Source organism: Equus caballus, chromosome 8 (genome assembly GCF_041296265.1).
Source record: "Equus caballus isolate H_3958 breed thoroughbred chromosome 8, TB-T2T, whole genome shotgun sequence".
In the NCBI taxonomy this organism is placed as follows: domain Eukaryota; kingdom Metazoa; phylum Chordata; class Mammalia; order Perissodactyla; family Equidae; genus Equus; species Equus caballus.
In genome coordinates this window covers 74,982,875-75,104,770 of record NC_091691.1, presented here as the reverse complement: position 1 = coordinate 75,104,770, position 121,896 = coordinate 74,982,875, and the positions used below count along the sequence as shown (strand labels likewise).

The window sequence follows — 121,896 nt, the reverse complement described above, 5'->3', positions numbered from 1 at the left end:
TCTTTAAACCTCTCCATATATCCTCTTTCCTAGAGCTCAAAAAGATCTCCATGTACATCCCTTGCATTAGATCACTTTGGTCAGTATGAGGCAAGAGGTAAATTCCCTTATTAGTTACTTTTTTGTTTCTTTATTGTTTCAAATGATAGGAACTCCACTCAAACTAGCTTAAGCAAAACAAAATTAAAGTTTTTACAAACGTTGTATTGAACTCGAATACTAACTGTAGAGAAGGCAGAGTAGATCTGGCTGTAGAGATGACTGACTCTTGGGAATCCAGTACTGCCAGGATCCTCTCTCCATCTTCTCTCTGCTTCTGTCTTTGTGTTGCCCTAGCTCCTTCTTTCTCTCTGTGGGGCAGTGTAAGTAGCCATAGGCAGCTGCAGCCTTCCAGCCTCACAACCAAAGAGGAAAGAGAGCCCTTCTTCAGTGGATCAAGTTATAATAAGCCTCAGGATGAGTTGACTGGTGTGGTTTGGATCATGTGTCTGTCTGTGGACCTCTACTAACATTGATGAGGTACTTAATATGTACCAAGTTCTGTACTAGCAACTTTATGTGGATTATATAATTTAACCTGCAGAATAACCCTATGGGAGAGCTAGAAGGCAAATAAAAAATAATCATTCTTCATAGGTGATTTTGCCCTTGGCCTTGGCCTCTCAGTTCCCTGGTCCTTTACCCGTAATAATCTTATCCTCCACGCAAACAAGTCATAAATTCCCATGGTCATACTATAAACTTCGTCTTCATCAATAACTGCATAATCCCAATTTCGTGTGTCCCACTCTCTAATCACTACTTCCAGTACCCTGACTCTAACATTCTTTGACCTCATTGGGTCCTCCAATCGATTGATCTGTCACCTTTCACTGTCTATCAACCCTCCCTTTCCCCCACCCCCATCATCATGTCCCTAATTTTCTCCTTACTGGCTTAAAAACTATGGTTCATCACTGTCCTAGTTTGGTTCCCTCAGAAGTTGACCCTGAGACAAGGATTTGAGTGCAAGTAGTTAATTTGGAAGGTGATTCCAGGGAGTGTTGGTAGGGGTGTGGGGAAGTCAGACAGGGAAGAGAAGGAAGTGGATAAAGGGCATTTATGGAGCAGGCGTGCAGAACACTCTTCAGGTTATTCACCCCTCAGAGGCAAGGAAACTGGGGTACCCATCCATCATTGGCTGAAGATTACTCCTGGGGGTACTGACTTCGCAGCACATCTGGCCTGCCCAGAACTATAGGCCAACAGGAAGCCCTCAGACGGAGAGCTGCAGGTACTTTGCTTAAAAGGCCAATATTTGCATACAGAAGTCAAAAACCGTCAGCTCCTTACTTTCCCAGCCCTGTCTGCAACTAGAGGAAGGAACACACGCTAAACTTAGTAAACCTGATGGATCTGCCCCAGGCTTCAAAGAGGGAGCTCTAGTAATGCAAAGTAAGTTTGACGGGGAATCCATTCTGGTGGCAATAACAGGCTCTGCAGTGACATCTGGTTTCCAGGAGCAACAGTACTGGTAGTGCTGGTGGTAGGTGGTACTAGTGTCCAGCATCACTGAACTGGGAGTGTAAGCTCAGGTATCGTGTGTTGAATGATTGTGGCAGCAATGGTCACCTCCCTCAACATGCTGTGCTGTGATCTTGGCTAAGATCCTAGCTGCTGCCCAGGCTTCCTTGTTCTTGCTTATCATCTGAGCCTATTTCTTCACCTTCCTGTCAATTGAGTTAGCCACCCAATATGCTTTCACAAATTCCCTTTCTTCTTAAGTCAGCAATGTCAGTTTCTTCTGTTGCCTGCAATTAAGAAAACTGAGTGTTATAATGAATACTGGATGGGTGGGTGGCTAGCTGGAAGGATCAGTGAATGAATGGGGCCACGTGGAAACACAGTTTCCAAGTATGAGTAGAGGTTCACCAGACACAAATACATTCTCAGCAGAACAGAATGCACAACACAGGCACTGAGGAATGAGAAAGCATGGTGCACTGGGAAAACTGTGAGGAATTTAGTCTGGCTGGGGTATAATGAGCAAGGTGAGGAGTGGTGAGGTGTTAAGCTAAACAGACTAGCCTGGGACAGATTTTGAAGGATGAAGGTTATGCTAAAGAGTCCTTATTCTATCCTGAAAAAGGAAGAAAAAGGAAAACTATCAATTTAATCAAGATAGTGATATTAGCGTATTTGCATTTAGAAAATATGCTAAAGAAAAAGAAAAGTCTGGGACTGGCCCTGCGGAGTAGCAGTTAAGTTCGGCATGCTTTGCTTTAGCGGCCTGGGTTTGCAGGTTTGGATCCCAGGCACAGACCCACACCACTTGTCAGCCATGCTGTGGCAGTAACCCACATACAAAAGAGAGGAAGATTGGCACAGACGTTAGCTCAGAGATAATCTCCGTCAAGCAAAAAAAAAAGAGGAAGACTGGCGACCAATGTTAGCTCAGGGCGAATCTTCCTTAGTGAAAAAAAAAAAAGGAAAAGAAAAAAAAAGGAAAATTCTGGCAGCAGGGAGAAGAATGGATTGGAGGGGAGCAAGACCAGAGACAGGAAGACCAGTTAAGGAGCTATAGCAATAATTCCAATGAAAGATGATGAAGGTCTGAATCAAGGCAGTGAGCTTGGAGAGGAGGCATTGGATCTGAGCTATATTAAGGAGGTAGAGCTAAGAGGAATTTCGTCTGAATTTTGATATATAGGCATCAAGGAAGATCACAGATGACTCCAAGGTTTCAGCTTAAATAAGTCAATAGATGATGATGCTATTTATGCACGCATTCACGCATTCAACAAAAGTTTAATTAGCACTTATTGTATGAGGTCCTGGGTACAATGCAGTGAGTAAACAAACCTGGTCCTACTGTTGTGGTGGTAACAATTACCCTTATCAGGCTCTGTTACGTGTCTTCTCAGATTTTCTGGGCCTCTTGCTCTGCATCAGCTGCCACCATGAGCAACTTAGTTAATTAAGTCCCTTATGGTTTGATTGTCCGAGGCTGACCAGCCACATACCCACAGTTTCCCCCCACCACTTCTCCAGGGCAGGGTACCTGGCTTCCGAATGGCTATTACAGAACATGGATAATACAACTGGGAAGTATGGGAAAGTTAGCTCCCTGTAGGATGAGCTTTGACCAACAGGAGACAGGAAACTTGAAGATAAAACTCCTCCCTCCCTCAGATTGTTCCAAGGCATGATTTCTCCATAATGTCTGTCTGGAGATGTCCTGTATGGCCAAATGTTCGCACCTGTCCAGAGACTGGCTGTCTCTCTTCAAGGTTATCCTGAAGTAGTGTTTAGCACAGAAATCCATCAGTATGCATTGCTCCCCATTCTTCCTTGCCTTTTCCCTCACTGTTGCTGTCCTGGGATAATACCTCCTAAATAAAGCATCAGCACTTAATCTTGTATCAGGCTCTGTTTTCTGGGGAACCGGGCTAAGACACATCCAGGTAAGAAAATAGAAAGAGATGATGAATTTGAGTGAACTTGAGTAAAACTTATCCATCCATTCAAAAATATTGAGTGCCTCATGTAGGTATGAACTAGGGATACCATGGTGAACAAAACAGACCTGTTTCCTGCCTTGTAGAACTTACATTCAGCGGGGAGAGGTGACAAATGGTAAATCAGTAAAGAAATAAATGGGCATGGTGATTCCATATAGTGCTAAGAGTTTTGAAGAAAAATTTTAAAAGGTGATATGATAGTGTGACTGGTGTGTGGGGGGCGGCTAATCTAGACTGAGTGGTCAAAAGAACAGAGAATAGGTACAAGAAAAAGCTTTCTCCCGAAGGAGGAGGAGATCTTTCCCAGGAAGAGGCTGGAAGGACAGATCTGGAGACAGACATGTTTGTGTAGTGTTGGGGGTTTAGGTGTTGATAGGAAATTTGCCCCATTTTCACTGTGAAATAGTTGGTCAGGACACATGCGTACAAAATAACAGAACAGGGAGATTGACGAGAGTACCAAAGGCAGGGGTGAGGGTGCAAACTAGGGACAGGTGGAAGAGCAGTGGGCAGTCAGAGCAGAAAAGGTAGACACTAGGTTTATAATCCCTGGCACTAAGTGGCCATAGGACTTTGGAGAAACCTGGGCCTCGGTTTCCTTAGCTACAAAATAAGAGCACTGATCAGGATCCAGGATTGTATGCAGGGAAGGAGGAGCAGATATGAAATTTCTACATAGCTATATAATTTATTTCTTGAAATCCACCATTAAGGGCTTTAGGACCCAATAGGAATTGGCTCTCACCCACCATTCATTACATTCTGGCCACTCGTCAGCTAACACAATTGACAGACTCCTTCAGCAAAATGTCTTTTTCATAGCTGAGGACTGTTTATGGTAAGGACAAACAATTGGGGCTCATTAATTCAATCATTAGGACACTGATTATGCATCTATTGTCTACTCTAGTCAGTTATGTTAAATAAGCTCTTCAGTCTTCATCAGAGCAATTATGCTAATACGCTTGAAATGTTCCCAGAGTATTATACCTTCATACACTTACCCTGCCTAGGAGCACCCTGGTCCAGTCAATATTGTCACACACAGACAATTACAATCAAGGCATAAGGCCCTATTGTTGACAGATGACTAACAAATTATCTCCCCTTACATGAGAACTTTAAACAACTTCTACGTTGTTCTTTCAGGGTTTAGACATTGGCCCCTGTTTAGTTCTTTTGCAAAATATGTAGATGTCAGATAATGTTTAAATGGCTTTATGGGAGTACTCTGAAATTGTCTTGCAATTTTCCAAGTAATATTTGAACAATCATTGGATTAGCTATCTAATAATCAATTGATCCACTGATTATTTATGTCTTTAAATGTATGGACAAGCAATATAATATTAATTATCAGATGCCTGGAGAATCATGAGAAATATAACTTGTTTTCACCAAATATTTTTCTCTCAACCACAGCCCACTTCTCTCTCAATCTCCTTCTCTCTTTAAATCTAAAAAACCCTACTTGTATGTCTTGTTTTCCTAAGTAATTTTGGCCATAAGAATTTTCCACCATGATCAACTAATGCTTTTATGACAGGCACATAACAGATACCTGATAAACACCTGGACACTTCTTTTTTCTTGTGCATACTTTATTCTTGTCTCCAGTATTTCCCATCAGATGTTAAATGATTTTTAATAAAAACCAGCCTGTGAATAAGGACTTTGTGCGTGTGTAGATGCAAGGTGTACACATCTTCAATGTAAAGTTCCTTTAAAACGTGAAATTTCATTGTAGTGAGATAAAAACCCAGCAGGTGTTGGATTTCTTCATTATCATTTACAACAAAAATAACCCCACACATTTGTTCTTTACAATTTTTACCTAGGTTATCTCATTTAAACAGTATCTTTTCAGTTGCAAATAACTGGATTTTTCAGATGTAGTAATGCTCACGGCAACTTAGTTCCACCAGGATGAGCAACTATAGAGACTGGATGTTGACAAGATGCTCCACAGCTGTACTGAGGGCAAACACAAACTGGAAGGATGGGGCAGAGCAGGGTAGAATGCTTGCAGACCTAAGATACACATATTTTTCTGCTATACAAATGCTCTATTTCACCTTTCTTCAATTACTTAGTATTTTTTATCTTAGGGTGTGGGGAGACGACTGAGAACAAGATGCTGTCCTTGTCCTTCAGGAATTTACAATCTCAATGAGGAGACAAAACATGTACACATGAAAAGTTAAAAAAAAAATGCTGAAGACTAAACTAACAGATCAAGACACTAATCAAAGTGAAGTCATGGTATGTAAATCACTCTGACCATGAGAGAAAATTCATAGGTGAGTGATATCCTTTGGGCTGGGGTAACTGGGAAGGGCTTTACAGATTTATCAGAAAGGAGAGGGAACATGAGTTGCAACTTTTGAAAAATTAATACATGGATATATTTTTAAAAAAAATTAAAACTACATAAGAATTAATGATGAAATTTAAGTTTTCCACTCATGACTCCAGGGTTCTTTGTCCAGAAGCAACCTCTGTTATCATCTTTCGTACGCTTTCCAGTACATTTCACTACTTTTAAATGGGTTCTGAATTGGCTTTGATTTAATTGATTTTGCAGTGTTACACGTAATGCAGGGTTAAACTTGGTGTCTCTCCACATAAAAATAAGACTCACTCAATATAATTTATACAATAGGGACTGACTGATAGGTCTTGAGGTACCTTAGTGGATTTCCAAGTTGATTGTTGCCACGGCAATCCATGCTCCATCTGCCGTCAGTTTCTGTCTTGACCCACTTTGGTTCAGATGCATTTCCACGGTAGGCACGCTCTGGTTCCTAAGCCCTTTGGGGACGGCACTGGGAGCCCTCCTCCCCTTTCCTCAATCCTACAGATCCCGGAAGGCTTCTAAATGGAAGGGTTAGGGACTCAAAGTCTGACACTTTGGAGAGATGGTCTAACTTAGACTTAAGCATATTATCCACCACATTAGTGTATCCCTCAAAGCACCTAACTCCCATACTGGGGAGCAGATTCTTCTGGAATTCCAGCTAGCTCTGCTTCAGTTTCTATTCCCACTCACCCACATGGACACCCAACTGCACACCCTGGTCACGTAGGAGAAAATATTTTTGTGACCCAGGGTAGTTTTTTATAGGCCATTTCATATTAAAACTGTTGACTTGTGGTAGCAGGAAGAAGGAGCAAAAACCAAAAACAGCCTTCCTACTTCTAAATCAAACAGCCTTTGCCTTAGACCATCCTCCTGGTGACTCTGGGAAGTGGAAACAGAAGCCTTGGGAGGTGTAACAGCTCCACCAATTGGCTTCCTGGGTCTCCTTCACAAGCTATTTTTAAAAAGCGGTGAGTGGAGCTGCCTCTAAGCTGACAATGGAAGAAATTACCTTGGAGGTCAACTCTTGAAGGAAGAATTTCTGCCCAGTAGGTTCATGTTAGCGTAAATGTACACAGGCAACAGAAGGCAAGAAAGGATCACGATTATTGATTTTAACTTCAAAGCCCTGTGCTATTCACTTATTTATTACTTAATCATCACACAACTGTATTTAAGCGGCTATCATTACAGGTGAGTTCCATTTGCCAATGCCCACAGATTCGGAACAGAGCTGCACTCAAAACTACACAATCTGCCTAACTGCAGGGTTCACGCTTCATCACCACCTTTCGATGAGAAACGTACTTCCATGTTTGAGAGACGGCTGGAAATGAGAGATGTTGAAAGGAAATCTGGAAAACCCGTAAGACTCAGAGGATGGCTAAATCCGTCTCTCTCCAGGTCCATCTGAAGGCACCGTTCTCGGGGAGGCCTTCCTTTCTGAAAAGAAAGAGGATATTTCAAGAACTCTTACTGTTCGAAATGGTCATTTGGTACTTCCTGCTCACTGGTTTGTATTGCTAGTGCAGCCTTCTCACTTGTTCATCTTGAGTCCCCAAATAAATCCATGCAGTAAGGAGTACACGAGAGTGAGTGCTGGCCAGGGAGCCAAGGAAACTGTGTTCTAGTCTTGCCTCTGCCACCAACTACCTGGGTGCGACCTAAGTTTCTTTTCCACTTCAGTTCTATGATGCTCCTTGAATAACACAGGAGGTGCTTAATAAATACGTGATGTGATCACTTGAGTTCAATATTTCAGCAGAGGCTTGGGTGCCGGTAAGGTAAAAGCGACAAGGTTACCCGAGTGTAATCACGCCCCCACCAACTTCGGGCAGCCAGCAGATTAGGGCCTTGGAGCGCAGACGTGGGACGCCGGGGCCTAAGAACACCGCCAGAACAGTGGAGAAATGAAGGGGAAGGGAAGATAACCCAGCAATCACGGGGCATCGTGCCAGGCGCTTATCTTTTAGACTTCGCAAGGACCATCAGAGCATGCATTATTAACACCATTTGATAGAACCAAGATTCCGCTTAAACAAAAATACCTGGCATCCCCTCCCCTGGCCCTAATACCCGTAAGAGATCCCCGCCCTGGGCTTATTTACTTCTCGGACCTCGCCCCCATTTACCACCACCAAGGCCCCGCCCACTCATTCGCAGACGGGCGCGCCCAGGGTGGGTCGGGTACCCCGGCTCGTCCAGTCCTCCGGGCGGCCCCCGGGCCTCCCCAGGGGATGAGCACGTGTTCACGCCGGGCTGGACTGCGGAAGGTGGACCAGGCGGCGGCCCCCAACAGGCCCCACCCAACGGCGCTGACCGGGGAGGGGGCCCGGGGCCGAGGCAACGAGGGACGGCCGGTCGCCAGCGCGGCAGGTTACGTGCCTTCCCCTCCCTTCCCAGAGCCTCTGGTGGAGCGCGCCGGAGAAGAAGTCAACCGAAACCGCGGGCGTCCCACCCCGCCTCGTCTTCGGCCGCCGGGCCGCCCGCCCGGCAGCGCCTCGCCTCACGCTCTACGGGGGAGGCGGGACCAATCAGCGAGCGACGTCTCCCTTCCGATTCGAGGCCCTCGACGCGCGGCTCACACCCCGAGCACCCCGCGCGCTGATTGGCTGCGCGCGCCGCCGGTCCGGCGGGAGGGCGGGGCGGGCCGAAGGGAAAGGAGGTGGGGAGGTACTGGCCCGCCACTCTCCTAGCCTCGCTCGCGCCCTGGCCCTTCCCGGGCGCTCGGCCTCTTTCCTTCCCTCCTCCGCTCGCCCCGTCTTCCGTGAGTGCCGAGCGCTGCGCTCGGCCGGCGTGCCTCGCGCCCTAACGGGCGGCCGGGGGCGCCAATCAGCAGGCGGCAGGGTGCCAGCCCCGGGGCTGCGCCGGCGAATCGGCTGGGCTCGCGGCCCGGGGTGGGAGGCGGGTCTACCGCGCGGCCGCGGCGGCGGAGGAGCAGCTCCCAGCCAGCAGCCAGCGAGCGCCGAGCGAGGCGCCCGGAGGTGGGTGCGCCGCGCCGCTGTGGCGGGCGGCGGAGGGCGCAGGGCGGAAGCGGAGGTGGGCCGGCGGGCGCGGCGGGGGCGGCCCGGCGTCCGGGCGGCCCGGGAGGTGGGGGTGCGGGCGCGCGCCCGAGGGGAGGAGGGGCGGCGGCGGCGGGACGCGCGTCCCCACCCCCTCCTTCCCGCGGGCGGCGGCCGGGCCCGCGCCCCCTCCCCGCGCGCCGGGGCGGCCGGCCGGGCCCTGGCTGGGGGGCGGGGCGGCCGGGCGGCCGCGAGAGTGTTTTCAGTTCCGCCTCCCATCGCCCATTCCCCTGTCCCCTCCCAGCCCCTCATCCCATTCGGAAGAGGAAGGAACAAAAGGTCCCGGACCCCCGGCTCTGACGGGGCGGGCCCCGGAGCCGCGGTCCAGGTAAAGCCGGGCGCCCGGCGGGCCCCGGGGCGTGTTTGTGTTGGGCTCGGTCGCCGCGTCACATGGCCCCGGGCTGGGGGCTGGGGTGTGGCGAGGTCGGGGCTGCGGGAGCCCGGCCCCGGGGCGCGGAGCGGCGGGTCGGAGGAAGGGGTCGGCGGCCAGAGCTGCCCGGCCGGCCGGCCCGGGGCGGGGGCCCTTTCCCTCCGCGGCCGACGCGCTTGGTAGTTGGTGGTTGTGATTTCCAGAGCCGGAGGGACGGAGCTCTTGTTTCAGGAGTTGTTGGGGAGCCGTGTTAGCCCCGTGCGATACTTTGCTTCCACTTTTGTTTTTTTTTCCTGGTCGTGTAACCTTTGTTAACCGTGTAGTCTCGGGGTCCCGATTGCTCGTGTGTGCTCTGCACAGACACGCACAACGGCTGGTGCTCGGTCGGGAGTCTTCTCTGCTCACTTGTGAAAGTTGCTCCGTGAGTGGAGCCTATTAGTTTTTATCACACGCCTTTGGAAAGCACGCTAATGGATTTCACGTATCTCAGACTTGCTTTTCAAATTTGCAACTTTAATAGTTCTCTCCTGGGGGATGCTGTCCTGGGGTTGGGTATTTTTGTGTTTTACTTACTTAACCCGTATGCGGTTGTGGTTTCCTTTTGATCCTAAACAAAAGAAAAACATACCTAGGTTGGTTTGGTTATTCCTTCCTCTTGACCCTGTAAAAGCGAAATACTACCGGTTTGTTGTGAACCAAGCCTTTATTTAAGAAAACATCTTCAGGTGAAACGCATTTGGGAGTAGCGTTTTCTGTCAGCCGTGTCTTATTTGTTACAGTTTGGAGTATGCTAAATTTTGGTGTTGTAAACTTTTAAAACCACACATGTCAAGTAATTGTTAATGAATAAAGAAATGATCTCGCAAACTTATTTGGAGTGATTCCATCTTTCTAAAAATGGTCCCTGAAATTTGAATTAATTTCCAGAATTCTGAGTGGTTGTGTAATCTTAGTTCCTTTTCAGTTTCTCTCTTCTGATTTCATATGCGTTGAACCTGTACTACAGATTGTAAGGATATTTTTCTTGAGACTAAAAAGATGATAAATTTGCTGTTAGTACCCTGAAAGTACATTTGCTATTATTCTAGTTTTGACCCCCTTTTAAAAAAATTTTCTTTACGTAGAAGTTTAAGTCAAATAGTTGGATGAAATTTGAGGATTTTTAGCGGGAATAAATAAGTGAAGCAGATATAACAGAGCTGGGAGAAATAACGTAAAATAGATTTCATAAATGTATCGTAGTTTGAGGATTTTTTTCACTTGCTTTAAAAAAAAACAAACCATACAGGATATTGATAGAATTTTCTCCACCAAAAGGTCATTTAGCAGACATTTATATTAAACTCAGTAACGCTGATTTTATTTTTAAAGTTCTTTAATTTTTGCCATAAAGTTAGTTGTGGTGGTAAATAAGAATAGTTCAAGTCTGTGGGCATTTGTAAGGTAAGTGCCCCCTTATACTCTTAATGTCAAAATTAATTGAGTTTAAAGTAGGTCATTGACCAATGTTAATTAATGTAATATGATTGGAAACATCTTTTTCTGGGCTTTAGTAAGGAATTGCTCTTAGAGCTTGGTTTTTATACTTTGTAGCTATGTCTTCCAAAGTGATTTCGGGTTATAGGTGTTAAACAAAAGTTTGGTTTTTCAGGGTTGTAACTTACCTGTACTTACTCTAAGTGGTTAAATCTCGACACAATCTGTAAGGTTCATGAAATAATAGTCTTGTAAGAAACTGTACAGGGCAATTTCCTGTTGTTTGTGGCTTGTCAGGCTTGGTATGTGTTTTAACTCTTAAGAATTTGGGGATGGTTTTGTATATTTCAGCAGAAATTCCCTTTAATAGGAACAAAGGTTGTTTCTGCTTCAAGATGGCAAAAGGTCCCCTTTTCATTTTCATATTGTAAATACTGGAATCGTGTTGCTATAATCTTGTTACTTCACAATGGGGAAAAACACATGAGTGAAGAACACTCTAGCTGCATAACCTGCTGATGAAAGACCTATTGAATTTTTACATTTTGCAAATATTTTCAGTTTTGGCTTTGTAAAGGTCTGAAAGCTCTCCTTATTCTTGTTTGGTTTTGATTCTGTTGGTTTTGTACTTTGGGATTCCAAAGGCCTCATTTTGTAGCAGCTTTTTTATACAGGTGTTTTTGTAATGCATATAAAAGCTGTATTTAGTGCAGTCTGGCAGATGGAGGTTTATTCATATTCTTGGGACAAGAGTCATTTTTAGAGGATGGAGAAGGGCATGTCTTTTAGATTCCTTGTCTTTTGATGGGAGTAGAGGAGCCATTTTTAAGCTCTTAGTTTCTGTAAGAGGAAAGATGTTTTCCACTAAGTATTGCAAGGGTATGTTAGAAAATGTGAAATGTAAAGATTTCAAAACCAATTCAGGAGAGGGTATGCATTTAGTCAACAAATAACTTCTATTTATTGAATAAGTTGCATTTATTCATCCAAAAAGCCTTTGCTGTGAGAGGCCCTGGACTAGGCAATAAAATATGTGACAGGGAACAAGTATACCCCCGTTCCTTAATAGAATTAGAAAAGTGGAGACTCCTCATTTCTCCTGCCCTGTCTTCCAATGTTTAGAGTAAGAAAATCATGTTAGTGTGTATCTTGAGGGAGCTGGTAATACATTACTGAGCCAGTTCCTAAAGTGTGCTTCCATTGCTTTCTGTCAGATGTAGAGGACAGTGTCACTGGGAACGATCACTGTATTTTGGGAGGGAACTTGTCACCATTTTTGCACACTCTCTACAGATTAAAGATGTGGCCAGTCTTTCAGAAATGCGTTTCTTGCCGAACAGATGAACACTTGTAGAGCTAAGCTTAATTTGGCCTTAGTTTGATTATTCATTGTCCTTTAACTAGAGAAACTGATTAGGGAAAGAAAGCAAATCTGAGTCAGGTTCCAATGAAAGAATCAGAAATAAAGTGTGAAAACAGTTAGCTAAACCGGGATTAAGAATTGGGCCGTAATCTCGTGTAGCGGAAAGGCCATGCGTTTTGGAGTCAGAGACTAGGTTAATAGTCGGTTTCTCAGTTACTGTATTGGGCAAATTACTGAACTCCTGAGCCTTGGTGTTCTAAGTGAAAATGGAGGTATTCGTACCTACCTCTTAAGGTTGTTGCAAGGATTAAGTGACCATAATTCAAGTACCTAGAACATTGCCTCAGACATAAGGGTCCTCCCAGATGATCTCTTCTCTTCCTCTCTCCTAGTTTTGGCTTTCAGTTTTCTTTCTAATCTGGGTGATTTGCCTACACTCTTATCCTTGGCATATTATTAAATGCATTTGAGAACCAGACACTAAGCGCAAAAGGCTGAGGGTAGCCAAATTGTCCAAGTCCATACCTTAAAGCTCTCGTAGTCATGGGAGAGCCGTGGAGACTCTCAATCAGAAGCTGTTGGTGTTTATTTCAAATATTTCCAACAAGCAAAATTATCTGGCTTCTAAACCCAGAGTAGATTAGAAACAAGTAGATTGTGGGTAATGTGGGAGGTTAAGGGGAGTGTAGTGGGGGATGGGGTAAGAGGATGGGGAACTGTTAGCCTACTGTCTATTGTAAGAAAAAACAGATAACAGCCTGGTGAGGATAATAGAGATAATCTACAAGACACAAAAACAAATCAGAGCCCAGCTAGCATGTCTGGGACCATTCAGTGCAGGACCAGACCTGAAAGCATAGTAATGAATGTTCATCAATTAATTTAAATCGTGTTTGGGAAAAATCTTTTTAAGAGTGCTGTAATCTACGTAATATACTCTTAGTTTGTCATTCAGGATGATTAACAAGTGTTCTTAAAGGGGTAGAGCATTGTGCATATCAGATGACTTATTTCATGAAAGATCCACAGTACCTATTATGACCAAGATGTTTTTCATTGGTTTTGCCATTCAGAGAGCCACAATTCCAGACCGAAAAGCCTTTTGTGCTAGGCCAGTAGTAAAGAAAGGTGATCTAAATGGTGTGGCACCTCATACCACACCTTTCCTTCAGAGTAAGTCATTCTTTTTGTCACTCTCTGAGAGTGTCATGTAAAACTTCACTCAGGCTTTGACATAGAGTGTGCTAGAGATTTCTAGGACCGAACCAGTGTGGACAGCTAGTCTGTCTGTTAAGGGCTTCTTGCCTCTTATGTGTGACTTCTACCCAATATTAGCCTGAATGATTTTTGGGGGATCCTCTTCCTTCCTCCCTCAGAGTTACTTTCTCAACTGTCTACTCCATCAAATATTAATTGGTGACCCTGTAATATATAACCTTGGTTATTAAAAAAAAAAGGATTTTTTTTTTTTCTTTTTACCAATAGTACAAAAGTAATCCTTTTTTGTTTAAAAATCCACAGAGACCTATCGCTTGTCTCTCGTCAATTTTGATCATTTCTCTGGATTGACGTAATTGTGATGTATTCAGTAAGGAGATATTTGAATGCTGATTCTAGATATACATCTCAGGGGTAGCTCTCAGCTTCAATTTCTGTAATTTCATGTAGGGAGAATGTAATTTTGCCAAGCCAGGCTTTGGTTTGTCCAGATAGCCAGAAATATTAGGGTAATTCTGTGACTTACATACTTGTGTATTCTAGAGTGCGTGGGTCTCCTTTAGTTCAGTGGGTTCCTCTTAGATGTAACTGAGCCACGCTGATAGGACAGGTGCCTGGTGATTTACATCTGTTTTTAGGTTTGTACTCTTAAAACAGAAATCCTAAAGTGATTCATTCTTACTGAAATTTGTGAGTTTACTATGCAATTGTCACTAATTCTTCCAAGTAGTTCTGTAATTTTTCAAAATCTGGAATTACTTTGGCCTCAAGACCTAGAGCAGTGGAAAGTGAGTGTAGACTTTAGTTGCAGTCTGTTCAGTACACATGTCCAGTTTGCATCTGAAAAGCTGTATTTCCTTGAATAATCCACACTGCCCTCTCTCTCCCTCCTTTTCCTTCTAGGGGGAAGGGCGTAGTTTCAGGTTTAATGTATTTAGTTAGTAAGGAAGAATAATCTTGGGGGAGCCGCTGGAAGTTCATCAAGTTCATTACCTTGAGTCTTTTAATTCAAAAAAGACTCTTCTTCTGAGGAAGTAGCACCGTAAACGTGTGATTTTGTTATTTGCCTGTGTTTAAAGTATGTTTTCATACGCTGGTTCACCTTCTTCCAGAAATTCTATAAAGAGGTGATGGTTAAAGTCTTGTCAATATTAAGGAAATGTTCGCTCTTGGTCACATCTTTCATTGCAAGATGTGGAGTGGTGAATCTGATTTGCAAAGTTCGCAGAATAAACTTCTGTTAAATGGTGCAGTGCAAGCTGGGCCCATGAGCTTTCTCCCTTGATTTGAATAAACTATGGAAACTTTTTTGTAGGCTAGAGATGCTTTATCTGTGGCAGTGAATGCAAATTTGCCATGTTTAGACCAACCTTTTACTTCATAGACAGGTGGTTAGACTGTAGTTCATGTCAGCTGGCCAATTAAACTTTTCTTTATAAAATGTTTTAAGTATCAGAAGGGTCTAACTTTGTCCTTAGGTTTGTGTGTTGGCCGTTTCTACTCTAAACCAGTAGTTTTCAAACTTAAAGCATGCACACACACACACCTGTGCACACAACAGCAACCAGAAGGCTCTCAGAAAAAAAAGACAACATCATGCAGAATCTCAAAATATAAGGGGAATGAGCAGTTGCTGAAGCCCTGCCTGCTCAGTTTTCCTCTCATTCTTACCTCCAGGAAGCCTTGGATGCTCCACACGGGAATAACAGATCTTAGAGAAAAATCTTTGCTGTAGACCTGTGCTCTTCAATATAGTAGATGCTAGCCACATATGGCCACTTAGCACTTAAAATATGGCCACTGTGACTGGGGAAATGAATGTTAAATTTAATTTTAATCTAATAGAAAGTTCTGTTGGACACTGCTACTCTAGACTTGGCTTTGATTGCCCTTCTACACTCTGATGACTCTGCTGTGTGGGTGTAAGTTGCTGCTTCAGCAGAGGGTCAGGGCAGACTCTAGGAATCTGAAGGGCAGTTGGAGTACTGAATATTTGTGCTGATTTGAGCCTGGGCCTGTGAAGTCTCCTGATAGATGGATGCTTTTTTATAATCTGGGAATCATAAGCCTCCAGTATGTAAGTTTATGTTTACAAGCTGATTATGGAACTGTAGATTCCACACAACTCGTTAAAGGTGAAAGGAATATAACTCAAGTAAGGAACAGATCATCTCAGGGCCAGCCAATGTGGTGTAGTGGCTAAGTTTGCGTGCTCTACTTCGGTGGCTGAGGGTTTGCCAGTCTGCATCCTGGGCACGGACCTACACACTGCTCCTCAAGCCATGCTGTGACAGCATCCCACATAGAGGAACTGGAAGGACTTAAAACGAGGATATACAACTATGTCCTGGGGCTTTGGGGAGAAAAAAAAAAAAGAGGAAGATTGGCAACAGATGTTAACTCTGAGCCGATCTTCCTGACAAAAAAAGAGCAGATAGTGTCTTTACACACCAGTCCCTATATAATGTGGACTTTCACTGAACTAATGACCTACTTTTAGGGTTAAATTCAAGCTCTAGCATTAGGTTTTAACAGTCCATAAAATTGAACACATGAATGTTTCGTATTTGCTTTTGTTTAAAAGGGATGTTACCCATCGTTCTCCATGGGGCTAACTTAGTTTCTAATTGGCAGTGTCTTTTACTAGCTTACAACTTTGGAAAAAAGCATGGTTACAGTGAGAATTGAGAAATCTGTTTTTTTAAAAAATGTTTTTGTGTATTTTTATTCTTTTTAATGTTTTCTATTGTCCTGATTTTTTTTTTTTTTACTTAAAACACTTGTAAAAATCCAGGTTATAAGTAATCTGCTTTTTTCTCTACCTTTTGTGATACTTGTTTGAACACAGATTGCCAAAAATCTAAGTGCTATAAAATCTAGTGATTTTATACTATTTCCAGTGAGACCCTAGGTGTTCTTATCAGGCAGCACCATCACATTTCAAGTATTTTATGTTGAAATATCTAACTTGATTTTATTGTGAAATAAAAATTCATATAAGTATTTGGGGAATATTTTGTACTTGCATTTTGAGGATATTGAAATCTACATTTGCTTTCTATATTTAATCACTTCCGTTGTTCTAGACATGAACATTGTGAAGTGTTATTTGCCACTCTTTTTCATATTCCCCTTCCCACTGTCCTCTCAGAAATCATAGGTGAATTCTGAACTGCCAAGTTCAGCAGTTTTTTCCCCCCTCACTTTATGTTACTACTTTATTCAGCATTTGCCATTATTGACTATGCTTTATATAGATTTCTCGAAATCACACAAACAGACCTGCTATTACAGACACAGATTAGGTCCATTCCTTCTGCTACAAATGTTTGATAAAATGTAAGACTTGTTTTTTCTTATGTATATTGTTGATTTAGAGAGGAAGGGAGAGAGGGAGAGAAAAGTCCCTGGGTGCCAGAAACAGAAAAATCAGTCACTGTTAAGGAAAAGCTAACCTTGGGGAATTTATTAGATAAGAATCTAGTAGCTGGGGATGGGGTTGTAAAGCCATTCAGGGTAGGGAGCTATAACTCTGGGGACTGTATGCTAAAAAAAATTTAATAATATGAAAACTTTCTTGATATCATTGAAACATCTGTGGCCTCTGGGAAAAACAAGCCTCAAACCTCTCTGTGGAGGAACTAGAAGAAGACTAGTCTTTACAGATGGACTTAAGTATCTCCTGAAGGCCAAGCAGGGTAAATGAAAAGCAGACACCAGCTAGATGTAGTTGGTGTTTTTTTTTTTTTTAATGGGTAATGCATTATTGTAATTTTAAATTCAAAAGGTACAGGAGGATATGTGGTGAAAAGTCTCTTTGTCAGCTTCTACTTTGCCACCCAGTTGCCTTTCCAAAGGCAAGTAGCATTACTTAAGGTTTTTGTATATCATTCCAGAGATTTTACGCATATATGAGCAACTTTGTGCTTTTAGTGCAAATGATCACATATGTTACTTAATAATGCATCTTGTAGGTTATTCCACGTCAGTACATAATGAGTGCCTTTTTACTTTTTCTTTTGGTTGCACAATATTCTTTTCTTTGGATGTAAATAATGTAGTTCATCAGTCCTCTATTGATGGACATTTAGGTTGTTTCTAGTCTTGTGTTAACAGTGCTGTGACAAATAACTTTGTTCATACATCATTATACGCATGTGTAAGAGATTTCTAGAAGTAGGTCAAAGGATATCTACATTTGCTTATTTATTTTAGGGAATGTACTTTATTCATTTTTTTAACTAGGTAAATACATGGACATGGTACAAAATTCAAAAGGAACAAAGTGGTAAATAATGAAAAGTCTCCTGCAGATCTCCTGCCTCCTGCTATCCAGTTCGTCTTTCCAGAAATGTAACCACTGTCCGTAGCTTCTTGTGTCTTCTAGAGCTGTTCTGTACAATACATACATATGAGAATTCCTCTCAGACAGGTTTTTTTTTCTTCTGCATTGTAATCTGTAGGATCAGAAATCTCTTGCTAAGATGTTGGTTAAAAAGAGAGGTAGCAGGCTGTTCTTTATTATCTCATTCACTCTCAACCATGTACCACGTACGGTGATCATTGTGGGTCTCATCATTGAAAGTCTTGCTTCTGTTGACTTTTATGATGTTTGTTCACTTTGGAGAGAAGCCTTGGCTACGTGTTTTTGAACCTGCTCCAGTTTGCACTGGTTGCCCCTTCTCCTAATACACAGCAGTCATCCTGGCATCCCGTTTTACTATCAGCTTAGGAGGTTCCTTCATCTTTCTTGCTCTCCCTCCTTTTGATGAAACGTATCCTTTAGGACTTGAGAGAGAGCGTGTGGGATAAATATTTGGAGATGTTACCTTTATTCTGTCCTGGTTGGGTAATAGAATTCTAGGTTGGAAGTAATTTTCTTTTCAGAATTATGAAGGCATTGCTCTCTTGACTTCGTTTACAGTGTTACTGTTGAGAAAACCAAAGCCATTCTGATTCTTTCCTATATGATCTGTTTTTTTCTCCCTGGAGATTTCAGGCTCTTTCTTTGTCTTCCACATTCTCAAGTTTCACAGCTACAGGCCTTGATGTGTGTGTGTTTTCATCCATTGTCCTGGGATCTTGATGGGCCCTTTCAACCTGGAAACTCCCCATCTTTCTGTTCAGAGGATATTTCTTGATTTCTTTCATCACCCCCCCGGACATCAGACATCATCTGATGTCTTTCTGAAAGTCCTGTTTGGACGTTGGACTTCCTGAACTGGTCCTCCAATTTTCTTCACTTTTCTCTACTATTTTCCATCTTTCTTTTCTGTTTTCTGGAAGATTTCCTCTACTTTATCTTCCAGCTCTTCTATTGATTTTCTCTCCCCCATTTCTGCGATCAGGAGCTATCAAGCCGTCTAAGAGCCCTTCTTTTATTCTTTGAATGTTCGCTTTGTAAAGCATGCTGCTCTTGCTCCAGGGTTGCTAGATCTTCTCTTATTTCTCTGGCTATATTGATAATGTTTACAATGTTTCCTTTCTCGGTATAGTCACACATTTCTTGAAGTTGCATTTCTCTCTTTTTTGCTTGCCATTTTTCCTCAGATAATCAAAGTAATCTTTGGTTACGAAGGTTGGGGTCTAAAAAGCTGATCGGAAACGAAGCCTGTGGGTGAGCCTTGTCTCCTTTCAGTTTCACTGTAGAGTGATCTGAGTGGGCTATTTGTTGGTAAACTCTCAATATTAGTGTCTGTGGGTCTTTCCTCCTGGGTTGGTCAGGTACCCCAGAGAGGACTCTTGATCTGACTAACTGGGTAAAGGTCTGGCTGCTTGTGTATTGGGAGCCGCGACCCAAAGGAGGAAGGGGGTTGGGGAGTCTGTGTTTAGTGTGCAGCATGCTCGTGTTCATTTACTCCCTCTCGTCTCCTAGTGGTACTCAGGCCACCTCCTAGTCCAGGGAGACTGTTTTACTCTCTGCTGAGAAGAAACATTTAGTCTTCTGGAGGGAGAGAGGAGCAGTTACCAGTGCTACAGAGTCGGGGAGCGGATCTGGGGATTGACTGCTTTCAGATGGCTCTTCACTCAGTCCTGCCTGTTTGTCTCCTTTGCCCTCCTGGCCTTCAGTTCCAGGTGGGGGAAATGACTGGTGCTGTCTGTTACTTAACTTTTTGAGGACTCTGCTGTGTAAATCAGGACGTTTCCCCACAGCTAGCCTAGACTTAGTCTCTGATCTGTTCACAGTTACTCCTCATTCATCCGTTTTCCAGTTATCAAAATTTTCCTTGTTTTCTCCTGACTCTTCTCCCTATCCTCAAGAGATTGTCTTTTCTTTTTTAATTCCTTTATTATGGTTTTTAATAGGCTGTTCTCTTCACCTGCAACCCACTGATTAAAGTTTCCATTGAAACAATTTTAAGGATAACCCTCTGAAAGAATTGTAATAGAATGTGTAACTCCAGGTCAGTAGGGATGAGGAGGTGGAAATTGAGAAAATTTGATTGGGGCTGGCCTGGTGGCATAGTGGTTAAATTCACCGTGCTCTGTTTCATGACCCGGCTTTGGTTCCCAGGCATGGACCTACACCACTTGTCATTGGCCATGCTGTGATAGCAACCCACATACAAAATAGAGGAAGATTGGCAAGAGGTATCTTCCTCAGCAAAAAAAAAAAAAAAAAAAGATCATTCTAGTAGAAGTCAGGAAAAAAGAAGCAAAGAAAATGCATAGGAATTAGAAAACATGAAATAAGATGATAGAAAATAATCTTAAACATTTCCATAAATCCAATACATAATTTTACGTTAAGCTTGCTGGTTAAAGGAGAATGAAAACTTAAAAAAAAAAATCCAACTAAATGCTTTTTATTAGTAGACATATCTAAAAGTATGACGTCATGGTTTCAAAGTAAAGGATGAAAAAAGATATACTAGATATAATCTATGTTTTAGTCCATTCTGGCTGCTGTAACAATTCCATAGACTAGGTGGCTTGTAAACAGAAATTTATTTCTCACAGTTCTCTAGGCTGGCAGGGCCAGGTTCAAGGTGCCAGCAGATTTGGTGTCTGGTGAGGGCTTGCTTCCTACTTCATGGACAGCTGTCTTTTTGCTCTAACCTTACCTGGCAGAAGGGGTCAAGGGACTTCCCTGGGGTCTCTTTTATAAGGGCACTAATCCTGTTCATGAGGGCTTCACTCTCATGGCCTCATCACCTCCCAAAGGCCCCACCTCCACATACCGTTACATTGGGGATTAGGTTTTGCCCTATGAATTTCAGTGGGCGGGAGGGGGCACATGTGGGGACACAAATATTCAGTCTATAGTAATCTGTATGGTAAAATTGGCAGAATTACAAGGATAAATAAAAAAATGTATAATCATAGGAGATTTTGATACACCTCAGTAATTTAAGAAAAGATAGATAAAAATATTATAAGGCTATACAGGATTGGGAAGGTGCAATTAGCAAGCGTGCAGCAATTACGGAGGATGTATTTTCAAGTGCCCATTGAATTTTGCAAAAATTGGTTATGTACTAGACCTCGAAGCAAGTGTTGACAAATTTCTAAGAATTTTTACCTTACAAATCACATCCTTGGACCCTAGTGCAATTAAGTTAGAAACATAACAAGAGGATAGCAACTCCCAAATCCATGGTTGTATACTGAAGAACATATTTGTAAATTCATGGGATGAAGAACAACTCATAAAAATTAGAAAATGTTTACAGAATAGTGAAAAAAACACTGCCTATCAAAACAGATAGAACAAAAGGTCATTTGTCTATCTGGGAAACTTAGAACCTTAGATGTTTATTAGTAAGGAACTGAAAATTAATGAGTTAACTATACAAGGTAATGAGTTAGAAAAAAATCAATGTAATGAGTTAGAAAAAGGAAGGAAATAAAGTTGAGAAACGTTAATTAAAAAAAAAAATAGAATGGATCAACTAAACCAAAGGTGCTAAGTTGAAAAGACTAAGTTTGCCAAGATTGATAGAGGAGAAGAAAAAAGGCACAAATGTTAGAAATGAAAAAGGGATACAACTGCAGACAAACTGAGGTTTTAAAACTAAGAACACTGTGACCAGCTTTTTGCCTTTAAATTTGAAAACAGGTAGAATGGACAATTTCTAGCAAAATTAATTGGTTCAAGGATAAGAAACTTGATTAGATTATAATTTAAAGATTTAAATTCATAGAAATCTACCTCACCAAAATCAAATTAAATAAAAATCCTAAAACAAAAAACCCCAAGTGAAAACCCCACATGGGCAAGTTCTACAAAACATATGAAGAATCAGTAATTCCAGTCTTATACAAGATATCATAGAAAACAGAAAAAATTATTTTGCTAGGCTGCTGTAATCTTGAGACCCCGGAAGTGTAGGATGAGAAGGGAAACACATAGGCCACCTCTCATTAATGAACATGGCAGTAAACATTTTTGGTAAAATGTTAGTATTTGCTCAAAACCAAAATATCATGACTAATTAGGGTTTGTCTCAGGAATGTAAAGATGATTAAACAGAAAACCCATGAATGAGATTCATCACATTAACACCGAAGGAGAAAGCCATATGATAATCTCGATGGGTAAAGGGAAAAAAGCATATGATAAAATTCAGTACTCATTCTTGACAAAAATTCTTAGAAAACTGGGAATATTAGAGAACTTAGTTAATTTGAATAAAGGGTGCTGTTAAAAAAACAGACACAGAAGTGTACTTAAGGCATGATTCCAATTATGTGAATTTCTAGAACAAGTAAAATTACTTTGATAGAAATGAGATTAGTAATTGCCTGGGGTGAAGAGGATAGATTGACTGAAAAAGACACAGGGAAACTTTCTGGGGTGATGGAAATGTTCTATATCTTGGTTGAGATGATGTTTACATGGACATACATGTGTGAGAACTCATTGAACTGTATGTTTGACATCTGTGCATTTTATTGTATGTAATCTATGCTCAGTAAAGTTGCTTTTAAAAAGTCAATATATAAAAACCAATGCATTTCTATGTACCAGCAGCAGACAAAATTTACGTTTAAAAAAGCCATCGTTTAAAACAGCCACTACAAAATACGTAGGAAAAAATAAAACAAAAACATGTGGGACCTTAATAGAGAAAATTATGAGACCTGTATAATTCAAATTAAAAGAAGATATGCTTGTGTTTATGAATGGAAGACAGTATCATAAATGTCAGGGTTTTTTCTTCACTTATTTATAAATTCAGTGTCATTCCAGTTAAAATCCCAGGAGGTAAAAGAGAATTCACTTTATCAGATACCAAGACATATTCTGTAGCTTTGATGGTTAAGGCATGATGGTATTTGCTTCAGATATAGACTAATGGAGGAAAAACAAAGCCCAGAAAGACAAGTAGCATTGTAGTCACTAAAGAGAAGATTCAATATATGGCACTGGTGTACTTGGTTATCTCTGTTGGGGAGGAGAAGGTACCTACCTCACACCATACACAGGAATAAATTACAAGTATGAAAAGCAAAACTTTATACTTTGACTTTTAAAAGATGACAGCGTATGGAAGGATTTTTAAGAAAGTACAAATGGGGCCGGCCTGGTGGTGCAGCGGTTAAGTGCCCACATTCTGCTTTGACCGCCCGGGGTTTGCCCGTTCGGATCCTGGGTGCGGACATGGCACCGCTTGGCACACCATTCTGTGGTAGGTGTCCCACATATAAAGTGGAGGAAGATGGGCACAGATGTTAGCTCAGGGCCAGTCTTCCTTGGAAAAAAGAGGAGGGTTGTCAGGAGTTAGCTCAGGGCTAATCTTCCTCAAAAAAAAAAAGAGGACAAGTGTATGTATTATATAAGCATAATATAAGATTTAAAATATTGATAAATTTCAGCACATTAAAGTGACATACTTAAGTATAAAAAGGGCCATCAGAAGTCAGTTGCTGGGTGAAGATATTTGTGGCATATGTAATTAACAAAAGATTATTATCCAGACTATATAAATAATTCCTGTGAATTAAGAAGAAGATGGTGAATGTGAACGAATGATTCAGAGAAATAGAATCCTGAAAGTCAATAAGCATGAAAATATTCTCAAACTGCTTAGAGGTCAGGCAAGTGCAGACCATCACCGACCCTCTGTGTTGCACCCATCCTTTCGGCAAAAGTTCGAGGGACCAAAAAAGTCAAGTGTTGGTGATATTTGGTGAAATAGGAACTCATACTTCGCTGGTGGGAGTGACAGTTGGTACATCGATGTTGACAGTACTTGGTAAAGTTGTATATGTGCGTGTCCTACGCAGCATTTCCATTCCTTGCTGTATGTCCTCAGGAGGTGACTTTCATGTGTTTTTAACAGACCCATGGTGGGAAATATATTTTACGTGTGACAAACACTGACTTAAAATTTTTGAAATAATTAAATGTACACTGTTTTCTACTATAATTTGTTTATTTTTCTCTATTAGTTTTATTATCTATTAATTTTTTGTCGCTCCTTTTTTTTTTTTTTAAAGATATTTCTCACTGTCAGCTACATTGATTTCATGTTCACTAATGATTCATGAGCCTCAATTTAGAGAAATAGAGAGTAACATGGTAAAATGTCTTAGTTAGTGTGTGTATTGTATTACGTTGCAGTGTAAAATGTGTTTCTCGTTTCGGGGCTTCCTTTTTGATCAAGAAGTTTGAAAGTTTCTCCCCTTGAAGAACTCTCACATACATATAAGAAGATAGGCACCAGACTACTCCTGGCAGTTTGTGAGAGTGGAAGATTGGAAACAACCTAGATAGTCATGAAAAGGAGAATGTGAACTGTGATAGAGTCACATGCTGGAATGCTATATGACAGCTAAAATGAATGAGCTAGAGTTGAGGATTATATATGTATCAGCATGGATAGTTATAATACGAAGTGAAAAAAGCAAAGTGACAAGAACAGTATTAAAGTTTCATATAAATTTTGGGTTTTTTTGGGGAAGATTATCCCTGAGCTAATATCTGCTGCCAATCCTCCTCTTTTTGCTGAGGAAGACTGGCCCTGAGCTAACATCCATGCCCATCTTCCTCTACTTTGTATGTAGGATGCCTGCCACAGCATGGCTTGACAAGCCGTGCATAGGTCTGCACCCAGGGTCCGAACCAGCGAACCCTGGGCTGCTGAAGCAGAACTTGCACACTTAACCATTGCACCACCAGGCTGGCCCCCATATAAATTTTTTAAATGTGTGAAACTTTATTGTGTGGATACAACATATAGCAAAATCGTTAAATGACCATGGGGGAAAGTCTTCATCGTGGTTATCTCCGAGAAGCAAGAGGGAGGGGAATGGGGGATTAGAAAGGTGAGGTATACATGGGGAATTCAGCTGTATCCATCTGTCATGTCTTAAATCTTGTCAAATACTGCAGAATGCTAAGAGTTGGCAGAGCTGGATGGGGGGGCCCAAGGGTGTTTTAATATATTTTTTGTATGACTGAAATACTTAATTTTTTAAAACATCTCATTCACAATAAAACCCAGTATAGCTGGAGGAATGAGTAAGTTTAGCAAACTGTGAGACCTTTATGGAGAAAATTATGTAACTTATTGATGGTTAAAAGTCTAAAGTGAAACAACTCCTTTTCATAAACAGGAATACTCAGTGTTATAAATATGTCAGTTCTTCACAAATTAATATAAATTCATTGCATTTCCAATCAAAATTCTACAGGGTTTTGGTGGAACGTGACAAACTACACTTAAAATAACTGACATAAATTGGAAAAATAAGGAGGGAGTCTCACTGTGCAGATATCAAGACTTACTAGAAAACAGTAATTAAAATTCTGTGATATTGGTGTAGGTAGGAATAAGTGCCTTTTGATGAACAGCTGCTGTGTGCGGGTGTGAGAGCTGGACCGGGAAGAAAGTGGGCAGGAAGGAACTTGGTTAGTTTGAAATATGGTGTTGGAGGACAGCTCTGCAGATCCTCTGGACCGCCAGAGAGATGAGGTGGGTCCCAGAGCAAATTAAGCCTGAACTGTCGCTGGAGGCACAAATGGTAAAACTGGGGCCTTCTTCCTTTGAGCACGTCATGAGACGGCAGGATTTTTGAGAAAAGATGATAATGCTGGGAAAAGGAGAAGGCAACAGGAAGAAGGAAGACCAAGTATGAGATGAGTTGACTAAAAAGGAAGCCATGGACATGAGTCTACGGAAGCCCGGTAGGGCTGTTGAGGACAGGACGCTGTGCATCGCTCTCTGGGGTCGCCGGGAGGCAGAGCCGACTTGACAGCATGTAACAATGAGCAAGTACACCAATGAACAGAATGTCAAACCCACAGTCAGACGTTTATTTATAAGGACTTGTATGTGATGGGAGTGGCATTATGAATTATTAAAAGAATAAACAAATGGTACTGATAAAATAGGCTATCCTTACATGAGATGTTTAGATCACTCTCACTGCTTAAAAACAAATTCCTAATGTATTAGGTACATAAATGTGAAAAGCAAAAAAACTAAAATGTCTACAGGAATATTTAGGGGGAATATCTTTCACATCAGAGTATTCGTGCCTCAGATTCCTCATTTGTGAATAGTGGTACCTGCCCCTCTTGATTAAATGAGTGAGTGCTTACCTGACTCTTGGACAGGTGTGTTGTGTCATAGAGTAAGCACTGGATAAAATGTTTCCTCCTGTATTTTGGGGCAGAGAGGGATTCTTTTAAAAAGAGCAAAGTTATGTCGTAAAAGACTTTAAGTATAAATTTGTATATTCTAAAGGATAACATAAGAAAAGCATTCTAAGGATTTGGAGATTTTTTGTAATATTCAGTGATAAGGTTTATATCAGAATAAAAACAGTAAGAAAAGAACAGCACAGTGGAAGACTGCACAAAGAATATGAACTGTAGTTTAATCAAACATGCAGAGAATGCTATTTGTAAAACTGTGTTATACAGTTATTAATAACTTGAAGGCTTTATTTGCTAGTTCAGGGTAATCAGACTCTTACTGAAACTTTCCAGTGAGTAATCTTAGAATCCCAGTTTTACTGAGGGCTCACTTGATAAGCTTTCTTATGAGCTGTAAACATAAAGCCTTCCTATTCTGTTGAAACCTGCATTATGTAAGTTGTGCTTATTGCTGGAATTAGGAACAGAATTAGTATCTGAACTTATTTTTCAATTCTTGAAGATGTTGAAAAAAGTTCTAACTTCAGCACAGAGCCTGCTGCTACACTGTTGAAAGAAATCTGTATATTCTGTAAATGACTCATTCACATTTTGATAACAACTTGATCATAAATCTATGATTTACTTATTCCATTTTGTGTTCAACTTGGGACGTATTGACTGATTCCTGTAAAAAGCTAAATTCAGTCTGTTTACATTTCAAAACTATTGGCTAAATACTGTATTTTTAAAAAGTTCTCAACTGGTTGAAATGTGTTCTCAGCATTACTGAAAAATATTTTGTTGCATAATTTAAAAATTCTCCAGAGATAATTGGACAGATGTCAGCCAGCTGTGGTTACTAAGACCATGACAAGTTAAAGCCAGTAACTTTAAGTGATTACGTAGTTCTGGAGTAGTCATGATTGCTGTTCTGAGACTTGGGACACTGAAATCATGTGACAGGACTAGGTCATGAGGTCATTCAGATGACCCGGAATAGGCTTACACTTTTCATGTTTTCATTTCAATGAAGGAAAAAAGGGTTTTATAGAAAACGTTTAGGTCCTCAAGAATGCTTCTCAACTCATAAGAAACGTTTCTTCTAACAAAGGTGTTAACAGAGAAGCTGTTTACTCACATTCTTCCTAACGCTAGAAATCCCTTTCATTTTTGCTGATTATACAAAAGTTTAATTTTTGTTCCTTTTCTTAGGCTGAATTCTAATGAATGGATTAATTGAACCAAATATAGAGAGACACTTTTAGATAGGTTCTTGTTATATTTTTCTGTCAGTTTTTCACAGGGAACAGGGATCACTCCTGTAACTCACAGAAGTGTTTTATTCTAAGGATTAAATTTGTGTGGGGCGGAAACAAGACCAGGGGAGCCCTCAGACCCCAAGCCTGAGGGTCCGCTGCTCTGCTTTTCTGCAGAACTGTGTCTGCCTGGCTTGAGCACACTCTTTGTGTGCTGCCTGCCTTCCCTCCTGAGCCTCTGCTCTGTTCTCTCCTGACTCCTGATCTTGTCATGAACACAGTTGCTTATTAAAGGCACATGTAATTGTGACCCTGTAACCTTAGCCTTCAGATTTCCTTCTGTTTCTGTGTTCCAGATAGTGATTAGTGTGTCGTTACATGCTGCTCAGTTACGTTAGCAGCAGGTATCTTTGAATCCTCCTCTCCCCGAAACTGTCCACATCCAGTTGGTCAATAACATGTGAGTTGTCTCTAAAATAACTGAAGTAATACTCCTATCATTAGCAGTAACTTCTGTCAGCAGCTTTCTAATCTGAGCTGGCCTTAAGACTCCATATTCTAGAAATACCTACATGTTTTTGTAACTCCAAAAATGTTTCCTGTCTCTGGAAATCATGCTGAACTTTCTGCCTGGTGTACTCTGTCTCTGTCTCTTCAGACTTTTGCTCTGATGTGGTTTTTGTGATACCTCTCCCTTCCAAAGGTTGAATTAATAAGCATGTTCTCTGTGCTCGGATCAGACTGTGTCACATGGTGTTGAGCTTTATATAGCTGGCTCCCCTATGGCATGCTTTGTGGCACAGAGTATGAATTCAGCAGAAGCCAAAAGTAGCCAGCTGGGTATACGTTTTGCTGTCTGGCAGTCCCAAGCTTCTACTTTGGTAGATTATCACGTGTGTTTGATGGAGTTTTGGTGTTTGCTTTATTTTCTCAAGTTCTAGTTTTATGTACTACAGTGCTCATTTATGTGTATTATTATAGAGTCTGCCACTGTAGATAGTTTTAACAGTGCTGCTGTCAAGTTCTCGTTGTTGTTTTTTACTTACCTTAGAGTTCCCTAAGTGAGCAAATGCTCCTTTCCCACCTTTTCTGCTGTATTGCTAAAGAAAGTCACATGGTCCTGCTTATTGGCACCTTTTGAATTTTTAGTGTCTAAACCACAGCTGGGCTATCAAGGATGCTATGGCAGTATTTTTAAGTGGAGTTCCGTGAGATGTCCCTGAAAAGGGGTTTCCATGGCCAAATAAATTTATGAAATTTGGCAGACTATATTGCCTTTTCTTGGGACAGTCTCCTGAATTGAAGTTGGGGACCCATTGTTTTTTCTCTTTTGAGGGAAGTGAGTATGATTGTTAATTAGGTTGTGACCATTATTTTCTAGCAAACTCTACCAAGGCCTAAGTATCTTCAGTTGGAAGACCATTTTTGAGAATGGTCTCTTTGGATTTCAAAGTCCTTTCTTGAGAATTATACTTAGATTCCTTCCTTCCTTTTTTTTTTTTTTTTTTTGGTGAGGAAGATTGGCCCTGAGCTAACATCTGTTGCTAATCTTCCCCTTTTTGCTTGAGGAGGATTGTCCCTCAGCTAACGTCTGTGCCAGTCCTCCTCTATTTTTGTATGTGAGATGCCACTGCAGCATGGCTTGATTAGCAGTGTGTAGATCTATGCCGGGCATCCAAACCTGTGAACCCTGGGCCACTGAAGTGGAGCATGCAAACCCAACCACTGCACCATTGAGCCAGCCCCTTACATTTCTTTTTTTTAGCGAATGTATAGCTTTAGTACAGCAACCTTACTGTTAGTACCCCCAAATAAGTTTGTGATAGTTTGTCATTGGGTTCTCACTTTTTGTTCTCAAAACAATAAGAAAAATTTTCCAACCCCCCTCCCCGCCCCCCGCCCTCTTCCCCAGCATTTGCCCAGAAGTGCTTGCCAAGGCTACCTGCAGGTTGTGGACGGACACTGTTAGACTTATGTCTTTGGTCAATTACAACCTTTCCCCGCTTCTAAAATTCACAGTGTGCTTTGGCATATTGAGGGGTTGAGAAGCTCTTAAAGAACTTCATTTAACTTTATTTATCTAGGAAGTTCTTAAGGTATTTATCCAGATACCTTTTTAATTGTTTTTGAATTGTAATTTACATTTGATAAATGCTGTGAGTTTTGATAACTATGTACTCATGTGTAACTACTTCTTAAAACAAGATAGAAAATAATTAGATCACCTCAAAAAAGTGCTTTGTGCATCTGACCAACTGTTTCTCTGTGTGTCGCCTCCCCTTTTCTGAAAGTCATTTTGACTTCTATCACTTGATTAGTTTCACTTGTTATTAGAAGTCATAAATGAAATCAGTATATCTTTTTGTGTATCTTTTGCCCCATGTGATATTTTTGAGATTCACCCATATTGTGAAGTATATAAGTGGCTCACTCATTTTTGTTCCTGAGCAGTATTCTTTGTATGAATATACCATATTTTGTCTTGTTTTGCTTTTCTTCCAGGTTTCTCTTGATATTTGGGCTATTATGAATATGGCTGTTATGAACATTCTTGTACAAATATCTTTCTGTAGACACTATGTTTTCATTTTTCTTGAATATATATCTAGGAGTGGAATTATTGTGATATAGGGTAGATGTAGTTTCAACTTTTTATGAACTTGCCAGTTTTCCAAAGGTGCTATACCATTTTACACTCACATTAGTGTGTGTGTTCCAGTTACTCCACGTGGTAGGCTGAATAATGATCCCCAAAGACATCCAAGTCTTAATCCCCAGAACCAGTGAAAGTTATTTTATATGGCAAAAGGAACTTTCGAGATGTGATTAAGGGTCTTGAGATGGAGAGATTCTTGTGGATTATCTGGGCAGGCACTAAGTGTAATTACAAGTGTCCTTATAAGAGGAGGGTAGAGGGAGATTTGGCTATAGAATGAGAAGGCAGTGTGACAACCCAGTTTTTCCTCTACTCTTCCCCAAGAGACAGGAGATCAGGCCCTAGGTGTGGGAAACTTACCCCTTCCCTTGGAAAGCTTTTGCTTCATATGAGGTACCACCAAGTGGAGGAACTCTCTCCCGTCTCTTACCCCATGCCAGTCTTTTTCAAGCGCACTCAGTTGAGGCCCTTGGAGAAGAGCTTGTGAATGAGTGCAGATTCCCCTTCTACTGAGTCTTCCAGGGATTCTTAACTGTCGTCCCAGCTAACACTCAGCCTTTACCTTTACTTTTATCTTTAATATTCAGGAGGTTGACTATGGACTGTGTTTCCTTTGCATCTGTGGGTTGATGTCTGCCATCACTTCTGAAAAGTTCTTGGCCATTATCTCTTTGTGTTTTTCCTGTCCCCGTTCTCTTTTTCAACTTTTTCTGGTGCTCCAATTAAACTTTAGTTAAACCCAGTTGATGTTTGGTTTTGGATGTTCTGGGGTTTTTTACACACTGTTTTTTCCTCATTTTGTGTTTTAATTTGAGTATTTTAATTTGGCCTGTCTTCAAGTTCAGTACTCATTTCTGTCTGTTATTAAGTCCATCTAAAGAAAAAAAACCTTTAATTTCAGATACTGTATTTTTCTGATACTCTGTTTCTAAAATTTCCCTCTGATCCTTTTATAGCTTCACTGTCTTTGGTGAAGTTCTCCATTTCATTATGCACATTGTCTTTTCCTTCAGTGTTTTTTTAAATCATAGTTATTTTTAAATCTGTGTCTGATAATTCCAGCATCTCGGCCCTTTCTGATCTGATTAGATTAATAATTTCATCTTTTGATTATAGTTTGCTACTCCCTGTGTTTTGTAATTTTTAATTGAATGCTGAACGTTTGTTTAATAACAGTACAGTTGGAAGTAGTATTTACCTCCTTGTGTTAGTCTGTTGGATAGTGGGGCTAAGCCAGTAAGATGTGTAGTTGAGCTCGTTCTGGGCTTTGAACTTTAGTTTGATTAAAGTTCAGTTGTTTTGAGAGCAAGATTAAGACTTTACTTTCTGCAAGATTTGTTGTCTGAGTGTAATTTCAGTTATCTCTTTGCACTTCATATCTGAGCCATCAGCTTTCTGATCTGTGGGCCGGTTCTCTCTACTTTACAACCAGCTGTTGATTTCCTTGCCTTGTGGCGTTCTTTTTACTCTCCCATCCTGCCCCAGGCTTTTGTGCCTAGTGAGATATCACTCTACTAGTAGTACCTTCCAGGGATTTCTCCTAGCACTCTTTCCCTACCCTAGCCTTGGTAGTTCAATGTCCAGAGTATCTGGGAGGAAGTTTTTCTCTCAACTCTCCTGTCCTACCTCATTCTTACCACTGCTGAATGTCTAGAGTCTATTGGATTGATTTCTCTCACTTCTCCTGCTCATCCCTCCCTGCCCCCATCAGAGGATAGATTTTTTGCATTTGAGGGAGACCGTAAGCTTCTTGGGGTATCTCAGCTTTCTAGCCCTGTCCTCCAGCCTTTGGCATATTTTCGCAAGCTCTTGGTGAAGACCTGTGGAAATGAGTGGTTGGGTAGTGCAGGTTTGCTCTGTGAAATCCTTGGAATTCTAATAGGTCTTGTCGGCGTACGTGTTTCTGTTAAAATATATTAAAGTTTAGGCTGGTTCCCCTTACCCTCATCTATGGTAGAATTATTCCTCCTTAGCCACTCCACCAGGAAAGAGACCATCTGTGGGCCTCTCTTCTATCAAGGGTCAATACTTGCTGGAATTTAGCTCTTCTTAGGTTACTTTGCATCCTTTAACTCTAATAGATTCAGAAAACCAGGATTTTGTAGCTGATCTGGCTTGTTCTGATTGTAAGGATGAAAGGGATGGTCTCTTGTGACTTTCTACATCCCAGTTAGAAGTGCAGCTCTTCTCTTGGAATACTTTTTAATGTATAGTTTGGCAAATACGTGATAAAATTTATTTCACTCTAGTTGATTTTCTTTAGTATTTTTCAGAGCTAGTTTTCTAAATCTTTTCCATTCTTCTCAAATATAACTCTCCAGTTCTGTCCTCAGGTGGTAAATGAACTTGTCTCTTATTTTGAGATTAAAGTCATCAAACTAAAAAATTTAATTGATGGGCTTGTGGAGAGTATGAGAAGAATATGTGGTAGGAGCATAGAAAACTAAGCAAATGAAGAACTGAGATAATTAACTCTGGGGAAAAAGAAAGAGTTGTACAAAAAGGGAAACGTGATTATATAGATGCTTACTACTAATCTTATCAGGTACAAAATTATATATGTGATTATTTAACTACAATTGGGAGATAGTTATTTTTAAGGTTGGAGGAAAGTGAGTGATTATGGTGTAAATCCTCATTTTCCATAGAAAAATTAATACATAATATCTTCGTATTTCAAAGGTTACCGTTATAAGCCTATTACTGAAGTATAAATAGCAAGAATCAAAGTTAAAAGGATTTTAAAGAATTGTACCTCAGTGTGGGAAGAGGACCTATATTTGACTTTACTCACTATGCACATTATTACTTAGATAAAAATGAAAATATATTTTTAAAAAGAGGCTTAATTAAAAGTCTTCTCAAGGGATGGTAAAAAGGAACCAAACCTTTTCTTCACAGACTGTGTTTACCGTTATTTCTTTATTCTTGTTTACTTCACACATGATGCCTTTTCCCTTCTTAGAACTTTAGATTTTACTGTATGATACTTAGTCAGTTAGTTATGAAAGTTTAAAACTTTGGTGAGAATGGGCTTGTAAATTTTTTTTTTTTTTAAGTTTTGAAAACAGATTGAAGTTCTAAAAAGTGAGAAAAACTTTCTTTTGGTGAGAATATTTTAATTACTGACACTATTAAAAGTTAAAAATAAAGTAGTATTGATAGGAATAAACTTGTCCAGTGTTGATAAAGATTTTACTTGCAGAATTATTGTATTTGTGCACTTATAACATCGTCTTATTTTTATAAGGGTTTGTTTCCACAATGGGCCAAGAAGAGAACTTCTGAAAGTCTGTTGTGAGAATAATCATTTGAATTTCTATCTCATTCTACAGTTTGCTTTCATTATTATGTTGAAATTATTACTTGACTTTAAAGTTAGCCTCTAAATTATCCTTTCCATATCTTTTTTAGGTTAGGTAAAGGAGGATATTTTCTTAGCGTGGATTGCTGCCATTGGTAAGAACATGTCGTCCATCTTGCCGTTCACTCCGCCAGTTGTAAAGAGACTGCTGGGATGGAAGAAATCAGCTGGTGGGTCTGGAGGAGCAGGTGGAGGAGAGCAGAATGGACAGGAAGAGAAGTGGTGTGAGAAAGCAGTTAAAAGTTTGGTGAAGAAGCTAAAGAAAACAGGACGATTAGATGAGCTTGAGAAAGCCATCACCACTCAAAATTGTAATACTAAATGTGTTACCATACCAAGGTAAGTGGTGGTAGATCAGAAATTTGGTGGTCATACTGTTGAAAATTGCTTAGAGGAATCTGAAGGAAAGTCACTGAAATTTTGTTACTTTCACCTGTAAATAGTGATTATTAAAATATGACAGTTATTTTTAACCTGTCTTACTAATTTTGTTTCACTAGTTAAGACTTGTTCATTTTACAGATCATTTTCGTGAACAGTGAGAAGGTTTAATCAAGCAAAATAAAATACTTTGTATTAAGTTTTATCTTCACTGTCTTCATTTACCTTCATTGCCTAAATGCTTCATTTTATGTTATCCTAATTTCTGTGATTGAATGACATTTGAATCGATTCAAAGCTTTTTCTGTCACTAGTGCAGTAGTGACAGTTTTCTCCCCCTCTGTCAAAACTTCAGTCACTAAGGAGTTAAACATTGTCATGAATTTTACATAGTTTTTGTTTGAATTGTATCGTTACTTCCAAGAAAGAACAGTATATGAGGCGCCTTTGTAGATGTCATCGGTAGTTAGAACCTGTCTTGAAGACCTACCTCTTGTATTGGAAGATCTGTTTATTACTTAAGAGGTTGACGTTTTATTAGTGTAAATTTAATCATTTACAGATAAATACCACTGTCAGAAAGACTGTTTTTTTTTTTAAATAAAGTAGCAAGAGATTTTTAAGTGTTTCACTACTTTTTGTGTGCATTACAGGGTTTTTGGGAGTGTCAGCATATAGAATTTTCTAAAATGACTGTTTGCAGTGTCATACACATAGGCCAGCACATAGCACGCGAAAGCATTTTACTTCATCCTGACCTTTTTCCCGTGAGCTTTGGGAAAACACTCTGGATGCTTATTGATTATAGATCCCAGAATCACCAGCCTGTCTGCTTGCAAATACTAATAGTAGAATGTTTCCTGCCTTGTTTGGTAGATTAATTATGCATTTCTTTCATCTTGTTTCATGTGTGTCTTAAATAAGAGTTGCTTTTCTTGCTTTATTCTTTTGTTTTACAAATGCCTAGTGAGTGCCTGCTATGTGCAAGGGCACTGTTTCTAGGCACATGGGTCTACAGTGGTGAACAAAACGCAAAATTCCTGGCCTCCTGAGGGATAAATGTACACAAAAACAAGTGGGCAAGTTAATATAATTTGAGATGGTAATAAGTACAAAGAAGATAATAATTGAGGGATAAAAAAGCTGCTTTGGATTGGATTGTGTCACGCATTCTGAGCTTTGAGAAGTAGCAGCTAGCTGAGGGAAGAGTCTTCTAGCAGAGGAAGGAGCCATCGTAAAGACACTGAGGTGGGAAATAGCTTAGTGTATTGGAGGATTTAAAAGGAGCCCGGTAGAGATGGAGTCACACAGAATGAGTGCAAAACTTGGAAGGAGTCAGATCATGTAGGGCATCATAGGGCACCATGAGAGTTTGAATTTTAGTCTAAATATAATAGAAAGCAAATAAGGATTTTTTTTTTCTTTTTTTTTTTGAGGAAGGTTAGCCCTGAACTAACATCTGCCGCCAATCTTCCTCTTTTTGCTGAGGAAGACTAGCCCTGAGCTAACATCCGTGCCCATCTTCCTCTGCTTTATATGTGGGACGCCTACCACAGCATGGTTTGCCAAGCAGTGCCCTGTCTGCATCCGGGATCCAAACTGGCCAACCCCGGGCCACCGAAGCAGAATGTGCGCACTTAACCGCTGCGCCACCGGGCCGGCCCCCATTTTAATGAATTTTTTTATTTAAATCTATTTTTAAAGGTTTTTTACATTTTACAGAGATCACTTTGGCTGTTGGAGACAAGTGGTGAGAGGGATAGTGGGAGTGTGTGTGTCTTTGTGTGTCTTTGTGTGTGTGTATGTTAGACTGGATGGTGGATCTGGAAGCAGGGAAATCAGGAGGCTATTAAAGTAGTCTAAATGAGAGACGCTGGCAGCTGGACTGGGCTGCCGGCTGTGCTAAACGTGAAGTGGACGGTTTTGGATGGAAGTAGAACTGACAGGACTTGCTGACGAATTGGCTAAGAATAAGTCAAGCTATGTTTTTTAATTTTTCGTTGTTTTATGCCCTGTATTTGAGTTCAGTAAACTTGATTAAATACCCACTACCTGTATGATACGCTCTTCCTCACTGGCATTAAATACAGTCTTTGTTCTTGAGTTGTTTACTCAAGGGATTTAAACTTTAAAAAATAAAAAAGGTAATTTCGTAAGGTGCAGTAGGTGTTATGAAATATGTGTGCTCAGGGAGCTGTGTCCAGAGGACGGGAACTTTGCCTACTCGGTGGCTTCTGGAAAGTTTCTTTCTGGAGAAGGATTGTTCCCTTTGTTGAATCTTGATGGATGTAAAGGAGGAATTTAGTCAAGAGAAGTCCGATTCATCCAGAGTGTCACTGTAGTGTTGAGGGTGCGATGGTAGGGGAGGACTGGTGAGGGGGTCTAGTGTCCTGGGAGTGTGAAGTGGGAGATGGAACACGCCAGGAGTGAGTCTGTGTAGTAGTAAGGAGCCGCAGCCTGCCGAGCTGGGGAGTTCACGCTGAACCCACGTGGCTGGGTGAGGGTGGAGTCATCGAAGAGTCTTAGGTGAAGGAGACTCTCAGGTCAGATTAATTTAAGTCCGACATCTGGCTGCAGTGAGGAGGATGGGGGTGAGACTCCCAGGTGTGCGGGCAGGGAGATCAGTTGGTGTGTTTGTCTCTCTCGTCAAGGGGAGCTCTGTGGTCCAGTAAGACCTGGAGCCACTTTTTTGCCCAGCTTCATCTAAGGCTCACACTGCCGCTGCAGTAAGCTTACTGACGGAGCAGAGCCCGAGAGTAGAGCTGTGCAGCCCTGTCCTTCAGGTCGCAACCGGATGATTACAATTTACAGATGTGGGTATTTAAACTGTGGAGGTCACTTTAGTCAAATTTCTTTTCCTTATTTTCCGTGCTTCCTTTTACAGCCTATTTTAGAGATTTTTCATCTTCTAGGGCTTTTTATCAAAATTTTTTTCTACCCTTTCACCTGACTAATGAAGTGAAGTGATGGTTGTCCATTACCTTGTTTTTCACTAGAAACTTGCTTGTCTAACTTGGTGTTTTTCTATATTGCAAGAAATGTAGATTTGTTAATATTGTTACCAAAAATTTAAGCTCCTCACGCTGTAGTTTGTGTCATATATTTTATAAAGTTTGCTTTGCTTGTAGTGGTAGAACAGTTATATTGTGTCAGATTATTACTCATTTCTTTACTGCTAAATATCCTTAAACATTCAGTCAGCTCTTTTTATGGAGACTGTAAAGGGTCGGGGAATGGGAGTGAAAAAGGTCCATTATGGATAAACCAGTCCATAGTTTAAACAAAATTATTTAAAATCGGATGCAAAATGGATTTAATGTGAGCTTATTTACTTAAAATTGCAAGTACGTTGTTAATAAAATACCTTAAGGTTTTATAAACCTAAAAATACAAATAACTTCAATTGATGGAGAACTTGAAACATAAATTACTTAATTTTTTAAAGTGGTACGTGTTTTCTGTTAAAATACCTGTTTAATTAACTCTTAACAGAGTTTCCTCCCCTCCACCCTCCACCCCCTAATGTTAGAGTGGGACTTAGACTTAGAGAGGGACTAAACCCGGCTTTCTGTCCCGGCTGCCCCCTCACGTAACTGCTCTGCCTTCATTGCTTTGTCTTTGAAGGTTAGAAGCTGTAGTTACACACATACGTCACTGCTCCCTTCCCAGTGTTGTACGTCGTGACGCAAAGGGATTCATGAGTGGAACTTACCCTGTGAAGCTGCACTAAGCTGAGTAGTATAAATACAGTTTCACAAAGGTTTTCCACCTCAAGCATTTTTGAGACTGAGGACTGGAAGACAACTCCGTCGTAAAATCAGAATGACAATTGATATTTAGGTAATGAACCAATCACAAGAAGAAGAAACTGGCTTTCAGGTCATATTATCTGCAATAAACCAAAATCGAAACTGCAGTGGGCATGGAGACTGTAAAGTTAAAAAGGCAAGTGGCTGGGGGTCTAAAATGGCAATTTTATATCTCTTATATATAAATATGTAGAAATACAGAATTTATTTTCACAAACATAAATTATAAGGGCTTTACTAAGGTGGCTCTTTGACCAAGTAATCACATTTTTCATCTTTCATCCTAAGGAAACAGTCAAGAATATAGTCAAAGATTTCTGTTCATTTTGGTGTAGTATATAATAGCAAAGAATTAGACAAAACACCGTTCTAACCCGTGGTTTCCTTACCTCTGATAATAAGGGAAATCTACCAACTCATTTTATTCCAGAATTGAACAAGAATAGTAACAAAAGTTTATACCAATCTTACTTATAAAAATAGATGCAAAAATTATAAATAAAATATCAGAAACTAGAAATATTAAAAATAAAACCACAAAATCATGACTATGTAAGGTGTATTGCAGGAATGCAAGTATGTTTCAACTACAGGAAATCTATTAGTATGAGATACTTCATATTCATATTTAAGAAGGAATCTGATCTTGATGGATCTAGCAAGAGCTTTCTATAAAATTCGAGTTTTATTCACGTTAACAGATTAGAAATAGGGTTTTCTTAACTTGATGAAACGTACTTCTAAAAATGTTAACACTTAATCATGAAACTTGGGAGAGAAATATACCAAATTGTTAATAGTGGTTATTAGTGGATGACCTAAAGGAAGAGATGTCCTATAATTTTTTCCTAATATTTATATATAAAAGTATGTTTTACTTTTATAGTCAGCACAATTAAATGTTTCAGTAGGATTTTTGGACTATTTTTGTCTTTTTTTATCCTTTCAAGTCAATTTTTCTGTTAAAGGGCAATTATATTTTCTTAATTTTTTTTAAAAGTGTATATATATTCATATTCATATCCGCTTTTGTCTTCAAAAAGTATGTTCCTTAAAAACAAAGTAGTATGTGTATATGATTCAAAAATCAGCCACAGATTATACAGTGGAAAAATGTCTCCGTCCCACCTCTATTGTCACCCATCTCGTCACCCAGTTTTCCTCTTCAGAGATAATTGTATTACTAGTGTCTTAGGTATCCTTTCAGGATAATATGTTTCTTTTTAATGCTGTCACTAACATTTGGGTTTTGTTTTCCATTGTCTGTGTTTTTAAACAGAGTAATTAAGTAAACTTTATGCAGATTGTCAACTTTTATTTCGGACTCCGTATTCCTACCCTTTAACTTCTCTGGGTGACTTAAGAAGAACTAAAGAGAAGTCTTTTTAAACCCAAACCATAGTATCCTTCAATTCTTCTTAAATTACTGCTTTTTTCATTATTTCAAAAGAGAATAAGGATAATTCTCTCTCTCTCCTCTTTACGTAGATACAGATGATGTGTCTGTATATCCGTGTGTGTTTCATAATATGTATGCAGTACTCTAATAGAACTTTGAATTTGAAGTTTGACCTGTTTTTGAGTCAGCTTCTTCACTGCTGTTGAGTGTGGATCTTGGAGCATGTGACTGTACTTTTTACTGTTTCCTCATTTGTGAAAGGGCATTGTGGTATTATCTGAGTACTTTCAAAGTACTATTTTTGGGTTGTTTGAAATAATGTAATTGAAGTTTGTAAGCTATGAAGCGCTATAACCATGAATATGGTTTATTTGAAATATTCACATGTACTCCGTGTCTTCATTTTCTTCCAGTTTTTCTAAGAGAACTCACATTAAATTGTAGGTATTAAATTCTATTGTCTGTCTTTGCTCAGTGAGAGTTTTTGCCAGGCTGCATTGTGTTATGCATAATATAGTTTATTCAAATGTATAACATTTATTCATAAAATCAATCAGAACAATGAATATTTTTATAAATGCAAATTAGAACTTTGAGATTATGGGTGATAGCTACCTTTTATCAGCCTCAGCATCCCATTTGTCGTTTTCTTTATGTTCTGTGTATAATTTGTGAAAGCTCTTCTGATGAGGTTTAGGGTCTTGTGAAACACAGTTTGAAAGACACTTGGTGAGACCCTTAACCTTTATCTGGTGCCAGCATTTATAGTTGTATTTTTTGAGAGAGCTCCTGGTATTCAAAGCCCTTTTGTGTATTCTTACATAGGACATTTTTATCACTTACCTTTTCAGAGGAAACGTTCACCTGCTCCAGGACCTTTGTCCCTTTATAAAGTTAGTGAATTATACCCAGATTAATCAGTCTCTAATTTTAACATTTAACACCTCATGCAGTAAGCAACATCCCCACTTTTCTTGTCCCATTAATGTAATGTTTTGGTTCTTTTTTTTTTAAAGATTGGCACCTGAGCTAACATCTGTTGCCAATCTTTCTTTTTTTATCCTGCTTCTTCTCCCCAAAGTCCCCCAGTATGTAGTTATATATTCTAGTTGTAGGTCCTTCTGGTTGTGCTATGTGGGATGCCGCCTTAGCATGGCTTGATGAGCAGTGCCATGTCTGCGCCCAGGATCCGAACCGGCAAAACCCTGGGCAGCTGAAGCGGAGTGCATGCTTGAACTTCACTACTCGGTTACAGGGCTGGCCCCTGTATTGGCTTTAAAGAATAAGTTTATCAAGCTAACTAAAATAATAGGTATTTAAAAAATTGCAACCGTCTTTTGTTTTCTTGGCATCCTTGGTCTGTTTCTAATCTTATCTGGAACCGTTCCAGCTTGCCCAGATATTCCTGTGGGACTAACCCCATTCTGGGAAGATCATTATTACTGAGGGCAACATTTAACCATACTGTTTACTCCTTCTTTCTGTCTTGTGGTAGGGTGTTTCAGGCCTATGTGGTCCCCACGGGTGATAGAAGTAAATGTACTACTATCTAAGGAACCTGAAATAAACAATACCACACATGAAATGTGCAGATGGAAAATAATAGTAAAACACTAGTTTAGGATATCCTGCAATGTTATACTAAAATGACTGGATCCCACGTGTCTCTTATGCTCTGTTGTTTTCAGTTCTTTTCTTCTTTCACTTAGAATATTTTCTATTGGCCTAACTTTGAGTGTCCTGATTCTGTTTTGTGCTGTATCCCAGTCTACTGTTACACACATCCAGTAAATTCTTAATTTCAAGTATTATATTTTTCAGTTTTAGTATGTTCCTTTTAGTATGGAGAATATATATTGAAATCATCCATTTTTTAAAAATTTTCTTGAATATATTTATAATAGTTATTTTAAAGTCCGTGTCTGCCAACTCTAATATCTCAGTCGTCTGTTGGCCTGCTTCTATTATTGTCTGTTCATTCTTTCAGTTATCACTCACGTTTTCCCTGCCTCTTCATATACTATGTAATTTTTATTGTATGCCATATATTGTATCTAAGAGAATTGTGGATGCTGCGAATGATGCCTTCCCCAAAGAGTATTTGACTTTTCCTGTGTCAGGTAGATAGAGAGGCTGATCACCTTAATCTAATCAGGGATTGACCTGGGTTGGGGCTTCGTTGCCATTTTAATTTGATGTAGTCTATTGCTGGCTCAGTCCTTTTCCGTGATTAGGGCTCTCCTGGAATTTTGATTGAAAGCCTGGCGGCATCTACTCCCTCAAAAACTGGAGTTGAGGGCGGCGTTCACTTCTGCCCTTCTTTCCATAGTTTGAGTTTGGCTCTTGAGCCTCCTGTTGTTTGCAGCTTTAAAATCTCGCAAACATCTTTAAGGGAGGTGACTCTTGTGGTTGTCAAAAGTTCTATTTTGTTTTCTTCAGTAGAGTTTCTCTTCCCAGGCCAAGCCTGATTCCCAGCATGTACCTAGAATCTGCAAATGACCCCAGGGTTGGAAGTGGCAGGCAGTTGTCAGTTCACCTGGAAGGTGTTCTTTCTTCCTACAATTTTAGTTTATCTGGATCTCATTACTTTAATAGCTGTCTGTTGTTTTTGAACAAGTTTACTTTATCTTTTTCTCCCTAGTTTTTACAACAGGAACATTGGCCTGCTATGACCTGCTTATATCTTACCTGGAAGTAGAACTGTAACAGAATGCTTGAATGGGAACTCTTCTGGTATTTATTCAGAGACCCCAAATCTGAGAACAATAGATTGCAAGTAACCTACATTCAAAATTGAAGTGCTATACCGTTTATGCAGGAGTTGCAGAAACGATATCCAGTTAACACATCACTCAACTCTAGGCTATATGAATAAAATATAAGAGTTCGTGAGAGGAGCCTCAAACGAGAACTTCCTTGGAGAGAGTAGTGTACACTGTGGCATTTCCCCTTTCTTCATCCAAATTGAGGAGCTTCAGGAGAACTTCTTTGACATGCTTGTGCTGCTGAGGTTTGGGAGATAAATGGACTGGTCCCTGACTTCAACCTGAAAAAGGCTAAAAAGCGAGACCAGCTGGAGCTGCTTTTGCATCAGTAGAATGAAGAAAGGGCACAGTGGGAATGGCCTGCACGTTCAGGGTTTGATGGGTCAAAGATAGAAGAATTTTCTCATAGGCCGGGTATACTTTACTAAGGTAGTTGAAGTTAACTTGTCTTGAAAGGATCAAGAGGCCTGCTTTGGAGAGTCAAAGTGACCCAAGCAGACCACCTAGAGAAGTTTTGCATCAGGAACTAACTGTGGGTAAGAGAGGCAGTGTTTGGGCTTCTGACCTTCAAAGGACCTCACCGCCACATTACTGTCACATCAGATTTCAGATTTCAATCAAATCAGCCCTATAAGGCTGTTTGTTCCCTTTTCCTCTAAAACCCCCTCTTCCTACTGTTCCAGAACCTACAGGGCCCTTAAAAGTAACAGCTGGAGAGTCTTGGAGGAGATGAACTTAGCAAAATTGAATGAGAAAATAAAGTTTTTACTTAGATCAGGGTAAAATTTTTAATTTCTGACAAGAGATTTATTGTTAATATATGTATCTGGGAATGACTAGAACAACCATGGGATCTTGTTGAGATTTTAGCAGAAAGGAGGGAGGCACTTTGACAAGGGCTTGTTTGAGGGTAAAGATAGAGGAGACAGAGGAGCTCACCAAGTCCAGCTTGTTGAATAAGCTGTCTGTATTATACTTTTGAAAACTTGGGAATCCAAATTTAGTGGTGCTGGGACAGGTAGACTATATGGAGAGAATGGAAGGATGTTACATGCTGTGCATGAAATACATACCATTTTTTAGCAAAACAGAATATTTTTTCTAAACACAAAATATTTGACCATGATACCTATTAAATTATCCAATGATGCTTTATTTTCAAAGAGACTATTTTATTACAACTAGGGTTTTCTTCTATTACCTTAATATTTTTTCCCTTGAACTGTTAGATCAGTCTTTATTCTCAAAATCCAGCGTTACTTTAGCTCTGCTTTTGGGTTATTATGGGAAGTACTGTGAAATGATAGTCTTGAGGCTCTTAGGAAACTATGTTCATGAACAGTACTTAAATTAAAACTGAAATATATAAGATTTTCTAAGTCCCTCATCTCAGACCTTTTCTTTTATGAACTTTGATTATCTTTATGGCTTTGTATGTATGTAAGAGGATATAATTTCTCCCTAACTTGGTTTGCTCCAAGTTTGGTAGGCCAGTGGGGATGAGGGGGAGAAGGGAGGCTGTGTTTGTGTTAAGGACGATGTGAAAGTTCAGAGTTAGATACTTGAACAAAAATTGATAATGAAAAGTAAGTAACTTAAAAGAATTGTTTCCCCATAGTTTTTATGTGATGACTTATATAATTGGCATTAACAGGTATAAATAATGCATTAGTCTATGTACATTACCTAGACATTTTAACCTCTACTTGTAAAAGCACACTGTCAACTTCAAAGTGTCATAGTTGATTTTTATTTTGTAGGATGCTAATGTTTTAAATTGTCAAATTAAAAAAACCTTTCTTTACAACCAAATACAGGCATCACAAAAATGTGTGACTTAAAAAGTTTTGAGTTTTTACAGAACTCTGTTCTGTATTGCAATCCTTGTTTTATGTTTTATGCATTTAATTTAAAAGATTGGAATGACATGTATTTATAGTTTGTGTTAGGATTTCTTTTGTCATTTGGGATATTTTTTTAATTTTTAAAAACAGAATGTATGTTAAAATAAAGTTAGAAAATTCAAAAATTATTAACATTATTAAACATTTGAACATTATTAAAATAAATATTTCTGAGCCCATTTTAATGTTAACTTTTTTTAAAGTAAAAAGTTTCTACTTTGGGAAGGACTTGGAATATTTTGAGTAACTATTTTTAAAATTGATACTTAAATCTTTTCAATGATCTAGACTATTTTATTTATGTGGGAGATATTTTGTTTTTTTTCAAAGACAGTAGAACCATCTAGCAAGATCTCAAAGTAGTGTTTTCAACGTAACATTTAGAGGTAAAGATGAAAAATTTTTTTCAGTCATTATCCAGTCCTTCCTTCTGCTTCTAAGAAGAGCTGTACCAAACCAAAGAAGAATAAGAGTGTCAGTTTTATTCTCATAGGACTCTTAACCATGGAAATTCTGTTGTCTCCCCCATTTTAATTTGGAAGTGGCTCTCCCAATTTACTTGCCCAGAGAATGTTTTTTTCTTGAGAAAAATGACTCTTATAGTAAAATATCCAGAGTTTATAATTAAGCACATTTTATAAGTGTTTTACTTACCAGGGATACTATTCTAAAGTTACTGTTTTAGTTTTGTTTTGCTATGTTTTTATTACTTGTTTCTTTTTTTACTTTATTTCCTGTTTCTCATAACTATATAAGAGGCAGAATAGTGTTGGTAATTAAGAATGCAGCCTCTTTCCCTGCCACCTGCTGACTCTATGACCTTAGGTATGTTACTCTATCTTTGTGCTTTTGTTACCTCATTTGTCAAATGGGAATAATACTGCTTATTTCATGAGATGTTGGAGGATTAAGTGGTTTAATATGTATAAGGCTTAGTGTTATGTCTGCTACGCAGTAAATGTTTAATCAGTGTGAACTATATGTGGGATGGATCCCTCCCCAAGTTTGATTTTGATATGAGACTGATGAAGCCAAACATGTACCAAGAGAGCATGAAAAGGATTATTGCTCGTATAATTAGGCTTTTTGGGGAAAGCAGGGCAGGCTCCCAAGCTGGTCCATAGATGATTTGAGAGATTAGTGATAGGAGATATGGGGCTAGGGTGACAGTTTTCTGCACTCGTGTGTGTGCCCAAGCTTGCCTCATTTACAATTCCCACCAGCACCAAAGGAGGGAGCACCTGGGATTCCTCATCAACTTGCTGAGATTTGAGACAGGAGATGAGGGCATGGTGGGGCTTGAAACTGTCAGCAGTCAAATAATCAAAAGTGGAGTCAAATTCCTCATTAAACTCAAGCAGGATAAATGAAAAGAAAACCACACCTAGATGCGTCATAGTCAAACCCATGAAAGAGAAAATCTTGAAAGGAGCCAGTGAAAGACGACGGTACAAACAATTGGAATGATATGAATGACATGTGACTTTTCGTCAGAAGCAAGGGGGTCAGAAGATTATAAAATGACATCTCTGAAGTGCTGACGTCAAGAAGCCTTAACCATAAATGGGTATCTGCTTAATAAAAAAGCTTCAAAATACATGTAGTAAAACTTGGTAGAATTAATGCGTCAAAATTACAAAGCCACAATTCTAGTTGGAGAGTTCAGTTAGACCAAAAAGATCATTAAGACATAGAAGATCTGAATTACGCTATTAACCACCTACTTGATATTTATAGAATACTAAATTCAACATCAGTATAATACATAGTCTTTTTTCAAGTGCTATGGTAACCTCACCAGGAAAGACCAAGGCACAAGTCTCAATAAATTTTAAAAGATTGAAATCAACAGACTATGTTCTTTGTCAACAATAGAATAAAATTAGAAATCAATACCAATAAGACAGCTATTAAAAAATGGAAAGTAAACAACACAATTCTTTGACCCATGGGTTATTTAGGAAAAAAACATGAGAGAAATTAGAATATATTTTAAACTAAATGATAATGAAATTACAACATATCAAATATGTGGGATGCAGCTAAAATAGTGCTTAAAGGGAAATTTATAGCTTTAAATAAACTAGAAAAACTGCCTAAGACTTCACCCAAGAAACTAGGAAAAAAGATAAAAGAAAATGGAAAATAAATAGGAGAAATAATAAAAAGAACAAAAATCAATGACCAGAAAGGAGACAACAGAGATAATTAACAGCCAAAAGCTGGTTCTTTAGATCAATAAAATTGATAAACTCCTGTTAGACTAATGGAGAAAAAGAGAGAGAGAGAGCCTATAACCATAAGTTACCTATGTCAGAAATGAAAGGGGAAGTATCATGCTAGATTCTACAGACATGAAAAGTATAATATGCATCTATTTTAAACAGCTTTATGCCATTAAATTTGTAATGGTCAAATTTCTTAAAAAATATTACCCCAGCTGCTGCAAGAAGAAATGGAAAATTTGGATAGACCTGTATCAGTTAAAGAAATTTAATTTATAATCAGAATCTTTGCCACAAAGAAAACTCCAGGTCCAGGTGGTTTTACTGGTAAATTCAAATATTTGAGCAAGAAGTAATGTCAGTGCTACAGAAACTCAGGAAAAAAAAAGATAGAAATTTTATAAGCCTAACATAACACTGATACCAAAACCTGACAAAGATGGCAAGAAAAGAAGAAAATATACAGATTAATATTTGTCATGAATACAGCTGAAAAAAATTGTTAAAATATACTCCAGCAATATACAAAAATAAGAATACATCATGAATGAATGAGATTTATCCTAACAATGCAAGGTTAGTTTATAATGTTCAAAAATTAATCAATGTAGGGGCCTGCCTGGTGGCATAGTGGTGGTTAGGTTTGCATGCTCCACTTCGGCAGCCCAGGGTTCACAGGTTCGGATCCCAGGCACGGACCTACATACTACTCATCAGGCCATGCTGTGGCTACATGCCACACACAAAATGGAAGAAGATTGGCACAGATGTTAGGTCAGCCACAGTCTTCCTCAAGCAAAAAGAGGAAGATTGGCAACAGATGTTAGCTCAGGGCCAGTCTTCCTCACCAGAAACAAAAGAAAAGAAAACAAAAAGCAAAACACGTAATTCACTGAACCAACAAAGGAGAAAAACTGTAAGATCACCTCACTTGGTTAAAAACATTTGACAAAATTCATCATCCATTCATGATAAGCATTCCCAGCAAACTAGAAATGTAAAGAGATTTACATAGTCTGATAAAGGGTGTTTAAGAAAAACCAACAACTAAGAATATACTTAATCATAAAATATTATGTTTTCCTTTAGGTCGGAAACAGGTCAAGGAGGTGCATCTTGTGTCTTCAGTTTGTTATTTTAGTGGAGGACCTAGCTAGTGCAGTGAGTCAGGAAAATTAAATACAAAAGGCAGAAAGATCTGGAAGCATGGATCAAAACTTTTGCTTTTTGTAGACAACATGATTATGTAAGAAACCTTAAGGAATCTACAAAAACAGCCAGTAAAGCACATGAGTAAATTTAGCAAGGCTGCTCTTTACAGGTTCAATGTATAAAAATGAGTTGTATTTTCATAAATATTAACAGAAAACAAGTGGAAGTGATATTAAGAAAACAATTCTAGGACCAGCCCCGGTGGCCTAATAGTTCAGCGCACTCTGCTTTGATGGCCTGGGTCCGGTTCCTGGTATGGACCTATGTCACTGTTAGTGGCTGTGCTGTGCTGGTGGCCCACAGACTATAAAAGAGAGGAAGATTGGCACTGATGTTAGCTCAGGGCAAATCTTCCTCAGAAAAAAATCAAAACAAAACAATTGTATGAATAGTAGCATCAGTAAAATTCAAATACTTAGGAATACATTTTTTTTAAAGACACTCAAGGTCTCTGCACTGAAATTTGAAAACCTTGATGAGAGAAATTATAGAAGACTAAGCCAGTTAGAGAATTCTCCTTCTCCTATAGCCAGATATGCTTTTACCAGACTCACATTCCCTCAGATAACTATTATAAACTCTGCATAAAATTAAAAACATAGAGCGCTAGAGAGTAAACAAAAATAGACATATTTTGGAGGGGATTTGACACTTGGAAGAGGGGAATGGTGTGGGATGAATTTTCTGTTTTTGTATAGATTTTGTCTGTGTAAAATATGCAGGGTAGCTAAAATTTGAACACAAAATCCACTGTTGTTCTGTTCTAAAGAACCAGAGGTCAGAGTTTGGGACAACCACAGCTGCTGAAGAGAGGGGAGAGTTCTAGCAGGGAGAGAGCTACAGAAGGGAAGCCCCAGATTCTGCATAAAAACTTCACCAAAATCAGTAGGCTGACCCCTAAACCCACACAGTGTTGGGGAGCCCTAGTGCAGACTGGCTAAAAGTAAACTGATTTGAATTGCATGCCAAGATAAAACAGTTAACACTTACTGGAGGAATGTAACAGAATCTAGCATCTCCATCACATAACATTCACACTGTCCAGCGTACAGTCCTAAATTACTCAACAGTTGAAGAACAAATGTGACCCTTTCTCAAGGGGAGACCAGTGGAGACCAACCCTGAGATGACCTACATGTTAGAACCTAGTGTGCAATAAATTGACAGATATATCATGTTTGTGAATTGAAACACTCAGTAATATTAAGTCAGTTCTCTCTCAGTTTAATCTGATTCAAGTCAATCCCCATCAAACCCTAAAATAATTTTTTTCTAGAAATATACAAACTGATCCTAAAATGTACATGGAAATGTGTAGGACCTGGAATATCCAAAGCAATCTAGAAAAAGAACAACCAAGTTAGAGAACTTAAATTATCTGACTTCAAGACTTTCCATGAAGCCGTAGTAATCAGTACAGTGTGATTCTGGCATAAAAATAAATAGGAAAGTGGGTTAAAATAGAGAACCCCAAAACAGATACTTTACATGATTATTTGATTTCCGACAGAGATGCCAAAGTAATCCATGAGGAAAGTCTTTTCAACAAATAATGCTGGAAGAACTGGACATCCATGAGGAAGAATGAACCTTGACTCCACCTTATATTAGTCAAAAAAATTAATTCCTCTTGGATCATAGTTCTCATCTAAAAGTTAAAACTATAAAGATTGTATAGGAGAATATATTTGTAACTAGGGGGTAAGCAAAGGTTTTTTTTTAAGGATATAGAAAGCAATAAGAGGAAGCTGATAAGATAGACTTCGTCAGTACTAAAAGCATCTCAGAAGAAAACAGTGTTAAGAAACGGCTAAGAGTCGCAGAGTAGAAAAGAATATTTGCAAAATGTGTTTATTTTTTTTTTGAGTAAGATTAGCCCTGAGCTAACATCTGTTGCTAATCTTTCTCTTTTTGCTGAGGAAAACTGGCCCTGTGCTAGCATCTGTGCCCATCTTCCTCTAGTTTATATGTGGGACTCCTGCCACAGCATGGCTTGACAAGTGATGTGTAGGTCCACACCCAGGATCTGAACCAGCGAACCCTTGGCCACCGAAGTGGAATGTACGAACTTAACTGCTGTGCCACCAGGCCGGCCCCTGCAAAACATACTTCCGTCAAGAGGATTGTATCTAGAATTTGTAAAGCATTTCTATAACTCAATAGTAAAAAGACCAATAGCTCAATTTAAAAAATGCACAAGAGATTTGATACTTCACAAAGGAACATATAGAAAAGGCCAGTATGCAAATGGAAAAGTGTGCAATATTGTCATTAGGAAAGTACACGTTGAAACCACAATGAAATACTACTGTACAACCACCAGAATGGCTATAGTTAAATAAACTGACCACACCAAATGTTGAGGAGGCTGCGGAACAACCAGGAACTCATAGACCGAGGGAGAAAATGTAAATGGTACTTCCCACTCTGGAAAAAAGGTCTGGCAAGTTTCTTATAAAACTAAACTCACATCTACCCAGTGACCCAATCATTTCACTCCTAGATGTTTACTCAAAAGAAATGAAAGCATGTGTCCACAAAAAGACATGTACTTACTTGAATGTTCATAGCAGCGTTATTCATAACACCCCAAATCTGGCAACAGGTGAGGTGTCTATCAGTAAAAGAAGGGCTAAACAAACTGTAGTCTGTTTATGTAAAGGAAAACTCAGCATTAAAAAGAGTGGACTACTGTCATATACGTTAGCTTCAGTGAATTTCAAAATGATTATGCTGAGTCAAAAAAGCCAGACCTGAAAGAGTGTATATTGTATAATTCAATTTATGTGAAGTTCTAGACAAGATTAAACCTATCGTGAAAAAACAATGATTACTTCTGGGGGTAGGGGAGGGAGTTGACTGAGAAAGGGGCGTGAGGGATTTTGTGGATGGATGATCTTGACAGGATTGAGGGTTGCACAATTTATGCATTTGGTAAAACTCACAAAATGGTCCCATTAAGATTTGTTCCACACTGTGTTGATTTTACCTTGAAAAGATGAGTGAACAATGAACTCTAGTTAATGATATATGGGTGCTAAGTGTCTAGATTTGCAGTATCTGCAACTTAATTTTTAATATATAAAAAAATAAGATGGATTTGTAGAAAGATAGAAGGGCGAGGACAGCACGTATCACAGAGCCTTCGTTGGAGTTTTCCGGGAAGGGAGTGGGCAGTGCTGGGTAGATAGGCTGAGTAAGTCTGAGTGACTTCATCAGGCTGTAGAGGTGGTTCCTAGTTGTCCAGTACCCAGCACTAGGGTGATTGAGGGCAAGAGGAACACTGGCTTGTCGTTGGAGAGTTTGATAAAATAGGGGTGTGAGCTCTGGATTGGTTGGTTTGTGTGTCAAAGGCGCACTCTCAAGGGAGTCTCTTGCTGTCTAGGAATTAGTTAGCCCTGGGAGGGGCAGTCTCTCCAGCATCAAGGCCTCAAATGCCAAGAGTGTCAAGGATAGAGAAAATAGGAAAATATAGTCAATACATGCTCCTATAAAAGTTTGAAACTACTGATTTAAACCATTCTGTAGAAGTGTACCTTAAAAAATTTAGGTTCATAAGCCAGCCAGAAGTGGATGTAAGTCCTGGCTCTTATCTCAGGAGCTCTGTGACCTTTTGAATTATTGAATGGTTCACATTTATTTCCTTTTTTTTAAAGTAGTCATAATATTAATTCACTTTATAGAGTTTATATCAGTATAAATCAGATAATGTGTGTAAAGCACTTTAAATAGTGCCAGTCACATAACAAATGGTAAAAATAAATATCGGCAATTTTTTGGTTAAGTTTTCTGTAGCCAGTGAAAATTTCCTGATTGTTCACTTGTATCCTTTGCTAATTTGTTAAGGACAGGGTTGTTCCTGAAGCTGCTTTCTTGGTGATGGAGGGAAGATAAAAAGCTATCTGGAAGTAGGCGTTTTTTTGTTTTCCATTCCCCGTTCCTCAGCTATTTAGTGGTGATGAAGTACACCGACAGGGATAGTACGTGTAATTATAGACTTTTTTTTTGTTACGATCAGCTCTTGATTCCCGAGCTGTTTAAAATACAAACTTTTGGTCTTGCTAGTCATATATAAAATGAAAGGACTGTTCTGTTTAAGTAGAAATAATTATGAATGGGTAGTTACATATTACTCCATAGAAGTCCACATGTCATGAGTACATACGTAATCAAGAGCTGGAGCCTCATGTGAAGTTTCTTTTGTTGATAACATTCTAATTTGTTAACCTCTTTAATTTCACTCAGTGTTCATCATGCTTTGTGGCAACCTAGATTCTTACTCCTTTTGATTAGAAGAAGAAATATATTCTTCAGGCAAGAAGGTCATGAAAAATAATAAATTAGTAAAACATAGGTTTATTACTTTTTACAGTGGTAGTTTAACTGCTGCAGTAAATCATGCAAATAGGGCAGGAACAGTAAAACTCATTTAATGGTTTATGTGATTCTGTGGTATGAGCCTTCAGAGTCAGTGTTAGTTTCTTGAATGTAGTTCCTATTGCTTCTCCATTTTCTTCTGATAACAGATACATGAATAAATAGACGTGTCCTTAATCCAAAAAGAATTAACAAATATAATGTCTGTTTGAGCTAAAGTACAAAATCTTGATGTGTGTCAAAAAATTCTTATGCATTTATATAGTTGGTAAATTATACAGTAGATTTTAAATTTTAACTTCAGTTTTCAAAGGTCCGTTTATTCTTAGATGAAGAAAAGCCTTACTGTGTTAGTTTTACTGATAACTCACTTGTGAAAGTGGTTCCTAGGTAAGCTCTATAAGGGCTTCTGTCAGGTTTATTACTAAGTCATTGGGTTAGTCCAGTGACCAGCTAGCAGGCTGTATGCCGTACAGACTCTTCTGGCACTTCAGTGTCCTGATAATTTTAACACCTCTTCCAACCTCTGTTCCCCAGATTTTTTATATTCAATCTGTGTAAGCAAGAAAGTTACACAGTTGATAGGGGATAATCTGCTTTTAAAAAACTGCGTTTCATATGAAGAACTGCAGGACTTTGCATGAGGTTCTAACGTGGACGTGCTTGCTCGTGTGTGTTGATGGAGGGACGGCGTTGCAGACTTCATGGTCTGTTACATCTTATTTCAATATATGTTTATAATAGTCTGTGTTGAGTGCATTAATGAACAATATCAAATTTGATCAGGCAGAATTTTTCTGAGACCAGTTTTTGGTTTTAACAGATTAACATGATGCTGAAGAGTTTTTAGAATATCTTGAACTCAGATGGTCAGATAAATTTAGGAAATGTTGAGCTAATGTGTTTGGGATAGTGCTATCATCATCATAGTAATAAAATTTAATATTCTTTGTGATACATTGTTGATTTCACCCTGTAAGTGTTTTTATTAGTTTAACATTTTCAGACATTAAACTGTTAAACTATCCTTCTCATCCTGCCTGTTGTAAACAGCTCAATGTTGTGCATGTTGATGCTTTTCACATTTGAGAAACGTACAGACATCTCTTTTGTCTTATTCCCTTAATATTGTTTAAATGTACAGAAACAGAACTTAGTGTAAACTTACACTTATCAAAAGGCAAATTTACACTGAGCTCTATAACCAAGAAAATTCTAACTATCCTCAATTTAATGAATGATGCTGTTTTTATTAATATTGATTTTCTGTTTCCGTTGTGCTTGTAGTGCTGAATGCTACCCATGACTAAGGTTCCTTTTGAGGTCAGCGTACTGCTATGTGCCTTGTGTTGTTAACTTCTCCCACCTCTTTTCTCTAAAACTACTATGAGACATAATTTACATAGCACGCCCTGATATCATTTGGCCTTTTGGGTATGATGTCCTCATTTACATGTTAAGTCAATCTCTCTACTTACCCCTGGTGCTAAGGCGACTGTAACAGATCCAAACGCACTGAGATGATGAAGCAGTACAGGAGTGGTGCTTACCCAAATGATCCAGGATATGTGTTTAGGAGATTTATGTAAGTTACTATTTACTGAGAATAAAAATGTAACTTAAGAAATTATTGTAGGAACCAAACAGACCCTTGACAGTACTGCATTTGAGGTTCCCAGGGGTCCCCAGGCTTTAGTCATAGAAACGCTGATGTAGGTGTTGTAAGCTCAGAAAGCTCTGGGTAGGGTAGAAGGCGTTGTTCAACGCTGTTGCTAGAATCCTGGCCCTGCCACTTGTTAGGTGTATGACCTTGGTGAGGTGGTTTTATTACGCCTCTGAGGCCCAGTTTCCTCAAATTTAAAATGAGATAATGATACATAGCTTGCAGGTTATTATAAGGTCCATAATATATTTAAAGTTTTACACCGTACCTGACATGTCATAGGTTACTTATGAAGCTAATTGTTATTATTTATTGCATTGATTCTAAGATGCACATTTTTTCACTTTGGGATGCATCTTGTAAATAAAATTGGAAGTTTTCCCCTTTAAGTGTAACACAAAATAAAGTAGATGACGTTTTAGATTTATTGAAATAGGGAATGTGTAAAAGACCTTTTATGTAGTTATAATATTCAGTGCCATTTCTCCAAATTTTTCCTGTGTTCGTTTCTTTTAGTATTTTTTACACACTATCCATACTTGGAGTTATAACTCGCCATTCTTTGTTAATAAACTGAAAACCTGAGAGGTCCATTTTTCCCCACTTCTTTTTTTAACCATTTTTTTTTTTTTTTTTTTTTTAAGATTTTATTTTTTCCTTTTTCTCCCGAAAGCCCCCCGGTACATAGTTGTGTATTATTCGTTGTGGGTTCTTCTAGTTGTGGCATGTGGGATGCTGCCTCAGCGTGGTCTGATGAGCAGTGCCATGTCCGCGCCCAGGATTCGAACTAACGAAACACTGGGCCGCCTGCAGCGGAGCGCGCGAACTTAACCACTCGGCCACGGGGCCAGCCCCTTTTTTTAACCATTTTTATTTTTATCCTTTTTCTCCCCAAAGCCCCCCAGTACATAGTTGTATATTCTTAGTTGTGGGTCCTTCTAGTTGTGGCATGTGGGATGCTACCTCAGCATGGCTTGATGAGTGGTGCCATGTCCGCACCCAGGATTTAAACCGACGAAACACTGGGCTGCCACAGCAGAGCGCAAACTTAACCACTCGGCCACGGGGCTGACCCCTCCCCACTTTTATTTAAAATGTTATGATTTAGTGTGACTAAGAATATTGGGGTCCTATTTTTACTAATTTAGTCACCAAATACCTTGTTTGCTAGGTGGTAGTATACACAGACCTTTGGGAGTTCAGGGTCTTATGGGGAAAATAAAATGTAGTTAGAAAGGATCCGTCTTTAAGGAAGAGTGGGTGATTAAAACTGCCTGATTTAAATCCCTGCGACTACTAGGTCTTAAAAAATTGACCTAGCTTGCTAAGCATACCTACAGAAATAGTAAAGTCAGAAGGTGGCTCGGAAGGGGCTGTTGACATAAATGCATGTGGAAGAAAATGGGTACCAAAGACCCATGTTACATAGCGAGGCCATTGTATCAGAAGGGAATGAACAGGGCTGAGGCTGGTGTTTCGTTGTCTCCTGTAGTGATGCCCAAAGTGAACTGAAATGACGCAAAATAGGAAATAATCTGTACTTCTTATGCTTAGTTATCTAAGGTTAGGAGCTTATCTTTTTACAGAAATGTCAAGATGACTTGACATTTAATTCTTTGGCAATATTTTCTTTTGTTTCATTTGTTTAACTTTGGTAAATGCAGTACATTCACACGGTTTAAAAATCTTTGTGTATATTTATGTATACACATACATGCATGCACACATACGTACAAACAGAACAAACATGCCTTGAAAAGTCTCCCTTCCCTCCCTCTCCCTACTTCAAGTAACCACTGCTGTTCCTAGTGTGTGTCTGTATCTTTCCTGTATGCATACATGCATACACAAATACTTAGAGGTTTTTACTTGTCTTTTTTTTTTTTTTTTTTTACAAAGAGAGTAGCTTACTATACGTAGTGTACTTGCTTTTTTCACTTACTATGATATTTTAGAGATCTTTCCATGTCAATTCTTAGGGAACTTTCTTTGCCATATACTAAATTACCTTATGAATATTTTTTTGCAGCTACTTTCCATTCTGATTTCTTGTTTCATTGTCTGAATTCTTGTTTTTTCTTATTTGATTTTTTTTAGGTGAAATTTTCAAAAGGTGAAATACACAAATTATAAGTGCTCGATAGGAATGAATTTGACAAATGCATGTACAGTGTATCAAGAGTATTTCAATTACCCAGAAAGTTCTTTCATACTCTTTCCTGGTGGTTCCTCTAGAGGCAACAACTGTTTAAATTTTTTTCGCTTTCAGTTTATTTTGCCCCGTATGGAACCTTATGTGAATGGAATCATTCAGTATCTAGTCTTTTATGTTCAGCTTCTCTCAGCCAACTAAATATTTCTGAGATTCGTCCATGTTGTGTATATCTGTAATTCTTTTTCAAGATGGTTTTGCAATTCAGGATCTTTTGCATTTCTGTATACGTTTTAGATCAGCTTGTCAATTGTTATAAAGATGTCTTGCTGAAGTCATGATTGCAGTGGATTTGAAAAAAATGACCAAATACTATCAGGGAATTAGGGAAAATAGACATCTTAATATTGGGTTGTTTAATCTTTGACTATAGTATATCTCTTACATACTTAGGTTTATTTAATATCTTTCAGCAAGGTTTTTAGTTGTTATTGTATAGGTCTTACACATCTTGTGTTAAACATTTTGTCTAAGTATTTTATGTTTTTGACAGTATTGTAAATGGAATTCAGAATTTTAATTTTCAGATTGTACATTAGATCCCTAGAATTCATTCATCTTATAGCTGGAATTTTGTGTCCTTTGACCAGCATCTCCCCCACATCCCAGCCCCTGGCAACCACCATTCTGCTCCCTATGTCTTTGAGTTTGGCTAACAAAAAGCAGTTTTATTTCTTCCCTTTCCAACATTTTTGTCTTTACTTTTTCTTACCATATTGCACTAGCTAGGACCTCCAGTACAATGTTAATCAGAGTTATATTTTATATTATTGTTGATTAAAGTAAATCATTAGTTTAAAATCTTTCTTCCTTCTAACACAAACATTTGAGCAATAATTTCCCTTTAAGCACTACTTTAGCTTTAGCCCCCCCACCCAATGTTTTATATTGTGGATTCAATTTGATGTAGTTTAAAGTATTTTCTAACTTATTTTGTGATTTCTTCTTTGACTCTTGGGTTATTTAGAAGTTTGTTGTTAGTTTCCAAATATTTGGGACTTTAAAAGTATCTTTCAGTCATTTGTATTCTAAGTTAGTTCTCTTGTAACCAAAGAACATAATTTATAAGATTTCAAAGTTTTTAAAATTAACTGACCTTTTTTCATGGCCCCAGCATGTGGTCTTCTTTTAAATGTTCCATGTACACTCGAAGAGGATTGTATAAATGTCGGTCAGATCAAGGCGGTTGATAGTATTGTGCAGCGCTTCTATGATATATAGATTTTTTTTGTAGTCTAATTGTTCAAGGACTTACTAAGATTGCTCTGATTGCTGATTTGTTCATTTCTTCTTTTAGATTTGTCAGTTTTTGCTTTATGTATTTTAAAACTATGTTTTTAGATGCATATAGAATTGTTAATGTCTTCTAATGAATTTATCCTCTTATGAAATGTCTCTTTATCTCTGGTAATATTCTTAGTCTTATTATTTCTGATAGTATGTTGGATTAAGCTTACTGCCTGCATGAACTGTGTATTTCCATTCTTATGTTTTCACCTTAGCTATGTGTTATATTTAAAGTACATCTTTTTTGTGGATGTTTTGCATCTTGTGTTCATTCTGACAAGTCTCTGCCTCTTACTGGAGTATGTGCTGTATTTATGTATAATGTTATCATTGATGTGGTTGGGTTTACTCTTTGTTTTACTCCTTACACTTTACTCTTTGTTTTCTGTTATCATCTGGGTTTTTTTGTTCTTCTTTTCTCCTTTCCTTCCTTTGGGGTTAATTATGTTTTAGAATTTTGTTTTAATTTTCTATATGCTTTTTAGCTATATCTCTTTGCCTTTTGGGTGGGAGGTGCTTTCCAAATGACAATATGCGTCCTTAGATTTGCAGCAGTGCGGTTGTTTTAAACACTTCTTGTTCCTTCTGCTGCTGTTAGTATATAAATTACATCCACATACTTTTAGAATTATAATTTTTGCTGCAATTGATCATCTCCTTTTAGGAGAAGTTAGGAGGAGAAAAGAGTATCATCTTTTACATTTACCTACATACTTACACTTTCTGATTCTCTTACTTTTTTCCTATAGAGTTTCTTTCTGTTGTCATTTCTCTTTATCCTGAAGAACTTTCCTTTAGCATTTCTTTGTGCAAAGTCTGCTAGAATTAATTCTCCAAATTTTTATCTGAACATGTTTTTGTTTTGACTTTTATAAAAGAAATTTTTGTTGGCTCTAGATTTTAGGGTTTTATTATTTTCCCCTTTCAGCTCTTTAAAGATGTTATTCCATTGTCTTCTGACTTCCATTGTTTCTCATGAGAAAATTATTATTCATGTGTTTATGCTTCTATATATGGATTCTTCTGCTCTTGCTGCTGTCAGAGTTGAACAAAGGTGGACGTTGGTTAAAGTGGTAAAAACAGATTTTATTCAGTAACCATTGCAGTAGGGGAAAGAGCTAAGCTCAATTCCGGTTTACACAGAGGTGACTGGGAGACTGAGGGAGTAAGGGGAGGGGAACAGTTCGGGGCTCAAGCAGTCAAAGAAATGAAAAATTGCCCAAAAAGTGGGTAAGAGGGTTCGTCATTGTCAATGTGATTGGCCATCTGTGTCTGCTAAGTGGCATTTATTGAAGTTAGGCTTCTACCCTACCTCAGAGGGTAGACTGAGAGACAGAGGACCTGTCCTTCCTGGTGATTGATTACATTTCAAAGGAGTGGTTTTCAGGTCCTTGAGAAGGACACTCCCCAGTTATAGGAAACATATACATCTCAAAGAGACAGAGGAAGGATTTACAATTGTAAGCTTGTTCAGTCTCTAATAAAAGGAGGTCAGAGGCCTATTGACAAGTGTTGGCTGGTGCAAATAGTAAATTCTTCTGTCAGCCTTTAGCTTTTCCAGACAGGAACTCAGAAGCATCTGGGTCATACCAGGGACACAGCCTTAGGCTGCTAGAAGCCATGCTAGAGTTTAGTTGAGCGTCTCAGTGCCGGGGTCTGGATGGAGTTGTATATGCCAAGAGTTTTTATAGTTCTCACAACTTTAGATTTTCTTTTCATTCTGTGTTTTTAGGAATTTGATGGTTATGTGCCCAAGTGTGGTTTTCTTTGTATTTAAACTGCTGGGTAGTCACTGAGTTTCTTGGAAGTGTAAGTTTAGTTTTTCACTAAAGTTGAAAATGTTTCAGCCATTATTATTTCAAATATTTTTTTCCAATCTATAAAATTTCTGCTGCTCCATCGTCAGATTCACTGACTGTTCTGTCTTCTCCAACCATCAGGTTAATTTTTTCTGATTCTGTAATTTTCAGTTCTAGAATTCCCATTTGATTCACTTTTATAGTTTCCATTGCTCAGCTGAGAGTCCCATCAGTTCATTAAGTCCATGAACATATTCATAATAGTTACTTTAAAATCCTTGTGTTTTAATTCATCTTGGGGGTCTGTTTCTACTGGCTATTTTTTCTTTTGACTAGGGGATAGAATTTTCTTATTTCTTCACATGTTTGGTAATTTGTGGTTTTATATTGGATATTTGGGACAAAACATTATAGAGACTCTGAATTCTGTTATTGTCCTCTGAAGAGTGTTGATTTTTGTTCTGTCAGATGGTTTTGGATCTCAAAGTCCAAATTTTCTGCCTCTAGTCTAAGCAATAGCTGAAATCTCGGCTTAGTTCTCTCAGACTTCCGAGTGCTGGTTCTCACCAGGCTCAACAATAGTCACCCACGTGTATAGGGTAGGGGTCAGTCAAGGATTTGGGCAAAGCTCACACTCACATTGTGAGGTTTTCCCCTCCTGTGGCTCCCTTCTTTACAGGATTTCCCCCGTTTTCCAGCCTCTCTGGCAGCCCCAAATCCATCCTCTGATTTTGCAGGTCAGTAAAACTGCAGTTTTCTACATAAGGTCCAGTTGCCCTGCCTAACTTAGACTGCAAGGGTGCCCTTGGGTACAAAGCTGCATAAACTCAGCTCTCGTCCAGTGTACTTGCCCTCTTAGGAAAGTTGACTTTGCTTCAATTTTTGTCTGTTTTTGGTCTCTCTCCACTATTTTCAGATAATTGACTTTATAATATTTTGTTCAGAGGCTGTCGGGCTGTCATTTTTACCTGAAGGAAAGTTTGCCTGATTGAGGCTGCTCTACAGGCAGAACCTCTGTTCTGTTTCATGTATTGTTTTACTAATTCCTTACTGTTTCCATTATTGAGGATTTACAATGTGTTTCAGAATCTGGTAGGGCCAGTCTCTACTCTTCTTGTCTGAGTTTTCTTGGTCATTCTTGTTTATTTTGGTATGTTATATTTGGAACAGTTTTGTTTGGGTCTTAAAATTTTTTTTTTTTAATTTTTGTTGAGATTGCATCAAATATCTAAATTTGGCAGAATTGATATCGTTATGTTGTCTTCCTTTCTAGGAAGATATATGTTTCTCTCTTTGCTCACTTTACTTTTGTGTTCTTTAGTAATAATTAAAATGTTTCTTTGTGTAGTTTTGACACATTTATTCTAGGTGCTTGGTATATTTTGTTATAAATTGATTCTTTTTAAAAATATTTTTTCGTATATAAACAAGCAAAAATTTTACTAGCTAGAAGCAAATTTACTATTTTTAAGTAAATCTTCCAATTCTGTGACTGATGGAACTGAGGCTTAAATATACCGTATGATGGCAAGTGGAAAGTAGCTGAGTTGGAGTTGGGATCTGGGTCTCTCTGCCTCTAGATTGATTCCATGTTTTTAACAACTACTGTTTATTATTCTCTAGTTTATTTCAAGGCTTGAATAAAACTCAGCTTAAGCACCTCATGCCCTTTGAGATTCTGGTTCTTGTGCCAGTCCCAGAGTTGCTTGAGTGAAATGTTCATTCTAGTCTCATAGGAGCAGAATAGCTTCTTGATCTACTCTTTTGTTGATCATTTTCCTCAAATTATTTTCGAAGAAAGAAGAGTAAGTTGTATACTATTCCTTCTGAGGCTTAAATTCATATTCATAACTATAATTTAGTTGATTCAATTGTAGTTTAAACTACGTGGTGCTGTATGTTTTCAGTAGATAAATATCCTGAAGAGCCATTTTATGTCATGGGTTTTGGGGGGAAAAAGATAAGGTCTAAATTATCCTCCAGTTTTTTGGCTTTTTCTGGCTTTTGTTGTCTGGGAAATGAAAGATGGACTTCCACAGCCAAAACAAGAAAATCTGTACAATATCTCAAAAAGGTGCTGGAAAGTATCTTGAGGTGCAGTTTTTTTGCCTGTCTAGTATTATAGTTAGAAAGCATGGCTTGAAATGTTTTTGCAGCCCAGTGGCTGTGCAGGAGGCCCTGTGGCACTGAAGCCCAGCACCTCAGGTGCTGCATGTTGCGGGAAGATGGCACTTTTCACCACTGCCCTTTGAAATGTTGATTGACAGCTCGTTAGCAATGTGTACATCTAGAATTTAGTCAGTTGTTTGATTTTATTTTCAAAAGCTGTTTTGAAATGTTTCTTCCTCCTCCTTGAAATTTTGATGATTGTGTAATATGTAAGAAATGGAATTGTTTCAGAAATTACCTTTTGACTCTAATTTTAAAAGTGCAACTTATGACCTGAGACACCTTGGTAGTCAGAAGTTCCACCCCCGGTTGCCTTTTCAGCTCTTCTCCCACAGATGAGAATTACTGTGAAATGGAGTAGAGGCAGGGAAAACAGAAGTATCTCTGGGTTGCACATGTTCTGAAAAGAAATGTGGAAGAAAAATTTTGAGGTCTTTCTGGTCTATGTCTTTCGGTTCAGGTGTATTGATTAAAAAAACTAGATATAGCAAATTTTTCATACTTATAATGTGTTTTAAGAATTTGGTGCTTTTATATATCGTTAGTCCTCACAGCAGTTTCTTAAAACTTTTAAGGTAGCGTGCTGTGTTAGGATGACTTCAAAATCCACGTCCTTGTCCTTTGTAGTAATAAGAGAGAAATAATTTTCAGTGACACTGAATATATAAGTATCGAAAATAACCCGGAAATCTTAACTGTGGATGTGTGTTTAATTGGAATTTTTCGTATATTAAAAATATCAGTTGACATCTGTTTTTAAATAAGTTTTTATAAAAACTGGATTATAAAATGAAGCACTGTTAGTAAGGCTAGTACATAGGTATTAGATCTTTTGTTGTGAGTAGAGGAAATTGGAAAGGGCATTATAGGTGTGATTTCATTAAGCTAGAGAACATTGATGTTCACATTTTAAAAACATAATCATAACTTATCTGAAGTCACATGTTCCATTTTATTGGCTTCCTTCATATAGAAAATATAGAAACCAGCACTAAATGCGTGTGAAAAAGCAATGTATATTTTCTGGGTGAAGGAAGTATTCTGTACATTTTCCATGTTTTACATCATGGTATTTTGAATAACCATGCTTCCATGTTCACATCAATTTTTTGTTTTTCAATTTATGCACAGCACTTGCTCTGAAATTTGGGGACTGAGTACACCAAATACGATAGATCAGTGGGATACAACAGGCCTTTACAGCTTCTCTGAACAAACCAGGTGAATATTCTGCCCTCTATCGAATCCTAGAGATCTTGTGGGAGGGGGGGTGTTTTGGAAGACCTATAGTGGGTTGCTTAGTGTAATTTTGCCTACGATGTTTCCTTTATTGTAAAATAAGGCATGGCATTTAAAATACCTGCTTGCCAGTATTAAAAACATACTAAATGTTTCAGCTGATGTTTTGATCAATGAAATTCTAGTTTTGAATTTTGAAATTATTGCATCCCCTAAAGAATAGGAACTTTGTTAACTGTATTCTCATTTTAGTTTGAGATTAGATTATAATCTGTTCTTGGCCTAATTTTTAAGTAGATACATAACCAATTTTTGCTAAATTTCTTGCTATCATCTAAGTCTCATCTTCTTTATACTAATAAATACATAGCTATTTACTGAACTCTTTATATCACAATTAACGCTAGGCTAACTTGTTCTTATGTTATTTTTTTGGTCACCTTATTCTCTTTTGTTGAGCATATTGGTATTTGTCCATTTCATCTCATCATATTCATTACCATCTGCGTTTATGTGTGAGTTATAGAAATATATCTCAGTGCTCAAAACAATCACAGCTGGGTAATGAGTTACATTAGTTTGAATAAGTTACTTTTACTTCATTGTTGGTATTTACCATTCTTCACACTAGTTCCTTTGTTTGATAATTCAATCACCTACAGAATTAATGCCCTTAAAAGCCTGCCTATATAAGAATTTGATTTACTAAAGATAGAAGATGACAAAGTTTTTCAAGTATAACTATGTGATACTCTTTAAAAACCAGTTTTTTCCCAAATGGTTAGCCATTCATTGACATTTGAGTCATTTATGTAGCATGTTTATAAGAAACATCTGCTATTGCTGCTGCTTACTTTTATATGAGATCCATTAAATAGTACGTTTTTCTTCCTTGTACCCACTAAAACTAACTAAATGTCTGTCATTCCTTTCTTTATGCTCCTACTGTGCTAATTTAGCTCAGTTGACTACACCTATTTTTTTTTTTTTAAAGTTCCTACCTTTCTCTTCCCCTTGCTTCCCAATAGGTCTCTTGATGGTCGTCTTCAGGTATCTCATCGAAAAGGACTGCCACATGTTATATATTGCCGATTGTGGCGCTGGCCTGATCTTCACAGTCATCATGAACTCAAAGCAATTGAAAACTGCGAATATGCTTTTAATCTTAAAAAGGATGAAGTATGTGTAAACCCTTACCACTACCAGAGAGTTGAGACACCAGGTAGGAAAATTAGATTTTTTCCTTGTTTTAAATTAAATGCTGGAACTTAGGTTTATGAGGTACTCTTATACCTAATTGACCCAGGGAAATTTTGATGTAAAATTCTTATAAATTACCTTAAATTCAATATATTATTGGTGGTAATTAAAAATACTTCTTTATTTTTTAATTAATTAATTAGTTTTTTGGTGAGGTAGATTGGCCCTGAGCTAACATCCATTGGCGTTGGCAGTCTTCCTCCTTTTTTGCTTGAGGAAGGTTAACCCTGAGTTATCATCTGTGCCAGTCTTCCTCTGTTTTCTATGTGGGATGCCTCCACAGTGTGGCTGACAAATGGAGTAGGTCTGCGCCTGGGATCCAAACCCGTGAACCTGGGCTGCCAAAGCAGAGTACACAGAACTTTAACCACATGGTTATGGAGCCAGCCCCAAAAATACTTTTTTATTTTTTAAATATTTTATGGAAAAATATATGTAAGGGGGAAAGATATGTCAGTTTCTTGGGATAGCATTCTATTTCACATCAAAGTACGTATCCAGGAAATTCTAATCCCACAGATTCAGTCTGCTTAGAACTAAACTGCTGTATCTCTGCCTGTCTGCTGCATTAACTATTTCCAATCATTTTGCTCTTAGAGTCTGTTTTTGAAGTGCATTAATGACATCATTTGTATCTAAGCAGTTTAGTAAAACTCATAGCAAGACTTTGTAGTTTTCTTGGTCAGCTGTGTATTTGAAACTTTTTAAAAGAGTAAAGCTATATTTTTAGAAGATACCCTACTTCTGATTTTACAAATCTTTCCACCACTTTTCCCTTGGAGATTTATGAACTTTTATGGTAATGTGATATTGCCAGGATCACCTTGTTCCCAAAAGTACAAGATAAATTGGGACTTGGAAATTTAGATTGTGGTTTATATGGTAAGTTAAAATTGTAATCAGATTTGTCACTTTCTCAATAGCTCTCAATACCAAATAGGTTGACTCTAAATTTAAAGAATTAAGCACACTACTTTTTTTGTGAAAATGTTTAGTAAAGGTCCCCCTCCCTCTTTGCTCCTTGCTGTTAACTTGGAGTCTTTTCCTCTTTCAGTTCTGCCTCCCGTGTTAGTGCCGCGGCACACTGAAATCCTGACAGAACTCCCGCCTCTGGATGACTATACCCACTCCATCCCAGAGAACACTAACTTCCCAGCGGGGATCGAGCCACAGAGTAATTATATCCCAGGTAGTTTTGCCTGTTGAGTCTCCTAAACATTGGGATAGATACGAATTTTGTTCACAAACGTTCAAGTATGAGTAATCTGTGGTTTGTCTTTTAAAAAAATGCTTCTGGATTTTGAATAGAAAAATGTGATTTGTTGGGTGATTATTTTGTGAAATGTATAAGCCTAGTACTTTAAGCATTTTTGTCTGGAGAAAAGTTTTACTTTATATTTCATTTTCTTTTGCAGTGGCTTTAATCAAAGTACTGTGAGAAGCAGAAAAGAAAAGATCTTAGTAAGTTTGTCTTAGTTGTTGAAGCTGAGAGATGCAGAATGTAAGCAAAATAAATGGTACAGGAAAAAAGTATTCCTGGAACAAATGTAACTAAAAATCACCCAAATAATCACTTTCATAGATAGTTTGATAATGTTTAAAAGAAATGTAAGATTTCTATAGAAGATATTTTAATTTTACAGACGTAACAACACATATGTTGTACTGAAAATCAGAAATCCTCTATTTTAGTTCTTTTTCATCTGGGCCTCAGTAATGCCTACTGAAAAATAAATGAATTCAACTACCTGGTTCGCAAATTCTGCTCTAATTATTGTATTATGTGACCCAGTAATTCATGATACGGTAACTGCCCTTTTAGTTTTCACTATTTTTTAGGAGAACAACTTACATTTTCTTATTTTTGTTTCTCTTTTTTTGTCTTTTGGGTTTTTTTTCCTAGCAGAAACTAAAGGTGTAATGTTACGATGAGGATTAAACTATGCATTGGATCTTTTAGTGTCAGTTTTTTCTCCTTTTGTAGTATTACTGTATTCTCTCATTTTTATTTTACACAACTGAAAATATGTCAGGAACTTAGAATTTCAAGTACATTAAAAAATATTTCTTTAATGTGTCTCATCATGGAAATGCTTATTCATTGAAGACAATTTTAAAAACAAAAAGGATTTTTTTTAAATAGCTAATTTTAAAGTTAGAAAGTGTTTTCTGATAGTTCTAATGTGCATTTTTTGATTACTATTTTATTCCAAAAGAGGACTTAAGACTGCCTTTTGTGTTGCTAGGAAACAAAGTTTCATAAGTTGGGAGGAAAGGGCATGAAGTGGGGTGGACTCTGAGGGCTAGGATGAGGGGGAAAGCAGGACCGAAACAGGACAGTTCTTAGGGAGAAGGATTTGGCAGGAAAAAGAGTTATGTGTGTGTGGTGTGAGGAGGAGGAGGCATTTTAAGTCTTTGATGTGGGAATTACTGTTATTCAACAATACTAGGAAACTGAGCTGTAAGCATACGGTCTTGGAAGGCATCTACCCAATAATTATTTGGAAGGATGTTGATGAAAATGTTTAGTGGCATTCACTTGTGGAGGTGTTTGGGCTTATTTTTGCTTTCATCTTTATTCATTTAGATTTGAGTATTTTACAAAGTAGAAAATCAAAAGTGGATTACACCTGTTTGCTTTATTTATTTATTTTGTGAGAAAGATTGGCCCTGAGCTAATACCTGTTACCACTCCTCCACCTTTTGCTTGAGGAGGATTGTCCCTTAGCTAACGTCTGTGCCTCTTCCTCTGTCTTGTATGTGGGATGCTGGCACAGCATGGCTTGATGAATGATGTAGGTCTGCTCCCGGGATCCAAACCCATGAACCCTGGGCTGTCAAAGTGAAGCGTGCTGAACTTAACCACTGTGCCACTGGGCCAGCCCCATTTCTTCCTGTTGAGACCTTTGAGACAAGGGTGGTTAACCTGGCAAAGCTTAGCTCTGCTAATTTTATTAGCTTCCAAATAGTGTGTGATGATGTGTATCATTCTTATTTTTGTGTTCTTTGAGTATATGAAGGTATTTTATTTTAGTCTTAGAATTTCGTTATTAAAAATTTAGGGTATCAACACTTAAGTGTTTGATACTTAAGTTAGCTTATTGAAGGGAGATTGTGAAGGAGCCCTTTAACCCTTTAATCTTTTCTCTCTCCCTTTTGGTAATTACAAAATTCCTTTTAGATATGTGTCTGCATTATCTTGAACTGCTTAAAACTGCCCTGCAATATAATTGTTAGACTGTTGGTGATCATTTAAACTTATTTTTCCTCCTTTAAATGGTAAAATTGTATGAATGTTTTTATTTTACATGGAGCTTATTCAGCTATTCAGATGCCTCCTGAATATAAACATTTTGCTCATAAGATATTTTGGAAATGGCACATTAGAGTCTTATTTATTTTCAGGGTGTATTTTGCTTCAGTTTTGTGCAGTATCTGTATTTGAATTTAGTTTTCTGCTTCAAACACTCGGAATTTACTGGTTCAAAATCCCTGGAGAAATATACTTTTTATGTAGAATTCAAGCTAGACCGAGTCCTGAACCATATTACCATATTTTGCACTGCAGAACCTAGTATAAGGTGTAAGCCTGTATTACTTTGTAACCCAAAATCTAGTGTGTGTGTGTGTGTGTGTGTGTGTGTGTGTGTGTGTCTGTCTGTTGTGTACTCTTTAATCATCTCCTAGGTATACCCATCCATGATGGCCATTAGTTTAGAAAAAAATTATAGGTACATGTCTTTGAAGCATACTGATTCAGAACTGAGGCATCTTTGAATTATATTTTTGGCTCTTGCCCCAGAAAATATACATAGGGGAATGAGCCAGATATGTAAATAACAGCTAAGAAAATATGCCCGGAGAGCTTGATTGTATTACAAGTAGGCTTTAAGGATTCACCTCTAAGATTTGGATCAGAACCTGAATCATAAGCCCTCAATATTCAATATTGCTTTTTATAATAATGTTATATAACTTTCGTGTTTGTTATTCGGAGTGATTCTTTGGTTATCTTTAGTAGCTAGGAGGGAAGGTGGTGAGATTAAATTGCAACTGCACTTGATTTTTTCTAAACTTTTGTAGAAACGCCACCTCCTGGATATATCAGTGAAGATGGAGAAACAAGTGATCAACAGTTGAACCAAAGTATGGATACAGGTAAAACTTAAGTTTCAGAACTCCTCGATAATTAGATATATGATTTTTGCCTTGTTTGAAACTCACAAGAGTTATTCATAACTCTTAAATTTAGAGAAGTTGGGACTATTTCAAAAAAAGAATGTTTTGTCTTGATTTAATCATACTTGAACCATCCAAGGGAGGGCCCTATTGTCAGCAAAAAATTAATATGTTATTCTAAAGAAAATTGTTAGAATTTTCTCTTGTGAGAATAAATGAAAATTTAAGAACATTCAGATACTTTTGAAGTATTCTGTGTATCTGTTTAAAGTTTTAGTTACCCTTTGAATAAATGTCTGGTAAAAGACCGTAATTAGCTCAATAAGACGTTTTCAGAGGAATTTGGAGTGAGGGATGAGGATCAGCTTTTCAGTGCTCCTTTAACTTAGTAGTGAGCTCTGAACTGTAGTAGATTGTTTACACAAAATACCTTATACCTGACCTAATTCAATGAATTTCTAATACTTAGCTGTCAACTCCAGACACAATGGAGAACAGGTCTTAACGTAAAATAAATGTTACACACATCAAAGCTTTAAAACAGTTATGTAATAAAATATATAACTCACCCAAACTAATAGGTGACCAGTGAAATAGCTGTGATATCATTGTAATTGTCTGTTTTGACCTATTCCACCTTGTCTGTCTCTTAAGGGTAGGACACCTTAATATCACAAACTGACAGATACCGTCAGCTTTTCTACACAGTTTATATACTAAAGCATTCTGCAGTTATGATAGTCTAAACTATTTTTAAATGAATTAACATTGGCAGGGGTGAGGGACCAGCTTTTACAGTAATTCTGTTTAAATTTGTCCATTATTTGGACTCCCAGGTAAAGCAGCTTCTACTATAGCTAATCACACTTAGAGCTGTTCAGAGTAGTAGATTACCAAGAAAGATAGACACTCTAATGGTCGTTGGAAGTAACATATTGTACATCTTGATACAAATGTCTTACTCAAATGATATTTGGCTTTCTAAATATGTCTTCCTAACACACCTGTATGTCAAAGAACTGTATTCCTGAACCAGCCATGTTCCTTTTTGCCCCATGATGGACAACTGCTACTGTGATCTTTAAAAGTGGATGCCATGAAAAGATACTCAGCATCATGACTGATCAGGGAAATGCAAATCAAAACCACAATGACATACCACTTCATACCCGCTAGAATGGCTATAATCAAAAAAGAAGGTAACAAGTGTTGATGAGGGATGTGGAGAAGTTGGAGTCTTCATATGTTGTTGGTAGGAATGTAAAATGGTTCGGTTATTTTGGAAAGTTTGCTGTTCCTCAAAAAGTTAAATATAGAATAACAATATGACCCAGCAATTTCACTCCTAGGTATATACCCAAGAAAATTGAAAATATGTTCACATTAAACTTGTATGCAAATGTTCACATAGGCATTATTCTTAATAGTGCAAAAGTGGAAACAACCCAATTGTCCATCAAATGATGGATGGATAAATTAAACGACTTGTATCCATACATTGTAGTAGTATTCAACTTTGTAAAGGAATGAAGTACTAATACATGCTGCAACATGGATGAACCTCAAAAGCATTATATTAAGTGAGAGAAGCCAGATACAAGAGGCCAGAAGAATTCTAATTAGTGTACAATTGCCCATTCAATCACAGAGCTGGAACATAGGAGCAATAAGATAAATATAATGACTGGTTATGAAAATGGGTCGTAATTGGAAAGGGGAGAATAAGGTGAATCAACTAAAATGAAAATGTTTTGGGGTTAGCTTTGAACCTAACCCAATATTTCCAATTTTGTTTCAGTTAGGAAATGTCTCTGACTTTTTCAAAATGATACATTTAAAATTATTTTCTGTAATGGCAATGTGTGTATTTGATTCATGAGTGTTAGAAGTTGGTTTAACTACCAGTCTTCACCCGCTGTCAGTTCCTGTCTCAGTGCTGTGGCTGGGACACCGCAGATGAGGTGCATCCGACTGACGCAGGGCCCCGATTTAGAACAAAATTGACCTCTCTTTAAACTCTGGTCCATACCTTCCCTGAGGGCAAGGACATAGTTAAATTAATCTTTCAAGCTCTGCTGGGATAGGAGTTAATATTTTTTTAAAGAGTAACCAGAGGACAAATTAAGCAGAATAAAGAATTGTATGAAAAGTACCTGTTATTTTTTGCTTTTCTTTTTTTTTAATTAATTTTTCTGGTCAAGCCTCCATTCCTCCTTTAAAGTCTTATGGACATTAGCGGTCAACCTGGAACATCACAAGAAATCTAAAAGTTTGATTTAAGTTCTAATTTTTTCTTCTTGTAAGCAATCATTTTGTGCCCCCCTGGACAATATTCACATACCCCACTTAGGAGACAGCTTCTCTAACCAAATGCATATAGTCAAGGCCGCATGGTCACACTCTGAGCTAAACACCTGAGTTTGAATTGTTTCTCTACCTTGTCCTAGCTAGGTGACCTAGGCACACAATTTCCTTATCTGTAAATTAGGGATAATAATAGTACCTAACTTATGCGGTTATTAACAGAGTTAATATTTTTACAGCAATAAAAATGTTCCTAACTCGTAGTAAGTACTATATAAGTGTATTTAAAGAAAATATAAAAGGAGGAATTAACTGTTAAGAAAACGGAAGAGGGGCCGGCCCGGTGGCATAGCAGTTAAGTCTGCGTGCTCTGCTTTGGCGGCTGGGGTTCGTTGGTTTGGATCCTGGGCGTGGACCTACGCACCGCTTATCAAACCATGCTGTGGCAGGTATCCCATATATAAAATAGAAGAAGATGGGCACAGATGTTAGCTCAGGGCCAGTCTTCCTCAGCAAAAAGAGGAGGATTAGTGGCAGATGTTAGCTCAGGGCTAATCTTCAAAAAAAAAAAAGAAAAAGGAAGAAAGTTGATTGCACAAAAGTTAGGAGGAAAATGAGGTATTGAGATTCAAAACAGAAGCAATTTACCTTCGTGATTAGGATATTCTCAATAAAATAGGAAAGTAAGTTTATTTGTCAAGAATGGACAGTCAGGTTTGACAACTTTAGGATAGTCGTCTTATTGGCTATGCCATCTCTCTGCCATGTCTTATAATTTTTAGTCTAGGCATATAGCATGTCTGTCATTAGATTGTTCTTCACTATTTTAACCTTTTTAGTGCTATTATGAATGTTATTTTTCAATTTTACTTTTTAGTTTTTTGTTCCTAGGATATACAATAAAACTTGATTTTTGTGTATTCATCTTTTTTCTGCAACTTTACTAAATCACTTTTTGGTTCTAGTGTTCTGTAGATTCCTGAGATTTTCTACATACATAACCTTGTTGTTTGTTAAATAAAGACGCTTTTCCTTTTTCCCAATCTTGATGCCTTTTTCACTTTTTCTGTCCTGACTAAAACCTGCGGTAAAATGTTGAATAGAAATAGTAAGGATGTACATTTTTGCATTGTTGCTGATCATAGAGGGAATGCTTTTAATAATTCCCCCGATAAGTAGGATGTTAACTATGGATTTTTTATAGATTTTTCTTTATCAGATTGAGGATGTTCTTTTCTGTTCCTAGTGTTGTCAGTGTTTTTAATGAATGACTGTGGAATTTTGTCAAGTGCTTTTTCTGCATCTGTTGAAAGGATCATATAGTTTTACTCCTTTATGGGGTGAATTTCACTAAGTGATTTTTCTAATGACAAACCTTGACCTTATTTGGTTGTGATAAATTAACCTTTTAAAATATTTATGACTTGATTTGCTAATCTTTTTTTTAAGGATTTTTACATCTATGTTTACAAGGGATGTTGGTCTTCAGTTTTCTTTTCTTATAATGTTTTTCTGTAGTTTCGATATCAGAGTAATACTGGACTCTTAAGTATATTGGAAAGGGTTCTCCTGTTTTCTGAAACACTTTGCATAAGGTTGGTATTAATTCTTCCTTAAATACTTGATAGCTTCTACCAGAGAAACCATCTCTTACAGGGAAGAGTTTTTAAAATTGAACAGTATTTAGATTTTCAATTTTCTGTGTTGGTTTGGTAACTTGTGTCTTACAAGAAATTTGTTCATTTCACATAAGTGATAGGTTTTATTGCTATAAATTTATTTCTAATATTTTGTTATCCTCTTAATGTCTGCAAGATCTGTAATGTCCCACTTTTTAAATAATGTTGGTAATTTGAATTTTCCCTCTTTTATTCTTGATAAGTCTTGCAAGGTTTTTGTTATTTTCAAAGAACCAATTTTTGGCTTTTCTATTTGTCTCTTTACTATTTCGTTTATTTCTGTTTATTATTATTTAAATGTCTTCTCATTCCTCTTGCAATTTCTTCGATCCATGATTATTTAGAAGTTTGGTTTTTAAGAAGTGTGGAGATTTTCTAGATACTTTATTGATTTCTAACTTAATTTCATTGTTGTCCAAAATATTCTTTGTATGATTTCAGTCCTTTGAATTACTAAAAGTTATTTTATGCCACAACTTTGCTTATTTTGATTCGAGTCCCATGTATAGTTGAAAAGAATGCATCTTCTGCAGTAGTAGTGTTCTCTCAGTATCATTTAGGTCAGGGTAGTTGATGGTGGTGTTCAAATCTCCTTAATCCTTTCTGATTTTCCCTTTAGTCCTATTAGTTTTTGCTTCATGTATTTTGGATTTCTGTTTTTAAGTGGCACACATTTGAAATTATATCCTTCCAATGAATTGATCCCTATTATAAAATGTCTCATATAACATCACCATATCGTCTTATTTCAGTGGTTGCGTGGTTTATTTTTTATTCTTTTACTTTCAAGCTATCTGCATCTTTATGTTTAAAATGTATCTTTCATGGACAGCATTTGGTGTCTTACTTAATCTTAATTTGGTGTCTTTTACTTGGAAAATTTAATCCATTTATATTTAATGAAATTATTGGTATCATTGGGTTTGGGTTACCATTTTGCTTTTTCTTTTCTGTCTGTCTCATCTGGTTTTTGTTCCTCTGTTCCTGATTTCCTGCTTTCTTTTAGATTAGTCAAATCTATTTATATTTGAATCCATTCTGTTTATTCTCTTGACGTTTTAGCACTATCACTTGGGTATTGTTTTCTTGGTAAATTATAGTATTTTACAACTTGATGTGAGATGTAAGAACTTTACAACACTATAATTCCATTCACCTACCTCTGTTGTTTGTGCTACTGTTATCATATATTTTACTTATAAGTATATACAAACCCCAAAGTACAGTGTTATTTGCCCTAGACTTTAGATTGTTTTTTAAAAAAATTTTAAAGATTAAAAAGTAATCTTTTGTTATTTACCATCTCTGCTGTTTGTTCTTTTCCTGTAGACATTTGTCTAGTTTTTTTTAGCACCATTTGTTGAAGAAACTTTTCTTTCTCCATTGATTTACCTCAGCTCCTTTGTTGAAAATCAAGTGATAATATATATTTGGGTCCAACTTTTGGTCTGCTAAGCCAATATGATAAGTTCATTTCAAATAATCTATTTTGCAGTTTTAAAATTTTCATTTTAAAGTATTTGTCTGATAATTCCAGTCTGGTTCATAGATAGATCTACTTCTTTTGACTTGTATCTCTTGATTATGGGTCAGTTTTCCTGCTTTTTTGCATGTCTCATGGTTTTTTAATTGGATGCTGGGTGTTGTGTATAAAGTAATAGTAGGGAGTATACAGATAATATTTTCTTTTGGAAAGACTCACCCTTTTTTCTCTCTGGTTGCTGAGTTCAGTAGCTGATCTCTTCCATATAATTAGGAGTTGAGTTGGATGGGTGGTCTTTTGATCCTTTAGTTAATATCAGATAACCTCTGGTTTGAAGGAGGGACAGCTCCCTACCTTTCAGGTATGACTATGACAAGGCTGCAGGATCTCTCACTGCTTTCCAGCTTTGCCCCAAACCTCCTGTGCTGCCATGTACTCAACTAAAGACGTGTGGGTTAGAATTGACTGATGAAGAGGACTGCCTCTGTGCTTGGGCTTCTCAGACTTCAGTTGCCTGTGTGTGGCCACTGGAAGTTTTGTTGCTTTCTCCTTTGGTGAGCCCAATCCTACGTGCGTCTGTGTCCTAACTTGACATGCTCCCAACAAGGAAAGTGGTTACCACTTTCTGCTTACATAGGGAGAGCTCATCCCTCTCTGTAAACTAGTTCACTTAGACTTAAATAGGCCTGCAGCTTTTTGGTAACTTTAAAGAAAACCATGATTTTTTTAGTGTTTCTGATATTTATTGTTATTTTAGGAGCAAGGGTTTTTCCCAGTCTTCTACATGCTAACCATAACAGGAACCCTGTAGAAGTTATTAGTAAAAACAAAAGTAACTTTATTCTTATTATGAACAGAATTCATGCTCATAGGAAATTTGGAAATGCATAGAACATAATAAAGAAACACGAGGAAAAATGTGTATTTTTTTAAGGTGGAATTGACATAATATATCCTTTTTTTTTGCTTCTTCTTAGATTTATCATTAGTCTGTGTCAAATAAAAAATAAAACAGTATTTTACAAATAAAATTGGGATGCACTTTGAATTATGTAACAAATGGATCTTCATTATAAAAAAATTAAAAAGTATTTAGGTAAAACAAGAAAATTTAAACATTACATGTAATTACGTCATCTAGCAATGACTACACTTTTAATTTTTAAAAGTTTCGCATTTACAAAAGAAATAAAAACACAACCCTATAATGAACAGCATAGAAAAATAGCTAGAAAGTGAACAGAGGAATTTGCACCTAGGATATCAGATTCTAGAACTCCTGTTCTGGACTAGACTTCCTCTGGCTGGTTTCAGATGACATGGGGAGAAATGCATGCTTTTGAGATAAACACTGTTGAGGGAGGACCTGATTGGTGATTAGGTCGGGATAAGATTGAAGGAGTAACCCAGGATGATTCCCAGTTTTCTGAAAAGTTTGTGAAAGTGATTGGTGTGTATTCAGTAAATTAGGTTTTGGTTTCGTTTTTCTTTTTTCTTTTTGGTGAGGAAGATTGGCCCTGAACTAACATCTGTTGCCAGTCGTCTTCTATTTTATATGTGGGCCACTGCACGGTGTGTAGGTCCATGCCTGGGATCCAAACCCACAAACCCCGGGCCGCTGAAGCAGAGCGTGCAGACTTAACCGCGCTGCCACAGGGCTTGCCCCAAATTACATTTTTTAAAGGATATGTTTCAGGCCTTTTTTGATATAAGAACAAAATAGTAGATAATATTAGTTCTTCAGGATTTTTCTCTGTATTATGAAAGCAAAAAAAAATAAAGTGAAGGAATTTTAGAGCCTGTAACTTTCTTGTCCTTTTGTATATGCATTTTGAAAGAATGTCTTTTTTTTTTACTTGAATGATATTAATTTATGGTTGGTTAATACACTGAAACTTATAAAGTAATATATTCCTTTCTGTTAATTTTGCTCAAGAAATTCAAACTGGGGCCAACCGCATGGCCGAGTGGTTAAGTTTGCGTGCTCTGCTTCGGTGGCCCAGTGTTTCGTTAGTGTTTGCATCCTGGGCATGGACATGGCACCACTCATCGAGCCAGACTGAGGCGGCATCCCATATGCCACAACTAGAAGAACCCACAACTAAAAATATACAACTATGTACTGGGGGGCTTTGGGGAGAAAAAGGGAAAATTAAAAAAATAAAAATCTTAAAAAAATAATTTCATAAAAAAAGGAATTCAAACTAATTTTAATACCCCTCAAAAAAATTATAAATACTAAACAAGTAACTGATCTTATACCAAAATGGATCCCATTTGGAGCAAACATTTAAATGTAAAAAATGAAACCCTACAATTTCTAGTATGTGACATTGAAGAATTTTTAAAATAATCTCAGCAAGAAATATGTAAGATATAAAACCTTAGGAGAAAAGGTTCATAAATTTGAATAAATAAAGTTTAAAATGTTACCACTACACACCTGTTAGAACGGCCAAAATCTAAACACTGGCAACAGCAGTTGCTGGCGAGGGTGTGGAGCAACAGGACCTCTCTCATTCATTGCTGGAGGGAACGCAAAATGCCGTGGCCGCTTTGGAAGGCAAACTGACAGCTGCTTACAAAACTATTCGTACTCTTACCATATGATCCAGCAGTCACACTCCTTGGTGTTTGCCCAGAAGAGTTGAAAACTTTTGTCCACACAGAAACCTGCACTTTATTCAGTTGCCAAAACTTGGAAGCAACTAAGAAGTCCTTCAGTACATGAATGAGCAAACAAACTGTGGTACATCCAGACAATAGAATGTTATTCAGTGCTATAAAGAAATGAGCCCCCAAGTCATGACAATACATGGAGGAACCTTCAATGCATATTGCAAGTGAAAGAAGCCATTCTGAAAAGGCTGTATACTTTATGATTCCAACTATGTGACGTGCTGGAACTGGAGACACTAAAGAGCCTAGTGGTTGCTGGGGGTTAGAAGGGAGGGAGGGATGAAATAGGCAGAGCATAGGGGATTTTTAGGGTGGTGGAACTATTCTGTATGATACTACAACCGTGGAAACGTCATTGTACATTTGTTGAAACCCATAGAATGTATAACACCGAGTGATCCCTTGTGTAAACTCTGAGCTTTGGGTGATGATGATGTATCAGTGTAGGTTCCTCGACTGCAGGGAATGTACCACTGTGGCACAGGATGCTGATGGCAGGGGAGCTTGCACATGTGCATGGGTAGTGTACTTGGGTATGTGGGAACTCTTTGTACTTGCTGTTCAATTTTGCTGTGAACCTAAAAATGCTCTTAAAAAGTATGTCTATTTTAAAAGTTTTTTTTTTTTTTTTTTTTTGAGGAAGATTAGCCCTCAGCTAACGTCCACTGCCAATCATCCTCTTTTTGCTGAGGAAGGCTGGTCCTGAGCTAACATCCATGCCCATCTTCCTCCATTTTATATGTGGGACGCCTGCCCCAGCATGGCTTGATAAGCGGTGCATAGATCTGCACCTGGGATCCGAACCAGTGAACCTCAGGTCACTGAAGTGGAGTGTATAAACTTAACTGCTGCGCCACTGGGCTGGCCCTTGAAAAGATTTTTTAAGGTCACCTTGAAAGATACACCAAAAGAAACCAAAAAACTTGGGGAAATATTTGCAAGTGTATGACAAGTTTGAGAAGTGATTTGTAAATTTAAAACAACTTACTACAAATCAAGAAGAAAAAGACAGTAGTTAATAGGAAAGTGGATACAAAGAACATGAAAACGCTATTTACAATAAAAACAAAAATTTTTAAAGAAGAATTGCCCCTTTAAACCTATCAGATTGGCGAGTGTCAAAAGGTAGTGCCACCGTCTGAAGAAACACTTACTCATAAATTGTTGGTAGTACTAAACATTTTGGGAAGTTACTTTGGCACTTAGAAAAACTTAACACTCATTCCCTTTGATCTAACATTTCCTTGGTGAAAACTGTATCCTACAGATATATGTGAGCTTGTATGCGAAGATACATGCACAGGGATTTCTCTAGACGTTTTAGCTGCAAGTAATAGAAACCACGGGATTCGAACCAGTTTAAATAGTGAAGATGTTTATTCTCATAACTGAAAGTCCCAGACTTTAGTAACAGGGTGTATATATGAGTAACTAATTGGTTAGTTATCAGTTAATCTGCCTCTGTTTTAAAAAATGTTTCTAAAACTTCTCTTAGCTAATAAATTGTTAGCTTAATTTAACTTTTAAAATTATATATGATTATAGGGGCCGGCCCGGTGGCACAGCACTTAAGTTCACATGTTCAGCTTTGGCATCCTGGGGTTCGCCAGTTCAGATCCCGGGTGCAGACATGGCACCGCTTGGCAAGCCATGCTGTGGTAGGCGTCCCACATATAAAGTAGAGGAAGATGGGCATGGATGTTAGCGCAGGGCCAGTCTTCCTCAGCAAAAAGAGGAGGATTGGCAGCAGATGTTAATTCAGGGCTAAGCTTCCTCAAAAAATAAAAAAATAAATAATATATGATTATAATGAACCTTTGTTTTTGTAATCTATAATTCTAACTTTTATCACATCTGACTGAACTCCTGATAGTCTAAATCAATGAACTGTGACTCTATTGGTCACTTCTGATAAGTATTAATGGAGGAATAAACAGTTGAGAGAGCTGAAAAATTGGGCAGTTTCCTCCATTTCTAATGGTGGCTTTGTTTATTTTATATCAGCTTCAGGAAACAGCAGTGAGTTTTAGTTCATTGTTCTAAATATATTTTGACCTTTCTTAGTTGTACCTGTTGTGACTTTCCAACAGATTTTTTCAAACTGAGAACCAAAAAAAGAACATAAGAACTTAATTTAGTTATGGAAGACTGTTCCATCTTGTAAAATATAATTATCACCTGCTCTCTATTTTTGATTCATCTTTTTATCTGAGGGTTGCCATTTCACCTGTGTTGCCTGGTATTTTATGTCTTGGTTATAACGGTGTGGGGAGGAAAGAGGCGCCCTACCACTTATCTTCTCAATTAGATTTAGCCTCCTTACCTAAAACTGGAAGAAATGAATAATTTTCTAAGAAAATATGATTTACTGAAACTGACTTCAGAAAATAGAGCTATCTTAACAGTCAACTTTCATAGAAGAAATAGAGAAATGTCTTAGAGTAAACCCTGTAACATAATTAACTGCAAACAATTTCACACAGGAATTCTAACAAAGTTTTAAAGAATGTGTTATAGGGCTACTAAACTGTTACAAAGCATAGAAAAGACATAAAGCTTCTAGATTGTCTTTATGAGGCAGCATAACATTGCACTCACGACACAAATCTACAGACCAGTATTACCTAGATTATTGATGCAAAAATGCTAAATAAGGAATTTTATCGCTTATCCTCAAAGCCAAGCCTCATACTCAATGGGAAAACACTAGAAGTATTCCCTTAAAGTTAAGAGTAAGACAAGAATATCCACTGTCACCACTGTTTTATCAAAGTGTGACACACCAGAATGATTGATAAATTAAATCAAAGTTTTTCTTTAAAAAAACAAAGTTTTTTTAATATTGCTTAATAAAATTAGGATGAAGAATCATAAGACAGATGATCAAATATTTGTAACCCATGCCATGAAAGGACTGATATCCCTAATACTTAAAGAGCCTTCTGTACACCAGTGAGAAAAATGATCAACACCACAGTAGAAAAATGAGCAAAAGGACAAACTATTTACGGAAAGGAAATATAAACAAGTATAATACTGCTCAATGTCATTTATAAGAGAAATACAAGTTAAAACAAAACTTTGTTAAGACCATATTCTCACCTGTGAACAAAAATGTGAACATCCCCTCACCATTATGTTTTTACTGGGAATGTAAACTGGTACAACCTCTATAGATGACAGTTGTGGCAAAATCTATCAAAATTACAGATGCACAGCCCTTTGGCCTGGCAGTTTCTCTTTTCAGAGTCTATCCTTTCAGATATGATTGAAAGTATGCAAAATTTGCAAGATTAGTCATTGCAATCTTGGTTCTTAAAGCAAAAGATTGAAAATAGTCTGAGTATCCATCAATATTGGCTCATAATAGAGTCATCACTCAGTATCCGGGTAGGGATTGGTTCCAGGACCCCCTGCAGATGCTCAAGTCCCTTATATAAAGAGGCATTATGTGATGAATACAGTCAGCCCTCCATAGGATATATACCATAATGTAACGATACACAGCTACTAGTAAATAATAAGGAAACAGCATCTCTGATAGGATAAGAAATAGAAAAGCAAAGTTCAGAATTATGTTACCGTTTATAAAAAGCAGGGGGCACAGAAGAGAATATATTTGCTTGTATGGTTTGTAGGATATTTCCAGAAAGGTACAGAAAGAACTAGCAACATTGAGTGACTTTGGAAAGGGGAACCGGGTGGCTGGAAGCCAGGACTGCTTATACTCTTTGTACCTTTTATATACTGAAGCCTCCAAAATTAAACCTACATTAAGGCAGTTGTATATTTTGAATTCTTGGGATGTAAATTATCTGTGTATTGTTTGTGATGATTACAACCAGATAGAACCAATTTTATTATTATTTGTTTAGAAGTTCTGGAAATACTTCTACATCTATTTTAAAATTGAATCCTTTTGTTTCAGGATCTCCAGCAGAACTATCTCCTACTACTCTTTCCCCTGTTAATCATAGTTTGGGTAAGTTACGAATACTTTTACCCCACCGTTTTTATACTGTATAACTTAATTAAATGTCCTCTCTGGTCATTATTTTTCATAGAGATGAGGAAGGGATCCCAATGCGTAATTGAATGATAGTTCGAATTAGTGCTTTTTAAAAATGATATTGATTACGTGCCTCAGTATTACTAACACACTTTTCCACTGGCCCATGAGTGTACAAAACTAATAAATCTTCCCATTTGTGGAAACCATAGTCTTTACTCATGGAAATTTTTATGACCTATTATGGCTAGATTTTTATGGGTATATCTATTTTATATTTTGTAGTAGCAATTATTAATATAAGAAGTGTGTATATAAAAGTATATATACACACATATATCACAAACATGTGCACGTGGTATAGGGAATATATATGTGTGTGTGAGAGCTAATGTGTGTATGTGTACGTATACATATGTTGTGTATCTATACATTTATTCTTGGCCTTCATTTTACCTCGATATTTCATAATTTCTCTTCAGTTTCTACACATTCAAACTTTATTCTATAAAATTGTCAATTTTTTAAATGATATTTCTTCTGATGAATTTTAATCAAAATCGTACAAGTCAAATACATGTGATGCTGGTTTTCCCATGAAATACATAGATTCTTTTGATTCCACATTCTGTTTCCACTTGCATATTCTTTGTGTTTTATTACTTTGTTTCTTGTGTATGTGTGGGTTTTCTATTTTTGTAACTAGGGTAACTCACTGAGAATCTCATGTTAAAGTAGACAAATGTCAGAGATATGTCATATTTTGTATTCTGTTATGACAGTTTTTCTTCTTGTGGCTTTTGACTGATTAATCTTTGCTCCAGCTTTCCTCCACTTCTTCCTACCAAAAACTAGCTTTATTATGCAAGTTGATTTACTTTTGCTTGTGGTGGTTTTATATCTGAACAGGAATTAAGATAAAATTAGTAGAACAAATGATCCACCATAAAGTCTGAAAAGGATGTTTGAAGACTGGATGACTTAACGAGATAGGGGAGATCTGAAGCATTGAAGATCTGGTGTGATCTCTGGAAGCTGGAGCTCGTGATGTAGATGTTAAGTCTACTTCCTGAGCTGTTGCCAGTGTAGGCTGGCATAGAGCATGTGAAGATGATATTCAGTCTATTCTTGGCTTGAATTGTTCACATAACATTTCTTGCTTTTATGGGTTTGGTTTTTTCCCCCAGATTTGCAGCCAGTTACTTACTCAGAACCTGCATTTTGGTGTTCAATAGCATATTATGAATTAAACCAGAGGGTCGGAGAGACCTTCCATGCATCACAGCCCTCACTCACTGTAGACGGCTTCACAGATCCATCAAATTCAGAGAGGTTCTGCTTAGGTTTACTCTCCAACGTCAACCGAAATGCTACGGTAGAAATGACAAGAAGACATATAGGTATGTTGTTTTTCCTTGTGTGAAAAACCCGTGCCACATACTCATAATGTGAGCACTGTGTGGTTTACCACATCAAGAGACGGTGTGCAAAACGCCTGTCTTCTCTCCGTCAGTTTAAGTGCACAACTTCACTCCTTTTGCTAGATCCTGGTCATCCTTCATCTGCAAATTCTTATCTTCAGCTTCTCTTTAGTTGGCACCCTTGGTACTGGCAAGTCCTTCAGTAGATATATGTTAAAGTTACTTTACTTTGCTGGGTCTCTACCAGTCATAAAATTGTCGTGTTCAGATTGTAAGATTATAATTTTAACAAGTCATGAATTTTTTTCAGTTTGTTTATATCTCCTAGTCCCCCCACCTTCAGTGAGTTCATATATTAAGTCAAATCTACTCACTATTAATCGGAAGCAAGATATCTAAAACAAGAACTAACATTTAATATAGTTCAAAAAATAATTCAGGGGATCTGAAAATTTAGTGGTCCCAGACACCCTTTTGGCAAATTTGTGAGGTCAAAACCATTTTAATAGTGGTACTAAGAGGCTGTTTGCCTTTTTCACTCTTGTTCTGTCGTGAGTATACTGTGAAGTATTCCCCAGGCTACGTGGCATATGATTTTGCAAGAGATTAAATGTAGAATCTGATGAGAATCCAGCTCTCTTTTGTTAAGCCAGATGTTAAAGAGATTTTTTTAAAAGAGACAGGTTTTTATTTTATTTATTTTTTATTTTTTTATTATTATTATTATTATTATTTTTTTGAGGGAGATTAGCCCTGAGCTAACATTTGGCGTCAATCCTCCTCTTTTTGCTGAGGGAGACTGGCCCTGAGCTAACATCCGTGCCCATCTTCCTCTACTTTTTTTTTTTAGATTTTTCTTATTTTTTCCTTTTTCTCCCCAAAGCACCGTGGTACATAGTTGTATATTCTTAGTTGTGGGTCCTTCTAGTTGTGGCATGTGGGACCTGCCTCAGCCTGGTTTGATGAGCAGTGTCATGTCCGCGCCCAGGATTTGAACCAACGAAACACTGGGCCGCCTGCAGTGGAGCGCTCGAACTTAACCACTGAGCCATGGGGCCAGCCCCCATCTTCCTCTACTTTAAATGTAGGATGCCTACCACAGCATGGGTTAACAAGCCATGTGTAGGTCCACACCTGGGATCCGAACTGGCGAACCCTGGGCCACCGAAGTGGAATGTGTGAACTTAACTGCTGTGCCACTGGGCCTGCCCCAAAGAGATTTTTTTTTTTTTTTTTACAGCACCTGGAGGCCTCCTGCATTTCTTGCCACCTGGCCCCCTCCATCTTCACAGTCAGCAGTGGAGAATCTCTTGTGTTGAATCCCTCACACTCACACTTTGACACCAGGGACAGCCCATCCCTGTTAAGGGATATCACCTGATTAAGTCAGGCACACCAAAGATAATCTCCTTTCTTGAGGTCAGCTGATTTGAGACCTTAACTACACCTGAAAAATCCTTTAGCAGCACCTAGATTAGTGTTTGAATAATAGAGAAAATGTGTGTATACCACAGGTGAGAATCTTAGGTGCTATCTCAGAACTCTACCTTTCACAGTTTTTTATTTTTTAAATGCTTCTATCTAATATTTTGTGGGTATTTGATCTGTCAAATTCTGGAAGCAGTTTATTAAAATCTCCCAAAATAGTTATTTCTTACTTAATTCTGTTTATATATCTAGGAATTTGGTTGCCACCATAACATATAGTTTAAAAGGGGAAAAATGACTCTAACATGTTGATAATTTTTATTACCTTTTTTCTTAACCTTAGTGGGATCTTTAAGGAAATACTGTTTATTATAATGAAGGCGTATTTATCCAAACATTAGTTAATTTCTTCAAAATAATTCAATTTCTTACTTTAAAATAGGATATAATTTGTATGAAATTCTTTACTATGCACATCCTTTTCTACATTGAATACTTTTGATAAACATGTATTATTTTTACAAATCAATAAAATCATTGTTAAAAAAAATACTTGGAAAAATCTATAGTAGTCTGTCTCAGAATTATACTTGAGAAAAGAATAGCTATGAAAAAGGTCATCAAAATACCTTATGTCATTTTAGTATTCCTCTAAGAAGACTCTTCCAAAGTCATACTGAAATAGTAAATGTTATAAAACTAATCCCGTATGTGTTTTGTTTTAGGGAGAGGAGTGCGCTTATATTACATCGGTGGGGAAGTGTTTGCTGAGTGCCTAAGTGATAGTGCAATCTTTGTGCAGAGCCCCAACTGTAATCAGAGATATGGTTGGCACCCGGCAACCGTGTGTAAAATCCCACCAGGTATGTAAGTAAACCTATCAGCTTGCTGAGTCCTTCTAGTTGCTGTTAATTTTAGGAATTAAGAGATGATTTACGTGCTCATATTCTAATATCTGTAACCCTTTTGGAATTATTTTCTTTTAATGTTACTCTTTTTACACAATTTTTTTTTTTTTACTTTTTCAATCTTAGGCTGTAATCTGAAGATCTTCAACAACCAGGAATTTGCTGCTCTTCTGGCTCAGTCTGTTAATCAGGGTTTTGAAGCCGTGTACCAGCTAACTAGAATGTGCACCATAAGAATGAGTTTTGTGAAAGGGTGGGGAGCAGAATACCGGTATGAAATACACATTCAGTTCTTCAATTTCCACACTGTAATTCTTTTCTCTTCCATTCTTTGCATCTTCTGGAGTTCACGTGTCTGTTTTCATTGAGGTTATGGAGTCAGCAGATCTTTATGTAAAATAACAAAAGAAAGTTGGAGGCCTCTAGATTCAAAGCTTGCAAATTCCTGTGCTGGTGTTATAGAAGATAGAATTAAAACATGTACAGAGCGTTAAATACTATAAAAAGGGTATATTTAAAGAGCTCTGTCAGTTCATGGAAAGAGAGACATTTCCACTGAGGCTTGGAGAAGGTTTCTGGTCGAGGTGGCATGTGATCTATGTTCTAAAAGATGCATAGGATTTTGGTAGTCATAGGTACAAGGAGTTGGAAAATTATGATCCTGGCAATAGAATATAGTTCAGTTTAACTGGAGTAGAGAAAGTAAAGAAGAGTAAGGCTGGACAAATAAGTTGAGACCACTTGAGGATAGGATTAAGAGGTGGAACTTTATTCAATATTAAAAGGGGAAGGGAGGTGCCAGGCACTGTGCTGTGTCTTAAATGCAGTATCTCATGCCTTTCAACATGGCTAAGAATTACTGTTTCTGTTATTATCCTTCCTTTATAAGGTTGCAATCTCTGTAGGTAAAAAGAAAAAAAAAATGGTTCAAACTAATACTTATTTGGAAATAAGCTTAGAAAAGATTTGATAATTTGCCCAAGGACACGCTTTGAGTGGTGGAGACAGGACTTGAGAAAGCTCTCCTTGACTGTTAACCTCTTCTCTAAGAATAGTGTAATCATTACGTAATTGAGTTTTGCAAAAGCTAATTTGTTGTCAGGGGATAAGACAGATTAGGCTATTGCTAAATTAAACAGTAGATTGGATTCCACATCAAAGAAAGGGAAGACTTCTTCAGCATATTAAAGGATAGAGCTGTAAGTAAAATACTTAGTCTTTCTCTTTCTTACTCTTATTGCTTACTCTCTGAATGCTTCCTTAAGGAGATACTCATATAGTATAGTAATAGCACTTCTGTTTTATCTAGCAATTTGGCCCTTCTTCAGAATTTATTTCATTTCATTTGGACTTGATTCCTTATCTTAAACAAGTTTTGTGAGGTATATGACTTTTGAGATGGTGAGATTTGAGGTGTACTGGTTGAATACTTTTGTAAAACTATATTGTGTGTGAGGGGCCAGCCCCATGGCCGAGTGGTTAAGTTTGTGTGCTCTGCTTTGGCGGCCCATGGTTTCACCAGTTCAGATCCTGGGCGCAGACATGGCACCGCTCATCAAGCCGTGCTGAGGCGGCGTCCCACATGCCACAACTAGAAAGACCCACAACTAAAAATACACAACTATGTACTGGGGGGCTTTGGGAGAAAAAGGAAAAATTTTATAAAATCTTAAAAAAAAAATGTGTATATATATATATATATATGTATGTATATAAAATGTGTGATGTATTTATATCCTAGAATGAAGATTTGTCACTATTTTGTCTAAGTTTTAATAGTAGAATAATTTATTTTCTGACTTTGCTGTAGTTCTTTTGTTTTAATCTTTTCCCTTTTGAGATGTGATATCTTTAAAGAATGCTGGGTTCCTTTTTTTCCTTTGAACTTGAACTGACCTGAGTTGATACTAAAGTTAGATTCCAGTGGTACTATCTGATACCGAGTTTTTAGGTCAGACATTTTTTTTTTTTTCTTCAAAAGATTAGAATGTTGCAGAACATGTTAGAAATTCAGTGGAATTAAATATGAACTGCACGGGACAGGGAGAATTCCAGTGTAGGTCTCCTGCTAAGAACAGTTTTAATTGGCAGAGAGATGCTGCCCTTCGTTCATTGTGGCCTCTGCCGTTCTTTAACCCAGACATAATTTAAAATCTATAATTGTGAGACGCAGTAATATACAGTGTGTTTTTATAGGTATGGAGTCATGTACATTACTTTGGGTAACAAAATAGTTTCCTTTAATATTGACAGATCAGAATAGCGTCAGATACCCATATACTTGGGAACTGTGGGTAGTTACCAAGAACCTTTTATTCTAATGACACTGGAGCTGAGGAGGTAGAGCTAATGGTTGGATTTCTAAAACTGTTTTCCAGTTTCTGTAATGCCAGCTTGATTACCAGAATAAAAATCAGGGAATGTAAGCAGGAAATATAAGTTATAAAGAATTCATATTTAATTGAGAAATGTCTGAGTTAAGTGAATCAGTACTAGAGTGACGAAAAAGGTAGGGAGGTGGCCTCACGTATGTTTCGGTGCCCAAATAAGTGTAGTAACAGCCTTCTTAAACCCATATCTCTTCAGTGACCTGGAGTAGGAATGATTCCTGAAGGTTAAACTAATCTAGTAATAAATGATCTGATGGAAAACAAACTGGGAAATAACCAGAATTCAGCACACGGGAAGATCAAAATTAAAAGAGGTCTTGGCAAAATTACTGCAGAAGGCTTGATCTCAAGGGGAGAGAGAAGGTGGGCGAAACTTTATGTGAAGAACAGAACAACAAAAAGGACAGGGAAAGATGAGAAGGGGTCAGTCTTGCCTATCCCTCACGGATAGTGTGAGTCAGTTGTGAAGAGTGCTGGTGCAATTTTAAGCTGCATAAACCAAAATATAGTATCTAAATCAACATAAGGCAGTGAGTCTGTACAGATCAGATTGGGGACTGATGTGTTCTGTTCCATGTGTCATGTTGTTGGAATGATCACATAGCAAAATGTCTTCTTGTGTGTCCCTGACCCTAAGACAAGGATTCAAGAGTAAGGAATTTATTCAGGAAATGGAGGAAACACTGCTAAGGAAGGAGGAAGTAGGAAAGTGAGGTAGGGGAGGGAAGGCAGCCAATGCCATTATTCAGCCATCTACTATAGTGGGTGGGTCACCAGACCTTATTCCCTTAGGAAAACTTTGGGAAATAGTAAAGAACATACAGAATTAGCCCACCCAGAGGGAAAGGAAACTGGGCATTTAAATGCCAATTGCTGTGTCATTGGTTGAGGGCTGCTCCTAGGGATGTTAATTTCCTGGCACTGCTAATCTACTCTACATGTGGACAGAGGAGAGAGGATCTCAGGCACAGGAATGTGGATACATGCCATTGGAAATTTGCTAGAGAACACTGAAAAATCTGAAGGGCACAGACACCGTCTGCTCCAGAAAACCACAACCTTTGAAATACGGTTGTAAATTGTATCGAGCTTGTGTCTTTTGGAGGTGAAGAGTTGATAATGGCCTTTTCTCCTCTTTGAAGGGCTGTCACATTAAAGAAGCAAGCCAGCTTACTGACTTATATAGTAAATAAGACAGAGCTAAAAATCAGTACGTGGAAGTGACAGGATGTCACTGAAGAATTTGTAATGCCCAGACGGTAGCCCATTTTGTTGAAGTACTGGAGGTGTTTCCTATTAAAAGCCTGCATGATGCTGTTTCTTATTAAAAGTCATTCATTGGCTTTGTCAGGGAACAGTTGAACTCCAGCTCTTAACGTCTGTGTTAAGCTTGGGTCAGAATTCTGTTTTGTTTTGGTATACTTTAAATTTGAACCCTATTCCATTTGGGCTTCATTTAGTATTTGAGTATCTTCTGTGGTTTTTTAGTAATTAGGGTGACTGTATATTCCGGTTTACTTGGGCTAGTCCTGATTTATCTCTCTTGCCCTGGAATGATTAATAATACCTTCTCTTAAAGGTGTCCCATTTTGGATGGTAAATAATAAAGTCACCCTACTGATTTTGAGGGGGAAAGAATGTTTTTATAAATCTCTTTAAAAGAAAAAAAAGTTATCAGAAGTACTTTGTTAGACTTTTGAGGATTAAACAGTTTTCAGAATAATAAATATCCAAACTTAATACTTGTTTAGAACAATTTAGGTTTTAGTACATACAACCTTTTAATTTATCTAAATTCTTATTTTATGTAGCTAAACGTAGATATTGTTCTTTTACTTTCATAATTATTTTCTCGTATTCTTTTAAACAGAAGGCAGACGGTAACAAGCACTCCTTGCTGGATTGAACTGCATCTGAATGGACCCCTACAGTGGTTGGACAAAGTATTAACTCAGATGGGATCCCCATCAGTGCGTTGCTCAAGCATGTCATAAAGCTTCGTCACCAATGAAGTCCCATCAAAAGACTTAATGTAACAACTCTTCTGTCATAGTATTTGTGTGTGGTCCCCATGGACTTTTGACTATCGGAAAATTCAAGAGAGAAAACAGCACTTGAGGTCTCATCAATTAAAGCACCTTGTGGAGTCGGTTTCCTATATTCGAATATTAGATGGGAAAATTAGTGTCTAGAAATACCCTCCCATAAAGGAGGAAGAGAAGATTTTAAAGACTTACTGATGTCTTGTTGGGCATAAAACTGAGTGTCCCAAAGGTTTATTAATAACAGTAGTAGTTACGTGTACAGGTAATGTATCATGATCCAGTATCACAGTATTGTGCTGTTTATATACACTTTTAGTTTGCATCAATTAGGTGTGTGTGTGCTGCTTCTTGATTTAGGCAAGCCTTTATAAAGTTACAGTACCTAATCTGTTATTCCCACTTCTCCGTTATTTTTGTGTGTCTTTTTTAATATATAATATATATCAAGATTTTCAAATTATCATTTAGAAGCAGATTTCCCTTGTAGAAAAACTAATTTTTCTGCCTTTTACCAAAAATAAACTCTTGGGGGAAGAAAAGTGGATTAACTTTTGAAATCCTTGACCTTAATGTGTTCAGTGGGTCTTAAACATTCATTCTTTTTGTGTTTGTTTATTTACTGCTAAATCTCATTATAAGGAAACCTTGCCAAAAGAAAATCTTTCCAAACAACTTCATTCCCACTTTTGTCCTGATACCACAACAGCATAGCATGGCAGCCATCACCGCAGTGGTTGCACTGATACTGCCAGCACCAGTTAATTCTGGGTACAGTAAGAATTCATAGGGAGTATGCCCCTTTGTCTTACACCAACTTTCAACGGATAATAATTGACTTGTGTGACGTAGCAGTCTATTGATTTATCCTTACACCTCATAAAAAAAATCCACAGGTGGCACTATAATTATTTTCAGGGATATGCTACAATTGTTGCAGTGTATTTATCCTTTTTTAAACCCCAGTCTATAGATATAAACACTCTTTTTTAAAAGGTATTTTAAGATATTGCAGTGGCAGACCTTGTGCTCTTTGATTTGAGTAGTTTCATTTGATTTAGTTACCAGATTGTATTATGAAATGGACCTTTTATAAATGTAATTGCTTCTGCAAAATACCTAGAAAAGTGATGCTGAGGTATGATCAGCAAATAACGACCATCTGTTTTTAAAGTATGTTGTATTCAATTTATAAAATCTGTGATTTTACATGATTACAAATTCAGAATTTTAAAAATTGGGGGAGAAGCAGTTGCAAGTTTTTTAGCTTATAGTTACCTACATTCTGAGCTCTTCTTAACTAATCCTGAATATGCAATTGACCATTATAACCAGCCGTATTTTATGCTCTGCAGTGAAAACGGATTCCAGAAGCTCTGTTGATAGTCCATTCTGCAGCAAATAATCCTTATGTCTAATGTTGACTCATTGCAGTTTAAACATTTCTTATTTGCATCTCAGTAGAAGTTGAAAATAACCACTCCTGGTCCCCTTCTAGTAAAAATTTTCATATTTTTGAAGATCGATATCTTTAGTACTTGTTCTTTGAAACCATATTCACCTGTCTCTACAAATGTCATTTTTAGTACTTTTAGCATTTGGTTGTTTGCTATTAGCTGTTCCCCAGTTTTCAATATTTACGTGTACATGTATGTGTTCATGTAACTTGGTATAGTAGTTTTTATTCATCCAACAAATATTTATTGTTCACCTGTTACGTGTGCCAGGAACTTTCTTAGCCTTTGGGTAAAGGTGAACAAGGCAGATATGGTCCCTGCCTTTGCTGAGACAGCAGTTACTCTATCCCGTAATCAACTTATTTTTCTGTGAAGGAGATAAACAGTGTACTGTGATAGAACATAACAGAGGGACGGCTTCTCTAAGGAAGTGATGCTTGAGCTAACGCTTGATGGGAGGAAGGAGCAAGCTTTGTGGAAAGCCAGGAAAGAGAGGCATTCCTGTCAAAAATGACATCAAATGCGAAGACATTTTAAAGGAAACTCGTTCGGTATGAATGCTTTATATAAACACCTCTCCACAGATCCACGCTGGAGGGTCGGCATGGTTCTGCAGATTCTAACAGTGGAAGGTGGCCTTATTCTGTGATAGACTGCGTTGTCTGTCATTCTCACTAATATTTCTTCCTCCTTGAGCCCTTGCTGTACAGTTTGTCATTTGCACCACATCAATACCATTTAATTTAACAACCCCTTCTTTAGATCTGCCTTGGGCAGATTTTTGCCATTGTCCTGGCTGCTTGCTTCCAGACGTCCTGCTGCCCGCTAATTACTGCTTCTACAGCCCATCTTGTGATTCAAGTATGTGTCCCACTGCCAGACCTACTGGAGATAACCCGTGGAACCTCTGCCTTTTGGAGGTGTTCACTTAAAACCTGTAGTGATGTTAGGGAACAGTCCTAGGGGCATAGAACAACTTTGAAAGTGGTAGAAGGTCCTGGCAGTTACTCCTGTATTGCTATGTGAAGTGAAGCAGTGCCGCCCACAGATTTCCATAGTGGACCACGGCTCTGCCATCATGGTGGGTTCTTCTTGACAGTGTGAAACTGGGACTCAGCTCTTTGGAAGCAGCTATCGTATTGAGCAGTTTATATCTGTCGAGCAGTTGACTTCATGGTAGTGATTACATTTATGTGAATATGTTTAATCGTATTTGCTTTTTAATGAGATGTTAATTTTTGCATTCTGTTTTGTCTACTGTGGCCTAATTCTTGTTCATTGTTTTTTTACTTTATAGCGGCTGTTTTCATTCTTCTAAGTGATAAGAGGTCTTGAGTTTTGTCTTTCTTTAAATTAGCGACATTATTTAGAATTTCTCCTTCATAGTGCTGGTAATTTCCTCAGTTTAACAACATGAGAACTGAATGACCATGCTTTCCATCACATTTCTAAGATGAGTGGTGGTGTTCACAGATTGCATAGAGACACCTTAGGCTGGCTTAAGGCATTAGAGGCTGGTGACATTCCCTCTGACTTTGATCTAACCAGTGGCAGCTTCATTTTTATTCTGTATTGGAGTTCTACATAGATTTCTTTTTAAAAAAGAGTTTCGTTTCTTTAAAAAAAGAAGTTTGAAAAGTCTTGGTACCCACTGGTTAAGATTTGAGAACATAACTGATGTTGGAATAGCCCTGCTTGTGTTCTTTTCTCATCCTGCTTTAAGAAACTTTCCTGGTTAGGTTTGAACTACACCAGTGTACTGATTATACGTTATGATAGACATTCGTTCAGTAAGCTTTGATGGCTGTTCTTTACCCAGCCACTGTGATAGATATTGAGTAATAAAAAAGATGACAATCAAGCTGTGCTTAGTCTTGTGGGGGCTACTTTCTCTCTTGGGACCTATCACTTTTCTAGAAGGAAATCTGCCTAATTTTTCTTGAAAGCTAAATTTTCTTATTCTGTACTATTTTTCTGTATTCCAAATATATGTTTTCAGATTGTTTAATATCTAGTTTTTTGTTTGTTTTTTACCTTAAACCATATCTAGTTTTGCTTGGTTCAGACGTTGTCAGATTTTCTTCCTTGTTAAAATTACTTAATTTTACTTTATTTGTGCCTTTATTGTCAGTTTCATCAAGACTAAGACTTTGAAGGTGAAAAGCAATCAGTCTAGTCTCTTGCTCGTTGAAATCAAATAAGAGAGTATATACCCAGTTGCTTTCTCTACCTCTTCCAAAAATTGTCCAAATATACCTTTTAAGATCTTATTTTTTTTAAATAACTAAATACTTTGAGCATTTAGTCAGTAATAGGTACCCTCCAGGTCTGGTTGATGGTGGAATATAAAGTAACACAAGACAGTCTTCACTGTACTTAAAATTTGTCTTTATGTACAGTCTTTGCTTTCATAGTGGAACATCCCAGTTTCATAGTTGGCTTCCCCCAGCTCCATGCCGTCCCTCTAGTATCTCGCTAGATAACTAAGTAGTCTGTGGACGTAAGCAACACACGAGCTTTTCTTTTGCTCTGACCTAATGCATTGATGTTCAGACATAACAGGCAGGTTATTGTTCATTTTCTTTCCTTCATGAGCTTTAGTTTGTTAACTCTTTTATGTTCATCAACTGAATTTTATTCTTCCTCCCTTTCTCTTGACAACATGTATCCCTGGTGGTTTTGCTGGTTGCCCTTTTCCTTGCCAACCATGTTTTATCTGTGTACATCAGAATGTTTCTCTCCTTTTAACATTACTAAAGACCAAAAAAGATGGTGCTCTTCATTCCCAAAGTCCTAATTGCTTCACCATTCAAGGTATGTTGTTCAAATTGGTCAATCACTTAAGTCTTAGAAATGGCTCAGAAATTCTCTCCAGTTAAATGTCATTGTGACTAGAAAATAGCATAAATCATCAGATTCTATTTTAAATTCTGTTTAGGATTATGAACTTTTCTGGCAGTTGCAGCCAATGATTTCCCTCCAACCCTATTTTCAACTTGGAGCTGATTGGATTGTTGTGTTTAGTACAATCAAGAGTAATAATGATAGTATGTGGTCTCTAGAGGTAGTCAGAATCTTACTGTTGAGTTCCTTTTGTATCTTCCTTTTCAAGTTTTCATAAATGTTTTGTCTGTTCATACTGCCTTTTATATGTGGGGATTGAGGGACAAATTATCTCTTGGGGTAAAATTCCTGTGTTTTGAGCCTCAATCAGGAAATGTGAACTGTACTAGATATAGATAGCCTCATGACAGCCTTTATGATAAGAACTTATCTAACATGTTCACATAATTTCTTGAGTAGGAACTGTTTCATCTTGGGTATTACAGCTAACTTTATATATAGCATAACTGCCTTAAATCTTTTTAGTAGGAAATAAATTTATAATTTGTGTGTATGGATTTATATATATACACATAATACACTCAGAAGAACCTTAACAGTAGGGAGTCATTCATCTGCATACATTTTAACAACGTTGAATGATTCTGTTTAGATCTCACATGTCAGTAAAAAAGTTCTTAATTTGCTTGCAGACATTTTCCTTTGATGGGCAGACCATCAGAGTAATTTTTTTATTCTGCCAGAGTCCTAACTGGTGGTTTGGTTAGTATGCCGCTTTTAGGCAACTTGACAATTAAGAATCGTAACTGGAATTCGTTGACATCAAATAAGGCTCTCCCATATAGCCCTGCATTAAATTACATTCAGTGGTCTTTGGAAGGTACAAGCTTAGGGTTAACTGTTTTGTTTTTTTTTTTTGATAATATTAGATTGCAGATCTCCCCCCCCCCCCCCAACACACACCCCCTTAATTCTCTTCCACCTGGTGAAAGATTGCTGCTTAAGATACCCGGAAAGTACCACTACCGAAAGTCAAGTTCCTCCTGTATTTAAGGGTAGCCTGACAGTGCTTCAGACCTGCCTGCCTTAGCCTTGCTCAGCAGGAATGGATTTCCAAAGTTCTTTGGGTCGTCTTTGATTCACGGAGGATCTGACCAGAGTACAGCCTAAGTGAACTTCAGTGTCAGTTGGTTGGCTGCCATGAGATCCATAATAAACCCAAAATTTCACCATTGATTGAAATGTAAGGGGCCCTTGGAAGAATAATGCATCTGCGATGGGAGTAAGAAGGATTCATTATCTCCACCCAAAGGACTTTTAGATTTTTTCCAAGAATTTCTTAAAAAATGATATTCTCTTACTCGCCAAAAAAACCCTCTTAATTTCTCCAAAATTTCCAGTTTGCATTGTTGGGTGGAGGGTAGGGATTTACTTCCTATTTCTAACTAAAGATGATAATTTCTTGAAGCATGAAATCCATAATATATTGATTTAAAGACAAAAGTAAAGTTTTAGAATTATAAGAAAACTATTCCATTTCACACTCTTAACGTTGTTCTTTCTCCTTGTGGCTTTAAAGCTTTTGGCTGTTTTACAATGTTAGTCACTAGATAACTTGCCATATTTCTGGTTCTATATTAAGTTCTACCCTTTACAATGCTGTAGCATAAAGTTGGTGCTCAGCATTTGTCTGTAGGAATAGAAGTCTCACTAAAGTCTCTTCTTCCAAGGAGATTTTCTTTTTCTCAGTAAGTCACTAAGAAAATATCTGTTTGTCACTCTCATTATTCAAACACTTGAATTGCTCAAGCAAAAAAAAAATGGTGAGGAAGAAGAGGGTCCTTTTCTGGTGAATGTATGTACCTGCTTTAAGAATGTAGTCATTTGTTGGTTCGTGTAACTAATAGAACGGATTAATTTAAATTGGAAGAGATAATTATCACATATGTAGCAGATAGGTAACATGAATGGTTTTTAAATTTTTTTTTAAAAACCCTATTTCTTGACAAAATGCAGAACCCAAATAGGTCATTTCTTAGACCAACTTTACCTCAGGCTTCTTTTTTGCTTTTTTGACCCTGACTTTAAAGCATAAATATTTGTATCTTTCTATTAGTGATAGTGAAGCTGTGACACTAACCATTTTTATACAAGAGGGCAAAACAAGAAAAACTGTAGAGATTAAGATGAAAGTAGTTCCGCAGTTGTTGAACTAGATCCCAGCATTGCAGGCAAAACACGTTCAGATCTGAGGATGTTGTTTTGCCGTCTTTTCCCAAGGCCAGGCCTTCTGGCAGAGCACACTTAAAAGTAGCATAATTTGGGGCCTTTGTAATCCACGGGAAATATCTCCAGTTGGCAGCCGTCTTTTCAGTATATGAAGCAAGAATGTGGGAAAAGGTTGGCAGAGAGTGTTTTCACCTAAAAAAAAGAATATGAAAAGATGTATAAAACTGGATTATTCATTTAGCTCTGGGAATCTCAAAAAAGATACAGTAAAATGCTATTTAACCGGACAAACCCAGAAGAACCTTTAGAGGATTTGTCTGAAAACAGGTTTCAAGCATGAACTTTTCTACACTACTCACAAATTTGCTTAAGTGATACCAACTGTTCTTAAAATTGACACCGTTAAATAAGATATTTATGGACTCCTAGGAACTAGCTGTTAGCAAATGTCCTAAAAATATTTTTGAGCTGATGCCCTCATAGATAGCCTTGTGCTTGTGAAAATTCTTAGCCTTTTTCTAGTGATACTAAGGAAGGAGTGAGTGGTGTTCTTGACCAACTGCCCTAGTGTGCCTGGGACTGAGGGGTCTCCTGGATGCAGGACTTTCAGTGCTAAACCCAGGAAAGTCCCAGGCACCCCAGGAGGTGCCGATCACCCCAGGTATTCTTGTGATTACCGTCATTCCCTAAACGTGATAGTTACAATTCAATTCAGCTGCCCTGTGGTTGTCAACATTTCTGATACTTGGTTATGCACTGTCCAATCACTTAGTCCTGTGGATGGAACATGAGATTTGTAACAAATAATAGCTAATGGCACCTATGTGGTGGTGAGACTAAGTAATCCAGGGAAGGAAACCAGTGATTTAATGAAATAGAGAAGAGGCAGCTAGATAGCTAAGTTCTTCAGAATCTGTGTGTCTATGTAAGTACAAGTCACGTCTTTATGGCGATAAATTGAATCCGAATTTCAAATTTTTCACAGTTAAAGAAAACAGTGGTGGTGTGGATTTCTTCTCTCTTGAGGGAAAATATGGCCTTGGATGCTCTATCCTCCACTACATTCCCCAGACTATCCTGCTCAAGACTAGAATGTGGTATTATATTTATTCTCAGTGGATGTTGTATTGAGATTACTAAATGCATCAGCCAGTGGCAGGTGATGGAACTGGCTGTCCTGAACCAGACTGAGCAGTGCCCCTCACTTCTTTTCCGATAGCCTCCTACTGTCAGGTGCTTACCCAGCCAGAACCCCAACCACAGGAGGTGAGATTTCCTAATACGGCATTAATTTTGTAATGCAATACGATGGATGCAGTCTGCTCTCGTTTCCCTGTGGTAGTCCTCGGAGACTGCATCCTCTGTGCACTGTGATGTAGATGGTAGATGTGTTCTTTGTAAGCTTTAATCCTATGATTGTCAAAGTGCGATGTGGTTCCATTTTTTTAATTAAACAATGAGCTGAGGCTTTATTACAGCTGGTTTTCAAGTTAAAATTGTGAAATACTGATTTCCTTCCCCCACCCACACCAAATATTTTAGTCTATTTAAAGTACAAGAAAAATAGTTCTACTTAAGAAAACATTGCTTCAATGTCCTGTGATTTCTGGTCAATTTTTATATATATCTGTGTGTGTCTGTCTGTGCTCTCACTTTTTACCTTGTTGCCTCTTTACCTGTGTCAACAGTACTTTCACCATTGAAAGGTGAACATTTTTTCCTAGCATTAAAAAAAGCCATTTGAGTTGTTTACCATGTTATTATGGGACTAATTTTTAATTGTTTTAATTGATTTTGATTTAAACTGGTCTTTTTTTTTAGAAGGGATTATATTTTACTGTCCACACCCTAAATTATATGGAAACAAAAAAAAATGTGTTGTGTGTATTTCGCATAATGGAAGTATGATATGAAGAGTGCATCTTTTTATTGTTGAGGTTTGGTGTTACATAAGTTTATTCCACTCCTCCGGGAGACACATATGCAGTACTTAATGTACGCCGCATGCATACAGCACACACCCTGCAGTGCTAGTAAGTCATGCATTTTAGTTTATTTCACAGCTTGCCTATGCCAAATTAATGATCTAATACACATGATCTATGCTGTAAACAAAACAGAGTAGTAGATGAAATTCACGTTCCCTCTGAAAATGTACTCTTAGCAAAAAAAAAGCAAATGCTATTTTTAAAAAAGACTCCATTGAAAAATACTAGGTAAGACATAGTCTACTCATAATTATATCGTCATCATGAAATAATTGAAAAACTGTTTAGATCAACCAGACTTCCTTTGTGCCTTGCAAGAGTTCAGTTTCTGTGATGAGTCAGTATTTAGTATTTCTCTGGTTAGACTGCTGTCCTCAAACTTCTAAAACGCATGCTTTAGGATGCAACAAAAGGGCCTCAAATGCTAAAAAAACCACTACCCTACTTGACATTGAGTAGCCAGGGATTAGCATATTTTCATCAACAATTTTGTGTTGGTAGAAGACATTTCAACAAATCTTACTTAAATTGCTACACCATACCACTCTATAAACCGTCTCAAAGGAGCCTTCCAGCATTGAACTACAGCATCGTTCAGTTGATACGTGACCAGAGGAGCTCCTTTTCCCTCGTCACCTCGCCCTGGGACTATTCCTGCTGGCCAGCCTGCTGTTAGTGAGACTGGTTTTCTGCACCAGGAGATTTTTATAACAATCCTAGAGTACATAATTGCACATGTCCGTGAAGGGCTGAAGAGTAGGGGGGGAGTATCGTGTATGTGGGCTTTCTCCCCACTTGACAAATCTCTTTTTTCCCCCTTCGAAAAGATTGAAAGCACCTTAGTGTGGGAAGCAGACATACTAGTATGCGCTTGTACCAGCGCAGTCATTTTAAGCACTGGGTGTGTCCAGGAGCTAGGATGTTCATTTGTTCCTCAAGAAGATATTTGCACCAGGTGGGTCGTCCAGCTTCCTTTTGAACAGACACTCATCCTTTTCATCAAAATATGTAAGATGAGCCCAACCTAAAAATTAGAAAGTTCACAAATGCAGCAATCCAAAAGAAACAAAAAGTCAAAGGCATACGTAAAAACTATTTTCTGCTACAATGAATAGGTATGGAAATACTTGTAGAATTGATTTAACTGGTGGTGATTTTGTGAAAAAGCAAATGTCATGCTAGTTTGCCCATAGGAAGACATAATTACATTCTTAAAATCACATCAGGAGAAGGCAAGAACATTGAATCAGACTTAGGGGAACAAGTTCAGTGATAAGCCAACAGCAGACTACATGCTCTGTGAAGCTCCAGGAGAATAGAATGTTAACGTGCTCCAGTCCAAGCTGCCTGGCATTATTAGTTACAGAATAAATGGAGTTTGAGATACGGATTTGCCAGTTTTCATAATCTCCTCAATAGTTTTGTTGGCTGCCCTTGCTGCACCTACCTTAAGGCTATGTGTTAATAAACTTGCTTTAAAAGTTTTTAAAGTGGGCCTGGCCCTGTGGCTGAGTGGCTGAAAGTTCCGTGCTGTGCTTCGGTGGCCTGGGTTTACAGGTTCGGATCCCGGGTACGGACCTACTCCACTCATCAGGCAGCAGTGGAGGCGTCCCACATACAAAAAATAGATTGGCCCAGGGATTAGCTCAGGGCAAATCTCACACGCACACGTTTTTAAAGTAGTTTAGGAAAGAGATGATACCAGAGGAAGGAAAAGGTGCTTCTGAACAACATGGTCTGGGGAGAGGACGGACAAAATACCACTTCAGCACAGTGTTCAAGGATGCATTGAATTTGGATAGGTGGAGAGGACTTTTAAAGCTTGTCAAAATGAGGTCTTGGAACAGAATTCTTGTTTGTGGGTCTGAATGTGCATGAAAACTGGACAACACTACAGAGCTGCTGTGTATGGCGTGCAGAAAACTGACAGCCACAGGCTGGGCAGATGCTACTGTGAAGCCCACATCTAGTAGAAGAGTGTAAGGAACTGGGACGTGAAGGCCTGTAGACAGCCGTACAGCTTGGGTTTCATAATCTACAGTGAGGTTGTGCTTGCTTCTGAGCTGTCAGTCTGGGGCAAAGGACATGAGAGCACCAGCCGTAGCCCCATCAAGGATGGGCTGCTTGGGGGCTGAGGGAGTTGAAACATACATATACATATACTGTGTGTATCAAGTGAAACTTAACTTTTTGCTCACAGCTGAAGATTATTAATCTAGAGCACCCTCTGGAATTCTTTGCAGAATTTTGCCTGTATGTAGATTTTTCTGATAGGAATCATCAGAGGCCTTACTCACTGCCCAGCAGCCATCTTCACTGAGATCACCTATCTTGAACTTAAGCTGGAATTAACTCTGCTTTTAAATCTTAAGGTTTTTTTCATGAGATCTTATCTCTAAACTATATTGACTTGTTATTAGCAGTGTGTCATCACACTTTTAAATATAAATGCCATGTAAATAAGATTTTAATACAAATGATGACCCACTTTTAAATGGTTGCTTGCAGTTTTTAAGTGTGTTTAGGCTGCAGTGGGAAAAATGAAGATTTATACAAGCCTAGCTTAACATCTGGAATAAAAGAATTCTAGGTTGCCTTTTTGTATTGAAAGTATTTTTATATTGAAAAAAACAGATTAGTATCTTTGTTTTACCCAAGAACCACAAGCTACTTTGTTCCAACTTTTAAATCAAGATCTTGAATAATAGCATGTGGTATCACTACATTTTAAAAATACACTTAGTCAATCACACACATTTTCTAAGGAATTGAATTTTATGGAGATAATTGATGCTTTCATCTGTAACAGAATTAGTGGCCTGCAAACCACTGTGGTTTCTTGCTGTGCTCTGAAGTTGTTAAAGGGGGAATTTTCTGCTACAAGTTACATGCATAAAGGAAGTATGAGGCAAAGGAAAATTCACTTTTTAAATTCTAAAATGACAACCACTGACAAAATGTTATACCCTAAAAGTTAAACTACTTTTTCACTAAGCCACTGTTTTCCTGTCTCTTATCATTCCAGTATCCAGATGCTTAAATTTAATGGGCGTAGAAAATCAAATATGTTAATAAAGTCAAGCTAGATTTGGTAAACTAGATTTGGAGTTCAAAGTTCCTAGCGAAGTCTATATAACGTTTCATATGGTGCACTTTTCGTTTACCAAGATGTGAACTTCATTCTCTCCTCTGTGTCCTGATTCCCACTTTTTCCAGTCTGCTCCTAGAATCCACTGCAATTAAAGAAACCTTAGAAAACTGCCTTAGAATATTTGATTGATTTGTTTTTATATTTTTTAAGAACCGAAATCACAAAAGGGAGAGATGTCTAAGAATCTGGCTTGTTATTACATTCTTTAAAAGACCACCTTTGAAAGTGGGTGCATAGTTTGTGTATCCACTATTCCCTAATTTATATTTGTGTGAGTGTACTTTTTTCTAATCAGTATTACCACCAAGGAGCAACTAATCTTCAAATTTGCAATTTACATGATTAGTGATTGGCCCAAGAGGAGTATTGAACATAAAATCCTTTAAGATAAAACTGGGAAATGGTGGAGGATCTATATGATTTAGTCTGGTTGTCTGGGTATTTCTCAATGGGGAATAGCAGCATCTTAAAGGCTGTTTAAGCAAGAATGCTAAGGATGGAATGGTTGAAGAGAATTGCCCTGTAATGGTCAAATTCCTCAGTTATCTTGGATGATGAAATAAAAACTCAATTGCCTTCTTTAAACAAACTTTTTCTGTCTTTAGTGACTTGGACAGAATAACATTCTGCCAGTTTTAAGCCTTCCTTATTATTTCTGATGTAATGGAATATGCAACTAGAGTCAGAGGTCTTGAGTTTGGGCCCTGATGCTGCCAATTTATGGTGACTTTAGACAAATCATTTCATCACGCTGCCTCAAGTTCCTCATTTCTTTAGATTACCCAAAATGAGGAAGTTACTTTTCAGGGTGGATTTGAGGATAAAATGAGAACACTTGAGAGAGCGTGTAGCACAAAGTTAGGTGCTCAGCATTAGGTGACTGGATCTGCGCAATCTACAGAATCTCAGGAGGTGGCAACAATGAATGTCTTTACTGCCAAAGCTTCCTCTTAGAAAATTCGCAAGAGGGATGTCACACTCAGGGATGTGAAATAAATGAAAACCTATTGTAGCAATTCTCTGTTACCACAAAAGTAGTACATGACAACCACAAAAACTCAGTGGTGTGCAACAATAAACGTTCACATAATTTATGAGTTAGATCAATGACTTAGGCTGGGCGTCTCTGGGCAGTGCTTCTGGTCTTGCCTGGCTCATTGGGGAGTTGGCCTTGACGGGAGCGGCTCAGCCCTTTTCCAGGAGTCTCATCCTGCATCAGCTAGCCCAGGCATGTTTTCGTGGAGGGCAGAGGGCAACAGCAGCCAAGCCCATTCCCACAAGACCCTTTCAAATCTGCTTGCTTCATGCTGACCAGCATTCCCCAGAAGCGAGCCACAGGGCTAAGTGCAGGGTGGAAAGGCAAAGTTACAAGGAGGGCTGAAGGATTGGGGCCCCAAATGCAATCAGGCCACCACGCCCATGCTTCATGTTGTCTGACAGTTGTTCCTGCTCGCCAGCGAAGAGTGGAAAATGTGGAGATGCTGAAGAGATCCCAAGCTGGGGTCTATTTGGTTTGAGTGTTTTTAAGCCACAGAGCGTTAGGTAGAAGCCTATTCTGACACACACCGTGCAGGCGAGTTAAAACCAAAGGAATGTGTTTTCCATCTACTCTTTAGCTTCGTCATTGTGGTTGCCTTTGGCCGTTATCACATGACCAGAATTAACACCCTCGAAACTCTGAGCCCGGCTTGTATAGAACCAGAAGAGTCCACCTCATAAATGAGGTAAGAGGAAGCACTTAATTCAGAGAAAACTTTTCTCTTAAAGATGAACATTCACATTCATTGATACCACTTCCAAAACCTTTCTGGGGCTTCTTCAAGGCCAAGATGCTGCATACCTACTGTGCTTCGTGCCATTTTTAGAAGCCTGGAGAGCTAGAGGGGAGCTTCACCAATAATAATGTGTTAGCAATAATCTGCTCGACTGATGGTGGTACGTTCTAACTCTGACACAAATTTTTAAGAAGGAAACACCACAATCATCTGTGTCCTGTCTCTGTATTATAAGTATCAGAAGTTGTCTGGAGGCTGAAGTGTCTGCCATTGAGGAAGTTAGGAAGGGAGCCGCTTTTTTGGTGATTCGGCTGGTAGCCCTCAAGAGTGGGGTGGTCCTTAGCGTTCGACTTCTGTGTGCCCCAAATTTCTCTATCACAGTTTTTAGAGAACTAAATGTATTTCTCCTTGAAAATATGTTTAAGTGGGCTCCCCTTCCTCACATTCGTATTTAATGGTCACACGACTCCTTTTGATTATCACGTTCATGTAGATACACAAAAATATTTTGTGGTCTCTAGTGGCAGCCCGGTGAATGGGACTTTTTTTTTTTAACTGTGTAATATACCCATCACTTTTATACACCACAAAAACACCAACAAAATATCGCCCAGATTATAACCACCAGAGAAAACCACTGTTTGGTGTATATTTTTTTGCACTCCTTACTTTGGATGTAGAGGTCGTTGCAACAGGAAATGTCTGAAGCTTCACTAACAGCACATTCAGTTAGAGAAAGCCATGACAAATCATAAGAAAAATCTCTAAAAATGCATTAAGCCTTTCATCCAGCCGTTATGGACATACAATTTTTCTTTACTTCCTTTGAGTAACGCAAAAGGTCTGTGTTGGTCTACTTAAAATTTGGCGTTTGAAATTAGACATAAAGACTTTAGACATCCTTTTTGTGCATGATTTTTTTATGTACCCTAAATTCAGTATATACTTTGATTATTGTATTTTGGAACCAAACATTTCTTTATCTTGTCTGTTGCGAGTGTCCTGTAATAAAAGTGTGCAGTGGAACCAAAGAATTTTATTGATGAGCTAACGTGAAGTGTTCATGTATAATGAGCATAGAAGGTATATTGGACATAGATAGTATTAAACGTGCCGAGTTAATCAATTAGTAGTATTACATGAAAACATTTGTGACTACGTCCTTGTTAATGTTTTGGTAAATTGTTTAGGCAGTTATTAGGTCAAGATCTATCTTTTCTTACTTTCCAACTTACAAATGTATTATTATACATTTTACATATCCAAAAATGTCATAATATACTTTTGGTATTTTTTAAAACTATGTGGTTATATAAGAACTTTTTTGTAAAAAACAAAACTTCCCAACAATATATAGGTACGGTAAAAAAATGAAATTCCCTTCCATTCCAACCCATTTCCACTGCCCTCCCTGAAGAAAGCCTTTGGGTATTTTTGTCCTTACTAAATGTGGAATGGGAGCTAAAATTTGCAAGGGAAGCTGATCTTATCTCCAGGTTCTGAGAGGCCCCACGGTGAGCTGTGTCTTTACCATCCCTCCTGTGACTCATCTGCTATTCTCACAGGGACTCTGAAACTCCTTCTCCTCCCCAGCAGTGCCTCCTCACCTCCTTAGCCCAGTGGCAGAGGAAAAGTTGTCTTATGTCGGGGCTAAGCCACGTGCTCTGAGCCCTAGCTGGTTTGCAAGGCATCTTTAGGAGGCTCCCATCAATTACTCCGCAGATGTTCAACTCTCACCACTTGCCCCTTCCTCCAGCCTACACCTGCTCAGTAACTCCGCTTTAAAAGACAACAGGACAATTAAGACAAAGTTCCTTGCAAACAGCGTAACTACTTCCTATCTCTGCTGTTCACAGCCAAGTGTGTTGAGACCAGTTTGTGCCAGCTGTCTGGATGATCTGTCCCACCTTCTGACTCACTGTGGTCACCTCTCCAATCGCTGCTGTTGCCCTTGGGCACCGCGCTTGTCTTTTCCCTCAGCCTCCAAGGAAGTGATGTGTCTCCAAGGCTAATTCTTGTACCTGTGCTTCGTGCTTCGATGTGACTTCCAAATTGGCGTCTCAAGGAGAGCTTTGAAAATGCAGCTTCCTGGATACTTCGAGGGATTCTGATTTAGCAGGTCTGGAATGGGAGCACCAGGCTCTGCATTTTTAGAAAGCCCAAAGGGATTGGGAGCCAGCAAACCGCCGCTCTAGACCACGTTCCCTGTGGGCTTTCAGACCTGACCCCTTCAATGTTCTTCCCTTTTCCCACCTCCCACACATTGAAACTCAGACCATGCAAAAGAAAGTTGCAGTTGCTTCATCTCATATTGTGAATTTAAAATCCCTCATGAGCCCTGCCTGGCTTTCTTTAGGGCAGTAGGGAAGAGGTGGATGGTTATGAACCTGCCAATCAAAAAGAACTCATTCTCTTGTTCCAAAAGTCTGCCTCGGGCTTCAGACTGCTGCTTTGGAATCGATGCTCAGCTTTTCAAAGCCTCTTCCTATTTTCCTCCCCAAGATGGCATCTAGTGGATGGGGGAATAGAGGACATCTCTGGGTGACAGGGGAAGTGGGTCTCCCATGCATGCGCTCAGGTCCTTGGACAGTCCTGCTGCTGGTGTTCCATGTTGCTGTCTCTGTTCATTGGCCGCTGTCCTCGCTGAACCTGCTGGTTGACGTAGGGGCTCCTTGGCTTTGGTTCACATGGTGCCATGTCCTGCTGCTGACCACAACTCTGCCGTTGCCTTTGGTCTCATGGTCTCCATTTTCAACAGCCTCCATTTTCCAACTTTAGGACTGTTTATCTGCTTGGCTTTGGGTGGGTGTGGGAGGGAGGGTTGCAAGGAAGATTGTTGGGACCTCCTCCCTTGGGATGGCCTGAACATCTTGTCAAGCTTTGGGAAGCCAGCAGTACTTTTTCAGACCAGCTGGATAGCTCCGTCTACCAGTGCTGAGCTGCTGCCTCCGGGCTGTATTGGGTTTGCCTCTGAGTGGCTTGCAGCCTTCCCCAGACTATGCCTAGGAAAATGGTCCACTAACCCATCGTGCAGTTTCTCTCACCCTCCATCCAAATCCCCCACCCACCCCCGAGTTTGACCCTGAGAGGAAGCAAGGTGCTGTCACAGGTGTTCTTACTTCTTCGCAACCTACTCTTCCTTTCCAAACCTCTGTCTCTCCCTGCCCTGCAAGTCATTCCACTTCTTCCCTGATGAAGGGACCTACTTACATCACATCCCAAGTTCCCTCTGCTATGGCTCAGAGTAAAACTCCAAGTCCAATTGTCTAAGCTTTGCTTTTGATACATGAGTGGAGCTCTTAGAATTGGGAACTCCCTTTTCGTTCTCAATAAAACCTGACTTTGAAGCCTCCATATCATCTCCCTAGAGATGCCAAAGAATAATAAAATAAAATACTAAAATGCTCTGGAGGGCACTGCTGAGTGGTACCTGTGTCGTTACTCTGGCACACATCCTTTCTTTCCCTGCCATTATGAAGCTTCATGGCCTAGCTTTATGGGGGAGATTGCCAGGGGAGCATGGACAAGGAGAACGGACTCTTCAATATTATCAAAGTATTAGCCCAACATAGACATTCTTGCCCTGGACTTGCTCTCTCTGGCCTGGACGTTTGCCTCTTCTGGTCCTAGAAGCCTGAATGTCCTCTTGACAGCTGGGTATAATGCTAGTCATTCCTCAAAGCCCAGTTCAGATACCCTCCCTGGCATGGATCTTTCTTTATTCTCCCCAGACTTCATTGACCTGCCCCAGAACTCCCTTCGTAACTCGTTTATACTGGTGAGAAAGCCTTCATCACATTATAATTAGGCCTATGTACGCCTAGCTTTCTTGCTAAATCGTGAGCTCCTTTCTGCCTTGGAAAGCTCTCCGGCCTTAGCTCTGCGCTTCCAAATTTATCCACTCTTCAAGACCCAGTTTAAATTCGATCTCCTCTGCCAAGTCTTCCCTAACGACTGCTATTGAAAATTACCTTCCCCCAAAGCAATAACTGGCAGCAGCACATGGAGGTCCTGAGATACACGCATAAAACCTTGGGGCCACGGGGAGACAGTGACATGGCCCTCGTGGAGGAAAGCTTGACAGTGAGGTGTGAGTCTAGGGGGCCTTCAGGAAGAGTGGTTTCCATTTGATTAGCACCACTTAGGTTATAAGCTCCTTGAGGTCAGAGGCTAAAATCAGTTTTTCCCGAAGATTTCTTTTTTATATATGCTACGTCTTCACGTGCCTGTCCAGCGGTGCCTTATGCACAGCAGGCATGCGATAAATGTTTCTTGGTCAACTGACAGGTGCTCAGAAAAGCCAGCCTGATTGATTCTCTTGTGATGCCTTCCTTTCCTGAGAGCTCATGAATTTTTAAGTTCTTTTCCTTGAAATGCTTGGTATGCTTCTCCCCCTGGCCCACCTACCCTCCCTCCCCCCCTTTTTTTTTTACCTTCTACAGGGTCCTATCTTGATCAGCTGCTCTCATTCCTCTTTTGCGATCACAGGTTTGGGCAAACCTTGAAATGTGTGTGTTTGGGGTGGGAGCAGAGGAAGAGTTAGGATTAGGGACCAACCCAATCCAGCTCATAGAAGTAGAGTGGTCCCTTTAGGCCATGGAAGCACTTCTGTGAATTTCAGAGGTAGCTTCTTCCATAGCGAGTAGGCCTTCCAATGTGGGAGGCCACAGCTCTGTGGGTCTCACCCTGTTGCTGGAAGCCAAGTAGACAGCAGCTAGTTCTTACCTTCGTTACTGCACATTCAGAGCTGGGGGCTAGAGGTTAGACTGGTCTCAGTTGAATCTGGGGACACAGCAGTGTGGTCCTAGGGAACTCCCCATGACACTGCAGTCCTTGGGGGGTCACAGTGCTCATTGCAATAGGAAATCCTCTAAGTCAACAGTGACTGTCTTTAGAGAACAAAGCAGGCACAGAAGTTGTATTGGCATGAGAAAACCATGATTTGCGTCCTCCAAATCATGTGCAAGGAAGATAATACCAAATCGAGAAGAGGGTGCAAGAGTGAGAAGTGTCAGCTGTGGCTGCTCTTGCTGACGCATGCGGCTGTTTTACTTTCATTTCTAAATCAAATATGTTGGTTGATCAACCAGTCTTTCTTTCTTTTCTTTTCTTTTTTTTTGTGAGGAGGATTGGCCCTGAGCTAACATTTGTTGCCAATCTTCCTCTTTTTTTTTGCTTGAGGAAGATTGTTGCAGAGCTAACATCAGTGCCAATCTTCCTCTATTTTATGTGGGACACCACCATAGCATGGCTTGAGGAGCAGTGCTAGGGCTGCACCCAGGATCCGAACCTGTGAACCCCGGGCCACAGAAGCAGAGCAGACGAACTTAACCACTACGCCACCGGGCTGGCCCCAACCAATGTTTTTAAATACTGATTTGGTGCCTAGCACTGTGGGTACCGTGGGAGAGACACTACCTATTTGGGAGGACCTTGATATGCTGTCATGATGTAACCAATTCATATTACTGAGCGGTGTGGAAGCAGAAGATGGAAAGCACAGTCTGTGGCAAGGGTCCCAGCGGGAGCATTTGGGTGGGCCAAGGTGGACGGGGTGGGTAGATAGCATTTGACTTTGAGATCACAACTTGAGCAGAGGCACAGTGGGAATGGTGAGGCTGGAGGACGGGGGATGCAGAGGCAAGTGATAGACAAGAGGGAGCAGTGATCGAGAAAAAAGCCCAGGAGGTTCTGGAATAGAGAAACGACTTGATCCTTACCCACTTAGTTTATTTGCATATGTGTACCATTTGGAATTTGCTTGGTTCTTAGCATTCCTGGGTCAGGTAACTGCTTTCTAGGACGAGAAGCCATTCCACAGGCCCTGTTTGCCTGGCTGTGGTATTTTCCAGTGGCTCCCTTGTGACTGTGCTCGGATGAACGGGTCTAGGCAGCCAAGATGGTGGGAGCCCTCTGACCTCCTGTCTGCAGTGGTACGTGTTTGCACTATACAGTGACCAGCATTTAACAGGTGATTTCAGCCCTCTTTAGGATAGCTTTTGGCAAATGGGGTAGAAATCTATTATGCATTTAAATTATACTCAGCCTTCTCTTTAAAACGTCTCTGCAACAAGTCCACGCCACTCCATATTCAAGAGTGTCTCAGACCATGAGTCAAAAGGAAGTAAACAGTTTGTTCTTTTGAGTTGGGGAATTAAGAAGAGATCTCCACCCAAATAACAGGTACATGGTGGGAAAAAATGTCATCTCTCTAAATGCTTAATCATTGGGCAAGGAGAGGGGCAAGGGAGTACTCAGTGTGGGGAAACCTCAGAAGATTGAAAGAGAATTACAGACAGACAGGCTGAACACTGGACGCCATCCAAGAAAGCTCTTAAAAGATTGGAGTCACTGCCCTGTTCTCTGGCTCTGACCTGGAGGGAAGAGGAGTCTGGGAGACCTGGCACAGACTCAGGAGCGCTTAATTGTCTTTCTGGTTCTGGGTCCTCTTCAGTGCCCTGGAATGGGGGGCCAGGGGTGGGCTGCTCTTCATGAGCACACATTTCTAGACCGGCTAGTCTACTTGACAATCCCCTGTGGGTTTCCTCAACCTCTTCCTGATTCAGTTTCCAGATTGAGGAATCTGCAATGTCACCCACCCCTCACACTGACCCTGTCTGCCTCTGGCCTGGAAAACTGTGACATCCTTTACCACCATCTGCCATCTGCCATACGCTTTAGGGAACTAATAAAAAGGAAGAGGGGCTGGCCCAGTGGAGGAGTGGTTACGTTCCTATGCTCCGCTATGGCGGCCTGGGGTTCACAGGTTTGGATCCTGGGCACATACCCAGCACCACTTGTCAAGCCATGCTGTGGCGGCACACCCCACACAAAATAGAGGAAGATTGGCACTGATGTTAGTTCAGTGACAATCTTCCTCAAGCAAAAAGAGGAAGATTGGCTACAGATGTCGGCTCAGGGCCAATCTTCATCACCAAAAAAAAAGAGGAAGAGTTGGGGTGGAGAGGGGGACTAGAGAAACAAGAGTGCTTAAGGTCTGAAGTATAGAGACTACCTGTTCCCATAATAGTGCAGAGTTTCTCCCGCCCAATGACCACGATCTCTCACAAAGATGCCAGACAGTGCATGTTGCCGTGATGCTATTGTTGAGGACGTTACTGAGAATCATTCCCTGGGCTCTGCCTCCCACACCTTTAGTAGTTCTTTACTATCAGCTAGGTCAGTGGGGAGATTGTTGGAAACAGCCACATAGTACTCAGTTGATTTCCGTATAAGCTGCCATTCGGTGTTAGCAATAAAGGTGGAACTGAAGCAAAAAGACTGCTTTTCTTTGTGGTTAAACTAACTCTGATATCAATTCTTTTTTTTTTTTCTGAGGAAGATTCACCCTGTGCTAACACCTGTTGCCAATCTTCCTCTTTTCACTTGAGGAAGATTGGCCCTGAGCTAACATCTGTGCCAATCTTCCTCTATTTTGTATGTGGGTCACTGCCACAGCATGGCTGACAAGTGGTGTAGGTCCATGCCTGGGATCCAAACCCTTGAACCCCGGCCACTGAAGTGGACTGTGCCGAACTTAACCATTATGTCATGGGGCCGGCTCCTGATAGCAGTTCTTAAAGAGAAGTCTAGAAATATTTTGTGCAAAGCACGGCTCACTGAGGTGCATGGGCAGGCTTAGGTGTAGCCAATGTGCCAGGCACAACACTAAGGGCTTTACATACATTATCTCCCTTAATTCTTATAACTCTCCCAGTAATATCCCCATTTCACAGATGGGGAAACTGAAGCACACACAGATTAAGTGTCTTGCTGGGGTCACTCAGCTGGTGAGTGGTGGATTGGGGATTTGAACCTAGGCCTCTTTGGGGGCAGAGCTTGAGCTCTTAACCCCGACACCACATTGCCTCTCTCCACTTTGAAGGGCATCTCTCCTTGGAATATAATAGATCCTCTGATTTAAGCACATTTGCGTTATTTTATAGTCACACTTCCTACGCGCCACAAGGGCAGGGGCCCTGTGTTCTAATCTGCATCTCTGCAGAGCTGTGCGCTCCAATGCAAAGGGTGACTGAAGCACCTATCTTTGTCCTTGTTCTCCTGTGAGGAAACAACCTCAGCCAGATTGAGTCACTTGCCCAAGGTCACCTGATTTTAAGCGACAGACCTGGGATTTGAACCGGAAGCTGCCTGGCTCTGCTTGGTCCCTTCACCACCATCTTGGTGGTTTGGTTCCTGTTTACCATGGGAAAGAAGTAGAATGAGAAGCTGAGATTTTCTGGCTGTCCTCCTGGAGCAACCCCTTCCCCCATCCCCTCAGCCTCGCCCACTGCTCCACTGAGCCTTCTCCTCTCTGCGGTTTCATCTCTCTTGGGGAGGTCAGGCTAGGTGGTGATCAGAATGGCCTCCAGGTTCACGGTGGACGGTGGCCATGGTTTTGAGCAGAGGAAGAAGAAGCAGTGGTTTCTAGTCTTTTTGGACAGAGAAGCCCTTGGAGCTGATGTCTCCAGGACACTCTCTTTGGAGAATCTTGGATTCTCTTCCTGGGCTGTAGCTGGTGGAAGAGAAACACCAGGAGTAACAAAATGATTGCAAAAATGCTTCACAAACTAGAGGGGGACCATAAAGTTTGAAAATGTAGATACTGTTGTTTATTCATTCATTCATTTGTTCATTCATTCATTTGCTTTTCCAGATTGAGCCCTCTTGAGAGTACCTCTTCTGGGGTATGCTATAGACATACCTTCACTGAATAAATCAGTGAAGGTCAGAGGTACAAATCATCAGGGGCGAATATCACAGACGCACGTGAGGGATGGATGGGAATGTTGCATTAGTGCACTGTGTTGGTGGTGATTTTGCACAGCACATTGAACTATGCATTGCTAATGAAGGACAGCACATTAAATGTGTCATGGAATATCATTGAACATCTCATGTGTTGAATTATCAATAAAGCATTCATGATGTCTAGTTGCCTGTATTAAGTTTTTGGACACCCCATATAAACTATTGACCAAGGCAAGTGGCATTAGGGCCCAGAGCACACACCCCTGTGACCACACGGGGAGTTATTTCCACCTTGAGGTGTGTGGCTTCTTTTTTGCCTACCCTGAAGCCTGTCCACCCTACTTTTCTTCATAGTTGTGTGCACTGTCATGGAGTCAAATTGTTGTCCCTGTGTGAGCAAGATAGAATCCAGGAAGGCCCTCGCGGACAAAATCTTACCTTAAGCGACAGGACCCCTCCAGTGCAGCAAAGTTCCAGGAAAAGAATGGAAAGATGTTCAATATCCTTGGAATTTGGTGAAGGCCTGTCCCAGAAAAAAACTCCAGTCTTCCTGCCAAGTGACTGTCATTCCCCAAATTAGTTATTCTCATTAGTGGCTTCCAAAGTCTCTGGTTCACATGGAAATATTTATGGGCCAGGGCAGAATTAATCCACTGACTTCTTAGTTTGAATGTTAGAGCAAGAATGAGTAGAATGGAGAGCATAGAGCTAGCATAGCGTTTGGAGACATGGGTCCCATTCTGGGCGTCTAGAGGGGCAGTGGTGGTTGGTAGGGAGCACCCTAGCACCTACGCTCAGTGGATCTGAAAGGAAACAGCTTGAAATGCCTGGACCTTATGCTTCTCACCCAGGGCAGTGATGAAACAAACACCCCGGTACCAGTGGAAGGTAGAATTGTTACTAATTAGGTCAGTTAACAAAAAAGATGCAGGGGGATGGGGACATAGGATGGTCAAGTTTTGAGCCTGATGGGTGGAAGAGGATGTTGGTAGGTGTATGAGAGAAAGGCTAGAGGTCTCAAGAGTCACCCTGGGAGGTCATTTGGATGGAGACATGTGGGGCGTGTGTGTGTGCACGTGTGTGTGCATGTGTGTGTGGGGATCTCAGGGAGAGTAGAAAGGATGGGATAACTGAGTTCCAAGGCAGGGGTGGGCAGCAGACAAGAAGGAAGGCTAAAGAGAGAATGCCCCAGAGGCCACAGAGCCGGTGCTGCCTGTGGGTGGACAGGTAGGGCCGGTGGAAAACGTGGAGGCCTGGGGAGTGGGACAGGAGGCCGGAGAGATTTGGTTTCAAGACTATGATAATTAGAAATGAATCAGCACAGGATTGGGACTTAGGAGACCTAAGATCTCATGCCCGCTGATGGCCAGCTAGCTATGTGGTCTTGGCAAGGCCCTTCTCCTCTCTGGGCCTGACCAGGGCATTTTACTGGGATGATTTCTTCTTCAGAAACACGCTGTGAGAGACAGGAACATACAGAGGTTCTGGAGCAGAAAGGGCTCAAATGGCCGTGGAGGATGTACCACCTCTCCCACCGGCCCCTGGGGCTCAGACACCAACGGCTCTCTGTGCGTGATCACACGGGTCCCCCAACTGGTATCTCAGTTTCTGCTTTTTCCACACAGAAGCCAGAGTGGTCTTTTTATTTTCATTTTATTTTTCAATAGGAAATAGATTGATATGCTATAAAATGGAAAAAGTCTAAGAGGGTGGACATTGAAGTCTCTCTCTTCCTCCTCAGAGGCAATCCATGTTACCAGTTTTTTTTTTCATCCAAGTTACCATTTATGACTATATAAGCAATTCAATATATAATTATCCCACTTTAAATGGAAATATATTAGAGCCACTGTTCCATAGCTTAATCATGTCACTTATTATTTCTTGGAAATCATTCCATATCAGTAAGTAAAGAGTACTCATTTCTTTTTTTCAGCTGCATAATATTCCACTGTATGGATACTCTGTGATATATTTAATTAGTCCCCTGCTGGTGGGCATTTAGATTTTTGCCAGTGTTTTACTATTATAACAATGTTGCAGTGAGTAACATTGTACTTATGTCATTTTGCACATGTGAAGTACACCTATAGGATAAATGCTCAGTAGTAGAATTGCTAGATCAAATTATATTTGCAGTTTGGAGTTCTTACAGTTTCCTTCCATAAAATTTTTATCACTATATACAACCACTAGTTGTAGATAATAGAATAATAACAAATAACCATATACCCTTCACTCAGCTGCAACAATTATTATTTCATGGCTGATCTTGTTTCATTTATACTTCTACCTACTTTCCCATATCATTTTATTTTTAGGCAAATCTCAGATGTATCATTTCATTCTTGATATGTGTTTAAGAATTTGCTGATGGATTGGATGTGAAATGTGAGGAAAAAGGAGGAGCCAAAGATGTCTCCAAAATTTGCTGTGGATGATGGAGGTACCATTTTTTGAGATGGGGAAGACTGCAGGTGGAGTAATTTTAGAGGGAAATGATCAAGGGATTACTTCTGTTCATGTATAGCTTGAAATGCCTATTTGACATTCCAGAAGCTGTTGGATATACAGGTCTGGATTAGAGATTAAAGCTGTAGATATAAATTTGGAAGTTGTCAGATTATAGAGTATCTAAAGCCAAGATTGAACCTCCAGCCTCTGGTAATTACAGACTAGCTTGTATCAGACTAGCTCTTGTGCTGATAATAATCATAAACTCTGGAGACATGGGAGAGTGACCTAAAGCAGACAGATGCTGGGGAAGCTTCAACCATTGAGAAAAGGGAACCACATTGGATAAGATCCACATTTTTCCCTGAGGGTACTCAGTAGACCATGCAACATACAGTGAAAAGAACCCAACCAGAAAGTAGCAGTCTTGCTGGGCTGATGTTTCTAGAGAAGCTGGAAATTATGGAGGAAAGAAGGTGTCCTAAAGGAGGGATCTCCTCCTCTGTCTATAAATTCTGCTCGAATCCTTGCCTGACTCCTTAACTATGCATGTGGGGGCCAAAACCCCAAGGTACCTTGAAGAAAGCAACAGCTGGGAGGTGGAAGAACTGAGCAGAGATTTCAGCTGCCCACTGCAGTTCAAGCTCCTTCCAAGAGAGGGACTTGGTCTCAGACTTTCTATTGAAACTCCAGAAAGCCCACACTTTAGGAGAAAAGAAACATCCTAAAGGACTAAGGGATTCACCTTACAACTAAGGACAAAACTGAAACAGACCAACCACAACAGAACCTAAAATTGGGCCATCTCAAGATTAAGGTGATCTGCCAGTAATTTATCAGCTCATTAGAACAACACACACTACTCTTCAGAAGATGATAGAATCTAGAGTCTCTACAGTAAATCATTCATAATGTCCAACAAATACAATCCAAAATTACAAGAAATTCAAAGAAACAGGAAGATATGATCAATAATCAAAGAAAAATCGGTCAGAAGCAGCTGCACAGATAACACAGATGTTGGAATCAGCAGTCAAGGACTCTAAAATAAATTTGATAAGTCTTCTGAAGAATTAGTAGGAATAATAGATTAATTGGTAAAGAGATAGGAAATTTCAAGAGAAATACGAAAATTATAAAAAAGGACCAAATGGAAACCCTAGAACTGGACTATAAAATGTATGCAATAACAAATTCAGAAGATTGGATACAACCGAAGAATGGATCAGTGAACTTGAAGTCAAGTCATCATCTGTATGAAGCACCCAGAGAAAAGGATATTGAAAAAAATGAATAGAGCCTCAATGACCTGTATCAAAAAGTGTGACTTCCATGTAGTTGGAATTTCAGGAGAGGAGAAAGAATAGGATAGAAAAATATTTGAAGAAATATTAGCGAACGTTTTTCAAGTTTCCCCAAAAAGAGCAACCCAAAGATCCAGGAATATCAGTGAATCCTAAGTGTGATAAATAAAAAAAAAACAGTACTAAGTGCACATACTTAAATTGCTAAACCAGCATGCCAAAGACAAAGAAAAAAAATGTTAAAAATATCAAGAGAAAAAAGACACATTACATACAGGGGCACAACAGTGGGACTGATGACTGACTCCTTATTAGAAAAATAAAAGTTACTAGACATTGAACAAATCTTTGAAGTGCTGAAAGAAAAAAAAACCCTGTCAACATAGAGTTCTGTATCCTGCACACATAGGTCTCAAAAATAAATGTGAAATAGGACCATTTTAAGATACACAAAAGCTGAGAGAATTTGTTGCCAGCAGACCCACACAATCAAAGATGCTCAAGGAAGTTCTTCAGGCTGAAATGAGATAAAACCAGAATGGAAATGATACCAGGTAGAAAGGGGTGAAGGACACAGGAATTCTAAGTACGTGAGTGTGTTAGCCAGCTTGGGCTGCTATAATGCCATACACACACACACACACACACACGTGCACACACACATATATATGTGCATATACATATACACCATAGTCTTGGTGGCTTACACAACAGAAATTTATTTCTCATAGTTTTGGAGGCTAGAGGTCCAACGTCAAGGTGTGAGCATTGTTGGATTCTGGTGAGGGCCCTCTTCCTGGCTTGCTGATGGTCAACTTCTTTCTGTATCCTCACATGGTAGAGAGAGACAGAGGACTCTGGTCTTCTCCCTCTCTTATAAGGGCACTAATTCCATCGTGGGGGCTTCACCCTCTTAACCTAGTTACTTCCCAAAGGCCCCACCTCCAAATACCATCACACCAGGATTAGGGCTTCACCTTGTGAATTTTGGGGGACACAGACATGCGGTCCATGGCAGTGGGCAAACACAAAGTCTTGGGATGGATGACATCTCCAAGAAAGTGGTTATGGACAGAGAGAGAATAGGTACAAGGGCTGAGATTCTGGGTACTCCTATATCAAGAGGCTGGGAAAGTGAGGAGGAACCAGCAAAGGAGACTGAAGGGGAGCTGTCAGAGAAGAAGGAGGAGAATCAGACGAGTGTGGTGTTTTGGGGAATGGTCAACTTGTCAATCTGCTGATGCTGATCGGTCAACTTAGATGAGGACTGAGAAGTCATCCCTGGGTTTAGCATCCTGGAGGTCATTGATGACTGTGACAGGAACTTATTTGGTGGGGTGATGGAGGTGAAAGCCTGAGCAGAGTGAGTTTAAGAGAAGGTTAAGAATGGGAAGAAAGGGATAGACGTGAGGAGATAACCTGCACTCTTTGCAGACCCCTTCTAGGTGAGGATGAAATGGTAAAATTCATTGGCTCATAGCAATGGCCTGCTGTTACCTGGTTCTTTCTCCATCTCTCTCCAGAGGGAGGCCAGCCCTGACCTATCCCTGCGATAGAATGGGCCAGGGCTGAGGCGGCCGTTCTTAGGGATTCTGGGGGAAAGTACCAGAGTTCTACTGTGATCTTTTCCCCCTCTCCAAGCTCCTCATCCAGGGATCCAGAGCCTTGGGTGGAGTTTTGTGGTACACTGTTAGCCGGGTGGCAGATTCTGAGGCACTGTCTCGCCACAGTCGATGTGAAGCTGGAGGAAAGGCCCGGAAAGGCATGTCAGAAGTAACAGCTCCCTGACTCCTCACTGCCACAGATGAACTTCTCCTCAGCTTGGCTGCTGGCAGCACTCTCCAGCCTGGGGCCTGTGCGCTCTTGCTCCCTGCCCAGGGGCCTAAATGGCAGCAATTCAGTTAGGATGCTGTTGGCTGAGAAAGAACAAAAACCCAATTTAAAATAGCCTAAGTAGTGAAGAAGCTTAATGTCTCGCAAAATAGAATTCTCAAAATCGCCTAGGCCCTGTGTTGCAAGGGAGCAAGTGACTTCCTGTCTCTGTGCTCTGCTATCTCCCCCGTTAATTCATTCACACCTTCATTCATTCAAGAAATATTTATTGGGTGCCTACTTCATGCCAGGCGCTGCTCTAGGGGCAGGCGCTACATCAATGAACAAAACGAATAAAATCGCTTCTTTAGGCATTTACATCCTATTTTGGGGAAAGAGACAAATAAAAAAAAGGCACATGGTGATAAATGTTATGAAAATAAATCAAGCTGGGCAAGAGAGTACAAAGTGGCAGACATTGTGAGGAGTCTATCTTATGTGGAATGGTCGGGGAAAACCTCTCTGATAAAGTGACGTTGGAGCAGAGACTTGGGGAAGCAAGCCATGTGGATATCTGGGAGAAGGAGATTCCAGGCTGAGGGGAGAGCAAGTACAAAGGCCTGACATGGACGTTGCTGAGTGCATTTGGGGACATGTCCAAATGTCCCCAGTTGGCTGAGATGCAGACGTGGTGGGAGATGAGGACAGAGAGGTAGCTGTAATCAGCCAGACCACATAGGCCATGATAAGGCCACTGGATTCTACTTTGCAGTGGAAACCCTTGGAGGATGTTGAGAAGGTGAGTGCCTTGATGTAACTTAGTCTTAAAGAATCACCCATCGTGGAGGAGGGCACGGGCAGAAGCAGGGACCCCAGTCAAAGGGCTCTTGCGATAACTAACAGTCCAGGGAAGAGACGATGGTCGTCTTGGACCAGGGTGGTAGCAGACGTGGTGAGAAGTAGGGAGGGTCTGGACATAGCTTGAAGGTGGGGCAGACAGAATTTGCTGGTGAGTTGGATGTGGAGTCAGGGAATGTTCATGTTGGACCTGAATGACTTGAAGGATGGAGTTGCCAATAACTGAGACAGAAGACCAGGTGGGGGTAACAGGTTTGGGAGTCAAAATCAAGAGTTTAGTTTTGGACATGTTTAATTTGTCCAAACAAATGTGGGAAAATTTGGAGCTGTTGGTTTGTCAGCTGGATACACAAATCTGAAGTTTAGGGGAGATGATGGCGCTAGAGATGCAAGTGTGGAGACATCAGGATGCAGGTGGTACTCAGTGCGTGTGACTCACGAGCCCACGTAAGAAGTGAGTATAGATAAAAAGGAAGGATAAGGATTAAGCCCTGGATTCTCCAAAGTTTGAGTTGAAAGATGAGTTGAAACTAACAAGGAGATTGATCAGGAGTGACCAGTGAACTAGGAGGAGGACAGAGGGATAGTGCTGTCCCTGAGACCAAGTTTCAGGGAGGATGGAGTGACTGTGTGTGTCAAATGCTGCTGGTGGGGAAGAAAGAGGAGAACCACTGACCAGTGGATTAACAATGTGGATGCCAGGTGCCTAACAGACCAGGTTCTGTGGGAGGTGGAGAAAAATCCCAAGTAGAGTGGGCCAAGAGAGAAGGGGGGGTCAAGGAACTGGAGACAGAGCAGACAGACAACATTTGTGGAGGAGTTTTGCGTAAACAGGAGCAGGGAAATGGGGTGTGAGCTGGAGAGAGAGATGGGATCAAGCGAGTATTTTTAAAGATGGGAGATGAAGCAGCCTGTTTGACTCCAAGGAGAATGATCCAGCAGAGAAGGGAAAATGGAGGATGTCGGGGAGACAGAGGTGATGTCGAGGAGTGGATGAAGGAGATGAAATCGAGGGCACAATGGAAGGGTCTTTGGATAGGAGCATGGAGAGCTCAGAGACGATGAGAGGAGAGAATGTGGGCTCAGGTGCAGCTGAGTTGGTCCCTTTGGTGGTGAAAGCATTAGAAAGTTTCTTCTGGTTGCCTCTATTTCTTCCGTGAAACAAGGACCATCATTCACTGCTAGAGTGGAATGTGGGAGGAGGTGTTGGACATTTGAGAAGATTGGGAAAGGCATAAACTAGTGATCTAGGAGTAGAGGGAATTGAATGGACGAGGCAGACGGAGACAGGCTGGAGGTGTCGAGAGCCTAGAGGTCAGTGGCATGCATTTAAGGGGGACTATAAGCCGTTTGGTGGACTGTAATATTTTGCAAAAACATTCACAAGCCCTCCCTGAGGGAGAACTCTATTTTCCTACCCTAATGACATCAGTCTTGGCCATAAGACTTGCACTGATCAGCAAAATATGAAGGCAAATGACGTATGCGACTGGGAAGCAGACGCTTTAAGAGACAAGGTGTGCACCATGTTTTCTTTCCTCTCTGCCCCCAAACGAGCCGTATCCCAGACAGAGGCTGCTCCGTCAACCTGCGCGCTGGAGTGAAGACAATGGGAGGAGCCACACCGACCTGCAGCGGACCTGTCCTCTGTGAGTGACACATGAGCCTCTGAAGTGCGAAGCCCCTGAGAGCCGGGGTCGTTTGTTACTGTAGCTTGCCCCGTGCTGACGGATACAGCCTGGCTGCCTGCTCTTCTCCAGCTGTACTCCTTTCCTACGCGCATGGACTGTTGATTTAACCAGCATTGGGGTTTTGCTGGAGAGGCGTGACAGAGGGAGCGAGGGACGAGGAGACTGAGGGTGTACCTCATGAGGTCTGAGCTGGCTGAGAAGGACAGGCAGGCAGCTGCAAGCTTCATCCTGCGCTTCCTCCCTGTACTTATAGTCACAAGAGGGCTGCCAGAGACGTCAGGACGAGGTGTTTCCTGCTCACGGTGGCCCTGAGGAGAATTGTCCCTGTGTCCAGCTGGAACTTCTGGCAACACTGAGAGTCACCAAGCTTTCTTTTTGCAAGGGCTCATTTCAATTTTTCTTTCCAGCAGAGCCTCTGCTGCAGCCATCCCTGGTACCTGCTTTTGTTTCGTCCTTTTCGGATTGAAGACTGGACAGAGAGAGAGAGAGAGAGAGAGAGAGAGAACGGGCCCATGCTCCCTCCCCATTGGCCCCATTGTGTCCTCTACCTGCCACTAAGCTGGTAGGGATTTCTGCTTTTTACAGACTTCATGTGCTTGGCTGAAGACGGTCCTGTGTGGTCCGCCCACACCCTCCAAGTCCTGATCATGGCTGTCCACTACAGACAGGGACAGGGTCCAAACCACACATTTCGGCAGCTGGGCAGGTCTGTCCAACTTGAAGCCCATTCTTTCCCTGCACCTAGCAGCAAGGGGCTAGGAGGCTCCACGTCCTCACGACGTCTTCCGTGGGCCTGCATAGCCACGGGCTCTGCCCCCAGAGAGGATCTCAAGTTCTGGCACCAGCCTTCAGGCCCGCTGCCCAGCCCAGCTCAGGGAACAAGTGACAGTCTCGTCTGGATGCCTCTCCCAGCCACCCACCCCTCCAGCCAAAGACACTGAACAAGAGCCCACACGCTCCTTGCTCCTCCTTGGCCTCCACTTGGGCACTTACATGACGAAGAGTGGGAGCGTCCAGACAGGCCCCATTTCCCAAGATCACAGGCTACGTGCCTCAGCTAGGTTGAGCCTGCCCCCGGGGGTTGCTGTTCCACGGAATCTGGTCTCACTCCAGGCTGGCTCTGTGGGCCTTCCTGGCACCCTTATCCACCCCTGGCAAAATTCCCACTAACAGCAGGGGCATGGATGGGATGACCCCACGGTCAGGGAGTCTGGAGGACCAGGCGTGAAGAGCAAGGATGTGCTTTATAGAGGGGAAGCTGGCACTCAGAGAGGGGAACACGGCCCAAGGACATGTGACTGGTTGGTGGCAAACCAACCCCTGATCTCATGACCCCAAGTCCAGTGCCCTTTCACTGTCTCTCACTCCAGGGAGAAGACCACTATGCATTCAGGCTTTTCCCTGTTATCCCTGCCCTGGCTCACTGGTAAACCTCAGCAAGGGCTTCAGGTTGGGCTTGCTCAGGGAGTACTGGGACATCTTGGGTAGGCAGGGCCCTGGAACCTAGACGGAGGCTGTTGGGGAGAGCAGGCAAGTGATGGAGGCAGTGGGGGTTGGGGGGGTGAGGCTGGCCCTGCCAGACTTCTGTGGGGTTTCCCAAGCTCTTCTAAAGGAGGCCCTGCTTTTGTATTTTCTAGAAGGCAAGTGCGTTATTTGCTCAAAGATCCAAAATTTAACCTCAGGTCCCTTTGAACAAACTCTGGGCTCTGGCATGAATCACTTCTCTCTGCCTCAGTTTCCCCATGGGTTTTGCATTCAGTAGTCGACTGCAACGATTCTGAGAGGACAAAACAGCTGGCCTGGTTCACAGGCGCCCCATTCACAAGGGAGGAGCACAGGTGGGGTGTCTGGCTGGGTGGGAAGTGTCAGTGGTCAGAGCTGGCAACAGTACCTACCAGAGGCACTGACTCACCGCCTTGGGGCTCTGGGCAAGTTGGGCAAGCCAGCCTCAGTTTTCCCAGGTGTAAAATGGGTGTCAGGCCATTTATTTCTGTGGGAGGCCCTGGAGGGCTGTAATTATGGAAGGGCTTATAAAGCCCTGGGAGCCCACAGATGGGCGTCCAGAGGAAGCAGGCATGGGTTTTAACTGGTTGGGGAATTAGGAAATTCCTTTAAAAGAAAGGACTATGGGGGAGGGACGGAGGGTGAAATGGCGAGCCAGGGAGAAAGTGTCTGGTGCCCTTGGGAAGCCATCTTAGCACCCCCCTAAAGCCCCTCTCACAATGCAATCAAGTTGTTGCTTCTGTTCATACCAAAAGGCCCTTTTTAAAACACAATTAGGCTCTGTTTTATTATGTGTGACAGACGAGGCCATTAACCATTCCGACTATTAAATCAGACTTCATTAAAAAAAATGGAAGTAACTGTAAATTGCCTTGGGTCACGATCGTTTAGAGCCGAGACATTGCAAAGAAAAACATTAGGGAGCTCACTACCATGATGAAGTTAATCAATTTGACATCCCTCCGTGGGGTGTGTGCGCCCAGAGCGCAGCACACTCGCCTCTCCCCAGAGGCGGCTCCGGGGGTGCAGGCGGGGGTGCTGGTGGGGTGGGGGTGGGGCTCGCTCTCCGGAGGACAGCCAGGAAGGCACTGAAAACAACTTGAAAATTTGGGGGAAAGGGAATTTCGTTTTCCCAGAGAGGTTTTGTTAGTTTTCTTTTTCTGAAAAATTATCTAAATATATCCAATGTGATACCAAGTCATACATAATACATTTTTTATGTTTTTGCACCAAAAAGTGACTTTAGAGCTATAAGGGACAAAGCTATTTATAAGCATAATGTGTCTCCCCTACCCACAAAAGTAGGGTGGGTGGCATCTACGGACTTGCTACTTTTCGGAGTGTGTGCCCTCCACAAGGCCTCCAGAGCCTGGGGTCGGCTTGCAGGTGGGTCCTGAGGGGGAGGCCCCTGTGTTGCATGCATCTTGCCCTCCTCTCCTGTGTGAGGGTGCAAAGAAGGGGATGGAGAGGAAACACAGCCAAGGGGGCTACCAAAGACCAGAGCAGACCCAGCCCCTGGGCCCCCTCTCCTGCAGGCCCTGCTTAACCCAGAGAGACCCAAACCACAAGTCCCCTCTGAGCCGGGGGAGCAGGGCCTGACCTGGAGATGGAGCCAAGGAGGGTCCCGGAGCCCAGTGAGGGGGTGAGTTGTATCTGGGGTGAGTCAGTGGCCTTGAGATGGTTCCAGGCGAGTGGAGTGGGCAGAGAACACTCAAGGCCGCCCCAGGCTGGGGGGCAGAGGGGGTGGGGGTGGGAGGGGTGTTGGGAGCCACTGGGAGATGGGCCCTGTCTACACAGGGGTTTCCTGGCTGGGGGATTGGCCTGAGCCCGTCTTGGTGGTGCAGGGCGCGTGCTCGTTCATCTGGGAGGCAGAGGTGGGAGGAGTGGGTGGCTGTCAGAGAGCTTGCGCAGGTGCCTTCCTCGCCAGCGCTCTCCGCCATCCTCTCACTCTGCTAACTGAGAGGCACCAGGGCCCCCCTGAGCCCCAGCTCACCTTCCTTCTGGTGTGGTCTTGGGGCCTCCTCCAGGAAGCCTCATAGGCCCTACCTGGGCTGCACCTCAGTGCTCGGGACCCTTTGTCCCCGCAGAATTGCCTCCCGACTCTGCTGGCAGGGTCTGAAGGCTGCTAAATCAAGTAGTTCCTTGCCAACAAGCCTCCCTTCCCTGTCTTCTGCTTAACTGCTCTAGACAGTTCCCAAGAGCCCCAGGACGAGGCCCTTACTGCCATAATCGAGGCCTTCAGGAGCTGTCCCAACCGCTCCCTGGCCTCCCCTCCTGCAGCTCTGCTCCAAGCTCTTAGCAGTAGACGGTGGCCCCTTCCCGCCTCCTTAACTCTGTGGGTGCTGTTCCCTTTGCCTGACTGCCTGCCCTCTCTTCTCCACCCAGGGAACTCCTACTCGGGCGGTAAGATCCAGCCCTAGGCCACCTCCACCTGGAAGCCCTTCTCAGATCTGCCAGGGTTGGTGAGTCACAGCATCTTCCCTCCCATCCTTCTCTCTTTCAACAACTATTTACTGAGCGGCGTCTGTGCCAAACCCTGTAACAGGAGCTGAGAACTCCGAAGGGAGCAGGACAAGTTCTCTGGCCCCCGGAACTGGCATTCTGGGCAAGACAGTCAGTAACTGTAAGATCAGGAGATGGTAA

At 39.7% G+C, this 121,896-nt stretch overlaps 1 protein-coding gene and 2 long non-coding RNA genes across 14 annotated transcripts; 1 reads left to right on the top strand and 2 right to left on the bottom strand.

The window, feature by feature from the left end:
• Positions 1-5,222: 5,222 nt before the first annotated feature.
• LOC138925408 (uncharacterized) lies at positions 5,223-6,374 on the bottom strand. Its single transcript, XR_011441523.1, has 2 exons — positions 6,189-6,374; positions 5,223-5,531 (listed from the first exon to the last, which is right to left on the bottom strand). It is a non-coding gene; the product is annotated as an uncharacterized lncRNA (long non-coding RNA).
• A 598-nt stretch (positions 6,375-6,972) lies between these two features.
• LOC106780944 (uncharacterized) lies at positions 6,973-8,481 on the bottom strand. The gene is made up of 2 exons (XR_001377386.3): positions 8,051-8,481; positions 6,973-7,302 (listed from the first exon to the last, which is right to left on the bottom strand). It is a non-coding gene; the product is annotated as an uncharacterized lncRNA (long non-coding RNA).
• SMAD2 (SMAD family member 2) lies at positions 8,474-95,718 on the top strand. Of its 12 annotated transcripts, XM_023647765.2 has the most exons (12): positions 8,840-8,898; positions 9,166-9,249; positions 33,264-33,552; positions 61,547-61,636; positions 62,683-62,876; positions 63,969-64,103; positions 66,998-67,072; positions 79,167-79,220; positions 80,435-80,647; positions 82,822-82,959; positions 83,131-83,275; positions 87,265-95,718. In XM_023647765.2, exons 3-12 carry the CDS (start codon positions 33,317-33,319, stop codon positions 87,386-87,388), a joined length of 1,404 nt encoding a protein of 467 aa, XP_023503533.1. In that variant the 5' UTR covers positions 8,840-8,898; positions 9,166-9,249; positions 33,264-33,316; the 3' UTR covers positions 87,389-95,718. The 12 variants fall into 12 exon arrangements, with proteins under 12 accessions (XP_023503532.1, XP_023503534.1, XP_023503536.1 ...); XM_023647764.2 differs by lacking the exon at positions 9,166-9,249 and having other exon boundaries at positions 8,474-8,843; XM_023647766.2 differs by lacking the exon at positions 9,166-9,249 and having other exon boundaries at positions 8,494-8,843; positions 80,483-80,647.
• Positions 95,719-121,896: the final 26,178 nt, after the last annotated feature.

What these genes read in the sequence shown, in the direction of transcription:
- SMAD2 (XM_023647764.2), top strand. Translation starts at nt 33,317, where the DNA reads ATGTCGTCCATCTTGCCGTTCACTCCGCCAGTTGTAAAGAGACTGCTG. An exon ending in AGCTTCTCTGAACAAACCAG is followed by an intron (nt 61,637 to 62,682) that starts GTGAATATTCTG and finishes GCTTCCCAATAG; the next exon opens with GTCTCTTGATGGTCGTCTTC. An exon ending in AATGACAAGAAGACATATAG is followed by an intron (nt 80,648 to 82,821) that starts GTATGTTGTTTT and finishes GTTTTGTTTTAG; the next exon opens with GGAGAGGAGTGCGCTTATAT.